Source organism: Notechis scutatus, chromosome 4 (assembly GCF_049901735.1).
Source record: "Notechis scutatus isolate UNSWTSFEM ecotype Mainland chromosome 4, rNotScu1.2, whole genome shotgun sequence".
Lineage (NCBI taxonomy): Eukaryota > Metazoa > Chordata > Lepidosauria > Squamata > Elapidae > Notechis > Notechis scutatus.
The window spans coordinates 46710998-46855176 of NC_142012.1; the positions used below are offsets into that span (position 1 = coordinate 46710998).

Consider the following 144179-nt stretch of genomic DNA (forward strand, 5'->3'; position numbering starts at 1 on the left):
CAGTGTACTCAGAGATGCACGGACATATGATATGATATGATGTTCAACATATATTCTTAGAGAGAACAGAACAAAAACAAGAGGATTGAATTGCTGGGATAATCGGAGTATTACAACATATGTGTTACAACATATCTGTTACAACATATGTGGCAAAGCTATTATCCTCCAGATCTTGATCTGAAATGCCATTAATTCTAGCCCCTCCCACTCAGAATACTTGAAGTTGCAACACCTGGAGGACTACAGATTCAATCCTATATTTCAGATTTCTTACCATATAAAATATAACAATTACTCTCACCAGCCTTTTCTTCACCAACCACTTTAAATACCTTTTGTGACCACGGATCATGGCCAAAGGCCCACAAGACTTAATTCAAAATTTAAATCATAACATTTCCTCAAGACTTCCTGAACTCACTATGACAATATTGTAGCCTCTCAGATGTTTGTAGACCATAGGTTGAGAACCACTGAAATATCAGATTACATACCTAAATGGTTTATTAGTTTATTATCCAAGCATTTTTATTTTTATCTCATTTGCTGCAATGACCATTTTACCCTTGCAGTATATTTCAATGTCCATATTGCACACTGCACACACATGAAATATTAAATTCCCTTTTATATACAGTATATTTAAATGCATTTACATCAGAATCACAAGGCCTTTGGTTGTCTCGTGTACATTAATAGCTTCGAGTTTATCAGCCTTCCTGCTCACACATGAACCTTATTTCTAAATGCTTTGTTTATCAAGATGGAAGAGTGACTGCTAAATATAATACTGTGCAGTTCTGCACTGATTGCCACAATCTATTTCTAGGAGAAAATAAGATTGCTGTAAAAAGCATGCCTTAGATCACTGTTCCATCAAATACCAAGGGATTAGAAACTGTAAACTCTATTGGGACAAAATGTAAACATTTACCATTTCTGTCATTATAAGAATTCCCAGTGCTGTTCACACTTAGTGAGTCATTTTTTTTCTGCAGATGAATACCAGGCATATTTGCTGTTAGCTATTATGGTTAAAGTGTTGCCTCCTTTAACTTTACAAAAATAAAAAAAAACAAAATGAAGGATATAAAAACGTTCCACTAAACAACACATCCACAAAAAAGCAGCACACAATTTTTTCTGTAAGTCAGATTAATGAAGCATCTTTTGTTACTATGGCCAAGATCTAAAATAAGATATCAATTGAATTTAAGAAATTTACATGGGGTCTTACAAAATTTTATTGATATTTTCAGCTTTCTTCAATAAATCTTCTCCACAAAATTCCAATTCCATGAGGTGCTATTGTTATGAAACTACCACCCCAAGGAAGTTTCCATGATCCTTCCAACAGATTTACACATTATGCTAAGTAGAAGTGAATAATATTTTTCAGCCTGTCAGTAATATTTTAACTTTGTGTCCTGTCTTTGGGCTACAGTTGGGGGCAGCATAACATCATCCAAATGAGTAGGGACACCATTCTCAGCTCATTTTTTCACATTTGAGAGACTTTAATAATTGAAATGGATATATTAAGAGAATTAATGTTTTGTTCTTTAAAATCCATAAAGCATGTAGTATCAGTGAATGCTTCAGAAAGCATCAGATGCTTTAAGGGGAAAAGTAGCACTTGGAAAGGAGTGGAATAGAATCCCTTAATTCCATCCAACCTTCCATAAAAAAAAAAAAAGCCAAAAATTCAGCCACACCCAATCATTAAAGCCCTGAATGTTGCAAATGGAGTTCTGGGTGAAATATGAAGCCATTCTAGTTGGTTCCCTACTCTTAATGGATATTACTGAATAGAAAAGAATTCTTTATTGGCCAAATATGATTTTTCAAAGTCAGATATTTAGACTGGATTTTTGTCCACCTATCAAGTTCTTCCCAAGAACATGGGATAGGCAGATGTTGTTATTTCATGGTGTTAAAGGTATTACTGCAAATTATTGCATAAGCATTGAAAGAAAAGTTGTTTACCTGTCGCAAATAGACAGTGATTGAAAACAAATAAATAATGATCTGTTATTACAGACCAAGTCCAAGAAGAAGTTATTTGAAATTAATATACAAGTTCTGGAAAGAATAATATCCAGAATCAGAAATAACAGAACAGAACAGAGGCTTAACAGATCAATGTTGATTTATAATACGAAATAAAGTATTCACAGAAGCAGAATTGGAAGAACTGCAAAGATTGACCAAGAGCAAAGAAATCAAAGCCTTGCCAGAAGTATTTCGAAATGTAGAGGCAACCAGGGGCAGTTGGCAGTAAATGAATCCAGCAGAGATATATACTTGTTTTCATTTGGAAACCAGGCACCTTCTCTTCTGCCTCAGGAAGAAAAAAAGCCTCTAATTAAAGAAGTAAAAGAATTGAAACAAAGAATAACTAGAACAGCACAAAAACATCAGGAAAGGCTGCATGCTTCTTCCAAAGAAACAGCTAGCACAAGTGTTAAAAGTTACAAATACTGCACCATCAAGTATAAACACCAACACACTGCAAGAATCAGGCCAACTATTGTATAGCACAGCTGCAATTATAACTGAATACCAAGGATACAAAATCAACAGGGAGGGGGGGGAAATCATGTACTGTAAAAATGGAAGATTAGACTGGAAAATAAGGTCAGCAAGCTAAATTCAGATGCAAGCAAGTTAGAACGATGAAAGAAAAGAAGCTGAAGAACAAGAAGACCAAATAATATCTAACCAAGAAATACCACTTTGAAACAAGGAAGATCAAGGAAGCATTGGAAAAAATAAAGCAGCAAATAACACTTACAGCTAAGAAGATCATCAGATACGAAGGTCAAATTGCAAATTATAGACAGAATGTCCAATTTCAATCCAATCAGGAACACAGCTTGGTTAAAAGAATAAAAAAGAAGTTGAAATGAAAGAAATAATAGAAATGGTAGAGAAAAAAGCAAGGAAGATCAAAAATTGGTCAGCACCAGGTAGAAATGAACTGCATGGTTTTTGGTTGAAACACCTAACTGGTGTATACCCACTCGTTACCAAGCAGTTTGACAACATACTACAAGGAAGTGAAATTGCAGAGTGCCTAACATCTGAAAAAACATACCTGATAGTGAAAGATCCACCAAAATGGTCAGCACCAGGCAACAAAAAGCCAATTACTTGCTTACCAACCATATTCAAATTGCTAACTGGTGCGGTAGCTGATGCAGTCCAACAGCGTCTAGTTAAAAACAATCTCTTTCAACCTGAGCAGAAAGGAAACCCAGCTTATTTTCATGTACTATATTTTACTATACTTTCATTTTCTATAGTATAATTTCATATACTACACTTTGCATTGCTTTTCTTAACATACTTTAAAAATCCCAATTACTTATAATTTATGAAATAAACCATGGTTAGACAAATCATAATGTAATATGATATCAACATTTGATGTAAAGAAATACAGATTGAATGTTTCCCTGGAATTTTCCTTTGGAATGATATGAAAATAGCCTTTTCTCAAGCTATAAATAATCATCAAGGATAGCATTAAGATATGTAAAATCTGTCAACTTTATCCTTGTGTACATTAGAAGGAAGATTACAGTGGCAATCAAGGCAATAAAAATAGGATAAAGATCAAGAACAGGACAGCATGTTTCAGGTTGATGCAGCTCACTGCTAATTTAATGACTGATGAAGAGAACATCAAGTCAGGAGTGAAGAAACAGAGAGAACCGTGCATATTCAATCCCATCTGTATTCTGCTCCTACTCTAAATAAAGACATTTTAACCAAGGAAATGAAAAAGAAACCCTTTCTCCTTCATTGGAATCATATTAAAAGGAAAATGCACCTGACCATGGTAAATATTGACATACTTGAGCAGCATACTTGCTTCCTAATTCTGTTAATAGAGAGTTGAAAAGAAATATAAATCCCATGTTTTCAAATATTTGAATTTTCCTAATACATGAATTCATTTGTTGTCATTGCTGTTGTTATAATAGGAGAAAACAGTCTTTCCCTGCATAGCAATCTCTGATTCAACCCATGATAGAATGGATTAATGTGTGAAAACATAAGTTAGAATCTACAAACTACAATAGCTGGGTTCATTCAAAATACTATGTACATTTTAAACTATGTTCTAGTGAGTTTGTGGATTAACTCCTCTTTTTCAGTCACTTTGTATAAAAGCATAGATATTACTACAGCAAAATGACAGCTGTCTGGTGATTCCACTATGGAAACTTTGTCCCATTATTTTGTACAAGAACATGAGTTGTGATTTTGACATCATACAAGAAATAGTCTTGGGCATATCTTTTTAAAAATAGATTCTTGTATTTTTTATTTTAATAATAGGATTTCATGCCTATATAAAATTTTGTTTTGCTTATTGCAAATGGAAAATTGATTTCCTTAATATTAGCTGAATATTTACCAATTGCCACTAATTTTATCCAGATTCTGCAGATTTTTTTAAAAAATAATAAGAGTACTCTTTGAATTAACACTTAAATAAAAGAAAAATATATGAAACCATCACCTGCTTTTTATAACTTTCTATATTTACATTTATAGTTAAATGAATGTGTATAGTCCATAATGTAAGAATATGCTATGTATTTTATTAATACTGAAATGTTAATGACATAACACGAGACCTTTGCAAACTCTGTCACTGCTTTGATAGTCTCCTATTCTAATAGGAACAGTGCTTTCCTATTAGCGTTATTCTACTGCTAACATGTCAGTGGTGGAATTCAACATTTTTTACTACCGGTAAAAAGTGGCTTGGTGGGCGTGGCAGGGGAAGGATACTGTAAAATCTCCAGCCAGAGGTGGTATTTGCCGGTTCTTCAAACTACTCAAAATTTCTGCTACTGGTTCTCCTGAACTGGTCAGAACCTGCTGAACACCACTTCTATAACATGTATGAAGATAGTTAATAGTTGGTTTCAGGTATCATCTTTGCATGTTTTAACATTTGAATAATCCTGAAGAATCGCAATAATAATCATGCTGATGGTATGACTAAGATTGCTCCCATGTTTGCTATTCAATTGTTTGCAGAGTTTCCTGTCTCTGTGTCTGCACACAATTGTTTTTGTAATGTAAGAGTTCCTCTACAAGCACTCTTAACAGGGAGACTCTTTCATTGCTATTGTCACCAATCTGATGTGTAGACAGAACGGTTTGCTTATTGTTAGTCCCATCCTGAACCTGCAAATTTAATGCCTGGAATCTGATGGAAATGATCTCCCACCAGAAATTATGTGGCCAATTAGTGACTTATTTATTCTACTGCTAACATGTCTTTCCTTGAGTTTATCAACACAATTAATTACTATCTATGTATTTTAAAATCTTTGCACAGCTTTTTGTTTCAGAGATTCAATATTTGATATTCCATTATTGTAGTAAAACAATGAATACATTTAATAAAATGTAACTGAACTTTTAAAAAAATAATAAGGGAGAAGAAGAGAGGGAAGAAAGAAAGGAAAAGAAGTTATAAAGGACAGAAACAAGATATGGAGAAACAGGGCCTATTTAGAGATAATGGGTGAAAATCTAATTGAAAAAGGGATTCTGCAAAGGTACCTAAGGTAGTATTGTTATATTAGAAATAGAAATAATTTCAGAAAATATGAAACAATGTATGATCAAAATGATGGATAAAATAGTTATCATAATTTAGTGGAATGTTTGTTAATAAATAAATGTAATAAAATGAATATTTAATGATTTATAAAACATAAGTGAAGAGAAATAGGGGGAAAATTAATTATGGAAAGATTATACGTGTTTCCAAGGAGGTATGATATTTAATTGAAAAGAAATGTTAAAGATGTTAAGACTTTAATGAATATTAATGATAGAACTGAATTGGAATGGAATGAGGGTTTTAATTACATATATTTATAATCCTTTTTTTAAGAATATAGTGTGTATTTTAAGAATGTACCAAGCAGAATTCGATTGGAAGTTATGTATTATGTATTATATTGAATGTTATAACCTTAAGGTATACATTGAAGTTTAAATAAGAGTTGAATGGATAAAATTAAAAGATATAAAGGTATACTCCAATACTCCAATTAGTAACTGCAGGAGAAAATTTGTTTAATGAGAAAAGATAATATGAAATTGAAACAGGACAGACAAAAGTATAAACATAATGATTTGAATTGAGATGAGATAATCAAATAAAGTTGAGAAAATTAAAAGAGGGGAAAACTATATAGAAAATGCAAAATAGTAATAAGATATGGAATAGAACACAAAAATGAGCATGAAATTGAGTTTGTGTCTGTAAAAAGAAGTGTAACCTGGGACCATGCTATTTTCAAAAAAGATGTTTTACTTGTATTTTGTGTGTGTGAAAACCCAAATAAAACTTTAAAAAAATAATAATAATAAATTTAATATTTATTAAGGTAACTGAAAGATTGGAAAATCTCTTTCAAACAGAAGCTTCTTCTTTTTAAATTAGTGTCATAGTGAACTTTTCTATATTTTGAGCTTTCATGGCTCATCATTTCCCCCATATTTTTATGAAAGAAGAGTTGTAATGAAGACCTGAGGGCATGATCACAATATATAGACAATGCACACAATGACTGAATTCATGAAGAAAGATCTATGCTATTTTCAAAACTGCTGCCATTGTTTTCACATATTTCAAGAAGAACAGTGCATTTTTAAAACTTTTGAAATATATCATTATGCATACATTATGCATACATCTGATCTATCATTGCATCTTAGATATGTCTGGGATCCCATGATGAATGTTTAATTGGTTCATTATATATATCATTTACAGCTTGATATCATATCTAAAGCCCATCATACATTTATTTATCTAAAAATAGATAGGTTCCTGGAACTTCGGTTGCACTGTTAGAAAAAAAAAAGGTGCCCTATATATTTTTCCCTTGAAGCTATTTTGCAGATTAGGTATGTAAATACTCCTATGTGTTATTCATTCCCTAGCATACTATTTGATGAGAAAATGCAACAGATAATAAAATTTACCTACAGTATCTTTTAGATCATTTGGTAAACTGAGAAGTATTTAATTTCAGATGTTCCACTAATCTATTTAGTCTAAGATGATTTCATTTTAATCTACCAGCATCACAATCCTACAATCCAGGGAGATGTCGTGTTAATACTGCAGAGGTTCAAAGGAAACAATCTGCTTCTGAACGATACTAGTAATAAACGGTGTGAGGGCAGTGATGAGGGTTGGAATTCAGCAATGCAGTTCAGAGCACAAATATTATTGTTTTTAATCAACAAGGTTGGTAGGCTGATCCCAATTCAAGTATTTATACTCATAATGGTAGATTTATTGATTGCCTTTTTCAGTAATAAATAAGATGTGTTTATTCTGTCTCGTATTTTAATCAACTACTGCATTCATTTTTAAAATACTGCTGTTTAAACATTTATTTTCCCCTTACTGTTTCAATGCTATGTCTTAATTACTAGTTTTATGGTACGTTGAATTGATTTTAGTGAATAGCAAACCATTCAGAAAAAAATTAATGGATAATACAGTATATAACTTTTATTTTAAGGAAGTTTTTACATGAATTGTTATTAACACTGTTATTCTGTTCCTCAAAGTATCAATGCTAAGCGGTGCATAAAACTGTGTTTCATAATGTATTTCACAGTCTTTTTAAATTTCAGGGGTCACTATTCAATATACAGGAATTCTCATAGTGCTTATCTGTACTTTCGTACAACATAGTGTTTCTCAACCTTGGCAGCTCTAAAATGGGAATTCTGAGAGCTGTAATCCACACAGTTGCGAAAGTTGAAGAACACTGCAAAAGCAAAAGATTACATTATCCTTGATAATATTATGAGCTCTAAAAAGGGCATTGCCTATAGCTTCTTTTTTTAGACCGTTTTGTCCATTTTTCTAACTGTCCCTTTATTTAGAAATTAGAAAACATTGCAAACATCTGCAATGTTAGTGTCAGGACTCCGACGTGCACCCCCATTCAAATCATAAGTCTCTAGCTGCATCTCTCAGAATAAAAAAGATTGATTTATTAGGAGTTGACATGTTGGCGTTTCCCGGTTGCAGCCGATTCTGACACATCATTCATTTCACCCTTGACCCTGGTCTTCCCTGCATCCCCTGGACGTATATTCTCCAATGAGACACATCCATAGCCAAGAGTCATCAGTCATGCTCTCCAGTAATAATTTTTCATGCCAGAAGCTTCGGTTGCCAAAGCGATTATCTCGAGCATTTAAGGAATGCACTGCTTTCCCCCCTCCCTTTCTGCTGACAACTAAAAAGAAGTATTTTTTAGTTGACAGTTAGAAGTTTCTTTTAAATAATGTCTTATATAGTAAAATCTTGTAGAGTAAAAACTTCTCATAGGAACACACCGCATCTTAGACATTGCTTGTTTTGTCCTTTTTCCTCAGTAAAAATCAATCTGGTACAGGAAGGTAATGAGGTCTAAAAGAGTGTTACAGTTTTTCTTGCAAAGTATTTTTATGACTGTGAAGATGTGAATACACATATCTGAAGTCAAGGTTAAATCACTTTCTTCTGTATTTCACATGCATTTGATAAATTTCTACTTTCTTTCTCAAGGCTCAACTATCAAAGTGTGTGCTTCTAGAAATAAATTTGGAATTTTGTGAAATTAAATCTATGGTGCATCTAAGTCAGAACAAATTTAGCAGAATAAAATCTGACTAGAATTTATTTTTCCCTCAGTGGAAGAGAAATATTTTTAAATTAAATTAAATTTAAATTTTAAATTAACCTATACATTGGCTACCATGCAGAATGTATCAAAAGCAAGATCCACAATTTCATCCCAATAACCATCACCCCAATATCCAACGTTAGGGATGGACGCCCCTTACTTCCTCCAGACCCACTACTACATATCTTAAATGCAAACTACTCAACGCAAGAAGCCTCGCAAACAAAATGCATGAATTCCTCATCTTACTAAGCACGGCCACATTCAACATTATATTTGTTTGTGAGACATGGTTGCACGCATCTTTCCCAGACTCCATTACCACAGTAAGAGAATATCATGTTTATCGATCAGATCACGAAATCCATAGAGGCAGTGGAGTTGCTATCTTCTATAAAAAGTCTCTAAATCTAAAAAAAATTCAAATTACACAGGAGCTTGCTCTTCCTGAGACTGTGAACTGTCCTTAAATACATCAATCTGCTTCCTACTTTGGTATAGAGCCCTGACTATTCAGAATTGTCTGAAACAAGTATAATATCCTTGGTAGTATATTCATTTTAATGGTAGATATTCTCTCTGTTAAAGATAGTTGTAAATTGCCAATTTATGTTATCAAAAGCTTTCTGTGCATCTAAAAACACCAAGGCCATTTGCTTCTCTGGATGTGCTTCATAGTATTCTAATTTATTCAATATTATTTTCATATTGTCTTTTATTTGCCTCTTAGGCAAATAAAGGGCAGGGCTTAAGATTTTGAATTTGGATAACCTAGAACTACACCCCCTTCAGTTTGACTTAAGCATAGTTTATAAAATAATCTGCTTGAATGTACTACCAATCAATGACTTTTTCACCTTCAACTGTAATAATACAAGAGCACACAACAGATATAAACTTAATGTACACCAGGGATCCCCAACCTTTTCGACGCGCGGCCCGGTTCCGGCATCAGCTGGGCGCCGCGGCCAGTTCAAGGCGTCAACTGGGCGCAGCCATCTTTTATGACGAAAAGGCGCTTCCGGTGACGTCACGAAGCGCTGTTTCGTCAAAAGATAGCGGCGACGCTCGTGAGCTTTTCGGGTAGAAATGGCTTTCTACCGGGAAAAGCTCACCGGAAGCGCTTTTTACCAAAAAGATGGCGGCGCCCAGCAACCAGCGGCCCGGTAAGGCTTGTTCCGCTGCCCGGTACCGTCCACGGACCGGCGGTTGGGGACCCCTGATGTACATCACTCCAAACTTCATTGCAGAAAGTACGACTTCAACAACATAGTGGTCAATGCCTGTAACACACTACCTGACTCTGTTGTCACATCCCCAAACCCACACACCTTTTCCTAACCATTATTGACCTCACCCCTTTCCTAAGAGGTATGTAAGGGGTGTGCATAAGTGCACAGTCATGCCTACTATCCCTGTCCTATTGTCCCCAATTATTTGTACCCGTTTCTTGTATTTATACTTACATTTATTATCTTGTAAGCTATTGATAAATAAAATAAAATTTTATAAGGCAAGTTAAAGTTAAAGTTTATAAACTTTACAATAAAGAATAATTCTTTATCCACATTTTAACATATACAATTCTGACAGCTTTCTAACAGTGCTAAATTATTTTACATGTTACCTTGAACTTCTAAGAATAACTATGAAACCACAGAAGTTTGTTAAATCAGATTGTCACTCCAGGGACATCTAGAAACTATCTTCTGTTCTTCATAAAGACCAATTCTATTAAATGTGCACCTATTGCTATTGTCTTGATGACTTAGATCAGGGTTGTCAAACTCACATTGTCACGGCAGCATCATGTGATGTATCGGGATTTTCCCTCCCTTCGCTAAACAGGGTGTGGGCATGGCCAGTGTGTGACGCATCCTGCCCGCGGGCTGGGAGTTTGACAGCCCTGCCTTAGATAAAGATCCCAATTTAAGCAGGTGTGAGTGCTCTATATATTAGCTGACCTTATTGCTGACATAGACAAAGAGTACAATTGTTAAAAATTAAGGCTAATTTTAAAATACTTAATTTATGCTGTAATATTCTATACAAAGCCATACCTACATTACTGAGCTTTATAGAATATGATAACTATTTGGGGTACAAGCTTTTGCAGAGGCTACTAAATATATTACAAGCTTGATGAAATGGTGTTTCCACTAAGCATAATGATTATATATACTTCCTGAACTAGTAGCAGCTTTTTTCTGGAGACACTGTTGTTCTTCCACTGTTTGTGGAAGGAGAGTAAGGCATACCCACTTCACATCTTGCTTGTGGATATAGATAGTGAAATGAATTCACAGTAGGAGTTTGAGATGGGAGATTTTTTCTGTTTATAAAATCTGGACAATAAACATAGCAGTTGTTACTTGAAAACTGGAAGCTGATAGTTGGAAGCCTGAAGCAGACTGAAAGGTAATCAAAACTGTTGCGTGAAAAATCTACACCTACAGGTTTATATATACAGGTTCCACTGGAGGGAAAGAAACACACTTTGTAAAGCTCATACTGTAATATAGAGTATTACTAGTAAAAAGAGAAATACTGGTTTATTTGCATAAGATCTGTGTCATATATTTCCCATTTTAATTTAATTTTCTGGAAATATGTTTGGTATAATTGGTTGTTTTGTTAAGATTCAAGTATTTTCTCAGTCTAAGAGGATTGCTGTAAGAACTTCCCACTGACATTTTGCTACCTGCTGTTCGAAAAAGAATGCTTCTCTAGGCTAAGATTTTTCTCTGATCTAGCAGAGCTATTCTTATGCTCTGAAATATATTTTCTTATGTATACCTGGGAGGCATTATCACTTTTGGATTTCAATATACTGTAACTAAATATAGTATAGTTGTTAAGATATCACAATTCTCAGAATTTCTAGATAGCCCTGTAGTAGAACAGGTACTGTAGGGGATAGACAGTTTGGTGTAGCGGTTAAAGCAGCAAGCTAGAAACTGGGAGACCATCAATTCTACTCCTGCTTTAGGTATGAAACCAGTTGGATGACCTTGGATCAGGCACTCGCTCTCTCAGCCCTAAGAAGCAGGCAATGGCAAACCGCTTCTGAAATCTTGTCAAGAAAACTGCAGGGACTTGCCCTGGCAATCTCCAGGAGTCAAGACTAATTCAAAAGTACCATGTAATGTACTGTAGGTGAACATATATTTAGAGAAACATTGAAAAAAGTTCAACCAAGTGATATTAAACTACTGTAGGTAAATGCCCTAGGGCTACATTTAATGCCTTATTTTGAAAAGAAAATAATACATACATACATACATACATACATACATACATACATACATACATACATACGTACCATCAGAGGTGGTATTCAGCAGGTTCTGACCAGTTCTGGAGAAAGGGTAGCGGAAATTTTGAGTAGTTCGGATAACCGGCAAATACCACTTCTGACTGGAGATTTTAAAGTATCCTTCCCCTGCCACGCCCATCAAGCCACGCCCATAGAAATAGTAGTAAAAAAATTTGAATCACACTACTGGTACGTACATATGTATTCATAAGAATCTCACATAATTATTGTGTGATTTCTAATGCCAACAACATTGTAGACAAGAACTATTATGCAGATTTTAATAACATTTACTTTAATTTCTTAAAAATAAAAAAAATACACTCCATGAATATAAAAACCCTTTAACCATATTTCTGTATTTTTGGAATATAAAGATACATGTTGACCCTGTTCAGGATAAGACGTGCTGCTATCTAAATTGTGACCCATCCCAATTCAAAAAGTTTGGGCAAGGTGCAACTAAGCAATTATATAAAAAACATTATTAAACTGATTCAGATTCAGATATTCAGCACATACAGGGCATATTACATTTTAGCAAGCAATGCTTATATATACTATATATATATAACCATATATAGTATAAGGCTGTGCTTGTTTGTTTGTTTGTTTAATGTACTGGTTGCCCAATAAATTTGGGAGGAGGAAGAGGAAGAGAAGTAGAAGAAGAAGCAGGAGGAGGAGGAAAGCTCTACCAACTGAATGCTTTTCTCAGCTACCAAAAGCCTTGATTAGTGGCCTCCACACCTAATGGAGACAAGATGGTGCTAGCATGGTATCCATTGATTTTACTTCCATATTCAAAGTTAGGGTTAGCACAAATGAGACTTTTAACTGGTCAGGTAAAATACATGCTGTTGGATATTGTATTGGAGTTGTGTAGCTCTTGTTTTATTTATTCATTAAATTTATATGCTGCCTCTCCTCACCAGCAAGGCATGGCAGAAGAATGCTTGGTTTCGCCTTCAATCTCAACATTTGCTGCAGAAAGCTCACCTCAGCCTTTTCTCATAATGTGAATTCTGCAAGATAAAATTAAGAGTAAAATAAAACATAGTTCCACAAAGTAACTTAAAGGGCTGTTTAATTTGATCAGATCTTTCAAGACTTTTGACAATTGTGGAATTTAGCTACAATGTTGGCATGATCATAAAATATTCCAAATAACAAGTACTTCAGTTGACTAAACCACAGATAAGCATTCTCAAGTGAATCAAACATGACCTCGGGTTTTACAAAAGACAAAGTCAACTAATCTGGTCCAAAATGAGAGTATGATCAGACCTAATTTCAAACTCACCCCTGATATTGATATCTGTAGATACGTGTGGCAGAAAAAAAACTACATAAAATTTCAAGATGACAGTCAGTATGATAAAAAGAAAGGAGGTCTCATTTGGTGAATAGCATGCATTTCTCATATAGCAAGTACCTGGAATAGTAAAATAAATGAAAAACAAAACCTTGGACTAAAATGCTATTGGCTGTCAGCTCCTAATATTAAACTAGGAGATAATTAAGATTAATTTCTAGTTTTTTTGTTTGACAATAATCACACTATAGATATTTTAAAATTTCTGAATAAAATTGAATAGTCCATTAAAGACAAATAACTAGGATAATATCTATGATTAGAAATGCTTTATGGAGAGATCCTAAATGTTCATAGTTCTGTAAATCACATAGCAAAATTATGACCTTCTTTCTGTTTATCAGTCATAAATGATGCCCTCCAAGCTTTAGAGAGCAATGATGCACAGGAATTCTAATCAAGCAGAGATTTTCCCATACAACTTTTGTCAGATGTATACTTGCTTTGCCTTGACAAAGATGAAAAGAAAAGAAAAGAAAAGAAAAGAAAAGAAAAGAAAAGAGAAAGAGGAGTGCCTAGACTATGGCTTCCACATGTACATGGATGTGTTAAAAGGTAGTACTTTCTGGAAATATTTTTGAAACAGTGTGCAAAGATTATTATTGAGAAAGAGTACAAATTAAGTAAAATTAATTTTTTGGGGGGGGGGAACCAACAGTATTCTTGATTTGCATGAAATGCAGTTGGATTAAAATAATTTTTTGTACTGCGTCATTTGCTTCTTTTCAATTGATCAATCACATTTACAAATGCTTCTGAAAATTTCAGCAGAGAGAAGATTTATTCTTATTAGTCCTATGACTAAATTTCATTCACAAACTGAATTGGAAAATTGATCACCTTCGATGGTGGAGTTTTGTGAAAGAATGAAAATCATAGTCAGCACAGCTACCAGAATATTAGTGGTGCTGTTCAGGAAGAACAATCTGGATAAGAAGCTGTTCCTGGTTTTCTATAAAGCCTCTGTGGAGAGCACTCTGACATATTGCCTGGGTGTGTTGTATGCAGGCTCCACAGTTGAGGACAGGAAAACTGTACATAGGGTGATAAACACAGCTCAAAAGATCATTGGTTGCCCTCTGCCCTCCCTGGAAGACTTAGCCAGGTCCTGCTGCCAAAGCAGAATCAAGGCCATTATAGAAGACCCCTCACACCCTGGCAATTATCTTTTTGACCTGCTGCCGTCTGGACGGCATTTTAGGTCAATAAAATCCCACACCACTAGACTAACAAATAGTTTTTTTCCCTGGGCCATCCGAACCGCAAATAAACACGAAGTCACTACTTCATTAAGATGTGAAAAGATGTGAAATTTCAATACCCCATTCAGATGTATAATAACATATTACAGTACAATCCATCTCTTGTGTATTATACTCGGCTAAGCGTTACAGTCAGTGGTGGATGTATATTTTGTGTATATTCATAGATATTGTACTCTCAAATTGCAAATGGAGATGTGGGTGCTCTATCTTTCTTATCTTCATTTTTAAGTGCTTTGGTTTTATTGTATTATGAACTGTTGCTGGGGTGCATCCACAGTTTCGTTGTACTTGTACAATGACAATAAAGTTCTTCTAATCTTCTAATTAAAGATATTGAAGGAAATCATGGAGGCATGCAAAGAAGTTCTTGGGAGCGTTACTCTTACAAAAACTGTGCCAGAAAATAATAAGAAAGATACAAGTAAAAGGGAATAGTCTTGATAAAGGGAAATTAACATGAGTTTCACTAGAGTAAATCCTATTTTACCAACCTTTTGTTATATACGATCTTTTAGAATGTTAATAAATGCACAAATGTTCTGGTTCTGCTGACAATAAATATTTGGATTTTCAAACAGCCTTTGATAAAGTTCTTTATAAAGAACTTTGATGAGAAACAGATAAAAATTATTACTTTTTATTAATTGTTAATTGGTTCAAAAATACAAAGCAAGGAGAAGGGATTATTATGATAATGATGATGATCGTCATTGTCATGATAATATAATTTTCTCAGAATAGAAGTAGGGAGATAGAATGTTGGGACCAATATTTTTTAATTCAATCATAATTTATGATATAGTATAAACTGGCCAGAGATTGCTATAAGAATTCTAGCAGACTCTGAACCAAGTCAAAGATCTGCTAAATAGCAAATGCAATTCAATTTAAGTGTAAAGTAATGCATATGGGACAAAAAACATAGCTTTGCTATTTATTTCTATCTTGCAATATTTATAAGTGGTTATGAAAATTATTGGTAGCTTGATACAAATAGGGTTTAAGTTGTTTGAAACAAGCATAACTGTGAAGATGCCAAATCAGCATGTAACATTGAAAAATACATTTTAGGAATCATTAGGAAATGAATTTAAAACAAAAGTGCCAACATTATAATAGAGAAATTGTTCTGGCCTTTCAGCTGCCAGCAGAGTTGGAGGAAGAATTGAATGGTGAGGAGGTTGGGGAGGAACTCCAGGAACTGGAGTCTGGGAAAGGCTCTGATGGATGCTCTGTGTCAGATGCAGATAGAAAGCCAGGGCCATCTGACATTTCTCAGCCACTGGAGAGGCAGCTGCCTTTGGAGGCTGATATGAGCGAGGAGGAAGAACAGCTGGGGCCTGTTCCAGACACATGTATGTACAGAGCTGTTAGGAGAGGGGAACAATGGAGGTCAAGGAATTGACTCAGGAAGCAGAGCACGCATGGATGATGAATGGCCCCTCCCTGTCTAGGGAATAAATAGGAAAGGGGAGTGGTTGTCATAGGAGACAACAGTTCATCTTTCTGAAGATTTTGCTCATTGTGTTTTGTGCCATAGAGACTGCTTGCCAGAACTTAATCTCCAGCCTTTCGACTGGAAGCTCACGGCCAGGAACTGATAAGGTCTGTGTTACCATTAACTCTTTGAAGGACTATTGCCTGGACTTTTCAGTGGGTGAATGCAATTAATTCACAAGAGGTAAATAGAGAGGGGTTTTTCGTGACAAGGAGTCTCTTTCTTGCTTTTGCTAAGGTTGGGTCAGAACAGAAATATTTATTATATATACATCTGTAGTATTGTGTACAGTCTTGTTAACTACATTCAAAAAAGGAATTATCTTGGCAAAAAATACAGAGGGCAGCAACAAAAATTTCCCAATTTTACAAAAGGGTAAAATGTTTGAAATATTTAACTTAAAGAAAAGGCAATAAATGATGATATAATTGAGATGTATAAAACTATCCCTGACATGGAAAACTTGAACAAGAAGTTTTTCTTCCTCTCTCAGAAAACATTAGAACATGTCTGACTTCCTGTAAAAAGGATACTAAAAACTTACTTCCTGTAAGTGTGTAAGGAAAATCTGTCAAGGTCTCCTGACTTTGAAAGTTCCAGAAAATCAAAAGTGGGCCCCCGAAGATCACTGTGAAAAAAAATGTAGAACTGAAGTGAGCTTTGGACTAATCCAATAAGGCTCCTCTTAAATTATAACAATATATCTTTATTTTATTTTTAAAAAAGCAAAAGCTGTTGTAGCCCAGTGGCGGCTAGCGAAGCTGATAGCAGAGTTGGACTGTGAGGAGGTTGAGGAGGAACATAAACCAGTCCTGGAGGCCAAGGAAGGCTCGGATTAGGGCTCTGTGTCAGAGGCAGAGATGTGGCCAAGGCAGCCATTGGAGTTGGACAGCAGTGAGGCGGGAGAGAAGCTGGAGCTGGTTCCCAGGCTGCGCGTGCGCAGAGCTACCAAAAGAAAAGAACAATTACAAACTAAGGGTCGATGTGGGAGTAAAGCCACAGGTGGACAGTGAATAGCTTCTCCTATAGGGATTAAAAGAGGAGTAATCCCCCTATAGGGATTAAAAGGGAGGAGGCTTTTGCAGGAAACAATTCATTTGTTGCAGCAGTGTGAAGATCTGTCTGTGCATCTGAGAGCCTCTGTGCTGAGTCCTTCCTTGTCAGCACTACATTTGAAAATATTTACTTGGCAGCTCTCCAAGCTAGATAAGGTCTGTGCTCCCAATTATACCGTTGAAAGACTGTTTGCCAGGCCTTTGGTTGAATGTGAATGCAAGAAATTCACCTTTGTTTAATAAAAGGGGTTTTGCCAGGACAAAGAGTGCTTTTGGGGGAAGCCTAGGTCAGAACAAAAGTGAGTGTGTTTTCTTCTGGAGTGAGTAATTTCTAATAGTGAAGTTGATTACAGTTGGGTGGTTAATCTATCTACACAGCATGACTTCTTTCCTCGAGGCTTGGGACTGAATGTAGTATTCTAATACATCCTGGCATTTTATCTGTACTTATCTCTACTGGATAAGGTTATGGAATAATCTTAGTGGTAATGACAAGATCTATTCTAAAATAACAAATGAGAATCAACATGCTTGGTGGCCACTGATAGCTCAGTGCATGTAGCTTTCTGCTTGCCCATGGTTGAGCAAGGATGACAATGTCCTATTTATTTATTTGTTTTTTTGTTTGTTTTTTTGTTTTTTTGTTTGTAAAAAGGTAAATGTTTTTCCTGTCAGTCATGTCCAACTCTAGGGCACAATGCTCATCTCCTTTTCTTGGTCGAGGAAGCCAGCGTTGTCCAAAGACAATTTCCATGGTCATGTGGGGTACATTTATTTGTATACTACCTTTATTATTTTTTACAAATGAGGCAGTGAACATATCCAGCATACCTTCCTCTTTCTATTTTCTACACAAGTCACCCATCTCACTTTCATGGCTAAGATGAGATTTGAACTCACGGTCTCTGGTTTTCTAGCCTAGACCAAACCATTAGAGCAATATGGTGCAGTGACAATAATCTTAGTCATGTGAAGTCACTTTTATGCTGTACACATTTTTTTTCTATTATGATATCAGCCAATAAAGTGTTGTATTCACACAGGTCATCCCCAACCTTGTGACATCTCTGATATCCTCCTTGGCCATGGAAATGGGATATGGTTGGGAATAGAAAGAATTTTCCTAGAAGAGGCACAGCTGGCCAGTTAACTATTAGCATAAGCAGATCCAGTTGGTAGATACAATAAAACAGTGTAACCCTTGGCTGCAGATGGTGTCCAGCTGCAGACATTTCAATTGTAACTGATAAAGAAAAACAGAAAAAAGTTAAACAATTAACTAAGTCTTCTAGAAACTGTATGCAGTATATACTAGGACAGATGTATAATCACAGGAGATACATGGTGAATATTTAAGCTGTATTCCTTGATAAAACTACATGCTGCATGTGCTCAGAAGGATAGCCATGATAATTTCATTCTTTTCTTCCATGCATAGCATGGCTATCTCATGCCAATTCAAAATCTTTTCAGTTTTATTAATTGACTGCTTGACAGCTTCATGAAATAAGGTGCAGAATATCTACCATCATGTTATGTATGCATATCTTCAGTATACAAACCAATCAGCCTGAGAATCTTGCATCACCAGAATCAAGTGGAAACAAGAAAATCCTTATCACTGATCTTCCCCCATTTCTGCAAAAATGTCCCTGCACATTTTCTGAATAGGCAGATAGTCTTCTCACCATTCAACTTTCTTTCATGATGTCTGATAGCAAACCTTATTTAATGTATTGGGAAAAATACATCCAAAATATATTTGGGAAATAGAAAGCAACAGAAATGCTTTCTGCCCCTGCTTATATTTCATACTACACTGTTCCTGGAAGGAAAAATGCAGTATGGAAACATCAGTATGCAAAAAGCATGACAGAAATATACAAAATCTTGATACAAAATGGAAAGGTTTGAAGGGACATATAGAAGGAGAAGGTCTAAAGGAAAAATAAATGTACTTTTATCCAATATAATATGAGCCTGAGCTACTGAAGCACTTAAACCAGGCGAAAGAGGGGAAATATATTCTGCACTAGAAATTGTTATCATATCAGCAATAATGTTCCTTTAGTGAGACAGTTTAATGGAGGCAGATGACAGCAGATATTTAAGCTATATGTGGCCTCATGTGTAGAATACTAATCTTGTGAAACTGTAACTTTTAGAATAACCTAAGTTGGTAAAGAAAGCTTTCACATTAAAACTTAATAATAAAGGCTCCATCTAACATTATTCTATGTACAATATCACAACACGGATAGAAGAAAGACAGTACAGGTCTGCAATCACAATGATGTGAATACTGGCATCCTTCTACCTTGGCTCTCTTCTGTCTTCTATGTTTAGAAAATTGAGTTATCAAAGTACTTGGTGATCACCTGATACTATGCTCTGGTTATGTTTAAAACATTTGCTCAAATATATATTTATAAGCTGTTACTATTTTATTAAATAAAAATAGATTAACCAAAAAAACCAGAGATTTTCCATTTTTTTTAAAGAACTGAAAAGCTCTCTATAAGGAAACAAGTATTTTATGCATATGGATAACAAAAAGGTACAAATAACTGATATTTGAAAATTTTCTGCACAACTTAACCTCAGTATTCTTCTTTGTGCACAGATAAAATGAATTCAGGAGTTTTATAATTACAAAAGATGTAGATCTTGGACAATAAAAAGGAAGCAATATTCAGTATTCCTTTTGGTTTGGAATTCTGCTTTCTCTATATGGAAGAGTTGCTATTATTTATAGCTGTATTACTTGCTGTTATTTATTATTTTACTTTATAGATTTATATTTTGTCTTTTTCTCCAAAAAGATAGATTAGTTATGTATACCATAGCTGCTCAATTTATCCCAATAACAACAACCCTGGGAGCTTCAAACTTAGTTGACATTCCTAAGTAGACCCTACTATTTGTTTATTTATTTATTTATCTATCAGTTTTCAAAGCAAAAGTATTCCTAAGTAGCTTACAAAGTACTTCAAAATCACAAACAAATAATTTTAAATCAGGCAGTTATGAATATTGTATTAAGTATTTAAAATAAACGTAATGGGTTTCTAGTTCATTATATCTGATAACTCAGCCATAATTCTTTGACAGTGCTACTTAACTCCATGAGTAAAAATAATTAACATGCAGCGCATAATCTTGCTTAAATAGTAAATGATAAATAACAGCAATGAAAGTAATTTAAAAAGCACCATTGTAGTATATTAATACAATATGTAAGCCTACCAATAACTGGAGGTAATAAAAATATCTGCCTAACACTAAAAATATATCAAAATATGTGTTATTACTTTGGCACTTAACCCTATATTATTCTTAGGAAACAGGCATCTTACATAGGATAAATAGGACAACCATAACACAGGTCTGAAATATGATCTTAAAGGTGAAGTAGCAACTTAGAGACGTAATACCCAAACAGCTGAAAACATTAAAAAAAGAAGTAGTTATCACTCATGGCCTTCATTCTCTAACCACTGAAACGAGAAAACATTAGCACACTTTTTATTGTCATTATTTTAAGGAAATGATGAAAAGGGATAAATTTTCAGTGTTCTTATAATTAAAAAATATTATGCATTTCACCATTCACAAATATAAAAAATATCTGGAAATAATATTGTTGTACAAGCTCAGATATGAAGATTATTTCAGCTATTGAATTTTTAGCAGTACTTAAGTGACATTCAAGCAAGCATGAAAAACTAATTACACTAATTATAGTCAGATCTAATATGTAGTCCATTATGACAATCTTACACATTATAACTGATATCTCTCTACACTGCTATTTCTTTCAAGTGATTACTATGCTTTTGAAAATCCAATTTGGATTCTAATATTTTAGCTCTCCGTTAGGTTGCTGTAGAACAGACAGGGATGTTATCTAGGCAGTTAGATTCAATTCATGGAAAGAAATTGTTAGAAAAAGTTAGTTTTATAAGATTTAACTGCCACAGTGGGAGATGTAAATTAGGAAACACAAGCTTGACACCACATTTAAGAAGGAGAGCAACATTTCTGGTTCCCAGCCAATACTGGCAGCACATCCTTCTCCAATACAATAAAATGCAAAATAGTTGTTGGGTTACAATGGCAATTGGCATCAGAATGCCTGTTTTTAAGTAATGCAGTTGTAAAACACAATGAGCCATAATTGTATTGCTTAGTAATGACAACTCCAGCATTCCTGGTTGCTATTGTAACCTCAGCACCACAGATAATTAAGCGAAAGACCTCACTGCAATGTGGGAAGAGGTACAAGTCCAGGCAGGCAGGCTGGTGAACAGAAGTTATAAGCGGGTGGGTGAGCACCAAAGGAATTACAAGCAAGTGGGTGAATGCTGTGGGAAGGGAAGTGACTTGCAACCTCCTGCTGGCTTACCCATTGTCTTTCTTTGTAAACTAGCAACTGTAAGAACTGGTTGTAAATCCTCCTCATTCAGCACCTTTGCAACTTTGTGCAGTCCCTGAACAAATGGTCGTAACCCAAAGATTGTAGAAGCTTCCATTCTTATTTCAAGGTATGGTTTTGGCTGGAAATGCATGTTGCTTCTTACTTCCTTGTTCACCTGAATCTTTGTGATGTGACAAACACTGGACTTAAATGGGAGAAATAATCAGAATTGTGGGTGCAATTGGGGTTGGGTATGTGTGAAGGACTAATGTAAGCCTGCAGGAGTCATGCAGGAAAGTAAAACGGAAGTGAGAAGGTGTGAGCATCAGAATCTCCAACGATAGGAGAACCAGGTATGCCTCTTGCTCTCTCACAATTGTGTTTATGTTTTTCTGTGAATATTAATTTATTTATGATAAGAGTCCCATATCATGGGACTCTTTGAAACAGAATTACCACAGAATATATATTTTGCCTGATTTAAATGGGATGCTTGGGAATAAGATTGTACAGCACAGATCTGATTTGACAAAAATGGCCAAATGGAACACCAGCCTGCAACTCTTTATAGCAGCAGTGTCTAATGACAATTTAACAGCCAAACAACTAGATACTTCTTTTAATTTGGAAATTAAACACAGAACTAATTTAACTAGAGATCCTGTGTGCATACAAGTACAGCTATGAACTAAGCTCATTTTTTTATCTGTGCTGATTACCACCACATCTGTTACAGAGTTAGTCTTTCATTTTATTTTTACATCCATCTGGCTAGCATTTGTAAGTATAATCTGCGAAAGCTTTCAGTAAGAAGTTTATAAGATTTGCTTTCCTCCTTAATCAAGTTATTTCTTAGCATGTAACAGCAAGCCACCAAATATTTTATAACACCTATCAATAAAACAGATTTTACACTATGTACACCACATATCCTGCAAATTCAATAACTTTCTGAGAAATCCTCAGTAAATACCTTAGTGTGGAGTTTAAAAGAGTTTAATCATCTAAAAGACTTTAAGCTGAACAACTTTTGCCTTCTCCTAGTGCTATGACACACTAAAATTGATTCTAATTTATTTTGATTTGATTCACCCCATATCTTTTCTTATCATTATTTTACTGATTTACCTAAATTTTCATTGTCCTTAACTTTTCAAGATACCAGAGTATATGTATTGCATCCAAATAGACTACTCAACCAACTAGGTCACACCCCAAATTGCATACGACTAAAAGAATAATCAGCCTTATCAGCTGGAGTAGGCTATTAATGAATAATAAAGTTGTGCCATTTCAACAGACCACTACTCTTGAGGAATTAACAGTACATGAAAATCTTAGTTTATTATATATGTGTCTATATTTAATATTGTAGATAGATAATATTATTTTGAGGGTTATTATCTTACTATTTTTCTACATTTTTTCCTAATAGTTTATGTATTTAAAGTATATGATATAATTATGTTCTCCATCAAATCCATAGTTACTTATTCACCTTCACAGTCTCTGGCAAAAACCCTTTTCAAAGATTTTGAAAGCCATTAAATACCTATACCTTTCTCTTTTTTATTAACCTTTTTGAAAAACGTGACAGGTAGGAAAGCATACAAGGTGAACATAAGTTTCTAAAACTGATGACAAAAAAATATAAAAGGGCAAATCCTGTAATTCATGAGTGCAAGCTTTATAAAACATTTCAAAAGTCAATTGGATAAAATGACATTTTAATAGTAGTATGTTTTATCTTTGGTACCCGGTGCTAGAAAATGAGACAGATATCTTGATTTTTGAATGAAAGAACAGGTTACTAAAGGAAGACTTCTACCCCTCCCATTTAAATTGTTCACAATTACTGAAAATTAAAATGGTTGCGAAGATAAATAAAAAGAATTCTTTTCACAAAAAACTTGAAACAAATCTGTGTATAAAACTACTCAGATACCTGAGTATATTACACATTTAAAAATTTTAGACTAAAGCAAAATCCCAATATTTCAATTATTCTTTTAAACAAAAATAATAAAATAATAATTTATTTGTTCCATTTTTGGGGACACCCATTTCAGTCAATGACTCTGGACAGCTTGAAATTCAAAAGTATAATATTACAGTAAAAAATATTAAAAACAAGAAAACCAATAAAAACCCTAAAAAATATCTAAATTAAATACATAAGAGCAAGATACTTGGCCAGTTAGAATATAGTTAGGAAATGAGGCCTTTGACACATTCAGTGCCCCAAATATTGCAAAATTTGATAAGGTGAAATAATATACAGGGTATGGTATTGGAATATTTTACGCTATGCTACCAACAATATTTTGTTGAAAGTCACGGCATTTTTAACTATGATGTTTACCTCAATTTATAATACATAAAGAAATTATTAAATATTCTATAATTCTGTATATTCATCGTTTTACTGAACTGCTTACAATACTTATTAGGTGTAATTTCCTGACTAAGGACCACACATGAACAGTTAGTTATGTTGTTTCTGATTTTAAAATTTCATCACGCATTCTCATAAAATATCTTGAAATACTTTGCAATGATAATTAGAATCAACATTCAAGAATTCATATTAGTTCTCGTCTCTTCAGCCAGCCTCAATGGGAAATGTCCCATCAGAAGATGGAATTCTCTGTAGTCTTTATTTTTTTATGCCACTCCCCCCTCCCCCATTAAAAAAAACCCATATATTTAGCTGTGGTTTTTTGTTTTTTTAAATAGCCTTAGGTTATCAGGCTAGGCAAAAAGCAGATCAGCAGTTGTGGTTAAACTATGTTTTTTTACTTTGAACTGTAACAATAAACATGAACAATACTCCAAAGGAACTTAGGACTCCAGCTTATAAGGGACAGTAATACTAAGCATAACTGTATATTATTTCCAGATGTCTTTATGCTGGTTAACCTGGATGCCTATTCATAGATTTATGTAAAACAGATACTAAATTCCCAGTTTTTATCCAAAGTCGTTAATTTTTTTCCTAGTTTCCATTTCTGTAAAACAATTACAAGAGCACACAACAGATATAAACTTAACATACACCCCTCCAAAGTTGATTGCAGAAAGTACAACTTCAGCGACAGAGTGGTCAATGCCTGGAACACACTACCTGACTCTGTTGTCACATCCCCAAACCCACACTCCTTTTCCCTCAAACTAACCACTATTGACCTTACTCCTTTCCTAAGAGTTATGTAAGGGGCATTTATTTTTTATTTTATTTGGTTTGTCAATTGCTTACAAGATAATAGGTATAAGTAACAACATAGTTATGAGTACATAGTTACATATAAGAAAAATAAAAGAAACAATAGGACAGGGACGGTAGGCACGTTGGTGCGCTTATGCACACTCCTACAGACCTCTTAGGAAAGAGGTGAGGCATGCATAAGTGCACAATTGTGCCTACCATCCCTGTCCTATTGTCCCCAATTATTCGTACCCATTTCCTGTATTTATACTTATGTTTATTATCTTGTAAGCTATTGACAAATAAATAAATTAAATAAATAAATTAGAATATAAATCTGTTTTTAAAATTAAATGATCTAAAAGCATTTTAAAAACAGCTTTTAGTACAGATAGTCCTTAGTTTATGACAATTTATTCAAATTGGTCCATCTAGCAAGAGAGAAAAGATTGAAAGAGAGTAAGAAAGGGGGGAGAAACTTTCAAGGGATATTATTCCTGTATGAAACAGGACCTTTTGCAAAAAAACTGGTTTGTGAATCAAAGCACCCTGTGTTTTAAGAGACATTTAGTCATATACTTTTCATAGCTTTCATATTTTATTGTGTCTTCATTTGCTGTGTTCATAGTGACTCACAAATTGGTACTATCTGAGATTTTCTTTTAAGAGCAAAACTAGTGCAGTAAAATGACTAAAACATACAGATTACTATGTGACTTAGGGCCTGTTATTCTTTTTAAGTCCAGTCTATATCACTGGGCTATTCAAGTACAAAAAATTAAAGGGGATTCCCACATAAACCAACTTGAGCTCTGAACGCAAAGTTAGGTTATAAATGTATCTGTGTGTCTGTGCATCTATGGTGTATGTGTGTGTGAGAGAGAGAGAGAAAGAGAGAGACAGACAGACAGGGAGCGAGGGAGCAAGAGAGGAACAGAGACAGAGATGTGTATATGACTAAATAAATGCTTGTCAGAAACAATTTGCTTTCAGAGGATCTCATGCGGACTGGAAGATTGGAGTTGATGACCCTGGAAGCCTTCATGGTCTTATTACTAGGATGCACAATATTGCAGTTAATAATTCTCTCTTTTTCTGAAAATTCCTTTGGCCTCTGTTTGAATTGTCACGACTAATGAGTCAATAGCTAGCCAGAGCAATATGGAAAATTGGTTGGAAAAAAAATACAGAAATGCTATTGAATGATATTGTGATTTACAAATTATTATCAGAGGTTTTATATACAGTGCCACAGTAAGGAGCACTACTTCAGCCAGAACAATGTCAATAGATTTAAATTGGGGTGTGGGGAATCTTTTGTCCATATTCCTCTCAAGGATAATGAAAAGGACAGAAACTGAAAGAGAGCACTGAAATGGAGATATTGACAGGCAGGCTTTAATTCATTTTGCTGCTATAGTTTAGCTCTCACAAGAAGATTGAATGGCACATAGTTTAATCTAATACAGGACTATGATGCCTGTCAATTCCTGAGATTACTGCCTCATTTTGTTTAGCCTTACTGCCAGCCTCCTATGTCCATACAACCTCTGCAGAATTATTTATTGACATATCTATTAACTGAATTGAGAAGCAGTTTGGTGTAGTGTTGAAGGTATCAGTCTAGAAATTGAGAAATCTAGTTCTTCCTTAAAAGCCAGCTGGGTGACCTTGGACTAGTCAATTTCTCTGAACCCTGGGAAGGAGAAAAACAGCAAAACACTTCTGAAAAGCCTTGCCAAGAAAACTGCAAGGCTTTACCTAGGCACTCCAAAAACTGAACATGACTGAATGAAGGAAAAAAAATAACTATAAGAAGTTTTATTTGTCATAAAATAGAAAACAGATACATACCACATAAATATTAACTGATCATTCATCAACATTAATCTTTTATTAAACTATCAGAGTCACTTATACTGAATCTTGCTACTCAATTTTCCAGCAAATTAGTTCCAGATCTCCTTTGAAAACATGCCTTGTTATTAGTTTACAAATAATTGTAATTGTAATGGCCACTAACAGAACTTAACAGTTATTGGCGTTCAGTTATTGCCTCTCCTCTCCCCCACTTTCTCTTTCGCTGTCTAGCTGTATCTATATTCTATTACCATTCATTATTGTTAACTAGCAAAATTCTAGTCAATTTGGACAAGTAGAAAAATAATCACTCACTTAATATCTTTGTTTATGAGTATAGAGCAGGGGTGGGCAAACTATGGCCCGCTGGCCACATCCAGCCCGTTGGTCTGTCCAATCCGCCCGCCCCTGAAAAAAAATCACTGGGTGTGGCATATTGCCCTGTGCCGCGTGGCCCCCAAAGCTGCAAAACAGTGCAGAGCGCTCTCGGGGTAGGAAAGAAAAGAACTTTGCAAAGGCCTCGGCTGGGAGTTCGAAATCACCTTCGAGTGCGACCTCTCCGAAGGTGAGTCCCCGCCGATCCCCTTTTTTTCCGGGGCTTCAGGCTTAAACTTTGCAAAGGCAAAGTTTGCAGGCTGGAGCGTCTTCCCGCCGAGGAGCGGGAAGGGTTCTGCCCAGCGGGCAGGCGGGCTGCTTAAACTTTGCTTGGGCGGCACTTTAAAAGCCTGCTCCCAGCACCCGAGCAACTTCCCAGCAACTTTCGGCTTCCTTTTTCCTCGCGGGCGCCGCGCCTGGCCCCGAGCCGTGCAGCGGAGGGGAAACCTGGAGCGCCGCCGGGTCGCCTCCTCCAAGCAGCCCGCCCGCCTGCCGGGCGGAACCCTTCCCACTCCTCGGCGGGAAGACGCTCCCGCCTGCAAACTTTGCCTGTGCAAAGTTTAAGCCTGGAAGCCCCGGAAACCCAAGCAACTTCCCAGCAACTTGCGGCTTCCTTTTTCCTCGTGGGCGCTCATGCCTGGCCCCAAGCTGCGTGGTGGAGGGGAAGCCTGGCGGGCCAGCGGGCGGGCTGCTTGGAGGAGGCTCCGGGCTTCCCCTCCGCCAGGCGCGAGCACCTGCTAGTTAAAGGAAGCCAAAAGTTGCTGGGAAGTTGCTCGGGGTTTCCAGTGCTTCCAGGCTTAAACTTTGCAAAGGCAAAGTTTGCAGGCTGGAGCGTCTTCCCGCCAAGGAGCGGGAAGGGTTCCGCCCGGCGGGTGGGCGGGCTGCTTAAACTTTGCTCAGGCGGCACTTTAAAGCCTGCTCCCAGCACCGAGCAACTTCCCAGCAACTTTCGGCTTCCTTTTAACTCGCGGCGCCGCACCTGGCCCCAAGCCGCGCAGCAGAGGGGAAACCTGGAGCACCGCCGGTCGCCTCCTCCAAGCAGCCCGCCCTCCCGCCTGCCGGGTGGAACCCTTCCGTTCCTCGGCGGGAAGACGCTCCCGCCTGCAAACTTTGCCTGTGCAAAGTTTAAGCCTGGAAGCCCCGGAAACCCGAGCAACTTCCCAGCAACTTTTGGCTTCCTTTTAACTCACGGGCGCTCGTGCCTGGCCCCGAGCCGCACAGCGGAGGGGAAGCCCGGCGGGCGGGCTGCTTGAAGGAGGCGACCCGGCGGTGCTCCGGCAGCAGCAACAGGCAGTTCCACCCGGCTCCGCTCAGGTGTCCAGCTGGGGCTGTCAGGAGTTGCTACCGCCGGCGCAGCTCCGCGTGGCTCCAGTCCCGCATTGCTTTGGGAAGGAAAAGGCAAAACCAGGAGCTGCTGAGCCTGAGCCTCCGGTGCCGCTGCTGCCGTTGCAAACCACCGCCGCGGCTCTTCCTTTTTGCCTTTCCTTCCCGAGGCAACGCGGGACTGGAGCCGCGCAGAGCCGCGCCGGTGGTAGCAACTCCTGACTCGGGCCTCCGAGGAGGGGAAGGAGGAGAAGAGGGGGAAAGGTGGGGGCGATTCCCAAAAAATCTTGTGCTGACCCGGCCTGTCTGTCAAATTTTAAAAGTCAATGCGGCCCCCGAGCCAAAAAGTTTGCCCACCCCTGGTATAGAGAGACATGAAGAGATATGAAATCAGATCGTTCCAGGTCCATACCCTATGCACTATATAACATGGGTTGAATCCAATATTCTTAATAATTGAGGAAAGTTAAGTTCCCTACTGAATTCAGTAGGTTTACTATAATTTCAACATGATGCTTTTGTAATTAGAAAATGTATATAGACTAGCATAGTTTTAATAAAAAGTAAACTAAACATGGTCCCATTAATAATTTACAGTTTCTGAAATGAACTCCTAGATTAGATTTCATATCTTGGTGGGAAATTGTTAATGGAATAGAAATCATTCTATTTATATACCAACTGGATTATATTTAACTGAAGCTATATAGCTTGTAGAACTCTGACTAATATGTAAGCATTCTACTCTTGGGCATTTGATTGGATGCTTCCACAAGGGAAGCACTCAAATATACCCCTCTAACATCCTTGCACACCTTCATATAATGGTTTTTCTTCTCAAAGTCTTCAATAACTTTTTCATATGCAAAATTGGAAGTATTTTATTCTGGCGCTTGCCACCTTTAAAAAAACAATTTTAATAAAATACAATACTAATTTTAATTTTCACTTTGGGTCTAGTTTCTCACAATTATTGGCTGGTACGGAAAAGTAAAGAGATAGCCTTGAGGAAGGAATGGAAGAGCAGTAAGTAAACAGTTCATCCCTGAGATAGACCAGGTTATGAGAAAGATTACTATCTTGATTCTGTTTGGTATTAGAAGGTATTAGAAGAGGGTAGGACACTACTCTGTCAGACTTCAACATTCTTTTATTATATGCTAGAGCAATAAAGTTCCATTAATCTTTGTGCTGTCTGTTTCCTGACCTGGCATAGCTGAAAGAGCTGACAGTTCTGGCCATTAGAAAGTTCATTAGTGACTAGTAGTTTACTATTAGATGTAATGAAGTACTATTATGTAATGAAATTGATGGGAATGTAAAAATCCTAGTTAATAGACAAAGCATTATAAATCCATGTATATGAAGAGATAGCTGATTTATAAGTAGCATGAAGAAATAGAAAACAGGCAATGGCATCTCAGATAATATGTCCATCAGTGGTTGAATGCTTCATATTTACAACCTTTCTAAAAACAAAAACGATTTTAGGAAATGTGCTGATGAATTCTGTTATTCCCAGAGTAGACTGGGGCAAGGCAGGGAATCTGATTTCAACTAAATATCGGGGGTGGGGGGGCTCTTAAATGAGAAAGGTGCTTATTAAAACAAAATTAGAAGAGTGTGGACTATTTTTTTAAATTGGCTTAACATGCATAATTGGCTTAAATCCATAACATTACATTCCATCCTCCTCTTTTGTAGACCTACATGGTACAGTTAATGACATTATATGATTCTACAGTCTCTTTGAACTAAAATGTTAAAATCCAGTTACACAGAAATGTGAATATGTTTCTGCAGCTTTATTTTCTCTTATTTTTAAATAACTCCAGGCAATAGCATGGGGCCTCATGTGGAACACAGGGAACCTGTTGTCTCCACTTCACTATAAATCTGCATCAAGATTTGGGGTTACAGCTTAGAAAGCTAATAAATGATGCATTATAACAAAAATAATTACTTTTGTCAAATAATTTGTAATCACTGGATCCTTTCTCTAGACACTTTAGGTGCCTTCCCTAAAAACTTGCCACCTTGCAGACTCTAGGAAGCATGCCTTTTCCACTGTAGTCCCCACCTTATGAAACAAACTTCCCCTTTAGATCCAGGTAGCTGCTACCCTTTTAACCTTCAAAAACCATTAAGAACTGGCTTTCCCCCAAGTGTTGAAGAGAAGGTAAAATTGGAGTAGGAAGAAACTGTTAACATTGCTTTTGTGAAGTTTAATTGTGGCATCAAGTTTTTTTGACCTTATTTCTATTGATTTTGTGTTGCTTTTACCATTTGAACATATTGCTTTTTCTTATGGTTGTGACTTGCTTAGGTTTGGGTAGACATATACCTGATTTAAATAAATAAAAATGAATGAATGAATGAATAAATGAGAAGTATATTTAAAGCCTTTTCTTGCTAGATTTCCAGTATATGTGTATCTAACTGAAGGTTTAAAAGGACGCAAAGCACACAACACAAACACACAAAAAGAAAGGGAAATGTGTCTCTCATCAAAATATTGTAATGTTCAACCCTGTGTCAACATTAAACAAGGATAAAATATTTTAGAGTATGTATGTGCATGAGAAGGAAGGAAGGAAGGAAGGAAGGAAGGAAGGAAGGAAGGAAGGAAGGAAGGAAGGAAGGAAGGAAGGAAGGAAAAGAAAGAAATATAACAACAACAACAACAACAACAACAACAACAACAACAATAATAATAATAATAATAATAATAATAATAATAATAATAATAATAATAATCTGTCCCATATATCAGGATCAATGGGAAGCATAATCTCCCACAAATTATATATATACCATTCTCAAACAACATTGAACTATTGGATTTATTGTTTCAATGTAAATAGATTCATAGCTGCTCAATGACATTTTGAAACTATTTGGTGTTCCTTATAAACATAAGCATTTACTTTTCTGGCTCTGGACAAATGTGCTTTTATTTTTCTAAAGCAGTTGGTGGTGACTGGATGACTAGGTGCTATTTATTCATAAAAATGCTGCTGAATGATGTGCAGTTGTGACTAGCTGTAGTGTCTCAGATATTTTAAAATGTTTCTGTTTCTCATGGAGCAAGTCTTTAAAATAAATTCTACCTGTCTCTTTACTTTATTTCAGCAGTTCATAGTTTACAATCTTGAAGAACTAGTCCCAATAGCATCTTTCTCATAAAATGTATGTATGCATATTTATCTCTATCTGTCTATATCTATCTATCTATCTATCTATCTATCTATCTATCTATCTATCTATCTATCCATCCATCCATCCATCCATCCATCCATCTACCCACCTACCTACCTATCTACCTATCTGTGATGACCCAGAGTATATCAGAAATATAACAAAACCCAAAACGTAACTAAAAGTCCTTTAATGCCTTCAACTTAGCTTCACTGTTTAATTGTTCACAGTGGAGGAGTAAACTGTTTTCAAAATAACATTTCAAAGGAAAGAAACACAGTTCAAATTCAAAGAGCCGATAACGAAGCAAAAACCAAAAACAAACCACACTGAATAAAGTTTCACGACAGACCAGGATAGATAATTGCCAACTTCAGGAAGATAACCAGATACAGTCCGTTGGAAGAATGCAAACCAAGATAAACCTTCTTTAGGAATAAAACACTAATTTGTCTCCAGCATCTGTTAGCACGCAGGTCCAACCTTTTATGCAGATCTCACACCTGCAATCCATGAAGAGGATCATGGCCCTCTCCTCCTGAGTAGACCACGTTTTACCCTGATCCTCTTCTCCCTGCGTGCCCTAGGATGGATAGGGGATGGGCCTGGGTCCTCCTCTGACTGCTGAGCTGGCCTCTGCCCTTCCCCAACCTCCTCTAACACCTCTGGAGCCACACTTCCACTCCCTGTTGGCTGTTCCTCCTCTTCCTCAGAGTCAGTCTCCACCAGGGGCATGACACTATCTATCTATCTATCTATCTATCTATCTATCTATCTATCTATCTATCTATCTATCTATCTATCTATCTATGCCATGCTGGAATGTGAATTCTCTTTCTTCTATTTTAACTAATTTTCTTCTAATTAAATAGATTTTCTTCTGTTGTTGATTGCCATAAGCAGAAGGTGCTTAAATAATTTATATTATATGAGCTTCAGTTATTTATTCATATTTATATATGAGAAAACTGACATATGGATGATGTCTTGGTTCTAATAATTAAATTCACACATCTTGCAAACTGACTATGCTAAAAGGATGATGGAAGGTCTTGTTTGCAGTCTTAGTATGTATCTCAAGTTACATATTGTCCCATTGCTATTTATCAAGCACCCAAATCTAGTAGATGAGATAATTTGAGTTTTGATTGATTATATTTATTTCTCCATTTCATCTAAATCTTAAAAGCTGTGCAAGCTACAGATCAATGTCCACATGAAGACTAGAAAGCTGAAGTTTATCCCAGACAAGGTGAGAGTTGGACAGAAGATAAAAGAAACAGTATGTGATAATAAAATTTTCCTCAGATTTACCATTTGGATGGTAGTCTGGTTTGGCCAACATCTGCCAATGTTGGCCATAAATGTATTCTTTGTCATTATGTTTAACTATATGTCAACCACAGCTATTCCTGGAGATGATAGGCACTAGTGACTTCTCATTAAGACTATTAATATCTATTCGTATAGTGTTATTATTCGAAATAATGTTTGGAAGCATTATGTTGTGACCAAACAATTGATCAGTACATTAGTGCACCGTTCTAATCATAGGTTTTTGATTATATTAGAGTTAAACCAACACATTAGACACTTTATTTATTGATAGAATAATCTTTGAGACATATTTATTATTATTCATCACAAATTTATCTTAATTTGCAGCTAATACATAATAAGCAGCTATGGACAATTTATTCTAACTTCATTGCTTTGAATTACCATAGAAACTTTTTGTCTTTATATCTGGTGACAAATTTCAAATCCTTCCCAATACATATACCATTAACTAAAATGTCTCAGTGCTCCTGATGTCTGTTACCAATCTATGTCTGGAACATGAATATGTGAAACAAAAAATGGTGGGAGAGTTTCATATTACATTCACATCATTTCATATTTATGTGAAATAGTCTAAAAAACAAATAAAGTTCTCAGGAAAGATGGAATGGCCAGCTGAATCATCCCACAGCACTCCATATCCCCTAGTGAGAGCTAAAGTAGCTATTATTATATTCTATTGGTTTTATTAAAAACAAAGAATGTTAGAAACCAACACATTACAAAATACAACTTTTCTAAGGAGTGACATACTTCTCAGTATTTTGCTGTTTGGGAAGCTGTCTAGAATATTAAGGAACAATGATCTATGATAGTCTTGTTCAACTGCATAGAGATGGGAGGTTGAACAACTAGCCTTGTGGTGCAGAACAATCTTGAAATAAACATACCCAAAACTGTAGAAATGGTAGTAGATTTTAGGAGAAACCCCCCTACAATACACCTCTTACAATACTAGACAAAATAGTATCAACAGTAAAGACATTCAAGTTTCTAGGTTCTATCATATCTCAAGACTTAAAATGGACACCTAACATCAAAAACATCATCAAAAAAGCACAACAAAGAATGTTCTTTCTGCTCCAACTCAGAAAGCTCAAACTGCCCAAGGAGCTGCTGATTCAGTTCTATAGAGGATTTATTGAGTTTGTCATCTGCACCTCTATAATGGTCTGGATTGGCTCTGCAACCAAACAAGACAGACACAGACTTCAATGGATAATTAGAACTGCAGAAAAACCAACCTGCCTTCCACTGAGGGCCTGTATACTGCACGAGTCAAAAAGACGGCTGTGAAAATATGTACAGACCCCTCATATCCTGGATATAAATTGTTTCAACTTCTACCCACAAAATGATGCTATAGGGCACTGCTCACCAGAACATCGAGACACAGAGACAGTTCTTTCCTCAAATGCCATCACTCTGCTAAACAACTAATTCCCACAACACTGGCAAATTATTTACTAAGACTGTATTACTATTATTCTTCTCACCCTTCCTAGTACCTATCTCTTTCCATTATGACTATAACCATGTTGCTAGTATCTTTACAATTTATATTGTTTTATTTGTTTCCTAGTATGATTTGATTGTTTATTAGTACCCTATGACTATCACTGTGTTGTATCTTATGATTCTTGATTAATATATTTTATTTGTCTTTTATGTACACTGAGAGCATATGCACCAAAAACAAATTCCTTGTGTGTCCAATCACACTTGGCCAATAAAGAATTCTATTCTATTCTGTGATATATTTTAAAATATATTTGCTTATGAATGTGTGATAAAAATTATACTTGAATATATATTCTAGAAAATTTTAAGATGGGTGCATCTCACAGATTTTTCCTTGAAAAGAGAAGGTCCATGTCCTATATTAAAAAGCTGCTTTTAAGAATTTCATTAAAAAAATAAAATAAAAAGATGGTACACTTCAGCTCAACCCAGTGTTTGAAGATACCATAATTTAATAAGTTATTTTACTTGTGGGTAGTACAGAGTATAGTATATTCCAATAATAGAAATGCATGACCATGATCCATAAAGAATAAATAATGAAATCAAATAGTTGCACAATATAACAGAAGTACCTTTACACCTGACATGTTTTCAAAAAGTGCTAAACCTGCTTACTTGCTTAACTGAACATCTCAAACCAAAATGTTTACAGTATACTATAAAGCCTTATTCTGTTCAAAGAGGGTTTTTTGTAATGGATATTTTTAATTCTTTGTTAAAAGCAATCAGTACATCAAATCAAAATGTGTAAAATAAGTAAAATAAATTGCTACATATAGCACAACATTTTGGGACTACTAAATAAGCATATTAGAAGCATAAAGCATATTAGAAGCATAAAGCATATTAGAAGCATAAAGCATATTAGAAGCATAAAGCATATTAGAAGCATAAAGAATACTACTTTACAAAGTAGAGCCTCTTTATGTTTACATTAGAAATGCCAGTTTATAAGTTTTAAGTACTACTAATGTGCTTTCATCTTTATTGCACTATGCATTTACAAATAGTAATCATATTAATTTAATTTGGGTGGAATTTGCTAATTTCTACTTAAGTGATAGTTGATTTCATTAAAAATGATGCTTATATGTAAAAATGCTTACATTAAGTAATACATGAAATTATAATGCTTATTTTGTCATCACCCACATATTTTGGTATATGTGTTTTATTATTTAGATTCACGTCAGTGCACCTAAATAAATAAAATAGAACATGCATCCTCAGAGAAAGCCATTTATGCTGCTTTGTTAATAGAGCATTCATATTGATAATTTATGAGTGAAAGTTTTACCATCTCCAATGCATTCATAGAGAAACAGAAAGGGAGACAGAAAAAGACAAAAAAGGGGGGGATGCAATCCACCTCCTTCTCCACAAGTCTTCCAAATATACAAAAGACTGGTAATAATTCTCCTTCTCTGGAAGTCTAAGATCATCACAGGTTTCCTCCAGGCTTCCATAGCTCAACCTTTCATATAAACTTCAAGACAAATTATTCCCAGAGTGACCCATTTTTACATTAGGCATTGCAGGTATGCATATCAATCCATGAAAACTCTTTTAAAAAAAAAAGCTATCTCCTTTGGAAGATGTTCTGTCCCTTTCGGTAGTTCTGTCCTGTAGTTCATAAGTTCTTTCCTCTTTCCTTTGCTAAAGGATACCCCTTTGAGGGGATCACAGTACCAATTTTGTCCCTGCCCCACCTCATTTTTGCACCCCGTTCTCTCTTACTCTTTAGTCAAACAACTCTTGCACAGCCTTCTGTCAGTCTGGGAGCTTCCCTATTGGAGTGGGTGGGAGTCCACTGCTTTGAATCTGTCTCCGCCTCCTTCCTTTTCTAGTCTTGCCATTGCCAGTGTTCAGGAATGTGGCGAATTGGCTTCTGGACAGAGAAGGAAAGAAGGGACAGAGGAAAACCTCAAAGTAGGTGTACTTTGCTGCTGCTTGCCTTTTCCCGATGCCCTTCATTGGCTGCCTGGTCTTGCCCCCTGGGATTAGCCTCTCCCTTTAGATGCACAATACAAACCTCGGCGAGCTGGTTGCCAACAACAACCCAAAAATGCACGACATCCCAAGCGCCGGCGAATAGATCACCCTGGGAAAAGACGTCCTCGGTTCGTACAGGTTCTGTCGATTGTCAGGGAGCTCTCCAGGGTCCTGAAAACTCGGCCGCTTTTCCAGCTACCGAAGCGATCTCATTCCGAACTCTCCGATCCTTCAGAGCCTCCTCGTCCCCTTATGACTCGGACGCCTTCTTTTGGGAGCAGGTTGTAAATACCTCGCCATACCATGGCCCATATTAAATACCTGCGTGCTGCTGTCTCAGGATTCTATCTGTGGGAAGCTGCGGTGCTGCTCAGGTAAGCCTCGATAAATATCAGCAGATATGTTTTTGGGGTGATGTAAATAGACAAGGGGGGGAGTGCAATGATAGAGCTGTAAAAAGGATTCTGTACTCTGATATTCTGCAGACATTGTTTAGGATGATGACCTGGTATATTCTGGACAATATTATTTTGTCTTAATCTCTTGTCCTAATACTTTATTCTGTTTTATAAGTACTTTTTAAAATCTCAATTTATTATTTTTGTAACTAATTCAAAGCAGCAAACACCTAATACTCTTTCCTCTTCCTATTTTCCCCACAACAACTCTGAGAGATAAGTTAGACTGAGAGTGACTGGCCCAAAATCACCCAGCTGGTTTTCATACCTGAGGCAGGACTAGAACTCAGAGTTTCCTGGTTTCTAGCCTGGTGCATTAGACCAAATTATTTGTTGGCAGATCAAATGCTTCTTGCCTCCTTTTGCCCTTGATGCAGATGCGCTTTATACTGCTTTAAACTCCCTCAGTTCTCTTAAGCATCATTGTTTCATACTGTGTTTGGGGGGCGGGGGGCGGGCAGCACAAATGAAGCAAGGCATAGCAAATATTCAAAAGGATGTAACTTTCATCCTCCTAGTAGTGTAACAAAAAGATGAATCTCAATCAGTATTCAAAGTCTGCTTTTTGGCATCCATGTGTAAATATTATATATCTTTTAGTTTAAACTACACGATAGACTGTTTTCATAAATATATGAGAATTATTGTGTCTCTTCTTAACCTCCTCTTCAAATTTACTTTCATAGAATAAATAAAACAAGAAGAATTATGTATATGTTACCTATGACAATAATAACAAAATGCAATGTAAGTTTCTCCATAAATCTTTTCCCTAAATATCCTCCCCACTCTGAGACATGACGAAATAGAATATAAAAGCTTTCTTTTTGTATTTGAATACTACTCTTGTATTTGAAGTTTATCGGATATATTTATATTTCTTGTAACTGATATCACAAACACTTTCAAACTAAGGTGTTTGGATTTAAGACAGTTTAATTTTATGCAAATGAAATGGGAAGACAAAACTGGATGTTTTTAAAGTAATTTACAAAGGTATTACTGGCTAGCAAAGCTCAAACATTACACTGTAAATATTCAGTGATATATAAAGTTTACAAATCATGTAGTATAAGGAATCTTTTCCACAAAAATCTTATGCCATGCTGAATTCTAACTATTATAAATAATTTTACCAAGTTATATGAAATGCAAGTCTGTTCTGATGTTTTGTTTTCAAGAATTGAATACATCTTGCATAATATATATGCCTAAGTTATTGAAAGGACATATCAACTATCTACAGTAAATAATAGTCTCAAAAATACAAATAGCAGTGGCAAGCCCTTTAAATGTTACTCTTAACACTGAAAATTATTAGATTTTATTTTTGAGAAAAAAGCATTCACATGAGCAAATGCAAATAATGCATCATATAAATAAATAATGTTTTAAAACTATTGAGAAGTGTTTATTTAAATATTTTCAGTCAAAAAGTTAAAATATAATAAAGGTATCAATAAAAATGTTTCTGACAGCAAAAAAAAATGATAGTTAGATGATTCTAGCCTTGAATTATTAAAAAATGTGCATATCCTAAGTAAGCAAGAGTCCTTGTATAGACTATGGAATGATTTTCAATTTTACACATCTGTTGTTATCTAAACATTTTTACAACCAATTATCTTGTGTTTTAGTTAAAAAAGAGAAGGAAAGAATATATTCTAGTCTTGCTTATATAGTTCGTTAGCATAGTGAAATTATCTTGTGGATGCTTCCCAAACATTACTAAACCTTATTGATGCCTGTCCAGAAGTGATAATCCTATAAATTCCTGTATATTAGCAGTAATTACATAGAATAAAATAAAACAAAACATATAATGGAAAGGAGGAGAAACAGTTTGTACAAAACTGCATCTAAAAAAAAATAGGCCTTAGGGATGCAACTGTTATGCCCCTTTTCTCTAATATTTTGGTTTCTAATTTACTGCACTAAATTGTATGGTGTTATTTTTATTATAGACATTATATATTTTTAATCTTATTTATCCAAATAAAATGTGTAATTTGTTCAGAGTCAATTTCATTTGGAGTAGCCTACAGCCCTGTAAGTAAACAAATATGGTAAAACAAATATTTTTTATAGAAACCTCTATACTTTCTAACAATAAAAGCAACTAGTGAGTGGTAACGTGCACAATAAAAGATTTTTGACAAACCACATTAGCATCATCAAACCATGCAGAAGTGAACATTGTACTGTGCTACAATGTTTTTGTAAGATCACTATAGTGAAGATTTGTTAAGACAAGTAAGAACCCACAATAAAATATATGCATGGTGCTTCTGTCCAGCCACCCCAGAATCTTTCCATCCTATTTTTGTTTTGTTTTTAATTATATTTAAAGGCTTTTTAAAAATTAGGATAGATCCAGTCATGCCAGTATCTGTTATATGAATAGCTTTGATCTTTTTTTAAATTGATTATTTGCATTTTTCTTTCTCATAAAATTCTATGGGGAGGGCAAGAAAAGGTGTGCATGGAACCATATTTTACCACACTCAAAGTTTCTAAAAAGATTCAGCCAATCTGATAGAAAATTCCTCCACAGTAGGTTAATGTTTAGAATTTTCTGAATTTTCTGATTCTGATAACTCCTCCATATGATGCTGAATTGTACTTATACAATTCCTCATCAGTAGTCATGCTGGTTGAAATTGTAGTTCGAGCTGTAGTTCCACAATTTCTGTAGTGTCACAGGTTCCCTACCTGTACTTTATGAAAGAGAGTATTCCTAATCTTATATTTATACCTGAAATCCTAGTCCCTTTTCCCCATGACTGTTTTGGACTTCAGAAATTTAGAAATTTCCTGTATAGCTGCCTTTAATATTTGAATATCTAACAATTATGCATAAATGTCTGGTTTTCTTTGCCTGATTTACTACTGGGATAAAATAGACAATGTATTGAATTAATCTACTGGATGAGATCCTAAAGTACGTTAGTCAACCATTAGTCATCTTTAATTTGATTTCATTGGAATCAAATAGTGAGTAATATTGTTTAAATACAATCTGTACTATGTATCTTAAAAAGTTTTAATTAGTGAGTTTTAGAATGAAGAACAGGTTTGTACATCACAGTAAAATGCTGATATTACCAATATTATTCATATAAATATAGTGTCCCTTATTTTTCCTGCAATATTTGTATGAGTATTATAGAATACAATAATGCTGTCACTTAACATGTAATGCTACTTTCTTGTCCTGACCTGACAAAGCCTTTCCTGTGTTTTGTAGCAAATGATCATCATTTATTCTTTGCTTAAAACTGTCAGGCTAAAGCATTTTCTTTTCACCCAGAAGCCAAGGGTCAAAAATAATTTACAAAAGTTCTTCATTCATTTCATGTTGATATCTTTTTGATATGTAGACTGCACTCTTTTCTCTGATGGGTGGCATCCCTGAAACTGTAGGTGATAGTATAACTTGTTCCCTGATAAAATGGTGCTGGTCTTCATCCAATCGATACAATGAATGTTAAGACCTTGTTCAGACAGAGAAACCTTTATACACCAGAGAAGACTTGTTCATGTTCATAGAGAGAACTGGCTGAGTTAACCTTTCATGACAAACATTTGATGTTTTCACTATGGCTTCTACAAGCAGCCGTCGACTTACAACAGATCATTTAATGACCATTTGAAGTTACAACATAATTGAAAAAAGAGACGTATGACTGTTTTTCACACTTACAATCGTTATAGCATCCCCATGGTCATGTGATCAAAATTCAGATGCTTGACAACTGACTTATATTTATGATGATTGCGGTGTTCCAGGGTCATGTGATCATCTTTTTCAACCTTCTGACAAGCAAAGTCAATGTCGATCAATATTCATTTAACAACCGTTAATTACTAATTTAACAAGTGCAGTGATTCACTTAACAACTGTGGCAAGAAAGGTTGTAAAATGGAGAAACAACAAATGTCTCACTTAGTAATCATAATTTTGGGTTCAATTGTGGTTGTAATTCGAAGAGTACCTAAGTATCACTGGTCCTGTATTTTTATGCTGGGGAGCTGCTATTCTGGTTTCCGGTGCTCCCCTCTGCATGCGGTCCCGTTTCGGCATTAACTCCCAGTTTTTTAAAAAAAAGCCATAGAAAAAACAGTAGTCTGGAGTTTTGTAGCACAGATTTGATAGTATATTGCTTACATTTTTATTAAATCACATTAAAGATCCAAGGTAGTAGCAGAATTGTATTACATTTGATATGTAGCTTTTATTAGTTGTTTGTGCTTTAATGAAGAATATTTAACTTTGTTGAAAGAACTAACTAAGCATAATTGTTCCATGGGGTTTAGGGAATAAGAATCTAGTATATACTTTGATAACAGGAAAAATAAGAAAATATGCGTAACAATGTCACAAACCATGGCCAATTGTATTTGCATTCCACTGTTACATACACATACCTAAGTCATATATTTGTATCATGTCAATCACTTAAATATTTATTATTGTCCATGTCCCTGGATACCTATTACATATAAAGAACAACTGATTGAACCAGAATTTAATATGCTTACTTTTGTTACTTCCTATGGTAGATGTTTTCTTCTGAAGGGAGTTTGGTTTATATGATTTTCTTTCCTTGGACACAGGGATTTTTTTCTTGCTGAATCCCATATGTTTGCTTTCTGTTCTAACTTTGCTAAATATTTTCAATATTTCAATAAAACTCATAAACCTTGGCAGCCTTTCATATTCTCACTTAATCAAACACAAGTCCAAACTATGTCAAGGATCTTGGAGTACTCATCTCAAATGACCTAAGTGCTCGAGCCCACTGTATCTACATTGCCAAAAAGGTGTTAAGAGTTGTTAACCTAATCTTACATAGCTTTTTCTCTGGTAATATTACACTAATAACTAGAGCGTACAAAACATTTGCTAGACCAATACTCGAATATAGCTCATCAGTCTGGAACCCACATTATGTATCTGATATTAACACAGTTGAGAAAGTCCAGAAATATTTCACAAGAAGAGTTCTCCACTCCTCTACTCGTTGCAGAATACCTTATGCCACCAGACTCAAAATTCTAGACCTAGAAAACCTAGAACTACACCGCCTTCGGTCCAATCTAAGTATAATATATAAAATCATACATTACAACATCCTACCTGTCAATGAATACTTCAGCTTCAACCATAACAACACTAGAGCAAAGAATAGATACAAACTCAAGGTTAATCGCACCAAACTTGATTGCAGGAAATACGACTTCAGCAATAGAGTGGTCAATGTCTGGAATACTCTACCTGACTCTGTGGTTTTTTTCCCCAAACCCCAAAAACTTTAACCTTAGACTGTCTACTATTGACCTCACCCCTTTCCTAAGAGGTCTGTAGGGTGTGTGCATAAGCAACCAGATATAGAATGGAATGGGCACAACCCTGCTGCCTCCAGAATTGTCTTACAGGGTCTTCTGCTTTGGAGAGTGGGAAAGAACCATTTCTTCCAGATCACTACACCAATTACAGGATTGTATCAACCTGAATATCAACTGACTAGCAGTAACAACAGGAAAGCTTCACAATAGAACTGTCCCTTTGTATGTCAAATGTTATTTGCAGTACTTTTGTCATCTGGGATAGCACAAAACCTTTTCTAAAGAGTTTAACTATTTCAGTAAATAGGGAACAATGTTGCTTGATCTAAAGATGGCACCAATATACAGTATTAATTTCTTTGCTTAAGGACTTGCAAAAATAATAAAGCCTTCCAAGGAATTAAAAATGGCAAAAATAGGCAAATTGAAAAAGACAGAGGGACATGAAATAAGATTCTTAATCTAACTAAAAATTGATGGGAAGAGCAAGAGATTTTAAGAAGATTTTAAGAAGAGTCTGTCATTTGCACCTCTATAATTGTCTGGTTTGGTTCTGCAACCCAACCGGACAGATACAGACTTCAGAGGATAATTAGGACTGCAGAAAAAACATTTACTACCCACCTGCCTTCAATCGAGGACCTGTATACTGCATGAGTCAAAAAGAGGGCTGTGAAAATATTTACAGACCCCTCACATCCTGGACATAAACTGTTTCAACTCCTTCCCTCAAAAGGATGCTATAGAGCACTGCACACTAGAACAACTAGACACAAGAACTGTTTTTCCTGAATGCCATTACTCTGCTAAACAAACAATTCCCTCAACACTGTCCAACTATTTACAAAGTCTGCACTGCTATTACTATTAACCTTCTCATCAGTCCTTATCACCCATCCCCTCCCACTTGTGACTGTATGACTGTAACTTTGTCACTTGTATCTTTACGATTTATATTGACTGTTTCCTAGTATGATTTGATTGTATCCTATGACTATTATTAAGTGTTGTACCTGATGATTCTTGACTTTTGACAAATATATCTTTTCTTTTATGTATACTGAGAGCATTTGCACCAAGACAAATTCCTTGTGTGTCCAACCACACTTGGCCAATAAAGAATTCTATTCTATTTTATATATATCTTCTTTAATGATTATAACAAGATTTCAGAATAACAGAATAACAGAGTTGGAAGAGACCTTGGAGCAGGGGTGGGATCCGACAAGGTTAACTATTGGTTTGGTGATTTACGAGGTTTGGTGATTTACAATGTGCTTCCCTGCACGCTGCACACGCATGCCTGTAAATCGTCATCAGCATGCTGCGTGTAGAGAAGCAGCGTTTGAAACAGCCCTTTTTCCTGCTTTTTAAATTGCAGCTGTGCCTCGCACAACAGCTGAAGTTGAAAAAGCAGGAAGTAAAGGTCAGGTAAAAGCCAGGGCGGGTGGGTGGGCAAAAACATCAGCAGACATAGAACCGGTTCTATGTCTGCTGCTCTTCAGAGCTACCGGTTCTACAGAGGTGGACAGAACTGGTAGACACCCACCCCTGCCTTGGAGGTCTTCTAGTCCAAACTCCTGCTCAAGCAGGAAACCCTATACCACTTCAGACAAATGGTTGTCTAATCTCTTCTTTAAAAACTTCCAATGTTGGAGCATTCACTACTTCTGGAGGCAAGTTGTTCCACTGATTAATTGTTCTAACTGTCAGGAAATATCTCCTTAGCTCTAGGTTGCTTTTCTCCTTGATTAGTTTCCATCCATTACTTCTTGTCCTGCCTTCAGGTGTTTTGGAGAATAAGTTGAATCCCTCTTCTTTGTGGCAGCTTCTGAGATATTGGAAGACTGTTATCATGTCACCACTAGTCCTTCTTTTCATTAACCTAGACGTACCCAATTCCAGGAACCGTTCTTTCTTTGTTTTAGCTTCCAGGCCCCTAGCATTGCTCTTCTGCACTCTTTCTAGAGTCTCAACCTCTTTTTTATATCATGGCAACCAAAACTGGATGCAGTATTCCAAGTGTGGTCTTACCAAGGCATTATAAAATGGTATTAACAGTTCATGTGGTCTTGTTTCTATTCCTCTGTTAATGCAGCCTAGAACTGTGTTGGCTTTTTTGGCAGCTTCAGCACACTGCTGGCTCATATTTAAGTGATTGTCCACTAGGAATCCAAGATCCCTGTCAGAATTATTACCATTGAGCCAGGTACCACCTGTACTATACCTGTGCATTTGATTTTTCTTACCTAAATTTAGAACCTTACTTTTTTCATAATTGAATTTCATTTTGTTAGATAGTGCCCAATGTTCAAGTTGTCAAGATTCTTCTGTATCTTAAGCCTATCATCTGGAATGGTGGCTATTCCTGCCAGCTTGGATTCATCTGCAAATTTGATGAGTTCCCCATCTGACTCCTTATCCAAATTATTGATGAAGATAGTGAAGAGTACTGGGCTTAAAACGGAACTTTGGGGTACCCACTGCATACTTCCTTCCATGTAGATATAGCTTCATTGAGGACTACGCATTGAGTGTGATTGGTCAGCCAGTTATGAATCCATCTGGTGGTGATGCTGTCTAACATATTTTTCTATTATATGTAGTAGTAGGTTGTGGTATATTTTATCAAATGCCTTACTGTGTTGATTTCTGTATAGATCATAGCAGAATGTGCAATATTTAATAATCATGCCAGAACTATTTTTTTGAAACACTCTTTCAACAAAACTAAGTAAGACTTGAGTTGGAAAAACAGTGATTCAAAATAGAGAAGAAGGTGAACTATGTTGCATCTTGTCTCTATACCTGGCTAAATTAGTTTTTTATAATTAACAATAGAAATGTGCTTGTGTAGTGTAATTAGAAAGTAGACAAGAAGTTTAAGTGAGTGGAAAGGATCAAGTGTTCTGTCCACCTTCAGCAAAAATGGTGAATACTGAGGATTCCATAATCCTTTGTCAGAGGCTAGATGCATATTACAGATGGTATTTTTGTCTGGGATTTTTAAAATAATATATAATAATACTTTTTCCTTTTTCCTTTCTTACATAGGTACTTTGCATAGTTACAAAAGGCTACTACAAGATGAACAAGCTATGGCTATTTGATCTGAGCTGTAAAAAAACCCCACTGTATAGTAGCTAAAAATGATAACTTTCCTGTCAAGGTTAAAGGCATACAATTGCCAATTGAATTTTGATAAATATTGGGTTGGTTTTTTGTAATTTTGGCTAATCACAAAATGTTAGTCCTAACCTTTTCTATTGTCTTCCCTCACCAGCAGATTCATCTTTGATACGTTTACCTTTCGATGAAGATTAACAGGATGCTTTAAACATTACTAGTATTAGTTATTAATACTTCTACTATTCACAGTAGTTTATTTTTTTTTCAAGTAGTCATAGTTATTAGCCCATTGTTAGCTGTATCCTAATACTACATTCCAAATTTTTAAAGGAACACTTTTATTATATATTATATTTATTTGCTCCTTATAATTATATACTGCTGCATTTTAATAGATTCTAATTGAAGTACAATTAATTAATCCATATAAAATGAATCAAATAATAATTAAGAACAAAAAACAGATGTCTTATAGTTAAAAGAAAAAGAATCCTCATTTTTCATGTTAAAAACTTGAGATTAAACTATTTTATAATACCTCCCCATCTTCTAAATGTAATTTCATTCTTGATTGTACTTCTATTTTATTGTCTTTAGAAATATTTATGTTTTATGGTTTCCTAGCTTTTAATATTATAAGTTGCTCAGAGTCACCTTGAATTGAGAAGGGCAGTAAATAAATGTAATAACTAAATAAAATAAAAATAAATAATGCAAGTTCCTTAAACCACTTAGCAATAGCAATAGCATTTAGACTTATATACTGTTTCACAGTGTTTACAGCCCTCTCTAAGCGATTTTACAGAGTTGGCATATTTCCCCCAACAATCTGGGTCATCATATTACTGACCACGGAAAGATGGAAACCTTGAGCCTGGTGAGATTCAAACTATCAAATAGCAGGCAGCCAGCAGTCAGCAGAAGTACTCTGCAGTACTGCATTCTACCCACTGTGCCACCATAGCTCTTAACAATAATGCTGGCCATAATTTAATTAAAAATAGAACCAAAAGTATGTGAAACCAGAAAAAATATTCTCATAATGAAGAGAACAAATATACATCATAAACTAAGCCAACATGGTTGAACCTAAATGGACATTCAAAACAGGCCTTCAAGGATCTTTGAAAGGATAGCAGAGTCAAGGTGACAATCTACTCTTGAATCGCAGCTGAAAGCTCATTGGTAACCTGTTCAGTGTTTAGGGTACATTTTTTTTCACAAAACAATAGTGAGACTGGTTAAAAGAAATATTGAAATAGAATCTAGCAAATCATATGGTGCTTTGGGGAGGGTTGACTTTGACTGTGATGCCGAACTCAAATGATGAACTTCATCTTACAAAGACATAGTTTTTAAGACCTGGAAAAAAAAGTATGGTTACACCTATGAATTTATTTTTTATTTTTTGCTTTTAGTTTGGTTGCCACCAAGGAAATTGACAGTGCGAGATCCCGTAGTATGCCCATGTCTCCTTCGGATTTTCTGGATAAATTAATGGGAAGAATGTCTGGCTATGATGCAAGAATCAGACCAAATTTCAAAGGTAATTTAATCTTATAGGTTATTTATTTAGTTCCAATATTTTCATTTGTGCTAATGTTTCTTCTAAATTACTTTCTTAAATAACACATTTTAACTAAAACTGCAATTTAGATTATGGCCTTTATTCTATACATTTTAGTAAAAAATATTTTTATCCATATTGAAATTTGGAAAGAATTTGCAAGGGAGAAGCTTAATTAAAGATGAAGCATTTTTTTTTTTTGAAAAAAAGAATAGAGTAGATACTGGATGAATTACAACATAAAAAGGATCATGATGAATTTTTTTTGAAAGAATATAAAAGGGTTTATTTTGAATTTACACAAATATATTTGAAACTAAGATATTTAACATTATGTTAAATAAGACACTATTTTATTTACCAATAATATAAGGGAAGGGAGATATAATCTGATAATCCAGCAACAATTTCATAACCAACATATTATTACAATGAAATCTACGGTCCTTGCAGCTATTAAAATCCTACTGTTTTTATAATTAAATTATCATGCTTTTGTAATACTAGATAATACTACTATTTGTTTTAATTTACTAATAGTAGTAATATTATCTGACTAGATAACACAAACAAAAATATATGGATACAGTGAAAACAAATTAAACTCTGTAATTGTATCTTGTTACATGGTTGACTGAATTGTATACTATCCATTATTAGTCAAAGCTGGAAGTAAAATCCATAGTGAAAAGTAAAGACTACATAGTACAATAAAAAAATGCAAGATTCCTTAGCAACTTTTATTGTATAATTTTTCAAGAGCAAATAAATTTAACAAACAAACAAACAAATATATCAAGCTGATATCAGTTAGGATGGTCAAATGTACAAAAGCAGAATAGTTGGGAGTAAAAATTGGCTGCTAAAGAATGGAAAGAAATCATGGCATTTAAAATGAATTGTGAGGGGAAATTGGTGATTTAACTAGAAAAGGGAATAAATTATTTAATAAGCTAATTCTTATATATGCAAATTTGCTTATTATGCTAATTTTGAGGCTTCAATTTTTAACAATTGCAGAGCAGGTAGTTCAATCATGCTCTCTTTTACATGGGGAATTGTGCATATATGTGAATACTTCAGTTGCTTCAGTTATTTAAGAGATGACATGAGTTTTTTAGTGTTTTTCTTTCCACATACTTGCTTTTATTTGGTTGTTTTTAATGAATTAAGAAAATAGAGAAAAAGAAATGCATAGCCCCACAATGCAATGGGAGAAATTATATGAAGGTACAAAAAGGTATTAAAGGATTGCTCCAAATCTACTGGAGTCTTGAAAAGACTGATAGAATCAAAACCAAATATGAGAATGTGGAAATAGTTAAAATAAGCATAAGCATTTGTAGGCAGGCTGATCTTCAGTGTGCTTTCATAAATATAAATCCTGAATTACAAAAATATTGTAGCTTTACAAATACACTAGAAGGGAAATCTAGAAAAGCAATATTGAAATCTTTGCACAGAACAAAGCAAAAATTAGAAATATCCTCGAGTTACCAAATAATTTTATTATGTGTCTATAACTCAAATAACAAATAACTATTTGAGTTAAGCAGTATGATTTAGCACAGTTTTTCTCAACTTTTAAGTCTGGAGGAAACCTTGAATTATTTTTCAGGCCTTGGAGGACCATTCAGGCCAGAAGTTAAAAAAGTAGTATCTTCATTTTATGCGTAGACCTGTATGCCTTAAGAGTTTTCTTTAACTTAAAAATAAATAGTTTTCCTGCCTGTCCTCCTCCCCTCCTCCCCTGCACCTTTGTGGTGACTCCTTCTGCCAGGCCAGTCCCAGATCTTCTGAATCCACCTTGAGATGGAGTCTCCCAGGGCACTATACTTTCAGAAAAGCAGGCTAGTAAGCTGGCGAAGAGCCCTGGGATGGAGGCCCTGGTGCAGAGATGGTATTCAGCAGGTTCTGAGCAGTTCTGGAGAACCGGGAGCAGAAATTTTAAGTAGTTTAGAGAACCAGCAAATACCACCTCTGACTGGAGATTTTACAGTCTCCTTTCCCTGCCACGCCCACTAAGCCACACCCACAGAACCGGTAGTAAAAAAAATTTGAATCCTACACTGCCTCTTTTGTGCATTCTCCACCATCTGCTGTTCCTCTGTCCTTCTTCATTCCTCAGCTCGACTTGGCTCACTCCTCACTCATCGGCTCAGACTTTGCTCATCTTCCTGCTTGCACAGCTCCATACACTCCAGTGGGTTAACCTAGGGTTGGATGTTGATATGTAGCCATGCAATGCTACACTGATCCACAGACCATTAGAAATAAATTTGGATGGATATAAACTTCTATAATTACTTAAGATGAAAGGTACTTCTAATATTGCATTATAATTTCATTACTTTTCATTCCTACACAACTATTGCCAGGACATAAGCTGTTATATTTATTTATTGCTGTTTACCTTATCAGCACAACTTCCAGTTCAATTTAATATAAAACTATTCTGAACAAAAGGTTATTTTGAACAAATAATTTCCCCTCCTTTATTTGTGCTTTTAAAAAGATCTCAGAAGAAAAGATATAAATAGAAAACTTAGATCTTAGTGATTCATTTAGTGATTGGATACTGAAGCTTATGATATATACAGTGCAATCACCCTGATTTACTATATTATAGTGTAAAATGGGACATATGTAAAGCCATTAGTGGATTTTGCAACTTCAAAATATTTAGAATATTGTTTGAAATTTTCTGAATCTCCCCACCCCAACCTGGTGATAATTTGTGGTATTTTACAAATACTTGGGTTCCAGTTAAGCAGAAAGCAGAAAATAAACAAAGTATTATTTATCTACAGTGCTATATATCTGAAAAATAAAATATGTGGGAATTATATACAACTAATTTAATTAACTCAACTAATTTTGTTTAAAATTAATTAAAATTTAAAAAGAAGTTACCATGCTTCAAAATAAAACATTAGCTTCGGACTTCTATATTATTGTTTTTATAAATTTACAATGGGTCTCATGGTCAATAGGCCCTTTAAAAAAAGGAATGGCTACAGCATTATTTATTAGTTTGTATCTGCTTATCCCCACAAAAGATGGAAAAATAGATAGGTAGGCAGATAACAGGTATCCTATAGGAATAAAGAATGTGATAGCAAGCAAGCTACCAGATTTTTTTTCTTTTGAATTAGTGTTTTGCCACTATCAATTGGACAATAACTTCATTGATAGGGTTTGGTCATTCACATATAAAACATGGAAGTGATATTAAGATAGGCATAAAATAATAAAATAATCATATGATCATCTTCATTTCACTAAGATACATTGAACCATTTGGGAAGAGAATTTAATTTTTCTCTTTAATTATAAGAAGGCATGTTTCAAATGATTAAAAAAATATAACACTATAATAATTGCTGAGAAATGAAGTGAATTTCCTTTCACAAGTATATTTATGTCATTTGTTGGAAATATTTTACATTTTATTTGTGCACTGACCTATGATGTAATTTAAAGTTTTAAATAGAAGAGTTTTTGCCTCTAAATGTTTGCAATTATAGTGTAAACCATGTGTGAATAATGATACTAGCATGAAATACCCTTATTAACTTTCAGAATTATAACCTAATATGACTAGGTTGAATTGGATTGGATTGAAGGAATAGCTTTGTGAAATAATGTCACTTTTAGTCATTGTGCTGTAGAACTGTATTGTCTATTGTATCACTCAAAGTAAAATCAACTACTCAACAAGTTGCACAAAATTATATTCCAAAAGCATCCAAATATTTCATTCAACTATCATAAATTCTTTATTGTTTAGAAAGAAATGTTCTAGAAGCTTGTTCAATTACTGTCATGCCCCTGTTGGAATCTGATTCTGAGGGAGAGGAGGAACAGCTGACAGAGAGTGGGAGTATAGCTCTGGTGGCTTTGAAGGAAACTGGGGAAGGGCACAGTCCGGTAGGGCATTCAGAGGAAGATCCAGGCCCACCCCCTCTTCATGGTTAGGGAGAGAAAAGGCCCAATTCCCTTCATTAGCTATAGCTAGGAAAACAGGATAAAAAGGGTGTTTGCGCACAGCTCCTTGCTGGAAGCAAAGTATGAATTATTTTGGTTTCTCAAGTCTTATCTGGTTATGGAGTCCTCCCAACTGTGTGTGTTTCGTTATCTTTTGAAGTCTTCAATTCCTTATCCTGCCCTGTCTCGTTAATTGCTGCAGTGTGATTTGTGTTGATTTTTATTTATAATTTATATGTACTTTGGGTTCAGATGGAATTTCTTCCCTTTAAAAACTGTTCTTGGGAGAGTTTTTTCTCCAGCTGATGATAACTGGGCATTGGGGGGCAAGTTGAAAGTATTAAAGGAAGTTTACCTATTTTTGTGAGTTTGTTGCTTTTGTGCCATGCCCCTGGTCATCATAATTACTAATGGATTTTAAGAATTTAGATACATAATTACCATGCCAATATAATATTCAATATTCAACTATACCTTAGAATATCTTATTTTTCCACTAAAATTTAGCCTGTTAATACATTTTGAAAATAGTACAAACTTCACTTTCATATAGACACTAATTTCTTCATGCCTTAATGTTTTTTAGGGCCTCCAGTAAATGTTACATGCAACATCTTCATTAATAGTTTTGGATCCATTGCAGAAACAACAATGGTAAGATGTTCTTTATGGAAAATTCAACATATTAAAGTTTATTTATTTAGCATATGGCATCATAGATTCACAAATAAAACACATTATACCTACAGACACAAATATAAGTTTAAATGAAACATCAGCGTTTCCTCGAAAATAAGACTCAGTGTTTATTTTCTTTTGGGCCCCAAACTAAGCACCAGGTCTTATTTTCAGAGGAAGTCTTACCCACTTACCTTAGGAGCATTGCCGCTAGGCCACCCATGCCCCAGCACCTGTCGCGCTGCTGCTCAAATTCTTCTGCAGCCATAGTAGTCAGGCAGTGATGTGACAGATGTCGGGGCATGGGAGGCCTGGTTGTGGCAGTCCTAAGGTAAGTGGGTGTGGGGCATGTGGAGCCGTTGCACTCCCCGCTCCCATCATAGGTTGATTTTTACACATGCGCCTTGTCCCACCCTGTACAACCAGACAGTGGGACCAAGTGGGTGGGGTCTTAATTAGGGCTTATTTTGGGGTAGGGCTTATATTAGGTACACATGAAAAATCATGCTAGGGCTTATTTTTGTGATAGCTCTTATTTTTGGGGAAACATGGTATACATATTCAATATACAAGATAAAATATTAAATTAAGGTACAATTGTAATAAAAACACCATAATGTAAGCACCTATAAGTCACAATAGGATAAATGTTATAGATCGCTAGGAAGCTAACCATCTAACTACAACATATTTGAGTGACATTTGTACCCAAATGACTTTGAAATAGGTGACTTAATATGTGTAAGAATGAGTGGTGGAGCAAAAATAGTATGCATTTATTGCATAATAAATATGCATTATTCTATGTGATTCCAATGATCCTTAATAAATATATGTTTCCATTCATTCTTTAGAAAGGAAAAAGAAAATCCCAAATCCTCCTTTATCAACCCTTTTCACATTGCATAACATTGTCAACTGATTGCTCATGAACACATCTTATTTTCTTATTCTTTTCATTACCTCATCATGGATAATTTTCAGAAGCACGTCACTTTTTGTACAATACTAAAACAAAACTAAACTTTTTCTGTAGCTGCCTTCCATTGAAATTATTAATTTATCTATTTATTCTCTTTATATATTAATTTTTATTGTTCTTTTTGTGTACATCATGTTGAATTGTTTATTTATGTTTGTATGTAATACTTCCCTCTAAGGTTTGAAATAATTCAATGGTTTAAAATAAATAAGTGCATCAATTAAATTAGATCCTTCCCCTAGCCAAATAATGGATTTCTGATTGTATTCAGTGTTGTATTGATCTTTTTCCTTTCTCTCCTTGGGGCCTCTTACTGTCCCTTTGCATTACTTTTATTTATTCAAAATTACCATTTCTCTGACCAGAATTTCCTACTTTAATAAAAATTCTTCTATGTTTATTTATTGTTTGCTATCATGTTCATATACTTAAGTTTCTCTGTTCATTGAAATCCCTGTTTTTCCTCTCCTTATTTGTTTGTATAGTTATTTATTTATTTTGTATGATGCTTCTGGATAGCTTAACATAACTAAATTAACAATTCCATGATCAACTTGTCTGAAGGAACAAAACCACTCACTCTTCCATAGACTGCCTTAGCTTAAAGTGACCCATCCAACCATCTTAACCCAAGGCCTGGCACAAGAAATAGTATTTTAAAGAACTCTTGAAGGTGGACAAAATGAGGCCATATGAATCTGCAGAGTGATGTTGTTTCAAACAGCAGGTACCACAAAATTGACAAACAACATGACATTACTTAATGAGTTTTGAAACAAGTTGACTCTATTGGAATGCACAGAAAGTTAAATGCTATGGGGAAACAAATAGGCCCTGTGCTATTTATGATTTTATAGGCAATAATAGCACTTTGAATTGAATTCAGAAACTAGTTGGTAAAGAATATGTTCACATATCATTTTTATGGGCATAACAAGGTTTGCCTATCCCATAGTGACTTAATGAATGAAAATGTAGGGACTTCCGGTTTGAGCCTCTTCACGGACAGACCGAAACTGCGATCATGCGTGGTTTCGATCGTGCTTGCCGCTGGAGCGCCCCGAGCCGGCTGGTTTCGGGGCTAAGCCATCCCATAGAGGTGGTGAAGAGGGGGGAGACTGCCAGCAGGGTTGAGGAGAGCCACATCTCTCCTCCTCAGCTGGCCATTACTCCCTTTCCCAAAGGCGGTTGCAGCAGTGGTCAGAAATGGCCACCTCAAAGAAGAACTCGACCAGAAAAGAACGTGCAGGAGGAAGATAAGAAGAGAATGTTTTGGTTGACTGGGTTAAACTGCAAAAACAACAACTAAGGTACCCTGGAATTTAAACTTTTAAAAAAGTAACATTGTTCCCAAAGAAGAGTCGGAAGCAGCGAAGGAGAGAGAAAAGGGAAAGGATTGGGGTTTTTTTCTTCTCTCCTTTTCCCTATACTGACAGCTAAGAGATCTAAATAAGAAATTGGAAAAAAAATCCACTTTGACATCAATAGGCATTTAAGCTGAAAATAAAATGTCAAAGGGATAATAAAGATTTCTGGATACTTAAAACCTTTTAAAAGCAGGAAAGGAGAGAAAAAGAATAAAAGGGCAGGATCTGGGAAAAAAGGGAGGAGACTGCCTGGAATTAAAAGGAATTTACAGTAAAACCTCAACAAGACTTCTAAAAGATACATTTTAACTGAAACTTGGCTACAAAATAGTAGAACCCCAGGAAGAGAAAGTGGAAAAAAGAAGCATGAAGAAACAGCTTGGGAGTATTTGGATTATTTGGTGATTTTTGGTTATTGCATTTGAATGACTAAAATCAATCAGGTGGTTGTTTAAAAATGTTTTAAAATGGCACTACTTTTAGATGAACTGAAAATGGAACTTAAAAAGTACAAAGAAGATGCACAGGAAGGGAGAGGTTCTTTTTGGCTTCATATTTCAATTCTTAGAAATGGAGATCTGGAACTATGAAAAACAACAAGAAATGCCTGCAGAACAAGAAGACTGGGACAAAGAAGCCATCTTTAATGAATTTTATGTGGGGGGGGGAAGGAAAGGGGGAAAGAGAATGAAAAGTTTAAGATTTGAAAAAACAACCAAGAAAAGGAATAATAATTTGAAAAATAAGTATAATATTAGAAAGCAACAGAAGAGAGGAATACAGAAGAGAGAATTACAACTAGAGAGACAAAGGGGTAAAAAGGGGAGGGAGAAGAAGAGAGGGAAGAAGGAAAGGAAAAGAAGTTATAAAGGACAGAAACAAGATATGGAGAAACAGGGCCTATTTAAGAGATAATGGGTGAAAATTTAATTGAAAAAGGGATTCTGCAAAAGTACATAAGATAGTATTGTTTTATTAGAAATAGAAATAATTTTAGAAAATATGAAACAATGTATGATTAAAATGATGGATAAAATAGTTATTGTAATCTAGTGAAATGCTTGTTAATAAATAAATGAAATAAAATGAATGAGAGAATTGAATTAGGAAAGGATGGGAACATTTTAATTATTTAATGTTTTATAAAATATAAGGGAAGAGAAATAGGGGGAAAAAATTAATTACGGAAAGCTTATAAGTGTTCCCAAGGAAGTATTATTTTAATTGAAAAATAATGTTAAAGATGTTAAGACTTTAATGAATATTAATGATAGAATTGAATTGGAATGGAATGAGTGTTTTAATTACATATATTTATAATCACTTTTTAAGAATATAGTGTGTATTTTAAGAATGTACCAAGCAGAATTCGATTGGAAGTTATGTATTATATTGAATGTTATAATCTCAAGGTATATATTGAAGCTTAAATAAGAGTTGAATGGATAAAATTGAAAGATATAAAGGTAACTCCAATTAGTAACAACAGGAGAAAATTTGTTTAATGAGAAAAGAAAATATGAAATTGAAACAGGACAGACAAAAGTATAAATATAATGATTAAAACTGATATGAGATAATTAAAATAAAATTGAGAAAATTAAGAGAGGAGAAAAACTATGTAGAAAATGTAAAACAGTAATAAGATACGGAATAGAACATAAAAGTGAGCATGAAATTGAGTTTGTGTCTGTATGAAGAAGTGTAACCTGGGACCATGCTATTTTCAAAAAAAGATGTTTTATTTGTATTATGTTTTTTTGTGTGAAAACCCAAATAAAATTTTCAAAAAGAAAAGAAAAGAAAAGAAAATGTAGCCAAATCCATAAATAAAAGTGAATTCTGGTTCTTATTAATAGTACATTCATTCATTTTAATGATGAAGAAGAGCAAATCTAAACACATTAATTTGCAAATCTAAACACATTAATTTGCTTCTGTCACATAAAAAAATGGAATCATATTTGAACTGTACATCCATTGGATCGGTCATTTTATGCCAACCTTATGGGGAAAGTCCCTAATTGCTGAAGAGGAATAAATAAATCTATTCTGATCACATTGACTGTGCTTGTTCAGCTTTCAACAGATCTTGTCCTTGTATCCAGAGACTTCTTCATTTCATCTCTCATTTTAATCAAGAATGAAAATTGCAATTTTGGATGCATACTGCATATATAAATCTCCAGGGCCCTGAGTACAAGCAGTTATAATTTTTCATTACATCACACAGTTTTCATCAGCTAGTATTAAATTGTAGTCCTGATTTCAGAGATTGCTGGTATCTAATGGTTTCCTTTTCAATTATGCATCTTTGCAGTTAAAATGATTTTTTTTGCCAAATTTAGTCAGGATCAAAGCAGCCATTTTATAACATGAGCTTCAATATTCTTTAACTTTTTTCATAATAAAACAAAATACAAATTTAAGCACCCGGAGTCACCTGATTGAGTTGGGCAGCTATAGAAGGTGAATAAATAAATAAAATTAAACTAGGCCACTTATATGCATTGTGCATCACATACATGTAGTACTTTAATGCTGTTTTAGTTAGTAGGATATCGTTCTATAAATGCATACTTACTTTTGAGTTACTTATGAAAACATTCCATTAAGATTCAAGACAGACAATTTCACTGGGAACTAGTTATCAAAGAAAACATTGTAGTGGTAAAACAGTCCCTTTGTATTATATAATATTTGAAATGTTTTATATACAGAGTGTCAGCAATATGTTGCATAGATGGAAATATTTGTCATTTAATTTGCATAGCTTTTGGTCAAAGATTCAGAATACCTTGAAATTCATCTTTATTTGATGCATTTGGTTCTTCCTGTTTTGGTTATGCTTTTCACTATGTTTTTTTAAAGAATGTATATGTATTTTAATAATCAGTTTAATAGTTTTTTTAAAAATGTTAAATCTTGTTTGTTTCTATTGTACAAAATAAAAATAGAAGAGAAAAGGTACATAGCTACAATGCATCAGTACAATTGATTTAGGCCCAGTTTATACACAACAGGGCTCCACGGCTAACTATCATTATGTGAAAATGACAATCTGTACATTTTGATATCATCATCATTATGAACTTGTATCATATCTCATAGAAATATGTAATTTGAATCCTAATACACACTGATCCCGTGAATCCCGTTAATGCCCTTTTCATGAGCTGAGCAGAGCAGAAGAGCAGAGAAGCTTTGAAAAGTTGGATTCTCAGACTATTTATCAAAATGAGCTACTGCAGCAAAGTGATTATTCAGAAGCATGAACATACAGAATATAAAAGTGATTGTGAAATTATTCTGAAATTATAGTAATATACAATGGATACTGTATACATGATACATATACATATGTACACTATGTCAAGGTTCCAACTGACAAAGCCAACCAATATCAATTGAAAGAAACCATACATATTATGCAATCTGTCACGCAAGCTACATCTTCTGGTATGCATCTTGTTGCTCTTCCAGGAAGCTCAGCCTAACAAACCCAAGATGTGCCAAGTCTGCTTCTATGCAGTGACAAAATAACACTGCTCCATCTTTATATTGATTCTCTACGTTAACGCTTACTCCAGACTCCCCTCTAATTTTAACCACTGTGCTGTTTCTCAAGTAAAAAAACAAAAAAAACAAAATAAAGTTGTTAATGGGAGGGGCAGGAGGAGCACAATGGCACTTTGTTTTCTTTTATCAGTGGCCCAGTATAAGCGGAAACCAAATGCTATTATTTCCCCTATTTTTGAATGTATGACTGTCACACAGGTACTTGATCAGAAAAATGCAGTATATGGCAATGGAATTGAGTTCATTCCCAATTTGTTTTTGGCATTTCATTTTGGAACATCTCATTAATAGTGAGATAATGTTTATACACATTGTCTTAATATAATCTATCCTGCCAATTATTGATCCTGACAGTGTTTGATTTGTGATGCTGAATATTAGTTTTTGCTGTTTACCTAGTACATCTTATAAATGTATTTTTTTCTTTTTAAAACTAAATCTGAAAAAATCTTGAATTTAGGGGATTATTTGGAAATAAATAAAATTGCCAATTTCATGATGTCTTCAGGTGTGTGCATACTGAGAATAGCATGATTCTGACCATATATCTGACTGTATAATAGAGAAATATTTAGAACAAGAACAGTAAGTTATTAAAATGCTGCAATAACTCTCTAGTGTGGAACATAATAGCAGCTGTGCTTTCTTGTACAGATGTCAACTCTCAAAATGACTCTAACTGAAGCCATATTTTTCTTGCTTCATTTCTTAGTTGCCATCCTTATGGGGGCAGATGACTTATGGGCTGTAGAATGCTTTCTTTCAATCTGCCAGACATAATAATAATAAGGCTCTTGAGAACCAACGCCAGATCAGCAATGGCAGGAGGGAGTGCTGAAAAATTCATCACCGGCTTGGTTGGCTAACATGACTTGTGACACAAAGGGGCTGAACAATATCTATTCTTTAATTACACTGAAAGCACGGGAATTATTCAGTGTTGTTTTCATCTTTTACTGTGCCAATATGATGAACCCAATAAACAGGATTTTTGAGGAAGCCAAGGCCTCAAGGCCTTGAATTGGTTGGGAGCATTACTTGGAACCACGAAAGTAGAGGGGAAAAGAGAATTTTAATTGGTTGGTAATCACAATAAAAGAATATTCCTAAATTCCATGGATATCCTAACAGCACCATAAATAACCAAGAAAAGAAACAAATCAATTCAGAGTTCTCACTCAAGGGGTAAATGACAATATTTAAATTATAATATTTTAGACATAGTATATGAAAATCCAGATACCATGACAAATCAAAGGTTTTGGAAAAGTTGGAGGAAAGAAGAAGATGACCACCAGCAGCAAAATAAATTGTACAATGTTAGAAGACTCAAGGGGCCAGAAGACCAGCTATCTGTTTGTTGCTGGGAGTCAACACTGACTTCTTTGTGCATAGCAAATCAAATCATTTACTTTTGATTGCTTATTGTACCCTATGATTATTATTGAGTGTTGTACCTTATGATTCTTGAATCTTGATGAATGTATTTTATTTTTCTTTAAGTACACTGAGAGCATATGCACCAAGACAAATTCCTTGTGTGTCCAATCATACTTGACCAATAAAGAATTCTATTCTATTCTATTCTATTCTATTCTATTCTATTCTAGTCTAGTCTAGTCTAGTCTAGTCTAGTCTAGTCTAGTCTATAAAGAATTCTACAGTAAAGGTTTAAGCAATTGTTTGTGATGAAGAGAGAATGGATATTGGTTTTTATTCTTCTTCAAAATATGAAGCAACTGAAGTTATAGGTGGACAATTCGGAATAAATAAAGAAAAATGCTGTTACACATAGTGCATAATTAAGTAAAGGAATTTGTTTCCTGGGGATACAAAGATGGCCATCAAAGCAGATGAATTTTTAAAAAGCTGAACAAATTTGCGGAAAATAAGTGGCGATTGTATCACTTTCAAAAAAAAGAAAGAAAGAAGGCATAACATTATCAATTGATAATGAGTGATACTATTACACTCAAATCCTCCCTGGGGACTTTTCATTGGCTCATGGAAAAAGAATGGGAGATCTTCAGCCTAATAAGGATAGCTGTTATTATGCTGGAGAGACATCAGTTAGGACGTTCATGTTTAAATGCAAACTAAATACATTTCTGTCATAACTTTAGCATCACTTCAAGAAAATGATAAATGTAAAGATATGTAAAAACAAAATAGCAGAATACTTGGCATACTTTAGTTGCAAAGTGAATTCCCAGTGTTTGTTTCATCACTAGTTCAGTCACTTAGTGATGAGTTTACACTAAAATTAAGTATAAGCATGGGGATTACATAAAAATAAGTGCATCTGCAGTCACAGTTAGTAATCACAGCTTTGGGCATGTAGCTTATTAGTGAACTCATCCTTGTCAAATAAATTTATCAGTTAAAAAAAAAAAGCATTGCTGAAATTTGTAATAGCTAAGGTACATAAAGTATTGTGATGATTTTCAAAACAAGGTATCTTTTTTTGCATTTCAATCTCACAATATTTTTTCCACAATTGTTAGGCAACTAACTGCAGTATCCAATAGATAGGAGAAAACCATTTTAATTCTAATTAGATTAAAAATATCATTAATTATTGTAATTAAGATTGTCAACAAATCAAAACAAAAATGTTGTCTGGTATCTGTGTTGCTACACTACACCATTATAAGGTGTTGGGATGGCAGAGTATTTAATTAAGATTCTTTAATTTTTGGCATGGTCTCTAAATTCCACTTTTAATTCTACCTTTCCACCTTCCAGCTTTATCTCGTAGTTATGCCTCACTAAATATATATGCACTTTTTTAATTCAACAGTGAGGTATATACAGTAAGATTTTTATTTATTTATTTTATTTATTTGATTTGCCAATTGTTTACAAGATAAGTATAAGTGTATACATAGTTGTGAATACATGAAATGGGTACATATAAGAAAAATAAAAGAAGAATAAGAGAAACAATAGGACAGGGACGGTAGGCACGTTGGTGCGCTTTATGCACGCCCCCTACAGACCTCTTAGGAAAGGGGTGAGGTCAATAGTAGACAGTCTAAGGTTAAAGTTTTTGGGGTTTGGGAAGAAAGGTAGAGTATTCCAGACATTGACCACTCTATTGCTGAAGTCATATTTCCTGCAATCAAGTTTGGTGCGGTTAACATTGAGTTTGTATCTATTGTGTGCTCTTGTGTTGTTATGGTTGAAGCTGAAGTATTCATTGACAGGTAGGACATTGCAATGTATGATTTTATATACCATGCTTAAATCAGACCGAAGACGGCGTAGTTCAAGGTTTTCTAGTTCTAGAATTTCAAGTCTGGTGGCATAAGGTATTCTACAACGAGTAGAGGAGTGGAGAACTCTTCTTGTGAAATATTTCTGGACTTTCTCAATTGTGCTAATATCAGATACGTAATGTGGGTTCCAGACTGATGAACTGTATTCGAGTATTGGTCTAGCAAATGTTTTGTATGCTCTGGTTAGTAGTGTGATATTACCAGAGAAAAAGCTACGTAGAATTAGGTTAACAACTCTTAATGCCTTTTTGGCTATGTAGTTGCAGTGGGCTCTAGCACTTAGATCATTAGAGGTGAGTATTCCAAGGTCCTTTACAGAGCTTGGGTCATCAACAAGATCTTGACTATTCAGCTTGTATTTTATTTTCTGATTTTTTTTGCCAATATGTAAGACAGAGCATTTATTTGTTGAGATTTGAAGTTGCCATTTGTTTGACCATTCTGATACATAGTCAAGATCTTTTTGTAGGGTAGCAGTATTGTCTGTGGTATTGAACAGCTTTACATCATCAGCGAAGAGAACGCAATTGCTCTTAATATGATCACATTTTATTTACTATTGTAAGAAAAAAACTTAGTATAACGTTTTGTGAATGTTTAAAGACTTAAAAATATGCACATGTTTGGAACCAATACAGGGCTGGCATAATTTTTCTTGATTAATGAATTGTGCTGTAGGACTTCATAGAGCAAATACAAACAGGCTTTAAAGCATGCATGCTTTCTTTAGACTACAGAATGAGCAATATCAAAATGTTTCCTTTTCTTAATTCTTCTTTTAAATACCAATTGCATGTTGGTATTGGGAAAATCTGGCAAGTGTAAATTATCCAGGAAAAGGTTATATTCTTATTATTGTTCAATTTTTTAAAAAACAGTATTTTAGTATTGATATCACCTGAAACTATTGTAGTTTAGAAAAAAAAGGGTTCAATGATTTCAGATCATAACAGTTTTTTTTTTTTTTTACAAATTCTGAATTAAAAATTAAAAATAAAGCCATAGAACCTATTCATTTCTACATTAATTATTGACAATATAAAAGCATAAAGCACCATATTTTATTATAACCTTGCTGAAATTGCATGAAATACTGCTAGTAACCACTAACCGAATTCCTTTGGAAACATATTAACTGAAAACCAATTTAACACTCCATTTGAATGTAGAAATTCCACTTAGCATAATTTTCCCATTCACTCCAGTGGAAGAAGCTATTTTCTTTTGTCTACAGTAAACTTCAGTGAACTGAAGTGACTTTTTTCCCCAAAAGGTTTAATGAGAGAAACACTCAGAATACTATTACAAAGATAAAGCTGCAAGAAGAACTTGTAAAGAACATTTTGAATACAGTAGTTTGAAAAAGGAATGTCTTGCTCATATGGGAAAGGAATTCCATTTGAAATAGTTGTAACTTTCCATTCAGAATGGGAGTAGTTAGAATAATAAACTTGCAGGAAATAACCCTTGTGCTTGTATTCTTATTTTTAAAGACCTACTATATATTTTATGTCAACTACATGTATTTTAGCAATGAGACTGGGGAATAAACACTTGCCTTTAGATTATTCTAACTGCAGATAAAAAAATAGTTTATGAAAAGCAGAACTCCATTATGTTCAATTTCTCCTGTTGGAGAGCAGACATCAGCAAAGTTTATAAAAGTAAATGTAATGTAAATGACCATTGTATGTATTGAACATTTTTCCTATTTTATTAGCCTCAAGATGAAAATGAAACAGCACTTTTCCACTGGAATTCAACTAGCCTGAACAATTTACATATGTAGCATTATTTCAATGCCTCTTATTCTTACTTCTTTTATTCTACATAAATACTCAAGTTTCAGATAGGTAGAATATAAATGCTTTAAATAAATAAAGCAAACTACTAAAGTCTAATGTATGTTATGCATGAAAAATTCTCCAGATATAAAGTGTCTCCAATCTCATCCACCACTTAGTCACTTTTGTTGGATCCCCAAAAGCATAAGTAAGATATAACTAAGAATTCCCAGGGCTCTATCTAAACTTTTAAAATAGTTTAAAACATTTCCTAGAAAAATACAGTGACAAACTTCTATTTCTTGTTTCTAAGAAAACTGTCTGAACACAGCCATGCAATTGCTGGAAACTTCCCTTGTTTTCAAACAACTACATCTGGTGTGATTATGAATTTGCTATGTTTTTAATCACAATGGTCAGTTCTATCAAATTCAGATTGGTAGTTATTTTTTTAAAAAAGTTACTTGTTTAAAAAAAATTGAGATCAGTATGCATTCTCTCAATTCTGGACATTAGCAATAAAATTGGAAATCCAGGTTGTTGGTAGTTGTTCTTAGGAAGATAAAGTAACTGTTTTGAAATAAAATTAAAGCCAGAATGAAATTTGTGATAATTGCGAGATAAAAGTAGGAAGAGAAAATAAGAGAGCAGAATAGAAAAAGTTCATTTAAGAGTCAACAGTGAAGCTTATTGTTTAAAGCAAGGGAATCCATTTCACTCTGAAAATTAAATAAGGCAAGAACTTTTTTGTTTATCTTGTGTCTTTGGTCAAATTAATATAATTATTATGAATTACCTTCAATCCTCTTATGCCAGCTTTGTTCACTAGGAATTTATAGAAATAAAAATATTGTTCAGGGAGATTTAAGTGAGCACTGAGACACTTTTACAATAGAACTGAATATAAAAAGTGAGCTATTATTTTCTGTCCTGTAATGCTGAATGGCTTACAGGTGCATACATAATCTTGAATAGGTCACTGAACATATATTCTATCTCAAAGAACAGCAGGGAAGGTCATATCTAAACTCTTAAATGTTCAGCTGTCAATGAACATCATCAGAGACATTATTTCAGAAAGTGCCAACATTGCCAGAAGGATTTTAATTCTGCCTTCATGATTCACTAAGCAGTTTCTATGGTTGGAGAGGCTGTCAGAAGTTATCAGGTGAATAGTTTCTTTAATATAGAAAAAGAAATTGAGGGCTGGAGAAGAAAAGACTTTTCATTTTTTTAAAGTCTTGTAATATATTTTTTAAATGAAATATCTAATATATAACTACTACATTAGCAATGACTTTAAGACATATTCCTCAATTTTTCCAAACAATAAAAACATTGAAATAGTAATAGCTTCATATATTATCCTGAATCAAATATGTTGTTCTTGTGCTTTACCATCATTATTCCATTCTTTCATAAAGTGACTATTAGTAGATCAGCGAAATGCTGTGGACGTTATATACTTAGATTTCAGTAAGGTATTGGACAAAGTAGAACAAAGCTTACTTCTTGGTAAGCTAGAAAAATGGGGAATAGATAACATTACCACCAAATGGATTTGTAGCTGTCTGACAAACCGTATTCAACAAGTAGTCCTTAATTGTACTACAACCATATGGAAAGAAGTAGGTAGTGGGGTACCACAAGGCTCCATCTTAAGCCCAGTACTCTTCAATATCTTCATAAATGACTTAGATGAGGGAATAGAAGGGGAACTCATCAAATTTGCAGATGACACTAAACTGGCAGGAATAGTCAATACCTCAGAAAACAAGCTCAGGATCCAAAAAGATCTTGACAAACTTGAACAATGGGCCCTACCCAACAAAATGAATTTTAATATGAGAACAGCAAAGCTTTGCATTTAGGCAGGAAAAATCAAAGGTATAAGTACAGATTAGGTGAGCCCTGGCTCAAAAACAGTAACTGTGAGAGGAACTTTGGAGTCCTAATGGATAATCACTTAAACATGAGCCAGCAGTGTGAAGCAGCAGCCAAAAAAGCTAATACAATCTTGGGTTGTAAAATAGAGCCATAGAATCAAGATGAGATGAAGTATTATTACCGCTTTATAAACCCTAATAAGACCACACCTGGAATATTGCAACTGATTTTAGTCACCATACTAGAAAAAAGATATTGAGACTTTGGAAAAAAATTCAGAGAAGAGCAACTAAGAGGATCAAAGGCTTGGAGACTAAAACATATGAAAAACGACTGCAGGATTTGAGTTTGGCTAGCCCAAAGAAAAGAAGAATTAGCAGTATTTGAGGGGCTGCCAATGCGAAGACAGGTCAAAGTATTCTCTAAAGCACCAGAAAGCAGGACAAGAAATAATGGTTTCTAGAATCTGGAATTAAGGAGAAACTTCCTAACAGTGAGGACAATTAACCAGTGGAACATCTTGCCTTCAGAAATCATGGGTGCTTCATCACTGGAGGATTTTAAGAAGAGACTAGACAGTCACTTATCTGAAATAGCATAGATTCTCCTGCTTGAGCAGGCGGTTGGACTAGAAGACCTCCAAGGTCCCTTCCAGCTCTATTCTATTCTATCATAAGACAGATCCTCAATATTTTCTCTGGCTACATAACTAATGTCATATGAACTTACAAATGTATACCATGCTACCCACATATATGCCAATTAAGACAATTAAAACATACAGAATTTTTGAGCATCTACAGAGAGGGGCATTTTTATCATATTTTCAACATATTTTGAGCAAAAAATTGATCATCAACTTATCTGCATATAGGATCTGGATTTACATGTTTTCCTCTGTAACACAAATTGCCTCTGCTATTTTGCAAACCTGTAAAGTCCATTCTGATCTATTGGTTGGAAAAAATGTGATTATAGTTCTGCCATTTCCAGCAGGAATACCAAACAGCAGCATTAGACACATTTTGTTTTAGAAATTATGGAGAATATTTGTAGCTCAGGTTGTAAATTTAGGCAGAAGTTTGTCCTCCGACCTTGCTGCTTGGCTCCCAAACATTTTGTTACCAAACTAGATAACATCTTCAGCAAGCTTTTGGGATGAAGTGTCCTGTTCATTTATATACTTCCTGGATGATCAGTTGGTCTTGTGACTGGTTGACTCACAAGCGTGATTGAATCACAAGACTGATTCTGATCTTGTGTCTTCTGACTGGTTGATGTTGAGGCACGAAATTCAGCTGATGAGAGAGTTGTCAATTCTGTTGTCAATTGGTGGTTTGGATGGTCTGCTTCCTTATTGGTTCATACACTGATTCTAAGTCAATGCGTTTGTTGATAGGCTGTTGGTAGAATGCCAGGCTTCGATAAACTTGTGTTCCTGACTGGTTTTGGCATGGCCAATGACTTTGCCTTTGTGTTGTGGCCTGTCAGCTTCCAGCAGAGCTAGCAGCAGAGTCAGGTGAGGAGAGGGGGGAGGGCCAGTTTTGGAGCATTTGGAAGGCTCTGTTGAGCATTGGAAGGCAATAAGCTCATTGAAGGAAAAGAAGTCATAGATGCTAGCCAGCCCCTCTCTGGCTGGAAAATAAATAGTAGGGGTTTGGGAGTGGCCTGTCACAGACAACCATTCATTTTCCAGTGTATATTTTTATTTATTTATTTATGTCAATTGCTTACAAGATAATAGGTATAAGTAAAAACATAGTTATGCATACATGGATACATATAAGAAAAAATTTTAAAAAGAAAAGAAAAGAAACAATAGGACAGGGACATTAGGCACGATTGGTGCGCTTATGCATGCCCCTCTAAGGTTAAAGTTTTTGGGGTTTGGGGAAGAAACCACAGAGTCAGGTAGAGTATTCCAGACATTGACCACTCTGTTGCTGAAATCATATTTCCTGCAATCAAATTTGGTGTGATTAACCTTGAGCAAATCTATTGTTTGCTCTTGTGTTGTTATGGTTGAAGTTGAAGTATTCATTGACAGGTAGGACATTGCAATGTATGATTTTATACACTATACTTAGATCGGACCGAAGGCGCCGTAGTTCTAGGTTTTCTAGGTCTAGAATTTTGAGTCTGGTGGCATAAGGTATTCTGCAACGAGCAGAGGAGTGGAGAACTCTTCTTGTGAAATATTTCTGGACTTTCTCAACTGTGTTAATATCAGATACGTAATGTGGGTTCCAGACTAATGAGCTGTATTCAAGTATTGGTCTAGCAAATGTTTTGTATGCTCTAGTTATTAGTGTAATATTACCAGAGAAAAAGCTACGTAAGATTAGGTTAACAACTCTTAACGCCTTTTTGGCTATGTAGTTACAGTGGGCTCTAGTACTTAGGTCATTAGAGATGAGTACTCCAAGATCCTTGACAGAGTTTGGATATCAATTGAGTCCGCTTATCTTTGCCAGAACCAGATTTGTATTTGAGGTGCCAACTGAGTCTCCCTGCTGGGAAATAATAGATAGTGAATTTGCCTCAGCCGGGGTGAACAGGAACTGTTCCTGCTTGACTTAATCATAGAAGGATTTTTTATCTTGAGTTCTCATGTGAACAGAGACTGTTTGTGCCCTGTTTTCAGAAAGGGAAAAGACTTTCATTTGTGACTAATTATTTTTGGTTTTGCCTTTCCAATGTGAATAAAGACTGTTCCTGCCCTGTTTTAAAAGGGTGTTTGTTTTACTCATGAGTAAGTGGTTTCTCATTGTTTGCAAAGATTGGATCAGAACATTTTGTTCCAGTTGAACTCATGTTGTTTGTTGTCGGTGTGACTGGTGATCAGGGACTTTGGGTCATGCCGTTTGACAGCCAGCTGGTATTCATGGATTCTAGTTTGTGGCTGTTGTCCTGTCTGCCCAACATACAATTGGGCAGACTGGTTACAATTGTTGCATCTGATTCTGTACATTACATTGGTGCTTCCTTGTATGTCCTGTCTTTGAACTTTGTTTCCGTCTGAGTATGAATGTGGGTTTGTGGGCTATTGTTATTTTTAGGGGTTGCAGTAGCCTGGCAACCACTTCTGTTGTTCCTTTGATGTATGGCAGGATTTGTTTCCATGCTGCACTTTTCTGTGTGGCTTTCTGGGTTTAGATGTTATGCATCACAGTACAAAATTCCTGGGATAGCCATTGTGGCGAAAAATATTGAAGAGGTATTTCTCCTCTGCTTCTCTTAGGGATTTGGTGCTGCAGTGTGTTCTGGCTCTCTTGAAGAGAGTCTGGCCACAGCTTCTTTTGTGTACTGTGTTGTGGTTGCTGGAAAAGTTAAGGATTTGGTTCATGTGTGTGGGTTTCTGGTATACAATTTTAACCAGTTCAATGTCAGACAGATAGGACAAGAGGTAAAAACCAGAATCATGAACACCAGCTGGCTGTCAAACAGCATGATTCAAAGTTCTTGATCATCAATAACATTGACAACAAACAACATTGGTTTGAATGGAACAAAGACAAAGTCATTGGCACCAAACACCCATCAGGCATTTTATCAAAGCCTGGCATTCTACCAACTGGTTCATCAACAAACACATTGACTTAGTACCAGCATGTGAACCTGTAAGGAAGCAGACCATCCTAACCATCAATTGATGACAGAAACAACCACCACCTCACCAGTTCAATTTCATACCTGACAGCAACCAGTTAGAAGTCACAAGGCCAGAATCAGTCTCAATCAGTCTTGTGATTCAACCTATTAACCTGTCACAAAACCAACTGATCACTCAGGATCTTTATAAACGATTAGGACACTTCACCCCAAAGCCCTGAGAAATGTCCGGGAGCAAAGCAGCAAGCTCATTGGACAAATTTTTTTCTCATAAGTTGATTGATTATATGCCATCAAGTTGGTGCAACTCTTAGTAACTATATAGTTTTTAATGAATGACTGATGATATTATGGTATAATAATTAAAAGATTATGAATTACTATGAATAAATATAATAATTAATACAATAAGGAGAATAATTGAAAAGATTTGCAAATGAACAACCAATTATATATGCAATGTTTCCAAGAACGTATCCTGCTTAATTGGAAAAGAAAGTTACTAGTTCGTGTAATTTTAATCTGTTTTTCTTCTAAGTAGTGTTATACCTGATGATTCTTGACTCTTGACGAATATATCTTTTCTTTAATGTGCACTGAAAGCCTTTGCACCAAGACAAATTCCTTATGTGCCCAATCACACTTGGCCAATAAAAAATTCTATTCTATTCTATTCTATTCTATTCTATTCTATTCTATTCTATTCTATTCTATTCTATTCTATTCTATTCTATTCTATTTCCTCACTGTACACTCATCTGCCCATATTTTGAGGCAGGCTATGGTTCTAAGTGTCTTAAAGTGAAAATTTCCTAAATCAGTCAGTTATACATTACTCCTCTTCTTCACCCTTTCCTCTGACGTGATATTAAAAAAAACACCAGTAAAATAGTTTATAGCAATGGTGAATGCTGGAGCTTTGCATTCCTAGTTACTTATTATACCTTTGGAAATCATGATTTTCACTCTTGAAGAAAATCCTGCAAATGAACAGCTATTAAAACATATTTTTGTCACCTGTCCCAAATTTATTTCCAAAGTAAACTATTTCTTTCTGATAAATGCAGCGTAAGAAGAGTAAATATAAGGTTTATGTAGTAATCTCTTTACACAAATATAACATTACTTTTTGCTTTTATACAAATTCCTGGAGAAAATAGAGATCAATGTGCTTATTCAATGGTTAGGTTTCATACAATAATATGCCGAGTATTTTAAAAGCATATTTTTAAAATATGTGTCAGGCTAAATAATTTGTTTTCATTAATTAGAAAAGTTAAATACTATATGTATTATCCAATTAAATGTAACAATAAAAATAACTTTCTTGTTTTCATTTTTTGTTTTTTTCCTTAGGATTATCGAGTGAACATTTTTCTCCGTCAGAACTGGAATGATCCACGCCTTTCTTATAGTGAATATCCAGATGACTCTTTAGATTTAGATCCATCCATGCTGGATTCAATCTGGAAACCTGATTTATTTTTTGCCAATGAAAAGGGTGCCAACTTTCATGAAGTAACAACTGACAATAAATTGCTTCGAATTTTTAAAAATGGAAATGTTCTTTATTCTATCAGGTAAATTGTTGAGTACAAAAATATGAGGTTATAGCATAATTTCAAGGTTATCTAAGTTCCATTTAAGCATAATGATTGTTGCTTTTATAGATTCACATTGATTTACAAACTCAGTAATTATAAATAAAAATTACTAAAAGCCTTAGTAGAATTTTTAACTTCTCAAAATTTTCCCAATGCTTAAAGAGTTCCTTCTTTCAGTTTGCCTACAAAGCTAATTTGCGTGCTCCTGGTATAAGCTGTCTATATTTGTTGCTATCAGAAGTCTGTGATATAACTATATCCAATATTTAAAAATTCTGCCTTTTCCTTAAATGTTCCATAACTTCATTGCATATATGAGGTTTAAGTTGTAGTTCATTAGCATACAATGCATTGCAGAATACACATATTGTAGATTGCACTGATTCTGAATAAGGGTTTAATACTCCTGTGTTTGTTCAAAGATATTTATTTTTTTCAGAATGTATCTGGATTAGGTTTTCTAATAATTTGTTCTTTATACTATAGCATATATCATCTATTCTCTGTCAAAATTCTTCCATTGATTCTCCTAAATTTTTAAGTCTAACAAAGATACTTTTATTTGAAATGAAAAAATAATATTATTTGTAGCAGAAATCATTCATATGGCTTTTATTTGAAACACTTAATATGTTGTTTTTATAATAATTTCACAAATCAATGAAAGATACAGGATTAGGTTATAATGTACCATATTGCTCAACATAAGCACAAATTATATGTAGAGAATTCTGTAAAAATACAAAATAAAATTTGGAGATGTTTATTCATAAATAGGTTTCTCTGATTTTATGAGGTTCGTTTCCAAGAAAGGTTGATAAAATTGCAGTTTTAAAATCAATTCTAAGCACTTAGAGTCTAATACAAAGACAACTTTATAATATTTCATCATTTAAATGAATTGTAGTTTATTATTTTGTATTAATTATACATGTGCTGGATTTGCCAATTTTCCTCCTTATTGTAGATGGACGTAAGGAAATGTATGTGAAGAAAATATTCTTTTTGTTTTATTTGCGTTGCATTCTTTCAGGTTGACTTTAATTCTTTCTTGTCCAATGGATCTCAAAAATTTTCCAATGGATGTCCAGACCTGTATAATGCAACTGGAAAGCTGTAAGTATAAATTAATCTATTCATGAGATACATTATCTACTATTATTTGTGATAATATAAATTTTCATGCACAGGAAACTTCTTTTTCCATGTTCAAATTATGTTCCTACACCTTCCAGGATTCCAAGCCAGTGAAGTAAGAAACTTGGTAAGTTGAAGTCCCAGTACATTAAGTAGTCACTCAATTGAGTAGTAATGTTTGGAAAAAACAAACATTAAAGATTACATAATCTTGGCAAAGAAAAATGTTTTCTAATACAGAATGTCCCTATTAGTCATGGGGAACTCATTAGTTAGGGGAAAATTATTCATAAACTCCTATGAGACAAGCTTCTGCTATACCAGCAATTTTCAGTTTGAGGGAAAGGTGGCAAGTTTGTTTGGAAATTTGTAGTTTCAGCCAAAAATTAGCCATCAAAATCCATACTCATACCGGACCTTTAAGCATTCCTGTTTCCAAACTAACCTTGTGTTAATTGCTAGGGCTACAAATAGGGCTATGGCTCTCAAGAATTTGTTTCACTGACTCAAGTTTGCACTTGCATCCTATTTAGAATTTGGGCCAAAAAGTTTTCATGCAGCTGATATTAGTTCTTTAGTAAAGGAGAAGCACACAATAGTAGTTCTGGAAGCTAAGCTGTGCTGCATAATGATGATGTGGCTCAAGGTCATTTTGGAGTAGAAAATCAGCCAAAACATTTCCAGGTCAATGCTATTTCACTCTTTGATGAAAAGCCCTATTCCCTATTGCATTTTAATATTTTGTTTAGATCTATCATAATATTTTTCCATGTAGCAATGACTATACCATGTTTTATGACTATACTCACCCTGTAATTTTGATATAATTTTGAAAGAGAAAGCTTAAGAAGATTATTCAACTTTATCTCCCATCATAGGTTGGAAATTCTTATAGACAAAATCTTAGCTATTTTTTATTATTGGCAGCATACGAGCTTCTATCCTTGCTTCTTTTACCTTCAACAAGAAATTCCTTGAGTCTTCCTCACTCCTAGCTATCATTGTTGTACCATTAACATTTGTGAGGTTTTGTTGTTTCTTGCAGCAATTTTAATTTCAAAATTTTCCAATCCAATATTTTGAAATATTTTGCAAATGAATTAAATAATTAAGGTTTATAGTGGAAGCCCATTTTCACCCTGGCTGTTTTGGTCCCAGTTATTCCCAAGATCTGAATTGCCAAACCTTTAGCTCTATCTTACTGCCACCTGTGATAAGTGCAAACATCTGGTAGTTTTGTCTTTTCTGAGCATTTTTTTTTTTTTTTGTCTTGAAATAGCAACAGCATTTAGCAATAGCATGACATATATTCATAATGTTTTATAGCACTCTCTGAGCAATTTACAAATGTCAGCATATTGTCCCCAACAATTTGGGTCTTTATTTTATCAACCTCAGAAGGATGGAAAGCTGAGTCAACACTGAACCAGTCAGGATTGAACTCCTGGCAGTGGGCAGAGAAAGGTTGCCATACTGCATTCTAACCACTGGGTCACTATGGCTTTTACAAATTGATCCTTTCTAGTATTTGAGGTATTGGTACAATTTCCATACTTGTCGACAAACTGTACATAGTATCATAATTGCATCATGTTGTAAGATTTTAAATAATTCTACTGTTATTTTGATTGATAGCCCACCATACATATATGCATATATACAGTATTATATAGTACATACAATCAAAATAGTGAACATATCTAATAATCCTGCCTCCACTTTTCCTCACCACAATTTCATAAAATAGATTGAACTGAAAAAGGGACTGGCCCAAAGTTGGTTTTTGTGCTGAAGGGAAGCCTGGAAATTTCCTGGATTCTAGGCAAGCATCTTAACCTCTGCATCAAATGAATTCTCTGCAAGTTCATCTTTAGCAATATTTTATAGAGATCATTTTATGTTACTTTCAGAACACCTAGATCTTATTCAGTGATTTAGAACTTCCTCTTCTGCTTTTGGGAAACTTATGATCTCTATTAGCAAAAATAAAAGAATTAGATGCAGTTCAGAATTCATAATGCAGGGACTTCCGGTTTGAGCTTCTTCAGCGACAGACCGAAACCTCATCTCTCCGAGGCTTCGATCCATGCTCACTGCTGGAGCACCCCGAGCCGGCTGGTTTTGGGGCTAAGCCACCCCATAGAGGTGGTGAAGAGGGGGGAGACTGCCTGCAGGGTTGAGGACAGCCACATCTCTCCTCCCCAGCTGGCCATTACTCCCTTTCCTGAAGGCGGTTGTAGCGGTAGTCAGAAATGGCCACCACAAAGAAGAACTCGACCGGAAAAGAATGTGCAGGAGGAAGATAAGAAGAGAAAGTTTTGGTTGACCGGTTCAAACAGCAAAAGCAACAAATAAGGTACCCTGGAATCTAAACTTAACAACATTGTTCCCAAAGAAGATTTTGAAGCTACGAAGGAGAGAGAGAAGGGAAAGGATTAGTTTTTTTTTCTTCCCTTCCTTATACTGACAGCTAAGAGACTTAAGCAAGAAACTGAAAAAAAAATCCACCTTGACATTAATAGGCATGTAAGCTGAAAATAAAAGTCAAAGGGATAAATAAAAATTTCTGGACATTTAAAAGTTTTTAAAAGCTGGAAAGGAGAAAAAAAAGAATAGAAGGGCAGGATCTGGAAAAATGGAGGAGACTGCCTGGAATTAAGGAATGGAACTGTAATTAAAAGGAACTTACAGTGAAATTTTAACAAAATTCCTCAAAGATACATTTTAATGGAAACTTGGTAACAAAATAATAGAACCCCAGGAAGAGAAAGTGGAAAAAAGAAGCAAGTAGAAACAGCCTTGGATTATTTGGATTACTTGGTGATTTTTGGTTTTTGGATCTAGATGACTAAAATTAACTGGGTGGTTGTTTAAAAGTTTTTAAAATGGTATCACTCTTAGAAGAACTGAAAACGGAACTTAAAAAATGGAAAGAAGACGCACAAGAAGGGAGAAGTTCTTTTGGCTTCGTGTTTCAATTCTTAGAAATGGAACTATGAGAAGCAACAAGAAACGCCTGCAGAACAAGAAGATTGGGACAAAGAAGAAGCCATCTTTAATGACCAAATAATTTTAAGTGGGGGGGGGAGAAAAGGGGGGAAAGTGAGTGAAAGGTTTAAGATTAGAAAAAACAACCAAAAAGAAGAAGAACAATTTGAAAGATAAGTATAATATTAGAAAGCAACAGAAGAGGGGATTACAGATGAGAGAGTTAGAAGTAGAGAGAAGAGAGGGAGTAGAGAGAAAAGGGGAGGGGGAAGAAGAGGGGGAAGAAGGCAAGGAAAAGAAGTTGTAAAAGACAGAAACAAGAAATGGAGAAACAGGGAAAAGATATAAGGATTGTAACCATAAGTTTGTTTAGAGATAATGGGTGAAAATTTAACTGTAAAAGGGATTCTGCAAAGGTACATAAGATAGCTTTGTTATATTACAAATAGAAATAACTTTAGAAAATATGATGATGGATAAAATATTTATTGTAATGCAGTCAGATGTTTGTTAATAAATAAATGAATTAAAATGACTGAGAGAATTAAAAGGGAACATTTTTAATTATTAGTAATGATTTATAAAAATATAAGTGAGAAATATGGAAAAAAAAGAATTAACTATAGAAAGTTTATAAGTGTTCCCAAGGAAGTATGATATTCAATTGAAAAGAAATGTTAAAGATGTTAAGATTTTAATGCATATTAATGATAGAATTGAATTGGAATGGAATGTATTTTATTTACATATATATATATATATATATATATATATATATATATATATATATATATATATATATATAATTTTTTTCTTTTTAAGAATATAGTGTCTATTTTAAGAATGTACCAAGCAGAATTCGATTGGAAGTTATGTATTATATTGAATGCTATAATCTTAAAGCTATACATTGAAGCTTAACTAAGAGCTTGAATGGATAAAATTAAAGGATATAAAGGTGTCATATTCTAATTGGTAACTACAGGGAAAAATTTGTTTAGTAAGAAAAGATAATGTGAAATTGTAACAGGACATATTTATACAAAAGTATAAATATAATGATTTGAATTGAGATAATCAAAACAAAGTTGAGAAAATTAGAAGAGGGGAAAAACTATGTAGAAAATATAAAATGGTAATAAGATATGGAATAGAATATAAAAATGAGCATGAAATTGAGTTTTGTGTCTGTATGAAGAAGTGATAACCTGGGACCATGCTATTTTCAAAAAAAGATGTTTTATTTGTACTTTGTTTTTGTGAAAACCCAAATAAAATTTTCAAAAAAAAAAAGAATTCATAATGCACATCTCTAACATCATCAGTTATTAAGTTTAATAGACTGTCTTGAAGTGGTTATAATTGTAATTAGATTTTACATGTGACTTACCACCAATTTCTATACTATATCATTGGTTAGATCAGATTGCTATTAAATACAAGTATCCTCAACTTATGACCACAACTGAGCCCAAAATTTATGTTGCTAAGTGAGACATTTGTTAAGTGAATTTTGTCCATTTTACAACCTTTCTTGCCACTGTTGTTAAGTGAACCACTATAGTTGTAAGTTAGAGTAGTTACCTGAATCTGGCTTCACGACTGACTTTGCTTGTTAGAAGGTTGCAAAAGGTGATTGCATGAACCTGGAACTTTGCAAGCATCATAAAAATGAACCAGTTGCCAAGTGTTTGAATTTTGATCATGTGACCATGGGGCTATAAGTGTGAAAAACAGTTATAAATCACTTTTTTCAGTGCCATTGTAACTTTGAACAGTCATTAAAAGAACTGTTGTAAGCCGTGGACTGCCTGTATATGATAAAATTATTGGTATATTACTTCCATCAAGGCTTATATTATTTTATGAGTTAAAATTAATAAAGCAATGACATGACTGGTGCAGAAGTTTTGTTTTCTCATATAATTCTCCAGAAATTCATACATGTTAAATTTCACGCACATAATTTAATATGAGTCACATGTAAGTGATTCAGAGATTTTTATTTGAGAACAGCATTCTTTTTTTATATTTGATCCTGCACTGTTGAATTGGAGAAAATTTTGGCATTAAATGTGTATTAACTTTCATTCAACCTTGTTTTACTTGCTTTCCTAGTTGGTTATACAATGAATGACCTTGTATTTGAATGGCAAGAAAACGGTGCTGTACAAGTAGCTGAAGGACTCACTTTGCCACAGTTTTTGTTGAGAGAAGATAAAGATCTTTGTTACTGCACAAAACACTACAATACAGGTGGGAAAAATAGTCAGTGTTTTGACAATTGAAAGAACATTGTAACTCTTTATTGTCCGAGATATATTCAAATGTGTAGTTAATCACAGAGTAGTAATGGTTCTTGGGCCAAGGAATATTTATATGTAGGAGAAGAGTTTCATAACACACATCATACCTTCAACATGGAATGGCAATTGAATAGGCAATAACATCAGCCACTAGATATTAGCAAATAAACAATCCTGTACAGTGAAAGAAGTAAAGTCAAGGTATTTTTTTTCTGTGAAAATTTTAGAATTTAGAGAATTTGCTGGAGTGTAGACAAAATTAGGAAAAACATTGTAGGCTGGGTACCTGAGAATCCTGTTTTATAGCATTTTGAAGGGTTTTGTCCTCAGTTTCAAATATATGATTCTTTTTATTAGACTAATTTTAATTTGCTACCTCCAGATTCAGGACTATAAAGGAGAATATAAATATTGTTATTGTTATTGATATTAAAAAACTGGAGATTGCTGATTTAGGGGAGGAAAAGCTTCCTATGTTATTATGGTAAAGTAAAGATTCTGCTGCTGCTCCCCTATCTTTTTTTTTGGCTTATTTTTCACATACAAATGTTTTACATCTGGAATGCTGCTAGATATTTATCAAAACGGGAAATCAAGCATCTTTATGACCACTGGGAACAGCTGTGCTTCTGCCACTGTTGATTAAAGAAAATGATCATAGTGTAATAAGTAGGAATAGTACCATGTTGATTACCTCCGGTTTTCAAAGAAACAATTATTGTTGTATTTTGCAAGTATTTTTGCATTTCTTCTGTTTGTTACTAGCATCAGCCCTACAAAGAAGCAGAGTAAAGTGAGTTTTAGACAATCAATTATTATTATTAACATTATTACTGAAGTAACTCCATCATTAATTATCTATTTAGGAGGTTATAATAAATCTCTTTAAATGAATTCTATTTGCTTTAAAATTATTTAAATGGGTACTTTCTATAGATTATACTATAAAACTTTTGTTTCTGCAACATTTAACTGAACAAAGTGGGACTTTTTTTTGAACCAAAGTACCTCAAATCAGTTAACTTACATATTATGTCCAAAATTCAGAACTTACAATTCCCATGAAATTGAAATTCAGCTGATTTTATAAAACATTTTATGACATTGAAATTGTCATAAAACAGTTTCTGATACAATACAAAATGTTCAAATGGGTTATTTTCAATGAAGGTACTGTCAATTTTTTCAAGGAAATTCGGTCATTGTTAAAGAAATTGAGGAATCTGATAAAGAAATATTTCTGAAAAGATAACCCAGTGGGTCATGGGTTCCTTAGAGTAAAATTAAATTTGGATTCATCCTGGAAATCCTTATGGGATTTTCTGCCTCGTATGCCTAACCTTGGGCACTGGGTAGAATTCAGCTGTACTCAAGTTGACCATTATAAGCATGCAATTTGTTTGTACTATTCCAGGCAAGATTGGTTTAATCACATTGGCTGGAATTCACAAGCAGATGATTAAATGCTATTACTTCCAGGAAGTTGAATGAGAACTATAGGTGTTGTAGAGTACAGATACAATAAACAAATGAACAAGTATATGAACAATTAGTGAGGGATGCTGTAACACATTACAAGCAACAAGTAATGGACATTATTCTGTCATTGCACCAAGGACAGCTGATAATGGAATATAACTGGTACCTCTAACAGTTGTTCTCTGTTATAAACAGGAAAGTTTACCTGCATTGAAGTTCGATTCCATCTTGAAAGGCAGATGGGATATTATCTCATTCAAATGTATATTCCCAGTCTCCTGATTGTCATACTATCATGGGTGTCATTTTGGATCAACATGGATGCCGCTCCAGCTAGAGTAGCTCTAGGTATAACAACTGTACTCACTATGACAACCCAGAGTTCAGGATCACGGGCTTCACTCCCAAAGGTGAGCCCTTTTGAAGGTTTTGATTGATTATAGAGAATGGTCTCTCATACATACAGTAGCTCTTCTTCTTATATTGTAAATATCAAAGTTAATTGGATATAGAAATATAAATATGTCATTGCATCTTATAAGATATATACTGTCTAAATAAGGCAGGCTTTACAATATAGTATGAATTACTACATTACTTTTATAATAGGGTTCTACATTTCTTTCTGTAATCATGGTTATTATTGAAAAGTAGCATTAGTCAAGCCACCACATATCCATTGCCATAAGAAAAGTAAGTTATTTTTAAAAAAATTAAAAACAAACTAAATTATTTTATTTCATTTTCCAGAAAACAAATTGTGGCAGTTATGTCAATCTGATTTGTTTACCTGATAATTCTTGTAGAATGATGCAAGACATAAAGCATCATAAATGGAATACCAAACATTCAGTAATTTGAGTCAAAGTTTTCTGCCTTTCACTATGAATAACCTCTGATGATTACTTCAGGTGATATAGCATATTTTTTCCTAACATGGAACGTCATAAAGTCTTAAGATACTGCTTTGACACTAAAATGCCTTTCTAATAATGTTGCTTGTAGGACATACAGATTGTCCTCTTTTATTCTTTTGTTGTAGTTCACCCTTTACTATGATTTAAGGAGACACATTTTCTTCCCTTGACATTTTGAGACATTACACTGTCCTATGTTTTTATACCAGCAATCTTCTACTCTGTACTATGTATAGGTATCATATGTCAAGGCTATTGACATCTGGATGGCTGTTTGCTTGCTTTTTGTGTTCTCGGCGCTTCTGGAGTATGCAGCTGTAAATTTTGTGTCAAGACAACATAAAGAATTGTTAAGATTTCACCGAAAGAGAAAGAAGAATAAGGTAAATATGACAAGCACAGGCTACAGAACTATAACCAAGAAAATTCTGACAATTTTATAACAATGATAGATTGCTCTTAAGTGATATATAAAACAATATTTTGATCTAGAATGACATTTTGTCTTTGGTTGACATAAAGCATATGTAATTCACAAATTTTGTGAGGTCTTCAAAGTAAGGATTTAAAAGAATTTAAGTAAAGAATCCTGCAGATTTCTGCAAAGTTTAATGTCACCAAAATACTAAAAGATTGATTTGTTATGGAAACTGATGATTTGAGATATCTTAACATTATTTCCTACAACTATTCTATGGAAGAGAAATGGTGAATATATTTAGCTTTTTAAATGAAGAGAAAAAGCAACTCATAAAGAAAAGACGGTTTTCTTTTTATGTGGGTGAAAGGCAAGAGGAGTTTTTTCATGTCAAATAGATGAAAAAATGTGAGGCATATTACAAGGGTCAAAACTATTTATTTTTTATACCTCAGAATTAATTTTAAAGAGTGATGCAATAAACTGAAGATTTGTCTAGGTGTTTTTGACAACATACAATAGAATAACAGAAGGTAAGGCAAAGAAAATCATTACACCATGGAATTATAAATGCCACGGTTGATTTTAGGGCAAGTGGGGGCAAAATATATGCAGGGGCAAATAAAGGGTGGATATGGAAGTTTCTCCATGTTAAATATTTTTCTTCTGATTCTGTCATAAGCACCTTAATATAAGGAAGTGTATTAAATAACCTGGTGGCTATTAGATTTCTGCATACCTCTGTGATCTTTATAAGATCTTATAATGGTAATGTCAGAAGACATTATATCTGGATTACAGTATAAAGTGCCAGAGTGAAGCTGCACCAATAACTATATGTGGATGTTGCTTCTTTGAAATTCTAAGACATATTTTTCTTTCCCTTAGACTGAGTCTTTACATGACATGGATACAGATTATTTATGATGCATACCAGGGGTGGGATTCTACCAGTTCACACCTATTTGCTAGAACCGGTTGTTAACACTATAAGCAGTTCGAAGAACCAGTTGTTAGAAGAAATTACTGGCTTAATCCTATAAGGAAGGCAGGAAGGAAACATTCTGGTGTTGCTTACAGAAACTGGATTAACACTACATTAAATATTAAATCATAGCAATGAAAAGGCTCTTCAATATTTATAGATTGTTGGCTTATTTAAACAGCTGTTTTGAATTAATATCTGTAGTTTCTTAATGTTATATTTTACTGTGCTACACTTACACATCTACATTGATAGTCTTTTTAAAGAATTATATTCTGTCCAGTCCCAATAGTTCAGCTATTGCAATAAATAAACCAGTTCCTCCAAAACCATTTTTATGTAAAGTGCACAAACATACTCAATACATTATATATATTAGATCATTTAATCGTTTAAATCAAAATGATTTAATATGGCCTGACTCACTTATACTATTCTTCATCTTTACAACATGTGCCTCCCTCAATTGTGAATGTGGTTGTGAGTTAACATTTTCACCAGTTCTATCCTATCCCAGATAAAAGTAAAAGAGTCCCTAGGGATTTTACTCTGCCAGTCGTTGCCAGCTATAGGGGACATTTCTCATCTCCGTTTCATGGCCATTGAGCCAATGCTGTTACAGAGTGCTGTTACTTTCCCATCAAAGTGGTATCTATTTATCTACTCACATTTTCCTGCTTTCAAACTGCTAGGTTAGCAGGAGTTGGGGTGAGGACGGGAGTTGACCACATTCTAGGGTGCTCAGGTCTTGAACCCGGGCTACCCACTTTTCAACTGACAAGCACAGCATTTTAATTGCCACTGTGCTGCTTTCCTATCCCTGATACCCTTACCTTAAATCTTACTCAGGCAGGTACTTCAGGATGCTCCCAAAAAACTTGTGTTTTACTATCATCTTTTTTTTGGCAGTGTTTCAGTCTCCAGAATATATTGGTCTTTTCCATTCCATTCCCAACCCTGCTATGCTTAGCAATTAAGTCTAGATAAGTCTACCTATATACTGACAATTGTAGAAACAACAATGGAATTATTATTGTGCTAACTATGCTTAAGAGACTATTATGAATAATAAAAAGGATAATGCTAAGTAACAACTTCATATTTGATACAGAACCCTTAAATCCTTTGGGGAATGGTGCATATGTACATCATATAGCAGTATACTATATTATACCAAGAATGCCATGCCTGTTCTTTTGGTCAGCCAATTGCAGATGAAGATAATATCAACATTCTTTTTAGACTAAGCATTTATTGCTCACATTAAGCCAAGACTATTCTATTACTTTACATTATTGTCTTTAACATTGTTATGATGTACAATAAAAGCACCATGTTTTAAAAGAAAAACAACTTTCAGATATACAATAAGCAGTTCATTTCTCATTTTATGTGTCTGATTCATATCTATTTGTTAGTAACCCATACAAACTTATCTGTCTGTCTGACCATTGATCCATCCATTCAAAAGATCTATATTTCAGCCCAATTCAAATAACATAACTCTGGATAGTATTAAAAAAAATACTAAACAAAAAATACAAAATAAAGTAACACATACAATGATACTCACTTTAAATTTCCTTCTCTTGGTTTTGTGGACTTCAGTAGTTGCAGCAAATCCATGAAAGCATTTATGTGAATTGCAGCCACACATGTGAATTGCTATATTAAGTTTACACAATTTTTATGAATTGGTTTGGCTCCATCTGCAGGTTTTCAAACCAATTTCCTACATGGCTGTATTCATTTGACAGTTTGATGTAAAACATCTTTAATCAAGCTCACTTGTGGATAATTCATTGATATACATACTGTATATGCAAAAATCTTCTAAAAACAGTGGCTTTTTAAGAATATAACATATGTCATGAAGAAATGGCATGACAAACTCTTTGATGTGATGACTTGCCAAAATTAAAATGTAAATTGGCCCATTATTAACTAGAATCACAATCATAAAGTTTGAAGTGGGCATTCATATCCTACTCAGTGCAGGAATCTAAATTAAAATGTCTCCAACAGATGGTTATTTTAGCTTTTTTTTTAAACACACTCAGTGAAAGGAAGCCTACCACCTCTCTGGTTAATTGATTCCATTGACAAATTCTTTTTACTACGTTAATGTTTATTCTAATGCCCAATGGAGTCTGGCTTCCTGTTAATTAAATATAAACTATTATGTATCTTGTATTCTGGAACAAAGGAGAGAGCATATCTTCCTGTGGCATCCTTTTATTCAAGAATTTAAAGAGTCTTATTGCCTTTTCCTGGCCTACAGTTCAACAGTATTTACCTTTTTCTTTGTAGCCACATCGCATTGATAGGTCATGTTCACATTCCAAGATATTTTCCCCACATTTAATGTTCAAGTAACACATCAGCCCTTTGAGGCAGGCTGGTTTAAGAAAAAAAAGAATTATCACTGGAATTCTATTGATACATAATCTGGAAAACCTGATACATTTTCTTTTCTGTCCTTCTTAAAAGATAGAATCACTTTCAAATTTGTTTTCTTCTTTTCTCTGCTATAATTAACATTTTGCTAACTTCTTTAAGGTTATCTCTGAAGTTGCTGAAATAAAAAAATATCATGAATAAATATAAATTAATAACATAAAAAATAGACTAATAGTCCAATCCAGCATTTAGACTGATCCTTCTCCAATGAAGAAGCACATAAACTTTACAGTTGACCTTTAACTACAAGTACAACTAAGTTTCGATGGATGCATGATATATTTCTAAATTATTAATAAAAGATTTCCAAACATTCTACTTTGATGTGTCTTCTTTTTTATTTTCTTTAAAGAAAAAAGCCAATTCTTTCTCCATCCACTGTGTGAAGTCTTTTTCCTTTAAAATAGTATTATTTAACGTCCATCTAGATCTTCTTTTTTGTCCTTTCCATTTAATTGTCATTGGATTATGATCTGCCCAAGTACTTGTTTCAATATTTATTTCTTGAATATTAGCTAACAATTCTGTTGACATCCATATCATATCTATTCTGGACCATGATAAATGTCTGTTTGAATAGAAGGTGAATTGTTTGGTCTTAGCATTTCTTTCTCTCCATGCATCTTTTAAATTTATTTCATCTGTCATTTTAAAAAAGGATTTAGGGAGAGTCTTTCAGCTTTGCTTTGTTGTTTTCTGTGTTGTATAGTCCAATTTATTGTCTACAATTCCATTAAAATCTCCTATCATAATGATACTAGCATAGTCCAGTTCAATTATTTTCATATATAATTTTCTATAAAATTCTTCTTGATTGTCATTCAGGGCATATATTGCAATCAGGAGTGTTTTCATATTATTGTCCATTACTTCCACCATTAGTAATCTTCCATCATCATCCGTAAGGATCAATTTCGCTGGGATAATATCTTTAATATATAAACCCACTTCTCTTTTCTTACATTGTGTCAAAGAAGTAAATATTTTCCCTAGCTTTGGTTGTATCAACAGTTGTTCATGTTGCTTTTTGATATGTGCTTCTTGTAGGCAGATTATATCAAATTTTAATTTCTCTAATTTATAGAAAGTTTTCCTTCTTTTAACAGCTGAGTTAAGTCCATTTATGTTAATTGTAATCAGTTTTTTCTCTTCCATGATTATACTTTATAGGTGGGTTTGGCAGCTTTCATAGATCTTGGTTTGCGTTGTTCTTTAGCTTCTACCTTTCTGCCTACTGCACCTTCTTCTTTTTCAGTCGCTATTTGGCAGTCCTCTTGGAATTCAATTAGTGACATTTCTTTTTCTGTCTCCTCCTCTTTCCCTCCAAAGTATTCTGTATAAAATAATTCAGCTTTCTCAATTGAATAAATTCTGTGTCTCTGTTCCTGCCATGTGAACATTAAACCTTCTGGAATCAACCATCTATAATTCACCTCTTTTTTAAGTAGAATTTTAGTCAGGAATTGATATTCTCTTCTCATCTCTCTCACTCTTCTGGGTACTTGTTTCAGGACCACAATCTGCTTGTCTTTATATTTCAATGTTTTCTCTCTTGCCACCTGCAATGGTCCATTTTAATGGCTTTCTTTGTAAATCTGATGTGAACTTCTCTTGGTAGACTGTTTCTCATTGCATATCTTGTGAAGACTCGAAAGACCTCGTCTATTACATCCATCATCTTCTCTTTGGTTATTTCCAGAGCTTTAGCCAAGATTTCTATCATTATCTCAGCTAAGTTTTGTCCTTTTTCTTCCTCTATGTTTTGGAATCTGAGATAAAATTCTGATCTGTCTATCTCACATCTCAGCATCCCACTTTTATCTTGTTCAACCACAGTTAATCTGCCATCAATATCTCCAATCTTCTTATCTCTTTGTTTATCTTCTTCTTCAATTTTTTGGAATCTCTCCTCCTATTTCATCATCATTTGTTGAATATTCTCCACCTTTTCATCAGTTTTTTCTATTCTCTTTTCAATATTCTCTGTTCTTGCTTGTATGTTTTGAATTCCTTGCATTATCATCTGCAGTGTCACCTTTTCCTGTTCTTTTTCTTGTTGTAACATCATCTGTATTGAGCGTTGTCCTCCAGATGGTGAAAAGGAAGAAGTAGGAATTGAAGAACCAGCTGCTGTTAGTTTCCTGCTCATTTCAGACAATTCAAAATCTTCAGGTTCTTCTAGACCTTAATCCACCCGTGTAATAACTAATTGTAATTCCAAGTAAAAATAGTGGAAAAAAAGAAACAAGATTAAAAAAAGTTTCTTCAGGTTCTTGTACACCTTAATCCAATCGATTGATTAAATAACAGTAAAAACTCAAAAAAAGGAAGAAAAAATCCATAAACAAAAAAAGGAAAAATTGTTAAATCTTGTAAGTGGCAGGAAAAAAAAGAGAACATCAATACTAAGACTTGTCCTTTAAAATGAAATGCAAAAGTAGAAATTAGGCTCCAAAAGCAAAAAGAAAGACAAAAGCAAGTTCCAAAAGGCCAAAGATCCGAATGAGTATGACAAATTATAAACTGATAAGGAGGGGGTTTGTTAAAGTAAGGAATAGCCCAGCTTAAAAAAGAAAAAGAACACACTGCACCTTTTGTTAAGTTTTATAACTCTCTTCTCTAGAGTCTTATCGTCTTTTTTCTGTAAACTTCAACACCAGACTGCAGCTACTGATAGAAACCCAGAAGAGCACCTGCAATAATACTGTCCCATGCTCTTCGCTCTATCTTATCAAACAGGCTCAAAGTCCTTGAAAAGAAGTCTCAATTCTTTCTCAGCTTTGTCTGGTGGAGAGAAAAAAAGAGAGAGAAACAATATTTCTAAGCCTCTAGTGGCAGTGTTACAAAGTTTCCTATGCTTTCACTTTCCCCCTCCTTTTCCAAACAAAATATAATAAAAATTGATTAAAAAGGAAAAAAGATTTTTAAAAAACTAAAAGGGACTAAAAGGGAATCTCTAGCCTAAAATATTATAAAGTCAAAAAGGAGAAAAGAAAAAAAAGAAAAAATAAGGTAGAAAAAAAACACCAGTCCAGTTTCAAAATAAAAAATCGTATATGAAGAGTCCAGCAAAAGAAAAAAGAAAGAAAATATTAGTTTGACTTCCTGTTTAAAATCACCTCTTAATCACTTCTGTCTAAGATTTTACAGATTGATTCTTTTCCTTAAGGTGTCCTTTCAAATCTTAAAGTAAAGAAAAAATTCTCACCATACCGGCTCTTTCCATTCTCTTCCATTTCGGAGCTGTACCAACTTCAGCAGCTTTAATGGCTGCCTCTTTGCCGCTGGCAAAAAGAGCTTCTCCTGGATCTACCAGGGACTTTGCGGTATCCCTGGGATCGACAGGATGCGCTCTTTACATTCACCATCTCTTCGGGACGGTTTAGATCCATTTGGATCGTCCAGGAGCAAAGATATCGGCGGCGATCTCAGACCTCCAAGATCGCACACTATATCATCGTGACACCAGCTCTGCCCTTAAAAAAACAATTATTTAATAGATAGGATTAATTTACATTTTTTTGAATCACAGAACTTGGATCAAAATGGAAACAAGATACAGCTGGGGGAAAAAACTATAAAAAATGAGGCAAGAAAGAAGCCAAATACATCTATAGAATATGGTAAAATATCTACAGAATATAGTAAAAAGTTTCACATTGCTGGCCTCAATTATGCAACTGGAACTCTGATGATTTTTTTTATGTGTACTATATGAAAAGTAGAACATCAATGTACTGTCCCAGCAAACATCTTTACTCTTTTAACACATTCTGTAGACACTGTAAATTTTGTTTAAATACCATATTTATTTATTAACTTTGTTTTCTACCCAGCTCACTGTGGCAATAGATACCCACCATCTCTTGAAAAGAAAATATCTCTGAATTTAAGATTATTCCATCTCACAAAGGAAGAGTGGTCTTTAAAAAATAGTATAAAATTATAGAAAAACTTGGGCAATGTCCAATATCCATCTCACTGATTCTGACACCAACTCTTGAGATTCTTTTTTTTAATGTGTGTGCATTTGACACTTGTATTTTATTTTGTATTGCTTTAATACACAAAAAAGAGACTGAAAAAGAATACAACAAAAACATAAAAAATTGTATTAAAATATATATTACTAATGGAGAAAATAATTCAGTGCAATTTTAAATACATCATAAAATGTTGATCATACATTCAGTGTCATTAATAAATGGCCAGTTTTTAATCAGAAAGCAAATACTTATTTTTGATCCAACATTGCACATATATATCACACCATTTTCCCCATATTATCATCCTTTCTTCTCTGCCCCATGGTGACTAAGTCTATATTTCTTTAGAGAGTTATTAATTTTTCATTGTGGCACATAATTCAAAAGTATAGTCATATTCTAAACCAGAGTGTCCAACCCTGGCAACTTTAAGAGTTGTGGACTTTAACTCCCAGAATTCCCCAGTCAGCATGAGTAGCTAAAGAATTCTGGGAGTTGAGATCCACAAGTGTTAAAGTTGCCAAGGTTGGTCACTCCTGTTCTAAGCAGTATGGATCTTCTACAACACCATATTAACAAACTTGAAAGGAGAAGCTCATGTTATATGAGTACACCATCCATTTTTATATGTGACAAAATTGTATACTAATTTAGAGTATATATAGGTTGACTTTATATTCCAGAAATTATATATTAACTTTCTGCCAATAGTAAACATTATTTCTCACAAACAAAATCACTCTCATATGTTCCCAGTATATTTTTCTTGCAGGAAAAAAAAGAAAGGAACCAAAAGCAGGTTGGGGATAGAGCAAGGAAAAGGAGTTACTGCACATGAAAAGAAGCAAAAGAGAAATGGGGAAAATGATAAAAGCAAGAGGATAAGTAAGAGATAAGAGGACAAGGAATGGAGGGGGAAAGACAGAAGAACCCTCTTTCAAAATTAAAGAGTCAAGCAGCAACATTTCCTGCACTTTGCAGCAGCAATGTTTTTGTTCTCAGTAGCTAATTTATTTTTACAAGGGATACCATCTTTCCCCATTTATATTATTTAGAAAAAGAAAAGAGAAAAATTTCTTATAAATACAGAGTTGCTTTTTAAATGAAGATGTAAATTTGACAAAAATATTTAAGTTCAAGAATTCTATTTCTGTCTTTCTTTTTTTCTTTCTTTAATAGGATGATGATATAAGGGAGAATCGGTTCAATTTTACAGGCTATGGAATGAGCCCACCATGTATACAAGCAAAGGATGGAGTGGTTCCAAAAGGGTCCAATAATCCAGTTCAGTCTGCATCCCTTACTCTTGAAGAAATGAGGAAGGTATTCATTGATCGGGCCAAGAAAATTGATACCTTATCCCGAGCCTGTTTCCCTTTAGCCTTTCTTATATTCAACATTTTCTACTGGGTTATCTATAAAATTGTTAGGCATGAGGACATTCACAAAAAACAAAATTAAGTTTTTCACTTTTCAACAGTTCTCATTTTGATTACAGTAATAAAAATCAGTATTGAAATACTTTTTAATGAACAGGAGCTTGATGGAAAAACCTACCCCAAGAAACAAAATACTTATGCGACTTGCTATGCAAGGTCTGAATGATGGTGGGGGGGGGGGGTATATCCAATGAAGATGCAGCATAAACTACCACAGTATTTCTACTTGTTATTAACTTTAGTTTTGCAAAGTAAATAACAATGTTGTTAGGTAAAATTTTACTGCCAATCTTTCTATATATTGCTACATAATAATATAGTATTCTTTGAAGTCCTTGTTATAATTTTTAATTCAGCTATATTTTTTTAATCTATGAAAAGGAAGTCCCCAAAGTCCTTAGATAAGTGCCATACAATTAAGCCTCCTTTAAATTTTATAAGTGAACACTGTTTTAAGTCTTGAGTCTAAACATGTTAACTATTTTAAATAATGAAGCTTATTTTCTAGATTTAAGAACACTGCCAATGGCCTTTGTATTAAACACAGAATGCTTTTTATATAACACACAGAAAAAAGAAGCTGCATGCAAATACAGATACATGCAATCCACAAATCACTTATTCTATGAACTTATACTGATGTTTCGTTTAATGTGTCAATTCTATTCTGGAAAAAGATACACTGGTAATTGCCAGCCATATCACAAATATGATTGACAATTGAACTCAAATACAAGATTTTTGACATACAAAAAGATAGGCTAGGTCATTGCATATTAATCAGCACAATATTAGAATTTTTTGGTCTTCTATTAAAGCTGGAGTGAGGGGAAAAAAGACAGCAGCCAAAAAGATGGGAAGGTATAAATCTTTTACATTATCCTTATGAAATAACAATGTCAAAAATGGTAAAAATGTATTATTTATTTATTTGTTTTTTATTTAGAAAATTTATATAGCTGCCTACTCTCTCACAGTGACTCTAGGCAGCTTACAAACAATAAAAACACAGTATGGGGGGTGAAAACTAACCCCCCATCCATCCACCCCTGGCAACAACAAAGTCAAATAAGCCATTTGATGGGCTCCATCACATTCTGGGTTCCCCAGGCTCACTGGCAAAATAAAGTTTTTAGGGCCTTATGAAACAGTGTCAAAGTAGGAGTCAGTCTAATTTCTGAAGAGATGATATTCCAAAGGGAAGAAGCCACAGAGAAGGCACTTCTTCTGGATCCTGCCTATACCTCCATTGGGAACAGGACCCAACATTCCTTGACGCCACACTCTAATGGATGGGTGGACATGACTGGGAAGAGTAGCTTCCTTAGATCACCATCTCAGATGTTATGATAGATGGTAGTGCAGTATTTACAATTCAGTACCATATTTTTCAACAACCATTGTATTACTGAAATTTGTGGCATAGCTTTGACTGGCCCTAGTGCAATGATTTGGCTATATCTATTGTTAGATAGGAGGTAATTTACCCATCCATTTATGTAAGTGCTCATTATAAATAATATTGGCCTAAAAATGTTAACCATGCTTAAAACTATTGAACTTATAGATAACATATACTCAAATAAATATACTGTATGCTTACTTACTGAAAAATTAGTACCCTTGAAATCAAATAAACTTCTGAGGTAAATACATTTGAAATCAGCCTGATCCAGCATTTAAATAACAAATACTTAAATAATTTTGAACCACTTGTTCCAAGAAAACAGTCAGCATATTTGAGGATAACCAAAAGGTTCTTAACAAATCCATAAATTGGCTGAGAAAAAAGATAAACCATCTACTCCAAATATCGTTTGAAAGTCACTATGTGCATTTTTAATCCAATATTTTTCATTGAAAATATATTTAAAAATTTAAAGGCTATTAGTTTGCTTTTTATCTGAAGTGGATGGACCCTGAATCAATGCTAATTGCAAACATTAAATCATTTGTTGGACGAAAAAATATTCCTTAGAATAAAAATAATAATTTAATGATGGATTTATGGGGTATTTTACATCCATGTTATTGTCTATTTTCAAAATGTAAATTGGGAAATTGCTTACTACTTTCTAAATACTATAATATAGGTCTACGCAGCATTTACTGGACAATTAAAGGTGCACTCAGATTTAAAGGTTTGAAAAACCTTTGCAAAGTCTTTTAGTTATACAAAATTTAAAAGCATGATCCATTTTGTCATTCTGACAATCTTGCAATTCAATGGATGCCTCCTTATTTTTGCATATTAATTAGTGTTTTATAGGAAGTATAGCGCAGATATGTTTTAGTGAGAAAAGATACACTTCTCAGAAAATAAAAAGGTATTCATATGGATATTCTAATTTATTCTATAAGAGGAAATATTCTCACAAACTGAATTTGAAGCTGGAAGTATGTTAGGCAGATTAATGACATAATAGGTAACTTTTGTATATTTTAAAACATGGCTGAAAAATCTACTATCTCTAAATGTAGAAATGAGACGTCAGAGATATAAAATTATTTATCCTTCAGCTTTAACTTCTTTCTTTCTACACGAACATAGGCATTTTAGTCATCTCTTCCTGAAATGTTAGTCTTGATAAGCCAAAATATACTTTGTGTGAAAACACTGTAGAATTGGTCTCTGAATTTGGATTCAGAAACATTTTAAAAAGTTTTGAATGTTTCTGCCACTTCAACTTTTGATTTTTTTTAAAAAAGCTTTAACATTCCTGTTAATCATCTGAGGCCAACCACCTCAACCACCAGCCCCCTGTAGAATTTTTATATTCACATTGGTTCTTCCACATGTAATTAGAAGTTCTTAACACAATCTACATTGCTTTCTGTATTTTCTGAATTTTTAACCAAAGAAGACAAGCAAACATATAAAGATGTTTTGACCTTTCTTAAATGTTTGTTTCAATTCTATCCTTTGTTTGTATTGAAGTATTCACTTCCTCAGCAAGAAACCATTTCAACTCTGAGTTATGATTAAAGGAATCAGTCACTGTATGCAAACACTTCATGCACTACTTTAAATCATATTTTAATTTAATTTGAATTCTTCATCTATTTAAGTTTGTTTATACATAATACATATACATAAACAAAAGTGTATTTTAAACATGAGATATAAACATCTGGTATTATAAGCTTAAAAAAAAGTGGACGAATTTTAATTTAGACTGAAAAATAAACCGATTCTACTGGCATTTGAAAATATGAGTTGAAATCAATCTATTTGTATGCAAAATTGTCAACTGAATGTGCTTTTTTCAGAAAAATCACTGAAATAGAATAGAAAATCCCTAATTTGTGAATATTCCGCTTCTCACTGGAATTAGGTGGCCAGTAAATATATAATAGAAAACTGAGAGGGAAGCATCACCTAGTTAATTCCTGCCTATGTAAATAGTGCTGTTATCTTTACAGCAAACATTCCTAGGAAAGAATTAGCCATTTTGACTAATTTTATCAGGAATACATTATAGTATAGTTTTCAGAACTACAGTCTGCACATATTATAAAGTTGTCCAAAAATCCAGAAAAGAATAACAATAACAAATAGTAATAATAATCAGGTATCCGCAAAAATGGAAATGAGACTAAGTTTTATATCAGAAGAGCTAGTTACTTTGCTAAATCAGGAGTTACTCAGAACTGTAGATTAGAGGATATATTTTACTAGCAGAAAGTCTCAGGTTCAAATGACTGCATGATAAATTATTAGAAGATAACAATATCCAGGATTTAGATAATAGTTTGTGTCTGTAAAAGCAAAGGGAGGTGATTAAGTGTTTACAACAAATCAGGAATTCAGAAACATGGATCTTGCTTCTTTCTAAAGGGATTCTAAGGAGCTATTTGACTTTAATATTATTTCATTGTCATATCTCCTGGATGTGAACAGTTATTTCTTTATTACAGTATTCCAAAAATTATACCAGATCTTTGTCTATCTGCTTAGTATACATTTAAATACAAGCTATTGCAAAACTGGGTTGATTTCTAACTCCGCAGCAGCATGAAGCAAAAATATTTATTTAAATATTAAATGCTATCAAAATGCACTTGATATGATTTGAAAAATGTGTATATCAGGTGCCCTTCATTTAAAGGACATAATATGCATCACCCCGTTTTCTTGTATAATTTAATAATATATATTGTTTTACTCAATTTTCTTTGATATAGCATTTTTTCAAACTAAATATTTGAAAGTGTAATTTCATGTTATAAGGAAACATTTCTCATATGAGTTACATAAAAATAACACCAATGTCCTAAGATAAATAAGAGAAATATAGTTCCTCTCTGCTTCTTAAAGAACTTGAATCTCACTAACAATATGATGATCATAAAAATAAAACTGAATTTCCTTATAAATATAATATTTTACTATATAAAGGAGTTTAACGTGAGAATTAAATCCAATTAAAATTTAAAAACATAAAGCCAAACCACAAAATAAGTATACTTTATATGCAAATACTATTTGTGGTATGATTTTACTTATACATAATTTTCTATACCACCTACCTTTATGATTCTAGGTAGCTTACAATAAAATAGAAACATATATATCGCAACATGTTAAAAAGAAGCCTCATAAATATATAATAGTGCATCATGTGGCCTCAGAATTAGATTATGCAACATTTCATGGAAGATGTGGTATCCATTATATTGCATTTCCTATCTCCCAGGTCCACTAGAAAAGTACAGCCTTAATGGCTTTCAAAAATGATAGTTTTAGAAGGGGTGATCCTAAATTCAGGGACAAAGCTACTCCAAAGTGCAAGAGGCTATTACCATGAATACGTTTTCTGGATTCCTCTTCTTGATTTTCTATAGCAGGGTTGTCAAACTCTCAGCCCGTGAGCCGGATGCGTCCATGTCCGGTTTAGCGAAGATGAAAAAAGTTGTGATATGTCATGTGACGCCGCTGTGACGCCGCAAGTTTGACACCCCTGTTCTATAGGGTAAGATATCTTAATCTGCTTAATCTGCAAGTTTATTATTATTATTTTAGTCTACGATATGCCATAAAACAGTCTGTCCTTTAAAGCAGGGGTCCCCAACCGCCGGTCCGCGGACCGGTACCGGTCCGCGGAACAAGTCTTACCGGGCCGCTGGTTGCTGGGCGCCGCCATCTTTTTTTGATAAAAAAGTGCTTCCGGTGAGCTTTTCCGGGTAGAAAGCTCACCGGAAGCACTTTTTCGTCAAAAAAAGATGGCGGCGCCCAGTTGATGCCGGTACCGGGCCGCGGCGCCCAGCTGATGCCGGTACCGGGCCGCGGCATAAAAAAGGTTGGGGATCACTGCTTTAAAGGACAACAAAATATTGTGTCTAAAACTGCAGTTGTTTGCACTGTTCATATTTATTATTACTCTGCAAACTGATGTGTACAAATGAGCATCCCATCTTTCTTTGTACCAACACTATATGTATATTTATATACATATGTATATTTATATATATATATATTTCCTCATAAAATTTTCCTCATATTATCTTGTGAGATAGACAGACAGACAGACAGACAGACATACACACACACACACACACACACACACACACATATATCACAAGATAATATGAGAAAAATTTTCCCATCAGGACTTTTCACAAAAGCATTACAGGCAGGGAGTTGCAGCATAATAAACTATAGTAGCATACTTTATATATATTTTATTACAAAAACAATGCATATTATCAACAGTAGTAGAATAGAAGAGAATAACAGAGTTGGAAGGGATCTTGGAGGTCTTCTAGTCCAACCCACTGCTTAGTTAGGAAACCCTACACCACTTCAGACACATGGTTATCCAACATCTTTTTAGGAAATTAGTAATGATACACAAAGAAATTCAGAATAAATATAACTTTTCTGTCACCAGGCACACACCCTTTCAGGAAATTCAGACAGATTTGGCCAATATTAATTGATTCTAATGAGGATAAGAGCTCACAATGACTCAGCAGTTAAGACACTGAGCTTGTCAGCTGCCTGGGTTCAAGACCAAGTACTGAACAACAGGGTGAGTTCCCATTACTCATGCAGCTCTTGTTAGCAGTTCAGAAGCATGCAAAAGTTAGCAGATAAATAGGTGCTGCTTTGGCAGGAAAGGTTACTGCATTCTGGATTTTTATACTGGCGCGTAGTGATGGAAGCATCTCTCTCAGACAAACATAGGCTCCCTTGGCTGAGAATAGGAGATAAGCACCTTTTAATGAGGATAATTATGCTTTCATTTGCATCCTTTCAAATAATAGCTTGAAATGAAGCTGCATATTAATTTAGTGCAAAATGAAGATAATGTGCAAACAGATTTTGTTACATGGAAATTGCTTTTTCACTGAAAAATCAGTGCAGCAGCCAAAGTGTGTGTTGTATAAAGACCTCTTTACTTTTATTGCCTTGGGTGGTTTCTGAAAGAAATAAGAGATTGAAGAAAACATTTGGATCAAAGCTGTAAAATGATGCTCACACTGATCTTTTGTTATGCTTCAGTATTATTGCTTTTTTTTTTGCCATCTCCATAAAATATGCACAAGACTTGGGTCCCAGGTTTGCAATTATCAGAGAAGAAAACTGACTTATATATTACAGTTTTGGATGTTTACTTGTGAGGTACTTATAAAGTTGTGTCATATGCTTTTCATATGAAGATTAAACATTAAATACAGTAGCTTGTGTGACAGTGAACTTCACTAGCAGCTTCCTCAAAATGTGACAACCAACCAAAGGAACAAACAAATAAAATGGATATAATAGTGTATTTATTATGTCTGTAATTTTAAAGCAAATATTTCTGTGAATTTTGTCTAGACAAGAACAAATACTAGTTTATGTCTAGAAGTGTTTCCTTTTAGTAAAATCCAATGAAAATGTTATGCATGTTTTTTCTTCTTATTTTATTTCTATATTCTGCACTACTGTTGAACATGTTTTGCTGACAGAGGTGTTAAGATGTATGCAGCCATGAAGTTCATCTAATTGTAAATATTTTGTCCTAAAACAAGAATAAAAACCACATTTTTTTCAGGAATTACTCAGTCTGTCACCATTGTTTTAGGTACTGACTACAAAATGTCAAAAGTATAATGTCTAAAACAGAAAATTGTTTTCCCTGTGGATGGTAATACCTAATCCAATGTGAAAGCAAATTTAGATGAAATTTTGAGGAAAGCAAATGCTAAGAAAATAAAGAACATTTTAAGAGATGGATTTTTATGTCTTGGATGAACAGTTAGCAGTTCTCTTGGATTCCCTAATATTGGGTAATGAAAGATTTGCAAGCAAACAACTAAACTCAGAGAGTACCAAGGACTCACAGTTAGGGAATCATATTATTATTAACGCACCATCCCAGATATAAAATATGGTCTGGGTCAGCTAAACAATGAAATATTCAAAGTATTTTATTTATATGGGATTGCATATATTATCACTATGATTCACCACCTGTCATCACAGTACAAGAATTTCTACCATTTTTAAAATCAGGATTATCTAGCCAAGCATTTACCTAATTCTATTTCAAAAAGTTGGAAAATGTAATCGATCCTAGAAAATTAAAGGGGAAATGTTCACATTCTACCAGTTCGCACCTATTCACTAGAACCGGTTGTTAACATTCTAAGCAGTTCGGAGAACCAGTTAAAAGAAATTACTGGCCTAATCCTGTAAGGAAGGCAGTAAGGAAATATTCTGGTGTTGCTTACAGAAACTGCCTGTCCATTAACCCTTATTACATTTTTGGCAGGACTAGACTTCCTATCTCAGGAACTTCTCTGGAGTTTTCTTTCCCTCTTTTGCTGGTACTTTGCTTGTGTGGAGTGACCATTTAAAGTTACAATAGCACTGAAAAAAGTGACTTATGACCATTGTTCACACTTACGACTGTTACAGCATCCCCACAGTCATGAGAGGCCAGGCGAGGAGATGCGTGCCTCGATGTGAGTGATATTGAGTGGGCCACACCCAGCCAATAGCATGACCACCAAGCCATGCCCACCACCTAAGCCATGCCCACAGAACCGGTTGTTAAAAATTTGAATCCCACCCCTGCATAAAACACAGCAACCGATGAACTATTAATCAATCATGTGAGATTGGCAACTAAACATTATTGAAGTAGATCATGAAACAATTGATTTGTAAGGATGTTAAAGCAGTAATTATTAATCCCACATTTATTTGTTAAGAATCTTAATGAGTCTTAACCTATTTCATTATTTCATCCTGTTTTTGATAGGATGGGCTATATTTCCTTTTGTGAAGACAGATGCAAATAATGAATTGAACAGCTCTGCTTTTTCTCTACTGCCCATTACTTTCTTATCATCTTCTCTCATTTGTGAACCAATTATTTCCTTGATATTTTTCTGTATGTACACTGAGAGCATATGCACCAAGACAAATTCCTTGTGTGTCCAATCACACATGGCCAATAAAGAATTCTATTCTATTCTTTTTTTAATATGTGGAAAGAAACCTTATTATTTTTGACATTTGTTATAAGTCTTGCTTCATTTTGAACTTCGGTTTATATACCATCTTTGCAGATTCAAATATTTGCTAGTATTTCCTCTTTCCATTTTTTGTACTTATCTTTTTTTTTCTTTCAGTTTATCAGAAAATTCTTTGTGTAACCATGCTGGTTTCTTCTTAGATTTCTTGGTTTTTTTCTCAGTAGTATTGAGTTGGACTGGGCTTTTAATAATCATATTTTTCAGAGTCTCCAAAGCTTCTTGAGTTGTTTTCTTCTTTAATATATTCATCCATGGAATCCTGCTCAAGTTCTCTCTAAATTTGTTAAAATTAACTTTTTTAAAGTCTAAGACACTGGTTTGATTATTTTCTATTGCTTGTGCCTGCATTATATTGAATTCCAGTATGACATGGTCATTGTCTTACAAATTCAACCTCCTCAATCACTTTTCTGTTAGTAAGAATTAAGTACAGCATAGTTGTCTGTTTAGTTCCCTTCTCTATCTTTTGAATGACAAAGTTGTCAGCTAGGTTGGTAAGGAACCTTTTCCATCTCCCATTCAGTATAGAGTTTATTTCCTGGTTGATGTCAGGGTGGTTAAAGTCCCCCATTAGTACTGTGGTGTGTTTCCTACATACATTTGTTATCAAACAGATCATCTTTTTTTTTGTTGGATGGTAAGTTATTGTTTCAGCTATATTTTGTTTCATTAAACTTATTTTAATTGTTAATTATATTTGTTAGACTATATCTTTTTCACAATAATGTGTTCCTTTGACAACTATTGTAAACAATGAAGTAATAAGACAAGACTCAGATAATTCCAACAATGCTGTCCCTGCTAATCTTCTGAAAACACTTTGAATTACATTTATATCTGTAAACAACTACAATTTTCAGCAGATGGCAGCATTTGGCTGGTCTTAACTGATCTCAAAAAAGCTAAATGAATAAACAGATATTGTGTGAGATTGTAGGAAAAGTTGCACAGTCACAAAACATGCAAAAGAAGACAATGATAAACTATGAAGTTATACAAAGATAAACTATTGCTGCAAAGAAAATTACGTGAACATGCTCATTTGTCATCATTATGCAATGTATAATGGAGACTGAACTAGCTGTGAACTGGTGTTTTTTTTATGTATGTTTGCTTTAAGCACACAAAGAGATTCCAATAATTTAATACTTTAAGAATAGAATAGAATACTTTATTGGCCAAGTGTGATTGGACACACAAGGAATTTGTCTTGGTGTAAATACTCTCAGCATACATAAAGAAAAGGTACATTCATTAAGAATCAAGAATCATAACATACTACACTTAATGACAGTCATAGGGTACAATCAACAATCAAATCATACTAGGAAACAGTCAATATAAATCGTAAGGATACAAACAACAAAGTTACAGCCCTACAATCACAAGTGGGATGGGTGATAAGGAGTGATGAGAAGATTAACAGTAATAGTAGTGTACACTTTGTAAATAGTTGAACAGTGTTGAGGGAATTATTTGTTTAGCAGAGTGATGGCTTTCGGGGAAAAACTGTTCTTGTGTCTAGTTGTTCTGGTGTGCAGTGCTCTATAGCGTCGTTTTGAGGGAAGGAGTTGAAACAGTTTATGTCTGGGATGTGAGGGGTCTTGTAATTATTTTCACAATCCTCTTTTTGATTCGTGCAGTATACAGGTCCTCAACTGAAGGCAGGTGGGTAGTAATTGTTTTTTCTGCAGTCCTAATTATCCTCTGAAGTCTGTGTCTGTCCTATTGGGTTGCAGAACCAAACCAGACAGTTATAGAGGTGCAGATGATAGACTCAATAATTCCTCTGTAGAATTGTATCAGCAGCTCCTTGGGCAGTTTGAGCTTTCCCAGTTGGCGCAGAAAGAACATTCTTTGTTGTGCTTTTTTGATGATGTTTTTGATGTTAGGTGTCCATTTTAGGTCATGTGATATAGTAGAACCTAGAAATTTGAAGGTCTCTACTATTGATACTGTGTTGTCTAGTATTGTAAGAGGTGATAGTATGGGAGGGTTTCTTCTAAAGTCTACCACCATTTCTATGGTTTTGAGTGTGTTCAGTTCCAGTTTGTTCCGGTTACACCACGAGGCAAGTTGTATAACCTCCTGTCTGTATGCAGATTCATCGTTGTCTTGAATGAGATCAATCACTGTTGTGTATATATATCACTTCAGTATTTTAACAGATGGATCATTTGAGATGCAGTCATTGGTATATAGGGAGAAGAGAAGTGGAGATAGCACACAGCCTTGGGGGTCCCCTGTGCTGATTGTACATGTATCGGATGTGATTCTGCCTAGCTTCACCTGCTGCTTCCTGTCTGTTAGGAAGTTTATGATCCACTTACAAGTGTGTTCAGGTACCACTAGTTGGTTTAATTTACTTAGAAGAGTGTCTGGAATGGTGGTATTGAATGCTGAACTGAAGTCTACAAAGAGGACCCTTGCATAGGTATTTGGAGATTCAAGGTGTTGTAGGATGTAATGCAGAGCCATGTTAACAGCATCATCTGTCGATCTATTGGCTCGGTATGCAAACTGCATGGGATCTAACAGCAGATCTGTGATGGTTTTCAGGTGGGACAGCACAAGCCTTTCAAATATTTTCATAACTACAAATGTTAGAGCAACTGGTCTGTAGTCATTCAGTTCCTTGATGGAGGGCTTCTTTGGCACTGGGACGTTTGAAGCAGGAAGGAACATAGCACATCTCTAGTGATCTATTGAAGATTCAGGTGAAGATGGGGGCCAATTGGTCAGCACAGACTTTTAAGCAAGAAGGAGTTATCTGGTCTGGCCCTGGTGCTTTTCCTAGCTTCTGTCTGTATAATAGTTCTTCCACTTCTTTTTCTGTGATCACCAGAGGTTGTGAGCCCAATGGATTGGGGCCAGTTGTAGGAGGGTTGGCTGTTGTTGGTGTGTTTGAGATGTGGGTTGTGGAGAATAGGTGGCTGTAGTTTCTTTTCAAACCTGCAGTAAAACACATTCAGGTCATCTGCTAGTTGTTGATTTCCTTCTGCCTGGGAAAGAGGTTTGCTGAAGCCAGTGATGTTTTTAAGAGTTTTCCACATGTTTGCTGGTTCATTTGTTGAGAATTGATTCTTTAACTTTTCAGAGTAGCTTTTTTTTTGCTGCTCTGATTTCTCTTGTTAATATGTTTCTGGCCTGGTTGTATAGCATTCTGTCACCTTTTCTGTAGGCTTCCTCTTTGGGATGGTGTAGCTACTTAAGTTTACCTGAGAACCAAGGTTTATTGTTACTATATATTTGCAGGTTCCTTGTTGGTACACCTAAGTCTTCACAGAAGCTAACATATGATGTTACAGTATCTGGGAGCTCATCTAGGTCTGCAGAGGCATCTTCAAAAAATTCCAATCAGTGCAATCAAGGCAGGCCTGGAGTTTCAGCTTTGCCTCATCCGACCAAGTCTTAACTGATTTAATTGTTGGTTTAATGGTTTTAAGTCTTTGTGTGTAGGCTGGTATAAGGTGAATCATGCAGTGGTCAGAGTGTCCCACAACTGCTCGTGGTAAAGACCTATAAGCATCTTTTACTGTTGTGTAGCAGTGGTCTAAAGTATTTTTGCCTCTGGTGGGGCAATTTACATGCTGGAAATATTTTGGGAGCTCTTTCTTTAAATTTGCTTGATTGAAATCTCCTAAAATGATGGGAAGGGAACCTGGGTGTTTGGCTTCAGCTTCCATAATTTGATCAGCAAGAGTTCGTAATGCCTTGAGGAGAAATGAGGAGAACTCACGTGGAGAGTAAAATGGCTTGCAGTTGATGTGTAAAGTCTCTAAGTTTTCATCACAAAACTTATATATTATAGTTATATCCTGAGACCAACTGTTGTTGATATATAAACATAATCCTCCACCCTTAGTTTTACCTGATGTCTCTTCAATTCTATCTGATCTAAATGTCTGAAATCCTGGGATGTATATGGTGTTATCCCCATGAATTTGTGGATTAAGCCAGGTTTCAGTAAAACAAAGAACAGCTGAATTATGAAAATCAGAATTCCATCTATTTAAGAAATGAATTTATATATATATATTCCAATCAGTATATATATATATATTTTCTTAAGTTTTACATACGGTAATTACATGTATGGTGTTCGGCTTGGTTCGGGTATTTTCCCACGTCATTGTAGTTCTTTTAAAGTTGTAGCAACGTTTCAGCAGAATCTCATCTGCCATCATCAGGCTTCTGTATTGTGTCCGTCTGTGGGTCAGACTTTTACAGTGGTTTCAGATTTAAATTTGGGGCAGCCTATTGCTGTGCCAGAATGGTTTTTTCTTCATCCTGATTGGTTGGGAGTCTTGGTCTGTGTTTATTGGTCTCGGAGTTTGCTGTGTTCTGCTTGATGGGTGTCTCTGATATCTTCTGTCTGTTTTTGGCTCTTTTTGTATCTTGATTGGCTGGCAGCATTGTGTTACTTTAATGGAGGCCTTTAGTGCAGCTTGGCTTCGGGTAAATGGATGGCTATCATTAGTTAGGAAGCTGGGTTTCATCTGGGTGCCTGGTTGGGGTGTGTTTGAGCTGGAGGTATCAGGGGGATCTGTTTGTGCCCAGGTGTTTGCCTGGCTTGTGGTGTGGATATTTTTTTGTTTGTGAGTGCAGGCTTCCAAATGATTGACAGCCTGGTGGAATCATCTCTTCTGTTCATGCTTTCTGGTCTTTTTTCAATATATATTGCTGTGCCATTTTGTTCAGGGCTACTGTCTGTAGTACTTATGTATAGATAACATGATTCAGAGTAATCCCTTCAAGTAATCCCTTTCTAAAAATGTCAGTTTAACATTTTTAATAGTATAGTACTAAATTCACCACAAGATGTCTCCCTTCCATTATCTTTAGAGGATAGTTCTAATCAACAGTTTTGAAAGAATCTTACCATACTCATCATGATGAAAATGTCTGCTGAAAAAGTGAATCTTCATGCCAAAGCAAACTGTGTTTTGAATCTGAGCTTCCTGTTTCTTTAGAACGGGCTTCACTTCATCCAGCAAAAAGAAAAACCACTTTAGCAAGTACTTTTGCCTTCCTGCAAGCATATTTCTTCTGACATTCTAAGGCTTAGTAAATTTATCTGGCACACTTGCCTAATGATGCAATCAGAAAAGTTCAGGAGGAATGCCTCTTTAATTATGCAATGTTGTCTTAGATTGAGCTCAAGTGACTCACTAAAAATGGTGTGGTACCAAGGGCAAACACACTGACTTAATCAAAAGTTCTTAGAAATCCGAAAATAAACAAAGAAAACATTTCAGTGAATTAACAGCTTAATCTCAGCTCAGAACTATGTCAGTTTGATTTTAATTGCTCCAATTCCCAAATTTTGTGTTTATAGAGCTGCAACCTTAGAGAATAAGCACATAACTAGCTTTTGCTTATGTTATTAATAATAAATTAGACCTTGCCATAGACATTCTCAGAAAAGATTCATTAAAGTTAATGGAACTTGCTGATCATGTCTAACTAAAGCACATTTGATTTTAATTAGTGTTCTCTAAATAAGACTAAGAAACATATAGGTTATTATCTCCTTTGAGCTAAATTGTGTTATTGACTAAATATATAAGGAGATGCACTTTTATTTTATCATTCTAAACTTGTACCTGATGTAGCCCATCGTTCTACTTGAACTTAAACATAGTAAAAAAAATTGCTTGACATTAGTAATTTCCTCCTTTGTCCCCATGACACTGTCTTCATCTCAATTCCTGCCCATGACTGACACAGACTTCAGCTGCCCTTAGTTATAATGGTATTAAAATAGTATCTTCTCTCTCTCTTGTTCTGATACTCAAGATGCTTCAAGATATGTATTAGGCTTTGTGACACAATCTTTTTAAATATATCAAGTGATTGGCAACTGAGGTAAGTTAGGGATTTGAACTGTCATATTGGATTAGTATTCTGCCAACTCCAAAATGGTGGATAACACTTTAAATAAGTAGTAAGGAAGGACCACAAAGTAAACATTTTAATCAGAATTAATGTGGTATAGAGGTTAAGGAAAGATCAGCTATGGGATATCCAGTTCCTAATCCACTCTCAGCCATGAAAATTCAGATTGACTTTGAACCAGTTGCTGTCTCTTAGCCCAGCCTATCTCATAGTATTATTTTTATTACACTAATGTAAGTATATACATCCATACTAATTTGCAATAAAATTGTTTTAAAAGCATTTCTAAACTATATTACAGAAGACAAAAACTAAATCTTAGAAAATAAAATTATAAGGAATTTCAATCCAATCCATATATAAAAATATTATTTAGAAGTGTCTTTTTATATCTATATGTGAATTGAAAACAGTAGTCAAGGGATGCCACTGTAAAAAAAAGTTGTCCGTATTTTTTATTAATTTTATGTCACTTAGTTTCTCTAACAAGGCAACAGGCAAGAAGAGTATAACTGCATGGTGGCACAGTGGTTAGAATGCAGCATTGCAGGCTAATTCTGCTGACTGAAGACGACAGATTGCCAATGGTTCAACAGTTCGATCCTGACCGGCTCAAGATTGACTCAGGCTTCCATCCTTCCAAAGTCAGTAAAATGAGGACCCAGATTGTTGGGGGCAATATGCTGACTCTGTAAACCACTTAGAGAGGGCTGTAAAGCACTACAAAGCGGTATATAAGTCTAAGTGCTATTGCTAATTTTTTTTTCAGACAAGCAATTCGGTAAAATTTTCAGTCTATATAATCAGTATTAAACATTGCAAATTAGAGTTTTTTGTTTTTTCTAAGAAATAAATGGAACGTTGGCCTACCGGAGATGGACTACAGAAAAAGAAAACAAGAAAACTAATTCTGATGGTCATTTGGAGTTACCTGTCTTTCTGCTTCCCCCTCCTTCTTTTCCTTGCCATCCACAATTAAAAGAAAAAGAGCAGAGAGAGAAGTAGAGATCATGGCCCCTTTACTGCCATTTATCCAATTCTATAAGATCAAAAGAAACAACCCCATTTTGGACCATGAAAAGAAAGGTAATGAATACAAAAGGGGAGCAACTGGATTCTACTCCCACCCTATGTCTATTGCCTGTTTGACAGGGAAGCAAGGAAAAATAGGTCGTTTTCTGCAGTTCTCCAAACTTCAAAGAGATCATAGCACCAAGGATTGGTGATACTGATTTTTTCCCCTTCCTCCAGGCTTTTAGTGTGGACAAAACTATTTCCCTACTTTTAGACAGGGAACAGAACAGTATCTCTTTAAGCCAGGCTAGCTTTTTGCCAGCAAGCATACTGGAAAACCACATTTTAGTGTTCACACAAATTGTCATAAAAGATTGAATATGTCAAGATGATTTATATTTCCAAAATAGAAGCTTTCGAGTGAAAATATGCCCCACCTATGTTAAGGACTAATTAAGATTCATTCACAGAGGTGGTTTTTAAATTGTTGACTATCAACTAATATTAATGGAAATTAAGGTCTAATCTCAACAGTATGTAATTAGATAGGTTGGTAAAAATGCTTTGTTACAACATGGTCAAAGAATAAAACTGTAGCAAAGGAATACTAAGGTCACAGTGGGGTTATATACAGAAATGTATACATTGTGATCTGTAGGTGAAAAGGAGGCTATAATCAACAGAAAAACCATTGCTCATACAAAGCTTTTGCATAATTGACTTCAATAAAAACACATTGCCTTGCTTAACAGGATGTTGACTGGGATTCACCTAACATTCAAGCACAAATATTGTTCTATTTACATAATAGTAACATTTAAACATGCTTTCCATGTTAACTTAAGGAATGTTGAACAGTGATGGGTTTCAAAGTGGTTACCACCAGTTCGGTGGGTGTGGCTTGGTGGACGTGCTTTGCGTGCATGCACACAATTTGCATGCATGCACGTGCCAAATGCACACTTTGCACGCACACAGAGTCTTTCCTACTCACCTCCTGCAATCCTGCACTCTCCCTGTATCTTCAACAGCTGACGCGTGGCAATCTGCTGTGCCACGCAAAGCAGCTGCCCTTCAAAAGCAGGAAATAAAGGTCAGTAGGGGAGCCCAGGTGGGCCCAACAGCAGATTATTGGAGCGAACTGGTTCACTCCCAGATGATCTTCGGCGCTACGGTTCACTCGAACAGGGCCGAATCAGTAGAATCCCACCCTTGATGTTGAAGTGACATCTGCAAATCAGTCTACCAAGATTTTCTAAGGCTGTTTTATTTATTTATTTTTATTTTATTTTATTTTATTTATTTTTGTCAATTGCTTACAAGATAATAGGCATAAGTAAAAAACATAGTTATGAATACATGGATACATATAACAAAAATAAAAAAATAAAAGAAACAATAGGACAGGGACGGTAGGCACGTTGGTGCGCTTATGCACGCCCCCTACAGACCTCTTAGGAAAGGGGTGAGGTCAATAGTCTAAGGTTAAAGTTTTTGGGGTTGGGGGAAAAAAACCACAGAGTCAGGTGTGGACATTGACCACTCTTTGCTGAAGTCGTATTTCCTGCAATCAAGTTTGGTGCGATTAACCTTGAGTTTGTATCTATTGTTTGCTCTTGTGTTGTTATGGTTGAAGCTGAAGTATTCATTGACAGGTAGGACATTGCAATGTATGATTTTATATACTATACTTAGATTGGACTGAAGGCGGCATAGTTCTAGGTTTTCTAGGTCTAGAATTTCTAGTCTGGTGGCATAAGGTATTCTGCAACGAGCAGAGGAGTAGAGAACTCTTCTTGTGAAATATTTCTGGACTTTCTCAACTGTGTTAATATCAGGTACGTAATGTGGGTTCCAGACTGATGAGCTGTATACTAGTATTGGTCTAGCAAATGTTTTGTATGCTCTAGTTATTAGTGTAATATTACCAGAGAAAAAGCTACGTAAGATTAGGTTAACAGCTCTTAATGCCTTTTTGGCTATGTAGTTACAGTGGGCTCTAGCATTGCACATGAAGAATTTCTAGCTGCTAAGCCAGGGGTGGGCAAACTACGGCCTGCAGGCCACATCCGGCCCGTTGGTCTGTCCAATCCGGCCCGCCCCTGAAAAAAAATCGCTGGGCATGGCGTATTGCCCTGCGCCGCATGGCCCCAAAGCTGCAAAACAGTGCGGAGCACTGTCGGGGTAGGAAGAGAAAGAAGAACTTTGCAAAGGCCTCGGCTGGGAGTTCGAAATCACCTTCAAGTGCGACCTCTCTGAAGGTGAGTCCCCGCCGATCCCCTTTTTTTCCGGGGCTTCCAGGCTTAAACTTTGCAGAGGCAAAGTTTGCAGGCGGAGCGTCTTCCGGCCGAGGAGCGGGAAGGGTTCCGCCCGGCGGGCGGGCTGCTTGGAGTGGGCTGCTTGGAGCCACCTAAAGCTAGGCCACTGCTGGTGGAGCCTTGCCCTGCCTTGGTGCCCTGTTTCCCGGCTCGGCGGTCCTGCTCGGCGGCACTTTAAAAGCCTGCTCCCAGCACCCGAGCAACTTCCCAGCAACTTGCGGCTTCCTTTTTCCTCGCGGGCGCCGCCTGGCCCGAGGCCGCACGGCGGAGGGGAAACCGGAGCACCGCCGGGTCGCCTCCTCCAAGCAGCCCGCCCGCCCGCCTGCCAGGCGGAACCTTCCCACTCCTCGGCGGGAAGACGCTCCCGCCTGCAAACTTTGCCTATGCAAAGTTTAAGCCTGGAAGCCCGGAAACCCGAGCAACTTCCCAGCAACTTTCGGCTTCCCTTTAACTCACGGGCGCTTGCGCCTGGCCCTGAGCCGCGTGGCGGAGGGGAAGCCCGGTGGGCGGGCGGGCTGCTTGGAGGAGGCGACCGGCGGTGCTCCGGCAGCAGCAACAGGCAGTTCCGCCCGTGTCCGGCTGGGGCTGTCAGGAGTTGCTACCACCGGCGCAGCTCGTGCGGCTCAGTCCCGCATTGCCTTGGGAAGGAAAGGCAAAACCAGGAGCCGCTGAGCCTGAGCCTCCGGTGCCACTGCTGCCATTGCAAAGCACCGCCGCGGCTCTTCCTTTTGCCTTTCCCTTCCTGAGGCAATGCGGGACTGGAGCCGCACACGAGCCGCGCCAGCGGCAGCAACTCCTGACTCAGGGGCCTCCGAAGGAGGGGAAGAAGGAGAAGAGGGGGAAAGGGTGGGGGCGATTCCCAAAAAATCTTGTGCTGACCTGGCCGTCTGTCAAATTTTAAAAGTCAATGCGGCCCCGAGCCAAAAGTTTGCCCACCCCTGTGCTAAGCCATAAGAAGTGGGTTTATACATTATATCTCTATGACTCACTGGAGGAGGCCTAGTTACATCTGAAAAGGTAATAGATAAAACTTATTTCATTTTATTTAAAGTGGAATATAATGAATGTGATTATACACTAATTGTCTAATATACTACTTCATTCTCCACATTAAAAATCAGCTAAGTGGCAGCTCCCAGTCAACCTTGTCTGAATTTAGAAATCTATTTGGGATTGTAGGTTAGATTAAGAACTCAAAAAAGCATTTTAAAAAACAAGGATTACATGCAGGTCTCAGGTTGTGCCTTTGGGCTAATTCTGCATCTATAAAATCCCCTGTTGTTAGCCTCATGTGTGAATCAATACATTTGTGGAAGTCAGCAAAAACAGGCCCAGGCACCCAAGACTTAACCAAGTTTCTCTTTATGTTTATTATGTCAGCAGCAACTAAGGCTGAACAGCCTATCCTGATCAAGTAAAATCTGGCAGTTCTAGTTTCTGTCAATGACTCAGATTAGATGATTCACTTGCCCTTTGCTTGAGAAATCATAACATGGCAAAAATACTAATTTGCCTTCTTCTATTTAATGTATCAGCAGAAATTTAATCAACATCAACATTTACTGTGCTTTTTAGCTGCACTCAAGGAAAACTTTGTTTCATCTCCTTGCCAGTTTGAACAGCCCAACAGAGTTCTGCTGCTTCTCAACTTTCTCTGTTTGAATTGCACTTGGGAAAGAATACTTCAGATGTATAACAATTTGAAGCTTGGGAACTTATATCTGGGCCAGAATAAGTTGTTAAGTTGCAGTTACTTATCTGTAAAATTAACTGATAGTTGATAGGCACAAATGTTCATTCAAATGTTTCTTCAATTTGTGGGGAAGAAAAGTGGAGAAACATTCCCCCCCCTAATTTTCTCAAGGGTAAGGAGAAATCTTCAACAGCTTCTCAAGAGTAGGACTCCTTGTTAGCACAGATGGTACTATATAGCAACTGGAAAAAAGAAAACACTTATTACATGGAATTCTAGTGCTTATTTTAAAGAGTGCTTCACATAAACTGAATAAAAGTTTAAAAAGCAAAAATACAAAGACATTTAATGGTTTTTTTTTCCTCTTGATTTTAACATATAACAGATAACAGATGAACCGAGTTGGAAGGGACCTTGCCTTGTAGGTCATCTAGTCCAACCCCCGCCCAAGCGGTAGACCCTACACCATTTCTGGCAAATGGCAGTCCAATCTCTTCTTGAAAGTCTCAAGTGATGGCGCTCCCACATTTTTTCTGCAAATTGAGTCACATGATACTGTTTTATCAAAAATACACAGAACTTTGCTCCATTTGAAATGAGATATTTATATATAGTAATATACTGAAAGATAAGAAATGAAAGGTAGAATAGGCACTCCCAAAAAGGACAAATAAATAGTAAAAAATTTACTATGCTATGCTAACACTTGGGAAGAATTTCTTCAACTATTGGCATTAAAGGGACATTCCACATTTATGCTATGTTGCAGGGGTAAGATGGGGAAAGTGTCTCCCACCTTTCTGTTCACCAGTCAGGTATGCAGCAGGAAAATCTTGTTTCTCATTTCCTCAGGCTTTGACATGCCACATTTTGGAGCAAGAGGTGGGAACTAGTAAACCATAAATGAAACAGAACTTTGAGTACCTCTGACCAAGTAGCTATAGCAAGAGTCTTTATGAGCCTTTGAAAAACTTGAGTGACTCAGGGCAAGTTATGGATGGCTGCCAATATAGGGAGGGATGCCTGTAGTTATAAACACACTCAATCTACAAGCCACTTCACTATTTTAAGTCTATCGTATTTAAAGTTGTGACACAGTCCAACAAATAGCTTGGCACAAAAATCACTGGGTTTAACTGTGCCTTAGCCTTGGTATTTGTCCTCAAGGTGTAAAATGGCTTTTGCTCAAGTCACATTTGCAGTACAAATAATTGTTTACATTTTGTACATTTCTGTATTGTGTGAACAACACTGAGATTTTAATTTTAATTTATATTTCAGAGACAGTAAGATTTTGTGTTTAAAGCAGCGACAGGAAAAGGAGCAGGAACTGGGATCTTTGAACCATAACACTGGCAGAAATGTTGATTATTCTTCCCCAGCATTTTTGTATTTCCTCTCTTTTCAATCTTAGAATGTTTAGCTTTAAATGAAAAAAAAAAGGTGGTAACTTGGACAAGTGCTCCTTCTCCTTTGCACCTAATAATAATATCAATTTCAGAGGCAAGTTTGAGGGACAGGATGTAGCAGGTTTTACATTCATCTAAGCCTACAGTACTTAGCGGTTTAGATAACAACCATGTTGCATTACTTTGGTCATGAAACAAGCAATAAACTTGGTCTTTCCTCCATTTTACAATTTAAAGGACTTTTTAAAAAATAAACACAACAAAAGGCAATTTGTTTTTTATATCATATGAAGTCTCACAATACAGATATTAACATCAAAGGAAGAAAATCATTTTTTCCTAATGTAATGCACATGCACATTTACTTTGAAATAATCACAATTTCATTATAAATAAAAATCTAGTTTGATGTGCGTGTGTGTGTGTGTGAGAGAGAGAGAGAGAGAGAGTATGTGCTTGCTAGATGTTAATAACACTAGACCTTCCCTTAAGCAATGAATTTGGGATAGTGATCTCCAAACAAGTTTAACTATGTGTCACAATCCAATATTTTTCATTTGTTTCCAAAGAGCCTTCTATTTATCCACTCTACCAATTTTAATTTTTTTTAGGGCCTTTACTTTGGGTTGGCTAATATGCCCTCCATGCTTTCTGGATGTTTTAAGTCAGGGATGTCAAATTCCATGCTCATGCCCAGTTTAGTGAAGAGGGAAAAAGTCCCGATACGTCACACGACAAGGCAATGATGACACAAGTTTGACACCCCTGTTTTAAGAGTACTCCTTTGCAATTTTGGCTATGTCCATATGGTGATAGTATTTAGACAGAAATAATAAACCATTTGCTATTATGCTGTTTCCTAAATAAAGGGGACAGTATAATCAGACCTTTATACATCATGCCTTGAATAAATTTGCAGATGGGGAGTGGAATTTCTATTTAATGTTACTTCTTTTGAACAAGGACTCAAAAATAACTCCTCAAGTCACCCAGTTTCATTCTAACATTTGTATGAAATGCCACATCATTAATTAGGTTTGTAACTTCTTATAATAGTGTTTTATTTGGATTTATTTTAGTATCTTTGTCCTTAATTATTTTAGGATCCTATTACACTTACTTTTTTGTTATACATATGTATAGAAATGTAATACTGATTTTATTAAATATTTTTGTTTGCATCTGTCCTTAGGGCTGTATTAAATTTGATTAGAGCAGTAGTCCACATGGTATCTGTTTGATTGTATTATCCATTATTTTCTGCTGTTGGGATGGACATTTAGGGAAGCCACAAACATTAGTATCCAAACTGAGCCTTCTGTTTCACCTTTGAGAAACATAATTGGCATTTTCTCAGGAACATGAAATCCACTTTCCACGGTAATATAGCTAGAGTCCAAATTGGGGAGAGTGGGTAACAAAAAGATTCTTGTTCATAATGGAACAAAATGAACCTGATAATCAAACTCACCATTCCACTACCAAATGTTCTTTTTCTTTTCTTTGCAGATTTACATTTTATACCTCTGTAGTTATTGTATTTATTAGTGGAGAAAAGTATATTTGCAATGGATTTATAACAATTCTAAATAAATAAAAACTTGTCTCAAACACTTTATAAAACATATACTCATTTCTATTTAAATTATTGCTGTGAGGTTGTCCTAACCCTATCTCCAGGAATGACACTAATGGAAACTTTCTGTTGACATTTCAATGGTGATAGATACCATATGTTTCAAACTGTGTTTAGATATCACAGTTACAAGGTCATTTGGAATTGCTGACATGTTCAAACCAGCTCTGTGTTAAATGTGCCAGAATTAATGATTAATTGTTTGAGCCAAAACAACTTCCTTCCCAATAACATTTATGAAAAGTAATATTTCATTTTCTCAGCTGTTTCCATTAGTGAACAAAATACAGGTGTGAGATCCAACACATGCTCTTATCATTCACACTTGTTCACATTTGAGAGTTTCACAAACTAAGGTTGCCAAGTACTGTGACTGCAGTACTAGAGGAAAATGATACTTCAGGAACAGTGTCATGTTTGGGGAGTAAATACTGCTTGGTGCATGGTTTCTGCTGAATTTTCCTATTAAATCAATGCCAATATGTGAAAATAAATCCCCTTATAATCATCTTGTAACTAAGTAACACAAGCATTGTTTTACAGCATTGGCTTTATAAATCTAAGAAAAATAATAAATAAATGGATGGAAACTGAACAAGGAGAGATTTAACCTGGAAACAATGAGAAACTTTCTGACAGTGAGAACAATCAACCAATGGAACAGCTTTCCCTCGGAAGTTGTGGGAGCGCCATCACTTGAGACCTTCAAGAAGAGATTGGACTGCCATTTGTTAGAAATGGTGTAGGGTCTCCCGCTTGGGCGGGGGGTTGAACTAGATGACCTATAAGGTGCCTTCCAACCCTGATTATCTGTTATCTGTTAAATGGAAAATAAATGTAAAAAAATAATAAAAAGCACCAGAATGCAGAAATACAATAAAATTGTATAATGTGTTGTTTCCCATATCATTATAAATAATGATAAGTAAAATAATATTTATTTACAATTGTATGCTGCCTATGCCTTGTGATTCTTTGTGACCAATAACATATATGAAAAACAAATTTAAGACATAATAACTAAAACAAATACTCTTCATATAAGCTATTGATACCTTTGGGAATCTTCCTAACCTAATAAATTCTTTAAAAACTGTTTCTCTGCAGCTAGTTTTACATGGAACGTAATTTAAATGCAGCACTGATTTCTAAGTTCATAGTTCAGTACTAATGCTGCAGTCTTGTGCATGTTTATTTTGAAATATCATTTCAATATGGCTTAAATCTAAATCTTCTATAGTTTATGAAAACGTGGGCAGTTGTTTGGTACAACAAAGCTATATGTAACCACAGTGGTTATAAAATTAAAAAGTCATTCCTGCTTTTGCATGTGAAATGCTGTAGTATTTTTAGTACTCATTTTAAAAAAATACAAATGACAGTTCAGCAAATAAAGAATGTGAAACATAATACTCGGCTGATTTAGGGTTAGCTGAATGTAAAGTTCATTATTGAGGACAGTGAGCATCATAATAAAAGAGGGAAGCAAATCCTAATTTGTTAAAACAATGGTAAGAATCTTGTATCCTGAGAAAAGACGGAACCACAAACAGACTTGGTTCAGAAGAAAAAAAGCAATTCATCATTTAAGTCCAAAAGACTAAATATATGTTTCTTCAACTTTCTATACCAATAGAATTGCTGACATACTTAAATATCTCAACTATAAAGAATAAATAGCCAGTTATAAAGGCCCCCAAATATCTTGATAATTTTTTACAACCTTTTCTTCTTCCTGGTTCCTGTGCTATTAGATCACATGTAGAAAAAAAAAATTGTTCCTGTACGTAGAGCCCAAGTACGTAGATTTTCTGGTTTTTCATTAAAAGTTTATTTAGTTTTTTAAAAGTTTTACTCCAACAGTACAAAACCCTATGTCAACTTTGGAAGCCATATTGAAACCAGATGCTCCCATGCTGCCACATTTTGGGCCTGGGAAAGTGGGAGGGTAGAAATTATTGGGGTAAATGTAGTCAGACAAAATAACATTCTTTTTGTAGTTCAAGATCATGCTATTGTGCACATATGTGAGGGGAGGTCTTCAGTTGGGATGGATGATGATTGGGGCATGTGATGTAATGATGGGTGTAGTGGGTTGGATTTACAGTTTGGATTATTGCAAGGAAGCCTGGAATTTTCAGATTTGGGATTCCCCCAGTTGTGCTAGATACTATCCAAATAAAAGAGAACTTTTGAGTGATGTCTGTCGCGGAGTTATTGGTTGGAATGGAGGTTTGCTGGAACGTTGACACCTGATGTTACAAAGTCCAAGTTTGAGACATAAGCTGCAGTTGCTAATTGAACGCACAACAAAAATGATAAGCTCTAGAAGGCAGATAGTGTGTTTCCAAGTTAAAAATCTTTGAAACCAGCATCTCTAGGAGAAGTCTGGATTATTACAAAACTATCATGAATTTAGGAGTTTTAGAAATTCATGCAGAATATGAAGTAGATAATACTATATAATTATGACTATAGTGGGCAAATTGGTAAAGTTTATGATTTAGCATTAAGCTCTGTGCTAAAAGACTACTGAATCAAGCTTTGAATGAGAACTAGCTTTATCAATACATGGTCAGGAAGAGAAATATATTATTTCTGAAAAGCATCAAGGATCAAATGTTACAATTAACACATTTTAAATTCAGTGTTTTCTTGCTAGCATTATATTATTTTAAAGAATGACTTGACAAATGGAGCTTTAAATTGTGTGGAGAAATGAATAAATTAAAAATGCTATAAATTTCTTCTTGGACAATAATTTGAACTGCATAGGCAAATCTCTGTTACTACCAAATAGTACTCTTACTAGGTCTCTTACTTCTACAAGTATTAACAGATTAGTAACCTGTAAATTATTAGAATGACTTTAGCCTAAAACAGGGCTGTCAAACTCATGGCCAGATACATCACACACTGGCTATTCCCATATGCGGTTTAGCGAAGGAGAATAAAGTTGCAATATGTCACCTGATGACATATAATGACCTGATGATGTGCCCAAAAGCATAATTTACTGTCTCTATCACATTTCTTTGAGTGTATGTATTTCACTAAAGCAAAAATAAGATTTCTTTAAAGTTGGCTTTCCTGAGTCCTATAATACTGGAATATTCCTTAGGGATGCTATTGACCTAACTGTTGTATTGAAGTTTCCCCCCAAAATGCAATTCTAATAATGACTTTAAATTATACAATTCTCTTTATCAGACAGATTATTTCAAAACAAGTCTGTACTATCAGTTCCTGAAAAAAAAAATAACTTGATAAATTGCTTTTTCATTATGTTCTGGTGTGTATGTTTGTACTTTTGCTTGTTCCTAACTTGTTTATTTTGGAGATCTTGCAAATGAGAACACTGATAACACTAGTTGAAGCTGGGAGCCAGACTCATATCGCTTTCTCATGCTACTTTACTAATGAAATCTCATTAGAGTGTTGACATAGTCACCGTTTTTTCTTTTTTTAAAGCAAAACTTTAAAATGACTTATGGAGTCATCCAACAAAACTTCCCCCTTCTAAAAATAATATAGTAGCGTTACTTCTCATTTCCTTGACCTCTTTGCTTATACAATATTTCTTACAGTATAGAGGAATATGCGCATGAACAAAAGTACTCCTGATTTCTCCAAACAACTAGTGGAAGTGCTAGAAGAGGCTTTTATCCATATCTAACAGAAACACAAAAACTCTTCTCAGTGAAGTTGCTCATCTAGATCTCATAGGAGCAATGAAATTGTTGGATTGCAACCAATAATAATAATAAATTGCTTTCAGTAACTTATTTCAGTAACCTATTATACCTAAAATAAGGGCGATGTCAACATTTTATGACAGCAACACTGAAATATACATTTAAATTAAGGAAAGATTGTTTTCTACTAAAAATGATCATCCTTGCAATTATTTGTTTGTTTATTTACTAGACCTCAATCTCATGATTCTGAGTAATGTTCAAGAATATCAGATATTGTAACTGTGACATTAACCATGCTATATGAATATTGACATTTTTTTTAAAAAAAGATGCCTGTCCTCCCTTTCAGTTAGGCCTTAAAGTCATTAAAATCTACTTCAAAAAAAATCAAACTGTACCCAATAGCAGTTTGTTCTATAGAATTAGGGTCACATTTGAAGAATATTGGTCCACATCCTCCTCACTTCATGTGGTACTTGGAGAAGACCTTGGTTACTAAACTAGGCAGCAGACCTCGTCACGTGGTCAAAGATCTGGTGATATCCATGGTGGTGGAATGAAAGCACTGCCTGGCTTTTATATATAAAAGGCCTATCCACCATTGCACTATCAAGATCACTATCTTGACTGTTTAAACTATACTCTGTGGACATTTCTGTTGGACAGATAGACAGATTGTGAATTAGGTGGTGCGTGATGTATAGAAATATATAGAACTTGATCAGTTAAAATTAAAAACCAACATTTTGAAATGGATCTGGCAGCCAACTGGCAACAAACAAATAATGTTATTTTGTAATGGCTGGATCTACTTGCCAGCACTCTGGTTGCTGTATATTATATATTACTCCTAACTGACCAAGTCATCTTCGAAATCAGCCTCATGTACACTGCAAGTACTCTAAGTATGCAGCATAAGAGTATAAATTACTTTCACCCATGACTTTTTATTTCTGTAGAAAGCAAAGATGTTATCATTTACTTGGTGATATAGGAAACTACTATTAAAAGAAGGACCAAGCAAGGAAAATTTCTTTTTTGTTTATTTTTCTCCTTCTTCCTTATGTATATCTTAAGAAGAAATAATGGACATGTCTGTTAATAGCAGAAAATACAGCCTTGTGTTATAATAAACCTTAGCTTCTGCTAAGTACGAATTTTTTTCGCTTCCTGCCCATGAAGTGAAAATGAATTCTATTAGTTTCATTTCTGCATTTTTATAGAAAGAATTCAAATTATTTTAAATTCACTCACAGCATCCAAAAAAAAAAAAATAATCTGCACCAAGAACAAGGTTTCTGGCTGCATTTCTCTGACAGGGAGAAGTATATATTACTTCTCTTTCATCAAAATATAAATTATGGAGAATTGTAAACTGATTTTGAAAATAGGAAACAATCTTTTGTTGCTCTTTGGCTGTATCACATGGTTAATTTAGAAGAAGCTCGGCATTTAATCATATTTTAATTATTTACAATACGTCTTTAACTGCTTCCTTACTTGTCTAAGGAAACAAATCATATTTTTAAAAAATATTTAAAATGTAATTATATTCATAATACATAATTCTAGAGCAGAATCCCTATTATAATTTGTTTTGACTATAGTACTAAATAAGTACGTATGTAAATGAACAAGTGGATGATATTGATTCTAAGCCTGCACCAAGCTTGAGTTATTTTTTGAAAAAAGGTATTGCTCTCATGTCATGCTTTGGGGCTTTGTAAATGGATTTGTGAATCCTATGATACAGAATGGATCTCTAGCCCGATCCAATGTTTTTATGTCAACACAAATTCAGTGCTTTATGCTGTCTAAATCTTTTTAAAAGCTCTAACAACAGTATATAAGGTTGTTGCCTAGCATCTCATAATGCAACAGTATAAATATTTGCAATTCAAGATCCTCTGTTATACTTTTGACTTACTAAGCAAGACCAATGTGTTTACAGTGACTTTGCCAATAGAAACCAAACATGCTATCTAGGAAGTTGCAAACCCATACCAAATGAAAACTGTAAAAAACATCTTATATAAATAATATCTTATATAAATAATAGAGAAAAAAGAATTAACCAATCTATGATGAGAAATATATCTCATTAGATTTTGTTTCCATTTTTGTATTGTTTTAACCATTCCCTAATAAATAGTCCCAGGAGTAAATCATCAAGAGGACTGTCCTTAGCTATTCCACAATTATTGACTGCAACAAAACACTGTGGAGATTACTAAGTTTCTTGCAGGCAGTTCTGCTTATAGTAGTAATGTAGTAGTAGCGATATATAACAATAACATTGGTGCTGCTTATTATAATAAGATTATAGTGTACCTTAATTATATTTTCTGCAAAAGAGGAACACAACTTTTAACAATATATTTTTTAGAGTCTTTATTTTTATCCATTGTTTGCTAACAATTTCAGCAAAGTTAAATATAGGTTTTTTTTCTGTTGTAGAAAAAGTACAGAGAAGAGCAATCAGGATGAGTAGGGGACTGGAGGTTAAAACATACAATGAACGCTTGCAGGAACTGGGCTTGGCTAGTCCAGTAAAGAGAAGGACCAGGGGAGACATGATAGCTGTCTACCAATATTTGAGGGGCTGCCACAGGGAGGAAGGAGTCAAGATATTTTCTAAAGCTCCTGTAGGCCAGACAAGGAATAATGGATGGAAACTGAACAAGGAGAGATTTAACCTGGAAATAAGGAGAAACTTTCTGACAGTGAGAACAATCAACCAATGGAACAGCTTACCCTTGGAAATTGTGGGAGCGCCATTACTTGAGACTTTCAAGAAGAGATTGGACTGCCATATGTCAGAAATGGTGTAGGGTCTCCCGCTTAGGTGGGGGGTTGGACTAGATGACCTACAAGGTTCCTTCCAACTCTAATTATCTGTTATCTGATATCTTCTAAATCTCTCTATATAAAAGCGAAATACCACTCATGCATCATTACAAAATCTCAGAACCGTACAGCCTACAAACATTAAATTTGGCACATATGTTCCTTTTGACTTCTAGGTGCTCACTAAGAAAGGATTTTTCAAAATGACCATCAGAGCATTAGTATTTCGTATATAATTATTAACATGCTCTGATTCTAAGGAGTTCTACTCCCTCTCCCCACCTGAAAAGAAATCCATTCCAAATGCAAAACACAAGCAGAGGAGAGGAGTTTCAGTTTCAGTTTTACTTTCACAGCTTTGGTACAGAACAGTTGAGCTAAGCCCCACCCAGGCTCCTTGCTGTCTCCTTCTTGCTCACCCAGCAAATACTGTTTCACTTTCCAAACAGTCCTCAACTCTAGCCAGATGAATACCAATGGATGATGGTAGGCAGAGGCAGATTTTTTTCCCCTTATTTTCCTTCCCCAAAACTAAGCCCGACCACTTAGTTTCGTAGCGAAGCATGGGTATCGAGCTAGTAACTGCTAAATTTTAAACTTTAATAAAATGTTAATAAAATATTTTTCCTCTGTACCAACCCTTGCTCTAGTAGCCGCTTAATAAGATTGAACAGCATGCAATCTTAGCTTTGTCATCAAACCAGGATTCTATCAAAATAATGTCATGGTACAAAATCCATCCTTATGTACTTTTATCCCAACATCTGATACAAGTGACTAAATTTTTATGACATTATGCCATTATACACATTTCTTCACTTGCTGTCTCAACCCTATCCCCATGCATGTAACTTTTTGGGACAGAACTTTGTATGGATGTTGCAGATAAAAAACATAATATTACTGGCCTAAAATCTACCTGCTGCTCAATTTAGATGAAATAACTTTTTAAATATAAACATAGGAAACTGCATATACAAGATGATTTATTTCTTTATTCCATTACTGTGCACCCCACCCTTATTCAAACTGGAAACCCTGAGAAGAATTGGAGCACAACTCTCATAATTTCTAACTATTGTAGACAACATATTTTTACGGGTATAACCAGTGGTTGGATTCAAATAATTTAACAGCTGGTTCTCTACCCTAATAATCAGCTAGGTAAGCATGGCTGGGTGGGTATGTGACTGGGTGGGTGTGGCCAACTTGACATCACATCAAGGGGGGGTCTCACCCGGCCTCTCCTCACCCCTCCTCTCCTTGCAGCTTGCCTGGCCTTCAAAATAAGGAGAACACGGAAGGCTTCCATCCTAGGAAATAAGCCCAATCAATGCCTCTCTCTCCACCAAAACAGAGTGGCCCATCTTCACGTCTTTTCAAGTGCAGCCTCTCTTCCAAATGATCCTGTGTATAAGATGAGCAATGCACACCAAACTTCTCTGAAGGAGGAGGAGGATTTGAGCTACCTGTGTGGGCATGAGCAATCGGTTTGGCACAACTGCGCACTGTAAAAGCAGCATCCCTGATTGTGAAGTGCACAATCACCAAATCGGTTGTTATCCGGTTGGAATCGCACCCCTGCCTACTTGATTTTCATAACTTCTTAAAATCCTGGCTCTGTGTCCAGGCCCAAAGGCCCAGACTGGGTGCAGGTATCATTTTTGGTTTACTTAGTCATTAAAGTTGTTCTTAACTTCTAATTATTTTAATTTTTATTAATTATTTTCTTTTTAAATTTTTGTTCGTAGCCAAAATCAATCAAAGTGGACAGCCATACAAAATCAATAAGTAAGAATACATAAATATTTCTGAAATAAGAAATATAAGGCACTCTTGACTAATTTTCAGTTGGCATAAAACCTAAATATATAACAATCTCTATTATTACTCCCCCCCCATCCTTAATTTTTTTAAATATTTAATTCATATGAAGAAACTGTCTAGAACTTGTCTTCTTGTCTGATTGTGACTGGGAACTGCTTTTCAGAGTCCAATTCCACCTGCAATCTCTATGAAGCAAATCACTCTGAAATATGGTTTCTTACACTAGTAAAAAAATTGAACAGGCAAGTGTATACGTTCACGTGGCAAAAAATCTTCTCAAAAGATCAGTTTTACTGTAACTTCAAATGACCTTACAAATATGGGTCTTCATTTTTTAAGATTAGCCTTTTAGTTGAAACTACATTAACAATTTTAAGAGGCACTGCAATAGTTTAATGTGGATTGGTTCAGATGTATACATTATAAATGCCTGATAATCAATTGAACCTAGAGGTCTGCTTATACATTATATACCAACTGCATATACCAACTTGAAATAAATATTTTATTTTTAACATATAAACTTATTTTCTTAGACAAATTGATATCATAGTTCAGCTCTCAGCTACACAACCAGAAAATTGCCATGAATCTAGGAAAACAGGACTATTTATTACAAAATATTGATTTTGGTTTTGTGAGCATAAATTTAGACGTACAAACGTATGATTTCAATCAGTATATTGACTTAAAGCTTTTCTGAGGGTCAGTTAATATGTCTGAATGGCTCTCCCACATTTTTACCCTCTCCCACAAAACTTTTGATAGCTACAGGCCTGTGCAGTTTTCACATACATATCTCTCTCTCTCTCTCTCTCTCTCTCTCTCTCTCTATATATATATATATATATATATATATATATATATATATATATATGTATGTATGTATGTATGTATGTATGATGTATAGAGTGGTATGAGGAATTGCTTGGTTCGGTATTTTCTCATCGTCATTGTAGTTCTTTGTTGTAGCAACGTCAGCAAAATCTCATCTGCCATCATCAGGCTTCTGTATTGTGTTCAGCTCAGGGTCAGACTTTACAGTGGTTCAGATTTAATTAGGCAGCCTATTGCTGTGCCAGAATGGTTTTTCTTCATCCCGATTGGTTGGAGTCTTGGTCTGTGCTTGTGGTCCGGAGCTGTGTTCTGCTTGATGGGTACCTCTCGATATCTTCTGCTTCAGTTGGCTTTTGCATCTGATTGCAGCATATGTGCACGGAGGTTAAGCTTAGCTGGACGGATTTGTCATCAGGAAGCTGGGTTTCAGCCTGGTGCCTGGTTGGTGTGTTTTGAGGCCAGGGGATCTGCTGTCAGTTCTGGTGTGTACTGCCAGGACATTTTTTTGAGCTAGGCTTCCAAAGACTGACAGCCTGGTGGAGATCATCTCTTTCTGTTCATGCTTTCTGGTCTTTTTCAATCTTCTAGATATCAATCTTAGACTAGAGATTGAAAAAGACCAAAAAGCATGAACAGAAGAGATGATTCCACCAGGCTGTCAATCATTTGGAAGCCTGCACTCACAAACAAAAAAATATCCACACCACAAGCCAGGCAAACACCTGGGCACAAACAGATCCCCTGATACCTCCAGCTCAAACACACCCCAACCAGGCACCCAGATGAAACCCAGCTTCCTAACTAATGATAGCCGTCCATTTACCCGAAGCCAAGCTGCACTAAAGGCCTCCATTAAAGTAACACAATGCTGCCAGCCAATCAAGATACAAAAAGAGCCAAAAACAGACAGAAGATATCAGAGACACCCATCAAGCAGAACACAGCAAACTCCGAGACCAATAAACACAGACCAAGACTCCCAACCAATCAGGATGAAGAAAAACCATTCTGGCACAGCAATAGGCTGCCCCAAATTTAAATCTGAAACCACTGTAAAAGTCTGACCCACAGACGGACACAATACAGAAGCCTGATGATGGCAGATGAGATTCTGCTGAAATGTTGCTACAACTTTAAAAGAACTACAATGACGTGGGAAAATACCCGAACCAAGCCGAACACCATACATGTAAGTACCCAAAACTTAAGAAAATATATATATATATATATATATATATATATATATATATATATATATATATATATATATATATATAATAATCTGCTAGTAAAATTATGTAATGCTAATTATGTATTGATAAAATAAATTTGATAATATTTTAAGAATTTATAAAAATTTATAAATAAAATAAAATAAAAATAAAAATCAGTCTAATTCCAGCAAGACTATCTTGCGTGGGCAACTTTGTTATATCCAAAACACATTTGCTTTATTTTAACCCAAACTAGTGTCCAGAATTGAGAGTTTAATTGTAATTTTGTGCCCCAAATATTATTCTTTGCAATAAATAATGTATGAGTTCTCTATTAATAATAGAGCTCTCATAATTTGTGTGGTTAAAAGCAATGGTGTCAGATCTGCCGTCCACCCACTTTGACTTCTCTTCATATTGATAGTATCCTTCCATAAAAAGGGGGAGGGGAAAATGGGGATGAAACACCAAGAAAGGGATGATAGGAACCAGAGGTGCCAATCCAAAACAACAGATGAGAGATCCAAGGATATAAGCATGCAAGGAATGCAAACATGAATTGAAGAAGCTTCAACTCTTGGGAAAGTTACCTAAGCATATAATTTGAATATTATTGGACACTGACCACATGACCATGGGAGAGAGGAGCTGGGAGAGGCGAAAATCAATTGGTTTACACGAGAATATTCAGATCTGGCTTTGCTTACACTGTAACCACTTGGCCTTAGTAAAAGCCTATCTTTTTTCTACAAATGAAGTCAAAGGTTTTTTTTTCTTAAATACCCAAGCTATGGCAGGCTTTACAAATATTTTATTAGAAAGGTTGAGCAAATAGCTGAAAATTAAGTTGCTTTTTTCCTTTTTTCACTTCTCACTTCACCTCTCAACAAGTTTTTAAAATTTTGATCTGCATAGTTTTATTTTTAAAATTATTTCCTATTATTTTATAACCTGTAAGCCTCCCAGAGTCACCTTATAGTGTAGATGGGTTCCATAAAAATTTAATAAATAAAATAAATAAACCATGCAGTTTGGGTATGCTGGTTTTCAATTCAGTTGAGTCCTCTAATGTCACAAACTATTCACCACCTATTGTAAATCCAGTTTTATTTTGTCTTTGAGCATGACATGTAAGCTGGGAGGTAGGCAGATGTGGCAACAATCAGTACTCAAATAAGAAGACAAAAGATGCTGCTTCTGGATAAGGAAGGACTAGCTAACATCCATCCAAACAGGTAAGACCACAACTAAATGACCAAGAAGTCAGAAAAGGAGAAGATAGAATATCATTCACTTGTGCTCTAGACTAGACAGCTGCTCAGTACAAGAGATTGCAGAACAGCTGTTTCCCACAGGTTTGAAAACTGGGAGACAAAGAAAAGTCACCAAGCTCTCAACCCTGGTGGAGATTTTATGAGAACACTGGGTTCATTAAACTCATTTTCTAATCATTATTATTTATCTACTTTAAGACTGTCTTCAAAATGGCAAGTTTACAAAACCATCTGATTAGTATGCCTTCATTACAGAATACAAGAAAAATCAACTATAAGCTTAAGAATTTATAAAATTTGAAATAAACAGCAAAAAGATAAATAGGACTTTCATTCAAAAAACAGTTATAAATTGACATAGGACTTTGGAAATAATTATGTAAATAAATATCACCTTCATTGCAAATAACAGAAATTTAAGACTTTTTGATTTCAGAAATTGGTCACTAGAGGGGACTAAAGATTCCAGGCAGAAAAGGAAAAAGAGAAAGAAAAAAAGAGATAAAAGCTTGCCTTTTATTTTTGGTCAGCAATGGAACAAAATGACAGAAAATCATATGACATTGAAATACTTGAGATATTTGATGAATGGTATCAGAAAATTGCAGTTATAATAGCAGTGAGGCCTGCTTCTATGGATAGATTATTTCCAAAAGATTTTAAAGAAGATATGATAGATAAAAGAGAATACAATGAAAGAACTACAGGACAAAGAGCTGAAACAAACCTCATCTGATGCAAAAATATTAGAATATAAAGAATACAATAACACAGAATAACAGAGTTGGAAAGAACCTTGGAGGTCATTTAGTCTAACCCTCTGCTCAAGCAGGAGACTCTATACCATTTCAGACAAGTTGTTGTCCAGTCCCTTCTTAAAAGCCTCCAGTGATGGGGCACCCATAACTTCTGAAGACAAACCATTCCACTAGTTAATTGTTCTCACTGTTGGGAAATTTCTCCTTGTTCTAGGTTGCTTCTCTTCTTCATTAGTTTTCATCCATTGTTTCTTGTCTTATGTTCTTGTTCTTTATAAAATAGTTTGACCCCCTCATCTTTGTGGCAGCCCATCAAATATTGGAATACTGATGTCATGACTCCACTAGTCCTTTTTTTCCTCCACTAGACTAGACATACCCAATTCCTTTAACTATTCTTCATATGTTTTAGCTTCTAGCCCCCTAATCATAATAACCTTATGAATAATAACATTATAATAAAATTATTATTAACACTAATACATTGTTGAAACGCTGAAAAATAAAAAATGGAGATTAGAAAACAGAGATGACGCTTCAATAGAAATATAAATGCAAAGCCAAGAGAATGACTAAGATTATGACTTCTTACTGGATTTATAAGAAAAAAGATTGAATCCTAAAACATCTGAATGAATGAAAGACCAGGACTGTTAGAATAAAAAGTAAGGACTTTAAATTTGATTGGTTTGGCCAGAATTAAAATAAGACATATTTTTATAAAGTTTCAGGAACCCTTTATGGTTTTTTTTGCTGACATCAGAACTGAAATGTTAATTATTTGTGGACTTGCACATAAATAAAGGATAGGTTGTAGACAGAAAAGATATTTGCATATAATTCTTTATGGGATGACAGATTATTAAATTTGTAGTTGCAGTTGCAGTTTAACAAATTGGAAATCATTTTTTAAAACATTTTTTTTTATCCTTTCCTTCCTTCCTACTCTTCTATTCTCTCATTATTTCTCTTTTTCTTAGTTTAATTTGTTTAGTATTTTACTATTATTTTTTTCACTAAATATTAATTAGACGGAAGATAAAGCCTTTTAAATGTGATATATTGATTTGAGCAAAATGACAAAAATCAAAAGGGACAAAGCTTATGGTTCATTTGACTTCACTTGATACTGTGAATGTCTCTGGTTAAACTATACATTCCATCCAATGCAAAGGTGTGATAGAAAAGGCTGGTTCCTGAATTTTCAGAACACCCATTTCATTATGTGGTAAACCAATTTCAAATCAATTAAGAATTGTAGCAGCTGAACTTCAACACATCTGAAGGGCTCTTGATTGAGGAAAGCTAATCTTATACAGCAGTGGTTCCCAAAATGGGCGGTACCACCCTATGAGGGGCAATGGGATGCCTTAGGGGGGCACTAAGAGGCAAGGGAGCCAGCAGGGGGGCACTAAGAGGCAGCAGGGAGGCACTGGAGGTGGGCCCCTTGCAGGGCACAATTCCGGGGTGAGAAAAAATGACCCCTGCCGCATTCGGGGCGAGGCCCCGCAGGATCACCCCATTGACCCCCTTGCACCGGAGGCACCTGCCCAAGCAAGTCGAATGGAACGGTGCACGAAGTCAATGGGGTGAGCCTGAGAGAGGGAAAGAGAGAGAGAGAGAGAGAAGGAGGGAAGAAGAGAAAGAGAAAGAAAGAAAATGGGACAAAGAAAGGAGGGGAAGGAAGGTACAGAAAGAAAAAGAAATAAAGAGGGAGGGAGGAGAAATATAATGAGATATCTCTTCTATTCCAATCACCTGCTCCAGCAGGGTTAGAAGTGTGTGTGTGTGTGTGTGTGTGTGTGTGTGTTCTCCTTGTAATTTACCAGTACATTTTGGTTTTGCCTTCTTCAGAATTGGCACTGTAATACATTGGGGAAAAGTATTTTTTTAGGGTTGAGGTCTGGTCCAATGGATCCTGTTTAAAGCCTCAACAAAATGTGAGAGCTTCCTGATAGTCTTGACCATGTTTCGTCCACAAAACCTTTAATAGAACCCAAAGATGTTTCAATGTGCTGGCAAAGATGCTGACAAAGATATTTCAATGTGGAAAAGGGCCTCTAAATCAGGCCTCATTTCAATCTGTTGCATCAGGTCTCTCCCTCTCTCCCTCTCTCCCCCTCCCCCCTCCATTCCTCCATGCCCTCTCTTTCTTTGTCCCTTTTTCTTTCTTTCCATTTTCCCTTTCTTTTCTTCCTTCTCTTTCTCTCTTTCTTTTCTCTCTCTCTCTTTCCCTCTCCCAGGCTCATCCCGTTAACTTGGTGCACTGCTCCACTCGGACTTGCTTGGGCAGGTCCCTCCAGTGCAGCGGGCTCAATGGGGTGGACCTGCAGGACCAGCACCTAGAATGCGGCAATGGCAGCGCGTTTGAAAAGTAGAGCAAAGCCAGAGGTCAGTAATTTTTGCTACAAAGAATCACAAAAGATTCTGGGCTGTGCACAAGAAGGGACACACATGTCAATGCAATTCAGCAACATAAAATAAAGAAATACAAACAAAACGAATCAACAAGAATCGGCAAAGCATCTCTGATTAGATTCTATTCACTACTAGAATCTAATCAGAGATGCTTTGCCAATTCTAGTCCAATGACCTGCTCCAGCAGGGTTAGAAGGGTGTGTGTGTGTGTGTGTGTGTGTGTGTGTGTGTGTTCATGTGTGTGTGTGTGTGTGTGCATGGCTGTCAAAACCCCCAAAACAGGTCAAGTAGTTCTGGGGAGGCCAGTCATAAATTAGAACACTTGCTAAGCAACCGGCCATTAAGTGAGGACCACTTATATTTGGTTTGCCAGTCACCAAACCATGCCCACCCAGTCACATGACCAGCAAGCCACACCTACCCAATCACATGACCAGCAAGCCACACCCACCCAGTCACATGACCAGCAAACCACACCCTCAAATTAGGCCACACCACAGAAATTTGAATCCCGCCCCTGGGTGAGGGACATCGAGGATGAGTTTGTAGCACCAAGGGGGCGGAGGACTGAAAAAGTTTGGGAACCACTGTTATACAGCATTCTGCCTAACGGCTACTTTCACTTAGAAATAAAAGAGGCAAGCAAGGAAGTATGGAACAATAGATCTACATACTGCTTCTATTAGTTTTAATTAACAAACTGTAGGTTGAGATTATAAGTTACCACTGTGGCTTCCTTTCCATGAGATTGCTTTCCAATAGCGTGTGGCAACATGTCTCAAGTAAAAGGCAGATGGTAGAGGGAAAAAAAGGCTCCATGCAGGTATGAAAAAAACTATTTAGAATTTAGATCCTGTTTTTCTTGAATAGCTCTAATCAGTTCAATTGAGGTGAGGTGGCCTTTCACTGTCATTCCTTAATTATGGTTCTTTTGCAAAATGTACAGTTGTTAGACTACTTTTAGAAACATTTAACATTCCCAGCTGAAGTTTGATAAACTGTCAGATTTACCAGATAGGTTTTGGTTTACAGGCTTGTGTGAATGACCTCACTTTCTCCTTTGCAAAATCCAAACAGAACTCTTCGTTCATTGTGATTTATTATAATTTTGCTATAACAAAAAGGGCTTAGTCCCCATTTTTTTACAAATTAAATTGCACTTGGTCTAATTAGTTTACCTGATCAGGATATTTAACAAACAGCTTAAATAAATCAACTATGTATGATACTTCTTGAGCAATGTGAAAGACATCTTGTTAAACATGCTATTGGACTTGCCTAGGATTTATTCTCTTAATTACATTATTTTCAAAACACCTGCATGTCAGAAATAAGGTAGTTTGTTAAAGAATGCTGCACATTATCCAGTTCATGTTAGGAGAAGAAAGTTCTGCAAACAGTTTGCATGAGATTTATCACTTCTCCTAACAAGAAGCTTATTTGTATTACATGGCCTGGTATAGACTTGTAATGATTGCTCTTTCATATTGCGTCAATGTAGAAGCAGTAAATACATTTGTCATATAAAAATGAGCAAAATATCTGCCTTTTAAAAAACTACTGGTGGTAAGAGGAAATGATATGTATTCTTGACAGTCCAAAAATCTTTCATATATTCTTGACACAAAATAGCAGCCAAATAAATAACAGAATTACTGCCTTGTCCATTTTATGTAGTAAAAACAAATTTCATCTTTAGAATACCAAAATCAAAAGAGCTCCAGTTGTCAGCCTAACATTCAAAATGTTAGTACTTGTCTTTTAACACTTAAACTCAAATCCAAATATATTCAGGTATTCATGGGTGTGATCAATACTATTTTTCTGTAATACAGTATAGTATTTTATTATATACAGTACCATCTTAATAACGTAATATAGAACTCTTTCCTGTCTGTAACATTCAAATAGGTGAAACGATATATCATAGGGCAACTTAGATGAATCATAATATCTCAAATGGTAGCCCATTTGAGATATTATGATTCATCCAAGTCATCCTACGATGCATCCAAAGTCAGCCCATTAGCAATACCCTTCAGATTTATAAACCGCCCCACATTGCTTTACAGCACTTTGTGGGATTTACAGTGTCAGCATATTCCCCCCCTCCCCAACAATTTGGATACTCATTTTACCAACCTTGGAAGGATGGAAGTCTGAGTCAACCTTGAGCCAATCCGGATCAAACTCCTGGCTACGGGCAGGTTAGCCTGCAATACTGCATTCTAACCACTGCCGCATCAGTGGATTAAAATGTGATACCACATTATCCTGTGGACTGAAATTTCCAGGACCAGTTGTATTGGCAAAGTACTGCAGCACCATTTCTGCAAACAAATTCAGTGGGAATTATATTACTCATGACCAAATTAAGTCTCATTGTTTCTACTATGCCTATAATTTAAGCTGGGTGTAAGATGTGATTTTTAAATTTTAAGTTTCTTCTTAAAAACCTCCAGTGATGGAGCGCCCATGATTTCTGAAGGCAAGTGTTCCACTGGTTAATTGTCCTCACTTGGGAAGTTTCTCCTTAATTCCAGGTTGCTTCTCTCTTTGATTAGTTTCCAACCATTGTTTCTTGTCCTGCCCTATGGTGCGTTGGAGAATAGTTTCACCCCTCTTCTTTGTGGCAACCCCTCAAATACTGGAATATTGATATCACGTCACCCCTAATTATTCTTTTCTCTAGACTAGCCAAACCCAGATCCTGCAGCCACTTTTCATATCAGGCATTTGAAGAACTTTGTTGCTCTTCTCTGAACTTTTTCCAAAGTCTCAACATCTCTTTTGTAGTGTGGTGACCAAAAGAATGCAGTTAAGGTTGTTTGTTAAATTTGAATGTTTTTGAATTTCTTGTATAACAATTTGTGTGTGTGTGTGTGAGTGAGTGTGTGTGTGTGTGTGTGTGTGTGTGTGCATGTGTATAGAGAAATTGTCCTTCCAGACAAAGTAATAAGAGTGCATTGTTCCATACATATTTTCTACAGGACATAGTAATTCAGAGATATTTTTTTGCTACTTGGAAACAAAATGCTATATGAAATAAACTTTGATCTGATTCAATAGTGTTCCTCTGTTTTTATGTTTGATTAGAGGAATCCTTTATTTTCTTTATTCTGAAGTGTTCCAGTGGAATTCCATCCCATCTCTAAAGAATTATCTAAATTCTGGATCAGAACAATAAACAAAAAAAAAGGAAATAAGCACTGTCAAAATTTCTTACTATGTTCATATGTTATGAAGCTTGGTTTTCTTTAATGTAGGAGTGTAAAAGTGTTATTCTTTTGTTTGGTGTTTAGAAAATAAGATTCATCATTACATATTCAAGAACAATTATTATTAACTGCAGTTCATTATGATTTCTGTTAACATAAATGTGCATGTGTATTTGTTTTTAATGTTCCTGAGTCATTTCTGTGTTACTACTTATAGTTTGAATTCAAACATCTGTTTTCATGTATGGATATACATATAATGGTATACATGTACATAAAATACATTTTCTAGCATATATTATAAAGGTAAAAATTAAATTTATTTAATTCTAATACATACAATTTCAAATACTTTATAATCATAAACTTGTTCTTTATATTTAATTCATCAGCCTGGTGAAAAATCAGTCCAATCTTTTTTTGTCCATAAGGCATAATGTTATATTTGATCAAAAAGACCAGGGTTTACCCCTACGGAATGCAAACAATATCAAATCAAAACATTAGATTTAACAAGTGAACTTTGGACATTACTTGAGCTTTGGACAGCAGAACAAGTAGTTACAAAACTGCTATACAGTTTGTGCACTTGTTCTTAAGTAAGAACAAATTAAGACAGAAAGAAATAATTTATTTCAGTATTTCTGTATCTTTTAAAAGAAGATTGGTCCAGGGTCATTCTGGTTTGGGGCAAGAATGTTGGACTTTGTAGGCCCAAGTGTCATTCTGCATTTTCATTAAGGAAATGTTTTGGTTCAGTTCATATCTCATTCTAAAAAACATGAAGCAGTTAAGAATAGCCACACATGAAAACTACTGTACACACTATTTGCTAGAGCAGAAGGGTTTTAGTTTATGAGTCATTATACTTTCAAGATAGTCATTATACTTTCAAGATAACCAGTCTTAATCTTTTAAGACTACCAAGGCCATCTAGAAGGAAAGGGGGGAAATCCTCATGAGATTTGGCTTAATGGGTTCATATGTTACATCAGCCCATGATCTTGGCACCTTTGTTCTTGGTTGTTGTGAGGAGCCTTACCTACAGAGAGTCTTATCTGTGAGGTTAGTCCAGAAGAATAATTGCTATATATTATCCTCCTAAAAGTGTCCTTCCATTGCTACTTTATCTCATTGCAATATTGAAATTGATTTATCTAGGCTCCTAATTCTAGGCAATTTTAACATCCTAACTCTGGGGCTGGACACAGTTTGAAAATTCATGACTCCACAACAGTCTTGGTCTTAGAGGAGAGGAGATCTGAATGGATACTTGAGTTTTTTCCCCATCAAACTTTGCCATTAACTGATCAGTTACTTGTGCCAATGGACTTAATTTCAGAGAGTTTGAACCATTTAAGATACAAATCCATCTCAGAAATTCCAGAAAGCTGACACAGTTCTCTGTGATGTTAATTCCACTGTATGTAGACTTTTTGCTTATCTGGTTAGTTAAGCAACTATGAATGGGATGGGGAAATGGATTCAGGTAGTAATCAGGACTTATGTAAATGAGGGAGAGTTCTGGTTGCCTTAAAACAGATGCTAGCTGTCTATTCCTCAAGGGCTAGTTTTGGATCCAATGTTATTAGGCAACTACTGACATATTTCTAATTTCCATCTCTTGGGAATGTTACTGAAAAGAAAGTAGGCAACAAATTATAGAGAATATTGGAAGATCTGAATTAACTGGACCTGTGGTACTCTGGATTTAGATATTGACATAGAATGGAATTTGCTGTTTTTGATTTAGTGCCTGGAAATTGTATAAATATGGAAAGGAAATCTAAAGGAATCACAAGACAGGGGATGGGTTGGGAATAAATATACAAAATATAGAAAATCCCAGCTAAGTACACTGTTAAATTATTATTTGAGAGCTTTAAAAGACCATTTTACAAATAATTCTCATATTAATAGTGGGTTGGAAAACATGTCTCATATTCACCCAAACATTTCAGATGGTAGAATATCAGGAATATATTTTAACAAGGATTACTCAAAGCAGCCTTTAAAAGAATAGTAGCAGCTGAAATAACACAGCAATGTGGAAGGAAGTTCAGAAGGGTTAACTTGGTCCTTCTCCATTTCATCCTTCCTGATTTATGGTAAACTTCCTTCGCCTATAAGGAGAAAATGTTTTAATATTTACAAAAAATATTCCACAAATAAGTGATAATACAAGCTTTCTTTATAACCTTTCTCCATATTATTATTTTTTCTCTGTAAGGTGTGGATTGTGAGAAAATAATGTTCTCTTTAAGTCAAAAGCAAGCTAAAGATTTGGGGTTGGAGTTTTCCCTGCTTACACTAATTACTCATAAAAGTATTCAATTGGATCAATGTATCAAATATGTAGTTTAATACTAAAACTTAATTTTTAAAACTTTAATTTTATGAATCAGGAGTCTACTCTCAATGGTTTTGGTGAGGCCTGCTTGCAAACAAGCCTCTTTGGTTGGGGTTTTGTGGTGGACTGAAATATATATTCCTTTCTGCTATTTAACATAAAATTTGTTGTTCTTTTCCCACAATAAGGTTATAAGAAACAATTTTGTCATTAGGAGAGCAGGCAAAGAGAAGCTGGGATGGCTCCCACAGTAGCTCAAGGGTTGGTTCAGAGATTATTAGGACTGGCCAATAGAGTTAGCAGTTTTGTGGATATCACTCTTGGCTGCATAGAGAAAATGTCTATCAACAAAACTACATGTTATTGCCTACAGAGTGAAATCAGATTTACTAGGAAGTAAGCAAAACTGGGTGATCAGTTGTTTTCTGGGTGACAGACAAGAAACAAAAGCAAACAGTTCCCCTGGATGGTATACCAGATAGTGGGTATACCAGATAGTGTACAATAGAGACTGGGTGTAGTTTTAGCGTATTGTGTGTTTTGTGTTTGTGTGTGGGGACCGGCAGGGTCCTTGGTGTCCTCTGAGCTTGGTTGTTTTCTTGCAAACATTTCATTATCCAAAGTAGGTAATATCATCAGTGTTAGTAAAGAATGGGGTTTGTTCTCAGTTTATATTTTAGTGCAGTGGTTCCCAACTTTTCCTGCTCTGTGGACTAGCGATGGGAGTGAGGAAGAGATGATCTCACACAAACAACTTAATCCCACACATGCACAAATGGAGCTTTGCATGTTTGCCCGCTGCTTGCACGGCCCAATTTCCAATGGGAGTTGGGAATCCCTATTCTAGTGGCTTTCCCTGTCAGTGTTTGTGGGCGTAGTCTTGGAGTTTCTTTGGTTGGGCTATTTAATGTTAGCATGTTTGGCAGTTCCCTGATTAGAATATTGTTTACTTCTTGATTGTTGGTCTGGTGTTAAACTTGGATTTAATCTATACTCCTCTGAATGTTGATTGCTGATGGGGAGGTGTTTCGATTTTTTTGTTCCCTTTTTGGCTTGTTGATTGTCTTTTTTACACAGTATGTACCGGTAGATATTGTTTATGCCTATGTCTATTGATAGCTAATTTGTCAGAGTGCCAGTTTTCTAGAAATTCACTAGCATTTTGGACTTAGCTTGGTCTAGGATAGTTACATTTTCCCAGTTGAAACTATGGTTTAGTCTGTCTATATGTTGTAAAATTAAACAATTTGTATCATGTCTTCTGGCCGATAGTTGGTGTTCATGGATACATTCTGCTAGCCTTCTATTCCCCTTTATGGATTACTGCCTTGTCATGGCAAAGGGGCTTGCGTAACTCAATGAAGCTATGCTGTGCAGGGCCATCCAAGATGGACAGGTTATAGCAGAGAGTTTTGACAAAGGGTGATCTACTGGAGAAGGAAATGGCAACCCACTCCAGTATCTTTGCCATGAAAACCCCATGGACAGTATCAAAAGGAAAAAAGATATGATGCTGGAAGATGAGCCCCTCAGGTCAGAAAGTGTCCAATATGCTACTGGGGAAGAGCAGAGGGCTAGTACTAGTAGTTCCAGAAAGAGTGAAGCAACTGGGCCAAAGCCAAAAGAACACTCAGCTGTGGATGCATCTGGTGGGGAAAAGAAAGTTTGATGCTGTAAAGATCTATTTTATGTAGGAACCTGGAATGTAAGATCCATGAATCAAGGCAAGCTGGACGTGGTCAAACAAGAGATGACAAAACTGAACATCGACGTCTTAGGAATCAGCGAACTAAAATGGACAGGAATGGGTGAATTTAATTCAGATGACCATCAGGGATACTACTGAGGGCAAGCATCCCTCAGAAGAAATGGAGTAGCTTTTGTAGTCAATAGAAGAGTAGGAAAAGCAATATTGGGATACAACCCCCAAAATGACAGAATGATCTCAGTTTGAATCCAAGGCAAACCATTCAACATCACAGTAGTCCAAGTCTATGCCCCAACCACTGGTGCTGAAGAGGATGAAATTGACCGGTTCTATGAAGCCCTACAACACCTTATAGAATTAACACCAAAAAATGATGTCTTTATCATCATGGAGGATTGGAATGCTAAAGTAGGAAGCCAAAAGATAACTAGAATAACAAGCACGTTTGGCCTTGGAGTACAAAATGAAGCAGGGCACAGGCTGATAGAATTTTGTCAAGAGAATACGATGGTCATAGCAAACACTCTTTTCCAACAACCCAAGAGACAGCTCTACACATGGACATCACCAGACAGTCAACACAGAAATCAGATTGACTATGTGCTCTGCAGCCAAAGGTGGAGAAGTCCTAAACAGTCAATAAAAACAAGACCAGAAGCTGACTGTGGCTCAGATCATGAGCTTCTTGTTGCAAAATTTATGCTTAAACTGAAGAAAGTAAGGAAAAGCACTAGGCCACTCAGGTATGAACTAAAAAATCATATCCCTGATGAATATACAGTAGAGGTGACAAATATATTTAAGAAATTAGATCTGATAGACTGAGTGCCTGAAGAACTATGGACAGAGGTTCACAACATTGTACAAGAGGTAACAACTAAAACCATCCCAAAGAAAAAGAAATGCAAGAAATCAAAATGGCTGTCTGAGGAAGCTTTGCAAATAGCTGAGGAAAGAATGGAAGTGAAAGGCAAGGGAGAAAGAGAAAGATATATCCAATTGAATGCAGAATTCCAGAGAATAGCTAGAAGAGATAAGAATGCCTTCTTAAATGAACAGTGCAAAGAAATAGAAGAAAACAATAGAATAGGGAGGACCAGATATCTCTTCAAAAAAATTGGAGATATGAAGGGAACATTTCATGCAAAGATAGGCATGATAAAGGACAAAAATGGCAGGGACCTAACAGAGAGAGAAGTGATTAAGAAGAGGTGACAAAATTTACACAGAAGAACTATACAAGAATGAACTTAACATCCATGAAAACCACGATGGGGTGGTCACTGACCTCGAGCCAGACATTCTAGAATGTGAAGTGAAATGGGCCTTAGGAAATCTGAGCAACAACAAAGCTAGTGGAGGTGACAGTATTCCAGCTGAGCTATTCAAAATCTTAAAAAACGATGCAGTAAATGTGCCACACTCGATTTGTCAGCAAATTTGGACGCTCAAAAGTGGCCACGGGATTGGAAAAGGTCAATTTACATTCCAATTCCAAAGAAAGGCAATGCCAAAGAATTTCAAACTATCGCACCATTGCACTCATTTCACATGCTAGTAAAGTTATGCTTAAAATCCTACAAGCTAGACTCCAGTACTATATGGTTTGAGAACTACCAGAAGTACAGGCAGAATTTCGAAGAGGCAGTGGAACTAGAGATCAAATTGCCAACATAGGCTGGATCATGGAGAAAGTCAGGGAGTTCCAGAAAAACATCTACTTCTGCTTCATTGACTATGCTAAAGCCTCATGTGGATCACAACAAATTGTGGCAAGTCCTTAAAGAGATGGGAGTACCAGAACATCTTATTTGTCTCTTGAGAAACCTATATGCGCGTCAAGAAGCAACAGTGAGAACTGGACATGGAACCACTCATTGGTTCAAAATTGGGAAAGGAGTCTGGCAAGGCTGTATACTGTTGCCTTGCCTATTTAACTTATATGCAGAGCACATCATGAGAAAGGCCGGGCTAGATGAATCAAAAGTTGGAATTAAGATTACCAGGAGAAATATCAACACCCTTAGGTATGCAGATGATACCACTCTAATGCCAGAAAGTGAAGAGGAACTAAAGAGTCTCTTGATGCGGGTGAAGAAGGAGAGTGCAAAAGTTGGCTTTAAAGTCAACATTAAGAAAACTAAGATCATGGCATCTGGCCCTCTCAATTCCTGGCAAATAGATGGGGAAGAAATGGAGATAGTGACAGATTTTATCTTCCTGGGCTCCAAGATCATTGCAGATGGGGACTGCAGCCAAGAAATTAAAAGATGCTTGCTTCTGGGGAGGAAAGCTATGGCAAATCTAGACAGCATACTAAAAAAAGCAGAGGCATCACCCTGCCAACAAAAGTGCATATAGTCAAGGCTATGGTTTTCCCAGTTGCAATGTATGGCTGTGAAAGGTGGACCATAAGAAAGGCTGAGCGCCAAAGAATTGAGGCCTTTGAACTATTGTGCTGGAGAAGACTTCTGCGAGTCCCTTGGTGATCAAGGTGATCAAACCGGTCAGTCCTAGAGGAGATCAACCCTGACTGATCTTTAGAAGGCCAGATCCTGAAGATGAAACTCACATACTTTGGCCACCTAATGACAAGGAAGGACTCACTGGAGAAGAACCTAATGCTGGGAAAGATTGAGGCCAATAGAAGAAGGGGATGATACAGAATGAGGTGGGTGGATGGAGTCATTGAAGCAGTATGTGTGAGCTTAAATGGACTGCAGATGATGGTAGAGGAGAGGTCAGCCTGGAAGAACATTGTCCATGGGGTTGTAATGGGTCAGACATGACTTTGCAACTTACAACAACAACAAGCCTTCTATTTGTCCTATGGAATCGCTGTTGCAGTTATTACACTGTATGTTGTAGATGACTTTTTTTTTCTTCTGGGGTGGCTGGGTCTTTTGGTTTGCTTAGGATATTGGGGGGCGGTTAATTGATTGTGTGCTACGCAGATTCTATGTGATTGTAATAGTTATTGGTGGTTTCTGAGGTGTTTTTGATGTATGGCACTGTTATTCTTTTTATGGCTTATGTTGGTTGTGCTATATTGGGCTGAGTGGTGGTCAGGCATTTTTTGATGAAGTTGTGTGGATATCTGCATGCAGCCGTTTGTGGTGATGGGTAGGATGACTAACAGGGATAAAGTTGGAATGCTGGGTTATATAGTAGCAGGGTTAGCTAGTAGGACAGGCATTCACCAGATTCCTAGGCCACCTGAAGATATAGTAGAAGGAGAAGAAGAAATATGTCCAGGTAGAAAGTTGCTTGTGGTAGTGGGACTAGGTTAAGGCAAGGCTTTTATTGGGGAACAGCCAGAAGATGTAGGGTGAATTGTGAATATGACAGACAGAAGAAGGTATTGTTTTTCTAGGACAAAGAATCAATCACAATCATTTGGTTGCAATTTTACGTTTTATCCCAATTGTCTCTTTTCTGAGTCTGGGAGACCTCAATTTGTGTTAGTGATTGATTTTAGAGCAACAATACTCATCCATGAGTTGACTATGGATGAGCAAGCTGATCTGGAATGTATTTCCTAAACCTGATTGGGAGAGGCAGAAATATGGCAAGAAATTTGCCTTGCAGGTTTCAGGTGTTTCAACATCAACAACTCCTAAGCAACACAGAGAGGCTAATAATTCTCTGAGACACCATTGCTTTGATTGGAAGCCAACTAAGAGATACTTACTAAATTTAATATTATTTAAAATAATAGCTTATTAATTATTATTATGTTCAGTTTAGTTTATTAGTCCTTGGGCCATTATTATTATTATTGTAACTTTTAACTATTTAATTGCAGTATTAAGTAATATTCTGTTGTATGAGAATGTTTGCTAATCACCTTAAGATTTACATATTCTGTGGTTGTTCAACAGTCCCATGTCCAAACAAGAAGTACAACTGGGTCTACTAACTCTATCTTATAGGTTATATAACAGAATCTTGCAAGACTGAAAATATCCCCTCCTTTTACTCTGGAAAACAAGAGAGAGTTCCTTTGAAATACTTCACACACAAAGACATACACAGAGAGAGAGAGACAGAGACAGAGACAGACAGACAGGCAGACAGACAGAGACATTGACAGAGAGAGACAGGGAGGGAAGGAGAAAGAGGGAGGGAGGGAGAGAGGGAGGGGGAGAGAGAGAGAGAGAGATCCTTTTGTAGACTGAGATACCTTTTACATGTCTGTTACCCAGTCTGTGGTTCTTCCTACTGACTCTCAAGTCATTCTTCCATATTATGCTAACATGAGCCCTGGATCATACATTCTGCAGTTAAACCTGAATATCTCAATAAAAGACTTATCCGCTAGGTTTAGCTTTTGGGGAATGCAAGTCAGACTCCCCTATCCTACCACATAGTGGTAAAAAGAAGCAAATTCCAAAAGAAATAAATTGTGCTTCATTTTGCTTCCAGATCCTGTGTTATTTTTACAAATGTTGGGTGCAATGAAGAGCAAGAAAAATGATAAAATGATCTGGAGCTAGGTATGTCAAGCCCAGGGGTCCTCAACCTATGGCCTGCGAGCCAGATATGGCCTGCCGAAGCCATTAATCTGGCCAGCACGGGACCATGAGGCTGCCCCACCCACATCGCCCCATCCACCCGCCAGCCCCCGCCCTTCAGCCGAGTGTAGGACTTACATTCGCTAGCCCTGCGGGCTGGAACTAGAAGGTAAGGCCAATGTTTTTGGTCAGCAGAGTGCTTCTGGGAGCAGGAGAGGCCAAAAACAGGCCGCACCTTTTGCCAGTTGAGGAAAGAACTCTAAGATTTGCCAGGCACTTCAGTCCACCTTTGCTCCACTGGGAGGGGAAAAGCTGAAGGCTTTCCCAATGGGAGACGCTGCGCTTGCTGCATAATTATGCAAACCCTTCCAAGAGTTGTGCTTAGTGCCAGGTAATTACACATCGTTTCCAAGAATCGCACTTTCCATTCATCCTGTGTGAAGCAGAGCAGAAACAGAGAGGGGCGGGAGGCCTGAAAGCATACCATGCCCAGCGTGGCGTTCCCCCCTGCCAGCCAGATTAGCCTGGAAGTGGCACACCCCCTGGTCATGGGCTGGATGCACGGTCTGAAGGGGAGGGGAGGACTAGCAGGCGGCCATCAGGGGAGAGCGCCACCCTGGCACCAAGTGTCACCCTGACTCTAGCCTATAGAAGAGAAGGATTAGTAGGACATCATAAGTACTTGAGGAGTATTCCAGTACTTGAGGAACTGTCACAGAGGGGATTGACTTATTCTCCAAGGCAGCAGAGGGCAAGACAAGAAATGGTGGGCCAGATGATCCTGCAGATACCCATTCTTAGAACTAGGGGGATAATTGCATTTGCAGCAGCAATCCCCACCCTTTTAAATTTTACAAAGTAACTAAAAGCCAGAATCTTCCACAGTGCTTTGAGATCTGGATTTTAATGTATTATAGGGGAATTTTTTAATCAATTGCAAGATTGAAAGGAGAAAAATATAGTGAGAAGTTTGCTTCTGACAAGGAAATCAATTTTGGCTCCTGTCAAAAATGTTCTGGATTTACTTCCTCTTCTAAATTCCTATATTCCTACAAGGTCTGGAAATTAGCACAGGAAGGCTTCTAGAGAAAGGGAATGTAATTTTCTGTTTGTTTACACCATCTATCTGGGAATTTGAGCTCATGATCCCTGACTTCACAAATAGAATCTGCTTATCTTGACTACAGAATTTGTGCTGTAGCAACTTATTTTATTTCTGGTCTTGTGGTGAAAGAGGATTTTAAGAAGCATGACACAATTACATTTTTGGAAGGATCCTCGGCTTCACTTCTCAACTGTTTCTTCACCTCTGGAACTGGGAACTTACAACAGCTCTGCAATAATTCAAAGCATCCAAAATTACTTTTGCAGCTTTGCTGCTTCAGTACTTCATAGTTTTGGCCAAGTTGACAAGAAAAGAAAACAAAGCAAAGCAAAACAGAAGAAAGAAAATCCAGCAGACTATAAATCCACTCACAAGCCTATCTCCTGATCAGAGATATAGAGAATAAGTAACTTAATAGTGATTTTATACAGGCTGAATAGTCAAGACCTTGTTGATGATCCAAATTCTATCAAGGATCTTGGAGTACTCATCTCAAATGACCTAAGTGCTAGAGCCCACTGTAACTACATAGCCAAAAAGACATTAAGAGTTGTTAACCTAATCTTACGTAGCTTTTTCTCTGGTAATCTTACACTAATAACTAGAGCATACAAAACATTTGCTAGACCAATACTCGAATACAGCTCATCAGTCTGGAACCCACATTACGTATATGATATTAGCACAGTTGAGAAAGTCCAGAAATATTTCACAAGAAGAATTCTCCACTCCTCTACTCATTGTAGAATACCTTATACCACCAGACTCGAAATTCTAGACCTAAAAAACCTAGAACTATGGCGCCTTCGGTCCAATCTAAGTATAGTATATAAAATCATACATTGCAATGACTTACCTGTCAGTGAATACTTCAGCTTCAACCATAACAACACTAGAGCAAACAATAGATACAAACTCAAGGTTAATCGTGCCAAACTTGATTGCAGGAAATACGACTTCACCAACAGAGTGGTCAATGTCTGGAATACTCTACCTGACTGTGGTTTTTTTCACCAAATCCCCAAAACTTTAACCTTAGACTGTCTACTATTGACCTCACCCCTTTCCTAAGAGGTCTGTAGGGTGTATGCATAAGCGCACCAACATGCCTACCATCCCTGTCCTATTGTATCTTTATATATATTTTTATTTTTCTTATATGTATCCATGTATTCATAACTATGTTTTTACTTATACCTATTATCTTGTAAGCAATTGACAAATAAAAATATATAAATAAAAAATAAAAAATAAATTTAGAGATGTTTCAACTGTTAGGGAATTCCAATTCATCTGTTTGCTACATACTAAAATCACTTCTCCTCTCCTGGAGAATCAAAAAGAACCTGCCTCCCAATTCAAAGATGATGTGCCTGACATTAAGAGTTTATTCCATATTGTTCCATATGGGTTTTGTTCCATATTGTTTCAAATTATGGTATTTACAATCTTGAGCTAAGAACATTTTAAGCTATCTCTGTTATAATTCTAACTCTGTTACAAATGGTTTGAGTGAGTCCCTTGTTGAAGGTTAAAGGAGAGTCAAGCATGTTAAAAGGTTGAACATAAGGTGCACTATTGCTTTATGAAGTGACATCAGTTGGGGTCAAAGATAAGCTTGGAGGCTGAAATTTCTTGATCAGACAATTGCTGCCTATCAAAGCAGCCCTTCCTTTATATAATTTCCTACAATAATTAATCTGTATTTTAAATTGATTAGTTAAGCACTAGTAAGTAGTGAGATTTCCATCTCAGCTTCATATTGTCCTTAAGTTATTGTCTGCACCCACCAAATATGACTGCCTTGTCCTAGACCAGGGATCCCCAACCTTTTCGACGCCGCGGCCCGGTTCCGACATCAGCTGGGCGCCGCGGCCCGGTATGCCAGCGTCAACTGGGCGCCGCCATCTTTTATGACGAAAAGGCGCTTCCGGTGACGTCACCGAAGCGCTGTTTCGTCATAAAAGATGGCGGTCTAGCGCTTCTGGTGAGCTTTTTCGGGTAGAAATGGCTTTCACCCAGAAAAGCTCACCGAGCGCTGGCGCCCGCCATCTTTTATGACGAAACAGCGCTTCGGTGAGCTTTCTACCCGGAAAAGCTCACCAGAAGCGCTTTTTACCAAAAAGATGGCGGCGCCCAGCAACCAGCGGCCCGGTAAGGGTTGTTCCATGCCCGGTACCGGTCCGCGGACCGGCGGTTGGGGACCCCTGTCCTAGACAATCACACATATTATGTGCTGGTTTGAGCTACCACCAGAGATAAATTGAAGGTTATCTCCTACTTTTCATACAACTGGAATCCAATTAGAACCCAATAGCCTCTTTGACCTAGGAAAGTTAATTACTGTCCAGACATTTTATATTACTTTAAGGCCACAAGATTAGAAGATATTCAGAATGACTAACCATCCTGCTGGTGTTGTCTGCTCTAAGATCACTAATACAGTATGTTAAATTATTTGCTATGGAGAAATTGAGTTTATGCAACATAATTCAATATTGTCCATTGTATTCTTTCTGTATGCATTCCCTACATTTTCTGCATTTGTGATAATATATGATGTTACTATGTACTAAATTCCTACATTGCAGAATCTAAATACTATACAGCTTTGCTTATCCAGCTTTAACACAGAATTCAAATATATGCATTGGGGAAACAACTCTGCATCGTTTGAAGCTATGTATGTATGTATGTATGTATGTACGTATGTATGTATGTATGCAATTTATATGCCTCCCATTTTATTCTGCAAAGCAACTCTGAGTGATTTATAATTAAAACACAAATATTAAAATACTAAGAACAAATACACAGCTTAAAAATCGAAGAAAAGGATGGTACCAAGGTGGCATCTTCCCTATTAATCCACCACTGGGAGAAAATATCAGAAAAGTTGATTTTGCTACAGATTTTGTTAAAGTGAATCAATTGCTAATGGTTCTTTGCTGAACTCAGGTTTTGGTTGTTTTTTAAAACTATGAAAACTATACTTAACTGTTTTTTCTAAGTTTGCCATGGCGTTTCAAAGCATTATTGTTAATTATATTCTTGACAGCTATGTCACTTATTTTTGTAGCTTTGGAATGAAAAAATGAAAAGACAAAGAAAATTGCCATTGTTCCCTATAGTAGAATATTAGAAATATTTGAAGTTTTCTTCCATTGGAAGACAATCAACTTGAAACATTCCATCAGAAAATTTAAGTGGAATTGTTTTGTTCTAAACTAAGACAAAACTTGTTTTTTTAGTTTCTGAACATTCCTACACTATTAATAAACTTTAATTCTGTAGCTGTTAAGGAACTTTAACCTACCATTCACAATAATACAAAGTACAAATTATTCATTAAGATAGGAAGATCCTGTTTATACTAGAGGAAATATTGCTGAATTCGAAGAAGATAACTTTTTGATGTTGTAAGAGTTGATTTCCCAAATAACTATTCAGCCAAGATGTATATGTGTATAAAGCATATACCCATCAAAGCAATTGAAAAACACTTTTGTGATTCCCAGGTAATCCAACAATTAAAATTCATGCAGGGTATAATAGTTTCAATAAGTATGATTGTTACTTGGTAAAATCCAGAGATTCTGATAATGGAAACAAGACCTTCCTGCAATTCTTTAATTCATTCCTCAAAGTAAATATTTGGTGAAATAAAAAAAATCCAAAAGAGTCAAAAGATATAAATTATATATTTATTCCAAAAAAGTAGCTCTAAGTAATAAACACTGCCAAACAATTATTTAAGGGAGAAAACCCCATGTTACTATTTTGTCAGATCTGTGAATAATGCTTAAAAATATAATGGCAGAGTTAGATTTAGAAAGTTGTGCACTTTGCTATGCTATTTGCCTAAGTGCTGATCAGCTGTTGGTAGTTTTGTTTTGATTGCAGGTTAAGAGCTGTTTAAAAATTTTGTGTACTGAATAGCTGATCTACAGAATAATGAAGGCAGCACTTCATTTTATGTGGCTCAGCTTCTCTTGTATTCAGCCCTATAGTAGGACTGTTTGGGTAATAGATTTTGTGCTTTTTCGACAGAATGTTATACCTGTCTGGCTTCATCAGACATTTGCTCTCCTTCATCATACTAATCAATAGGCTTGGTTTTAATGGTGTGCTAAAACTGCAGCAGTGTATTTTCCACCAGTTCATGTTCAAAAAAGAAGACAGCAACAGACCCAAAGTATTTAAGCAATACTTTAGTTGAACTATAGAAAAAAGATTCTGAGTAGCACATTTGAACATTCTGGATTACCTCTATATGCTGATTTTTTACTGAAACTATCATTTTTCTTCAGCTTCCTTTTTATGACACTAAACTTGACTCTTCTAGTGCTTCCAGTAGAGATGAGACTTAAAACCAAGGCAATTTCCGCTTTATTCCATCTCATTATTTTTATTTCCATTTTAAGACAGTTGTGTTACTTTATTATTTCTGCAGGAAATATTCCAAAACTTGCATTTGGTAACTTTAAAATATATTGTTTGAAACCGAATATGGGAGACTTAGTGAACAGCTCTTTTCCCTAGATCTTTTTTTTTTTCCAGATCAGAAAGAGATCAAAGAGATCAGTTCTTTTGAAAAAGTATGCACATGGGAGCGTGAATCTAAAAACAGCCCTGCTTAAGGCTAAGGTCCATCTTAGTTTAGCATTCCCAGAATGCTAATTAGATGTGTTGTGTCCAATGCTACTTGGAGGCATGCTGTTCCAACACAGAGGTAACACTGAGACTTTTAAGACCCTTGGTAGACATCTATGAATGTCTACCAGTGGAACATGCTGACAGATAGCCCCATTTCCTTCCTAGGTTAATGTTTAAAAATGAACAGAGAAAAGGGACAGAATTATCAAAGAAGGAAATCTTACATTTTCATTAGATGATCCAAGCAGCCTTCTCTGTTTCAGGATCAAAATAAGATTTCTGAAAAGTTGGCATCCTGCATATGTATAAATTTTACTGATGGCCACAATGCTGTACCAGAGCTATGCTACAGCTATCAATCAGTAGTCTAACTTTACTTTTAGTGGTTATAATTTGATTCAGATGTCACTTTCCATGGTCAGCCACATAATTTCCTAATGGATTGATATCAGCATGAATTTTAAACCACAAAGAGCTGGCTCTAATTTTTTTCAGGGACTATTTAATCTATTCCTTGCTTTATCATACACTTTTTATTAACAATTGGAGATGGTCCCGGCCATGATCCTTCTGCATGTTCTTTCATTTTTAGGGCCCTTCGTCTTAATACAAATGCCTTCTTTCAAAGCTTTGTCCTAACCAGACGGGCCATTCCTGACTGGAGGGCAGGAATAGCCTGAGGCATGTGTTGGATCATCAAAATGAGGCGTAGGAAGAGCGAGATGAAATGGGAAGGGGACGGGACGACAAAGATAGGCTGCTGCTTTATCTCCGGAAAGAAACAAAACGCAGAGGCTGACAACACGAAATTCAGCCTGGGGACAGCCAGCCGGACAATCACCAGAAGGGGAAGCCGCGTGTGGAGGTGGAGGAAGGGAGGGACAAAGGGAGGCAACTTCAGTGCAGGTGACACCAAGTTCGGCTTGCGCGGGTCGGATTCAGTTTTCCTTCAGACCTCCGAGCCTGGAGGCTGTGGGGAGGGAGGTTAATACCAGCAGCAGAAGGAAATCGCCGGAGCGGCCGCGCAGCTCTGAGCGACAGGGAGCCGGTGACGACCCTCGTGGACGAAAGTGCAGAGGGAAGCAAAATGCACCTGAAGGACAAAGTGGCTCTGGTCACTGGGGCAGCTCAGGGCATAGGCAAAGCCTTCGTCGAAGCACTGCTGGAAAAGGGCTGCAAGGTAAGAGAGCCAGCCGTGGACTGCTCGAGTACCCGTGGGGGTGGCGGGTTGGAAGGGGGGAGGCAGAAAAAACTCGCGGTCACTGGCAGACAGTCCACCCCTGCGTTGCTTGCCTTCTCCCCCGCGCTGTGGAGCAATGATAGAAGTTCCTCTCGGAGTTCGCAGGATCGAAGTGGCTCCTCCTTTTTCTTGAACATGCAAGTATCTCGGAGCTATTGGCTTT

General features: G+C 35.6%; 2 protein-coding genes across 3 annotated transcripts in view; both read left to right on the forward strand.

The window, feature by feature from the left end:
- The first annotated feature begins 35937 nt into the window (after positions 1 to 35937).
- GLRA3 (glycine receptor alpha 3) lies at positions 35938 to 113032 on the forward strand. Of its 2 annotated transcripts, XM_087963295.1 has the most exons (10): positions 35939 to 36853; positions 46834 to 46961; positions 51556 to 51623; positions 69493 to 69716; positions 70774 to 70856; positions 75984 to 76121; positions 77846 to 78060; positions 78804 to 78950; positions 87596 to 87739; positions 110896 to 113032. In XM_087963295.1, the coding sequence occupies exons 1-10, from the start codon at positions 36783 to 36785 to the stop codon at positions 110929 to 110931; spliced, it is 1254 nt and encodes a 417-aa protein (XP_087819421.1). In that variant the 5' UTR covers positions 35939 to 36782; the 3' UTR covers positions 110932 to 113032. The 2 variants fall into 2 exon arrangements, with proteins under 2 accessions (XP_026522780.1, XP_087819421.1); XM_026666995.2 differs by lacking the exon at positions 110896 to 113032 and having other exon boundaries at positions 35938 to 36853; positions 87596 to 92506.
- A 30455-nt stretch (positions 113033 to 143487) lies between these two features.
- Positions 143488 to 144179, forward strand: part of HPGD (15-hydroxyprostaglandin dehydrogenase) — a 21100-nt gene continuing 20408 nt past the window's right edge. Inside the window, exon 1 of the mRNA XM_026667206.2 lies at positions 143488 to 143956. Coding sequence (XP_026522991.2) covers positions 143864 to 143956 — 93 coding nt within the window. The 5' untranslated portion in view covers positions 143488 to 143863. The remainder of the gene's footprint in view (positions 143957 to 144179) is intronic.

What these genes read in the sequence shown, in the direction of transcription:
- GLRA3 (XM_026666995.2), top strand. Translation starts at nt 36,783, where the DNA reads ATGGCCCATATTAAATACCTGCGTGCTGCTGTCTCAGGATTCTATCTG. An exon ending in AATCAGACCAAATTTCAAAG is followed by an intron (nt 46,962 to 51,555) that starts GTAATTTAATCT and finishes AATGTTTTTTAG; the next exon opens with GGCCTCCAGTAAATGTTACA. An exon ending in TATAATGCAACTGGAAAGCT is followed by an intron (nt 70,857 to 75,983) that starts GTAAGTATAAAT and finishes TTGCTTTCCTAG; the next exon opens with TTGGTTATACAATGAATGAC.